Genomic DNA, 144,179 nt, shown 5'->3' with positions numbered 1-144,179 from the left:
ATCTCTATTATCTAAACCCAAAGAAGGTGAAATGTTGTTGTTATACTTGGCTGCCTCCTAGAAGGCGGTCAGGTCGGTCATTGGTGCGAGAAGAGGATAAAATCCAGCTACCCGTATACTACGTCGCGCGGACCCTGAAGGGCGCGAAAATCAATTACTCCTCCCTGGAGAAGGTCACATTTGCCCTAGTCACCATGGTTAGAAAGTTGGTACCTCACTTTCAGGCCCATTAGGTTAGGGTACTGACTAACTTGCCGTTAGCTAGCGTGCTGCGAAGTCCATCTTCATTCGGACGGCTGTTGAAGTGGGCGATGGAGCTCACCCAGTATGGGATTGAGTATGCCCCTCGACGATCCATCAAGGCCCAAGCCTTGGCTGATTTCATAATGGAATGTTCCGCACACCCGAAAGAAAACCCGTTGACCGAGGGGCCAAATGAGGTTGAATGGTGGGAAATGCATACCGATGGTGCGGCCAGTGCCCGGCATTGTGAATGCGGTGTGATGATCACCACTCCTGAGGGTTTTCACCTATATTACGCCTTGCGGTATTAGTTTAGGACTTCAAACAACGAAGCAGAGTATGACGCTGTCATCGGGGGTTTACGTCTTGTCATCGCACTCGAAGCCACCGGGGTGCGGGTAAAGATCGATTCCCGCCTAGTAGTCAGTCAGTTGAAGGCCGAATGCGAGACTAAGGAGGAGAGGCTGAGGCTTTAAGGACGTGACCGAGGGGCTATTAGAAAAGTTGGCCGCCTATTAAATCATCCGCGTTCCCCGAGCAGAAAACGTGGAAGCAGACATCTTGTCAAAGTTAGCCTTGAGAGGCATACCCTCGCATATGTCGATTGCTTGTCGTACCGAGATCGTAGAGTGACCGAGTACCGAAGCGCTCTCGGTTTGCACAGTCACCCAGATGCCCATTTCACACCCAGATCCTGAGAGTCAGCCCGAATGGTCTTGGATGGCGGATATAGTCAAGTACAAGCAGAAAGTGGAATTGCTCGACAAAAAGGAGGATGCCGACCGCGTAAGAAGCAGGGCCCCATCCTTTGAACTAATAGACGGACAACTATATAAGCGATCCTACGGTGGCCCATTATTGCGCTGTCTAATCCCCGACGAGGCTAAGATTATGACGGTGGCGGCCCACCGAGGGATTTGCGCGGCTCACCAAGGGTCCAATATCTTGGCTCAGAAACTCATCATTCAGGGATTTTACTGGCCAACTGTGACACCCCGTAAATCCAAACTCTAATCAAGGATTAATTAGAGAATTAATCCAAGTCTCCTTGTTAATTTATTCCTAAAAATACTGAAAAGTCAATAGTTGAAGGACTAGATTTTGACTAGTCATTCAAGGTCAAAGGGTTGTACCTTATGCTTATTGGGTTGTGCCCTTGTTTCCTTATTCTTCCAACTTTAGTAAGGGCAAATATGTCTTTCTATCTAAGGTTTGTGGTTCAAGCTCAGCAACATCTCTTCATTTCATTCACCAACAATCTAAACACAAAATCTCTAACTTCTCTCTAAGAAGTGGTAGCTTCTTCTCCAAGCTAAAATTTGGGTATCCTAAATCTTACAAGTTGCCTTCCAAGATTCCTACTTTCCTTATCTTGAGCTTAGGGGAGGGTAAGATCCTTGATCTTTTGGTGTTTTTAACCTCCTTTTAGATGTCTTTTTTCTAAATATAGAATCTTTGTTGTCTTTTGGTTTGTTTATCAAGTTGGTGTGGAATAAGAGCTTTAGGAGAGGCTTCTAAGGGTGAGAAAGAGAAGTTTTAGGCTTCAAAGGTGTGCTTTACAAAACCTATTTTCTTACTTATATGATGATTTCTTGGCTTCTACTTGTGATTCTTGTGTTGAAATTGTGAGATTTGATGCATTGTCTTGTGGTGATGCATGTTTAGAGCTTGTTCTTAGGGTTCTTGTATGCCATTGCTTGGCTATTTCTTGGGTTCAAGTCATATTGTTGTTGTGTGTGAGATTTTGGGTGTTTTGGACTTGAATTTGGACTTGTTGTTGAAAATCTCCGAAGGAATTATTTTTGGAGTACAGGTATACCCGCGCGCAGAGGCCTACCCGCCGCCCCACCCGCGGGGAACGAAGCTCATGGGTTAGTGTACCCGCAGGTGGAGGTCCACCCGTGGCCCCACCCGCGGGAACATTGTTGGCAATGTGCGGGGATTTGTTCCCCGTGATTCTTTTGACTCGGTATTGATGTTTTGACCTCTCGATGTTATTTTATTGGGCTACTTGTGAGTCTTCTTGATGTTGCGTATGTCTAGAATGGTATGTTAGGAATCCATGTAGGATTTGGTGTCTTGAATCGTGCTAAGGGTCCAACTTTGTGATTAGTTGGACTAATGTGAGTCTTGTATGTTCTATGGAACTACCTTTGGTTTACCCGTTTGATAAGCATGCTAGTTTGATGTTGAAATGCTAGTGTGTGCGGTTTGTTCTTTCCTATTGAGATTGGCAACTTGTGTTGACCATTGTTTGGTGTCGGATTGTGATCCTTCGTTGTTGAGTATGGTTTCATATCTTTGTTGTGATCCATTGATTGATTCCTATGATGTGAACGTATGTAATCATTGTACCCTTTGATTGATGGTTGATTAAGGTTATTGTTGAACCTTAGTCTTCTTGGTAATGATGATGACTTGTGTGACTATGATTGAAATTGGTAGTGTGTTACCTGAGCGTTGGCTCATATGTTGGAGGCTATGTGTTTGAAATTAATGGTACCCTCGTGTACTGAGAGTTCGGCGGTATGTTGGAGGCTATGTTGGAGGGGGGACGACGGTCCCTGGCGGTACAAGGTTGGACTCAAAAGTACAGGGTGACACTCGGAGGTAATGGTTGGAACTGAAATAAGGTCGGGGGTAGCCATAAGGTTGGAACAGGGTATAAGGTTGGAACTTGGATCTATGATACTTGTGACAAGTAGTTGTCACTGTGGCATGTAGTTGCTAATGTGTGAATGTGTATTCTTTGCTTTCGAGCATGTCTTGATGTATTCTACTTTGTGATCAGTAGAATGCATCTCGAGTTGTATTGTTTACAGTTGGTATTCTTGTCTTGTTGTTGTCGGAAGGATGCTGACTTCCTTCTCCTTTTTGAGAGTGTTTAATGAGTCCTTGAAGTTGACTTCTCTCTTTGGCTTTTGAAATGATATATACTGTATTCTGTTTTGAAAATGGTTTTGACTTATACTTATCTATGTATGCTATTTAACGCGTATTGATGGGTTACCAGCAATGTTCGCTGACCGGGTGTTATCCACATGTTATGTTTTCCTTGTTCTACAGGTTTTGAGTAGAGACCGAGAGCGCTAGATTGGAGCTTTAGATAGTTTTATCCTTTGTCTAAACGTTGTGTTTTGAGCGGTCTGTGTGCCTTGACTCTTTATGCTTTGATGAATGGTTTAGTTTTTCCCGCCTGTGCATCTTTTAGTATTTAAGATGTGGCATAATGCCCCGGTATAGACTTGCTTCCACTTAATGTTTATGGTTTATTAGATTGCTTTTCTCTTACAATTGAGTTTCAAATTATGTAAAATTGGGGTTGTTACACCAACCATGGTGAAGGATTGTATCAACGAGGTAATGAAGTGTCCAACTTGCCAAGCGTTCGCCAAAAAAGGTACCCGACAAGCCACGTTTTACACCCTGGTCACCATGGCGATTCTGTTTGCTAAATGGGGAGTGGATTTACTTGGGCTGCTGCCCCAAACGCCCGGCCGAGTGCGATTCTGCATAGCGGCCATAGATTACTTCACTAAGTGGGCGAAAGCCGAGCCCTTAGCTACCATCACTGAGTATCAATGTTGTCGATTCATATGGAAAAACATCATATGTAGATTCGGATTACCCGAGAAGTTAGTCACGGACAACGGTCTGCAATTTGACAATAGGGCCTTCGCGGCATTCTGTGTACAGAACGGGATTAGGCACGTTAAAGTATCCGTAGCCTATCCCCAAGCGAATGGGCGGATTGAGAACTTGAATCGTACCCTCTTAGACGAGTTGCGAAAGAAGCTGTAGGAGTTGGGTGGCACATGGGTGGAGCAGTTGGAAAAGGCGTTATGGACTTACTGGACAATTCCCCATAGGGCGACCGCTGAAACCCTCTTTGCGCTGGCATACGGGTTTGAGGCCAAGGTCCCGACCGAGCTCTTAGTGTGATACCCCGTAAATATTGATATTGAATATAAATATTTCCCCAAACAGAACTATGTATTTATAATTAATTATGTTACTATATATATATATATATATATATATATATATATATATATATATATATATATATATATATATATATATATATATATATATATATATATATATATATATGTATGTATGTATGCCTGAATATGTTATTATGGGTTTTGACTAATTATTTTATAAACTACGATTTAAATGCCCAAACCCTGAGACCAATATATATAAATATATTCTATATGCCCAATAGGTATTGTTTGGCCCAAAATGATTTTATCCCTAGAATCCATGAATTAGCTAAGCCCAATCATATATATGTATCTTATGATTATCCCTGGACCCAAATAAACTACCCAAACCCAAATCCAACTCAAACCTAGCCCAAATGTTATTCCTAACCAAAGTGGTAATAATATAACCCTATAACTTATATTATAAGGAATATATTTGTGTATAAATATATGTTAAATACCCTACTCTCTCTCTCTCTCTCTCTCTCTCTCTCTATATATATATATATATATATATATATATATATATATATATATATATATATATATATATATATATATATATGAAAAAGTTCTGGTGTGAATTTTTTTATTGTGTGCATTTGTGCACTATTAGTGGTTGTGCATGTGGCACGATGTGTGGTCATCAGTGAGGGTGCACACAAGGCTGGTGCACCGGTGTCTCGTCAAATTATTAACCCGTGGCTTGTGGCGTGGGCGTGTTGGTAATATCATCCGAGTACGGTTGGAGTGCATTTAGGGGGTTTTATTTTATTCCTCGGTGAGGTGTGCTCAGTTCACAGCTGACTAATTGACTTCTCAAATCGCAATCGGCGCACCAGTGTAAGCGAAGCTCAGAGGCAGGCTGTGCATTCACACGTTCGGGATGGCTCGACCCAGTGGCCGTACATCGAGGAGGGCACGGCCGGGGCAGCCGGTATCGCCGATGACTCCACCGTCGGTGGGTTCGCACGGATTGTCGAGGGCCGCCCGATCGTTTAAACGTCGGTCCGGGAGCGGCGGTCTTTCTGCGTCCGGCATAGCAGCTAGGGTTGCAGCACGGCGGCAGGCGGCTCTTCGGGTGGATGGGTCAGGTTAGAACATGTTTTCCTGCTTTATATTTTGGGTTTCCCCTGCATACCTTTCGTAATTGGTTTTTGTTGTCCGGGACAGCTTGGAGGTGGTGGTAATGGTAGATTAGCTGGACAAGATTGTGGGAGTGTGTATGTGGGTGCGTAGTAAATGTAGTAAAAGGTAGAAAATAAGAGGATGCAACCTTAACTTTTTGTACATACAAACTATGGGAGGGGGGTCTGGACTCTCAACAGTTTGCATATAGTTTTCTGATTCAGGCATCTTTAAATTAGAGGTTAAAACACTGCTTATTTTTTGTTCCAGCGATGATTCTATTATTTTGCAATTTAATTTGCTGTGTTTTTTTTTCTTTCTTTAATTGCTTGATTTTTTTTTTATTTTGTTTTTCGCTATCCTTTCATTATTGTCATCTTCTTCATTTTTAATCTTACATTTTAAACAGAAAGAGAAATTTGAACCTGTGCCTAAATTTAGGTTTGTTAAGTTGGCCCGATAGCTAGCTAGGAGCTTAACTAGGTGTACAAATTTAGTTTATTCCCAATTTGATTACAGTTGGCTCTGACTATTAACCCTTATGTATCAGTACTTTCAGTTCTCCTCATTTCTATGAAATAACATAAAATAAAATGAATTAATATTCGTAGGCTCTTATTTCTGATTTTTAAAAATTCTGGTGCTCTCTGTTTACTATAAAATTTTTAATGAGGCAGAATTGTTATAGGAGTATTTAAGTTACATTTTAAGGTCTTTGTATTTGCATGCATGTTATAGCCAATTTATACAGTATAGGTATTGGAAGCTTTTGAATCCCCGAGTCAAACAATGATTTATTAAACCTGACTGTTTTATATTAGTAGTCTAATCATTATAACATGTGTAATCAAATGCAATAATATTGATAGGCTCAACATGTATTTTATTTTTCGAACAATGTGATATGTGTTGGGTTCTATTCTAGGTTCCCTTTCAGTTTCGTGCTGTTAGTAACCAAATGGGTGGTGTTGTTTTGTGGTGATGCAGGTGCACATGCCCAACAACCGATCGTATTGAGTGATGATGGGACTGACGCAGATGAGGAGTTCCGCACTCCCCCGCGTGAACACACGCCCTCGCGTGAACCCATGGGGGGGGGGGGGGATGATACAGAGCCAGTTCAGGATGTTGGGCCCCCGTTCCCCCAGATCGAGACATGGGGGAGGTTGAGAGAGCTTGTCCGGCTGGTCACCGCATTATCGCCGAAGCAGAGGCAAGATGTTATTGATATCGGTATGGGAGGGTTACTGTTCCTCCCGGTTAAGGCATTACCCTTGCGACTTGGGTGTTGGCTGGTAAACAACTTCGACCCAGCAGAAATGGCCGTGAAGTTGAGCAATGGGAGGTCCCTACGCATCACGAACGAAGATGTGGCGGCTGTCTTGGGGCTTCCGAATGGGTCTATTACGATGACCGAGCGGGATAGCCCGGTGGTTGGTCCTGACTTGCTCGCATGGAGGAGCAAGATTAAGAAGCGTATAGGTAATATCACGGTTCACGCGCTAGCCACGCAGGTGATAAATCACACAGACGGTGGGGTGTGGTTCAAACGCCATTTCTGCGTGGTAGTGGCGAGCACTTTGGTGGCAAGCACACTCAACGGGTATGCCAACCAGAAGACCGTCCACATGTTTAAGGATGTGAGGATGATCAAGGACCTCGATTGGTGTGGTTATCTTCTCAACTCGCTGGTTAATACCCATGCTAGTTGGTCCCAAAACACTAAAAGGAAATTCCCAGGCCCGTTGTTGTTCTTGTCGGTAAGTTAAACATTGCCTAGGATGTACGACTTAATGTGTAAACTTGCTGTCTGTATTTTTACGGGTTCTAATTTGTGCGATCAAATTGGTGCAGCTCTTATATGTTAACAGGGTCGTAGTTGGCGAGCGGGATGTACCCAGGGCCCGCCCGGCCTCACACGGGTGGACTCAAAGCGCGTTGGAAGCACGGGAGCAACGGGGGTACGGGTAGTTGGAGGCACCGTTCCGGGCATCAGCCGCGCGTGCCCGGCGTCGTAGCGGTGTGGAACAAACTCTGAATGGCCAGGCTGACAGCGGACCACCCCCAGTGCACCGTGGCCACACGCCAGGTGCAAGCGTGGTACGATTACATTACTGTTGCACGCATAAATCCACTCTTGCAAACCAATGCTCACCACTATTATTGGTTCTTATTCATCGCCGGGGGGTTTCTACGATACTTATTCGTATGCTTGTTGCACCCGTTCTCATCTGTTGGTTCTGTGTTTGCAGGAAGCGTCCATGAGCCCCCCACCACAAGACCGATGTGAACAGGAGGTGCACCCGGTGCAGCTTAATACCGTTCCAGGTGCAAGCACGGTGTAATACCCGGTATTTTCCTATGGCTATGCTTCGGGGACGAATCATCTTTAAGGATGATAGATTGTGATACCCCGGTTATTTGAGTATTTTGTTATAAATATTATTGTTCTAAATAAAATTTTATAAAATATATATTATGTTAAATAAAACATTTTTACTATACGGTCTGTAATTATATTATTTTATGTGACCCAAAACTATTTAAACTAGTCTACTACTGCTACTCTTTTATTTCTAAACGGTGTATTATGGCTAATAATTATTTATATATATATGTGTGTTACGTATGTATATATGTTAAGTACTAGTAGGCTAATATGTATATTAATATTATATTAAGCTTTTAAGTATTTTAGTTCCCTACAACTAGAATTATTATTTATAATACAAGTTATTAGTTAAGTATTTAAGTAGTAGTCTAATTGTTCCCATCCTCATCAGTAGCTGATTCATAAAATCCTCTCCTCTTGCTAACACAATACCGCCGAATAGAAAGGAAAGACAAAAAAAACAAAAACTTATTCCTCTTTGTCATCGATTCAATCATGATTGGTCTTGTTCCTCTATCATCATCAAATTCTCTCCTTTGTTCACCGTAGGGATTCAAGTGTTAATGTTAATGTTGGAATCCAGGTAAGATTTATGTTCACTAAAATTTCTTTTGCCCCAAATCAAAAATCAATTTTCCTATGTGTTTATGTGATTCATGATTTTAATGAATATGTGATATTTAGTATTGTAAGTTATTTGATCATATTATGTGAGTAGATATGTGAGTTTAGATGTTTTGAAATCCCTGCATATGTGATATGGTGATTTTGTGGTGATTAAAAAGGATAAATTTTACAGAATTTGATCATTGCCTGAGAAAATTCTGACTGGCGCAGATGGAAAGAAAAATTCGTGAAAATTGCTTCCTAAACTTCTTTTTGCTTGAAATTTTTTATGGATAACCTAGACGTGTTATATTTGTTGTTTGTAAAAAGTTTTAGTTAAAAATATGTTTCGGTTTCTCCAGAAAAATTTCGTAAAGACACTGCCAGTTTAATTTCTGTTTGGCGCATTGTTGGGAAATATTTCGGGAAAAATACTTCTAGGTCTTGGATTGACTTGAAACTTTTTGTGTGTAGTCTAGACTCTTTGTACCTCTTATCTGGAAAATTTCATATTAAAATGTGTTACCGATTGTTCTTGGTAAATTTTGCAATTCAGGTCATACATTCTGAAAATTTCTGTCAGTTTCTTATTTGAGGAGTTGAGAATTTTCTTGCTTGAGAAATATCAGTAATGTTATCATTTTTATAAATATGGGGATGAGGGATAAAGAAAAATGGATTCTTAAGCATTGTGTAGTATCCTGTTATGAAATTCTGGATACTTGGGTAAGATCCAGTTTGTTGTGAAGTGAGCGGTTGAATATACCGACTCACTAGGGAGCCTAAAAACTCTCTGTAATTTTGAGGAGTGAGCAGTGAAAACATATCCTGTCTCACTAGGACTTTTAGTCCTGTTGTATTTTGAGGAGTGGTTAGCGGAGTCTACTACTAGGACTAGTTACTACCCATTGGGCTTGGAAACCCATTGGGGGTGTGCACACTTAAGGTATTAGTTCTGTTCCACTTATATGGGATTTTTGCGTAGTGTTCAGTAGAGTGAGTATTGTTCACTAGGGCTTATTGAATAAGACCCTGCCCATCATTTGGTTGGTTTAAATGGGATTTTTGAGTAGTGTTCGGTAAAGGAATTACTGTTCACTAGGGCTTAAGTAATATAATTAAGACCCTGCCCATTATTTGAGAAATACTGATTTGATATTATTGATGAAAACAAAAATGTTTAAGGGGTCATTCTAGATGCAAACTGTCTGCTCCTATTTGTTGCATGCTATGTGCAAAATGTTTTACGGGGTGAAGTAGATCTTACAAGCTTAATGCTGAATTTGTGTGTTTCTTTGTTTTCTATTCTTTAATTATTTTTGCAAGAATTCTTGCATGAGCATTTGGAGCATGAGAGCGATTTTCACCCTTTTAGATTAATCTTTGGAGTTTTCTAATTTATTAGACAATTGTATTTAGTTCATTGTAATAGTATAAATTATGGGTTGTTTTAGTAGTATTGGTTTTAGCCTGTGCGTTTAGATATGATATCTAAACGTGGCGGTAGCATCCCTTATTCCCTCATTTTGTTTTTAGCTTCCGCAATTTAAACAATATTTTATAATTAAATAAAAAAAATTAAAATTTTCTCAGATTTTGGTTTTGGAAAATGGGGGTGTTACACACGGTATGCCTCTTAGACTAGTGCATTGAGGACCTAAGTGAAACTGGTGTAACTAGGCCGTACCGCGTTAGTTCCCCACTAACAGTTCTGGATCGGCCGTGAGGCTGCAGGTCAGCGCACAGTCCCGTGCACCCACGTTGCACATCCAGGCCCCGAGCCCTCAAGGAGGTACCACGGGTAACCGAGGTGCACCGGAGGACCACCGGGTGCACCATGACCTCACTCCAGATGCAGACAGGGTATGCATATTAACCCGGTGCTTTGCTAAATATGCTTAGACATCATGACGCAAGCGTATTTATTGGTTGGGCCATGTTCCTACTGTAAGGGGTTGGCCATGAACTAGGCTCCATGGTTACAGACCTCCGTGCATTAGCCTCCCGCATCGCAGATAAGGTTCGCTTAAACCCCAGGCGAGCCCAGGAACACCTCTATTCCCACCACCTCGGCGAGGTGGCCAGTTTGGTCGCAAGCCTGGTACCGGACCCCAACAAGGACGCACCCAACCGGATCCTGGAAGTGACCCGCGCGCCAGTCTTATCTCTACAGCATCACGAAGACCCGTTTTGGCAGTCCTCCCAGTTATTCAGGGAGATCGACCGGGTTGAGGAGGCTGCCACGTGGGGACTAGCATCGTCATCTCGGCAGGTTCGGCGCTGGTGCATGGTATCTTGGCAGTTGTTAGCTATAGTTCTACTACAGGGTGGGGTTACATGGCGTTAAATCTTATATGTCTAATTACTAATGCTTGCTATTCAGGGGGTGCAGGACAGGGATGACATTCCGGTCCAAGAAGGGTTCGAGCCACCAAGTTTTAGCCTAGGGATGCCGGGTGGCCCGTCGAATAGGACCACGCAAACTCAGCAGGTAAGGGCTTTAAACATAGCTCATTCAGTTAGAGTATGGGGGTTATATTGAATTGTAAAAGCTGGGTTTCAAATTCATTATGAAAGTTTTCTGTTGTCTATTTTTTTCATTTCTTTTTCTAGCTACATTTTTGTCACCGTGTTATTGGTAAGTAGGTATCCCCTAGCACTCAGTGCAGAAATGTTGGTTGTGAGGATTGTGCATTACCGACGCTGCACTATGGATGATGGCCGTTATAACTTACATGTCCTATTACTAATGCGTGCTCTCAATGGTTGTTTAAGGGGGTGCTAGGGAGGGAGAACAGACCGCACCAAGAAGGATTCGAGCCACCAAGTTTTAGCCTGGGGATGGAGTTTATGACGGCTGGCCCGTTGAATGCGACCACACCACCTGCACAGGTCACTGGGGTAATCTAGTTTTGCCCTCTTGGGAGTTTGCTTACGATTTAAACAGTGAGATTGCGTTCCGTTGGCCCGTATGTTAGCATTTTAACATTTGAACGTCCTGTGCGGGTGTTAGATAGAGTTAGATGGGCATGCATCAATCGAAACCAGTTAGGTTCGGTTATTAAGGAATGATAGAGTGTGCAGGACATGTTCTAGATACGCTGATGTTTTCTGATATAAATTCACCTTCGTTTTAATGCTCTTCATATACTTATTTTCTTGCGGGGAGGGCGGGTTTTGTTATTGGGCTGGTCTACATATAATATGCTAATGTTTTCTTAACCGTGTGTTACAGGGGCAGCAGGCGGGGGGGAGCACTACGCCGCAACGAGGGTTGAGGAGGCTGCCATCACCAAGGATTGGGAATATGACGGCTGGCCCGTCGAATACCACCACGCCGACTCAGCAGGTTACGGATTAAACACCACGCGTTCTATGGACTACTCTAGTTATGCAAGGATACCTGATTAACTTGTGCAGGTACAACAAGGGGGGGGTCATGTTGGAGTCACCACCACCGCAGGTGCCCCCAGGCAGGAGACCTGGAGCGGACAACAAAGGCAAGAGTCCCCTCGGTCCTGGGAGCGAACCGGTTGGCATGTTCTTCGGCCCCTCTAAGGGATACCCCACAATCCCCTTACCACCCGTGCACGTTGTTTGGAAGTGGCTGTTTGGCTCATCGCACAGTGACTGGTAAGTACTCTACACCGGAGCTTGGAAAATTAGGACATAAACTCTATATAACACGCGGCGTACGTTTACTTTGTTAGCAATGAGGTGTTGTTCCAGCACGCTACCCGGAAGGCGAGATGGGCAGACTTCATCACACTCAAGGAGGGGTCTAACATCTCTAAAGCAATCGTAGATGCATGGTGCTTTGTGCTCAATGGGATGGAGAACTTTAGGAAGTCGGGGGTGTCTTCCCGCATGTTTTTAACTCCAGCGACTACGGTATGTGTCTGTACGTATCATTAACAGCCCCTGTCGGCGAGGGGTGCCCATCAATCTATTTTGTTTACGACAGCTTACACTTTTACAGAATAATAGAATAAATTAATAAATGGAGTAAAGTAATACAGTGTGGCGGATATGAAGATCTATCCATTTAGGCAACGAATTTTGGAAACTTATGAATTAATATTAGAAATTGATCCCCTACTGTAATTTCGGAAACTTTATGACTTTTTCTTTGTGATGAGTTCATATAGGGGTCCCCAAGACTATCGTGTCATGTAATAAAAATTAACAGAAGCCCCAATTTTAAAAAACAGGTATAAGTACAAAATAAGAAAATGAGTGTGTCATAACTGCATGAACAGTTAGTTATGAGTGTTTAAAAATAGGTATATATGTATTGCTAGATTCAGATTTATGTGCTGTCAGCGTCTAACAGTAGGTGCATGCAGATTGGGACGGTGGTTGCTGCAATGTGCAGCCGGGCTGAGAGGCTCGCGTGGGTCACATGAAGACTTGATGCGGAGATGCAGGCTACCGACCATGTGGGGTTTGCAACCTTAGACATGGTAACCGTTACTGCATTCTTTGGGGCTATGGGGGACTCATTGCACTATAATAGTTTATATATGTTTATCGTGCAACTGGAAGTGCGTTTGTATATGTTTAGTCATTGCACTATAGTAGTTTGTAGTAGTTGTCTCTGATTGTCATGTAACAGTCAGTACTTGTTCTTGCAGTATATCTTCCCGATTATGCATGAGAGGCGGTACTACATGGTCAGCATCAGCTTCAAACATGGCACCTTTGACATTATTGACAGCGCCCCCGCTACCAATGATGGCATACAAATCTATGGACGTATTCCTGATGAATTGGTAAGTAACACATATTGCAAACCATGCGTCCCACCGATTAGTTCTAATCCACTTACTAGTTTAAGTTGGTGGTCACTACAGAGGGACCTCCTAGCAGGATATCTGGACATCAAAAAACAACCGGTGCGTGCACTACACCTGAGGGGAATGTAGCCTAAAAGGAAGATGTTGGCATGGGGTGAGGCGACCGCCGGTGTAGAGTCAGCAATATATACGATGAGGCACATGGAATCCTACGTTGGGCAGAAATCCTCCACCTGGTACTGTGGGCTACATGCAGCGGGGGCTGCTCTAATGCTCAACCTTCGCAAGCGTTTACTGCACAACATCCTCCTTAGTGGCGTAAATGTCCACATGAGAAATATTGTCACACGCGTGGGGGACTACGATCGCGACAGGGTTGCACAGATCATTGCCACAACCACCAGTCAAACAGGTGCCTAAGCGGGGGGCATGAACAACAATAATTTATAAATTGGGGTTTTTATTTATAATTTATAAACTGGGTTTTTTTTTTTTTTTTTTTTTTTTTTTTTTTTTTTTTTAGATGGGCTAGATCTCTTTATACATCTAGTTGAATTATTCAATTAGAAGACAAGAACAAAATACAAATAAATGAAGAGAAATAATAAGGGTGATTATCATATAGACTCATGTAGAAAGATGAAAAAGCCTATTTATTTAGTTCTACATTCTTTGCACTTATTCTTCCGATTTCGTTTCGATTCCAAATTCAAGAATTCTATTACCATATAATCTAAATAAAAAATATCTACAAACTCTTAAGAATACAAATTATTCATTCTAATTATTCCAGCAATGCACTAAACCCTGAAAGCTTTAATTGTTAAATTAGTCACCAAATGTAAATTCTGGAAAATAAAACCAGCAACTTTAATGGTAGTAGTGTTCAATATCACCCTTAGGATCATTAAAACTTTTACATGTAGTGCATCGTACGTACTGTCGGGTGACACCTGTTATTCATCAAAAAGAAAATAATCAACTGCACAGTACACCAAACGTAGGGCACTACAGAGTACAAAACCTACGTTATGAGAAAACCACTGTAGGTTCAACAAAACTTTTTGCATCTACTTTTAAGTTCTGGTCCTCTATTTGTATTTGTGTTTTTTTTATACTATTTGTGTTAGTGAGTAGTGCATTAGGATTCTCATTTTTATACATTACTGGTTAGCTGTGCATTCTGTTGGGTATCAGCATCAAGACTGGTAATGTATGCGCGTATACTTAATGCAATCCCACCCCTAATGCATTAGATCCAACAGTGGGTTTTTTTTTTTTTTGGAATTTTAATTATAATAAAACAGTGTGGTTGGATAATTACACTGAGTGCAAATAAGCTTTATATTACTACTTTGCGGGTGTTTTGTGAAACCGGGTATTGTAATATATAAATAAAAAAATAAATAATCAAAAACCGAACTTATAACTACATGGCAAAAAAACGAAATTGACCCCCCTAACTGCAGCGATAAGATAACAACCTGCTTGTGGGAAATAACTGAACGAATTATGATCTTTACGCTGCACAAAATTAACAACCAACCAAGTGACAGAACTAACATGGCAAATGTTATTCATAAAACAAATGCAAGCAGCTACCTTACTAGTGCACCGACTTGTTAACGCACTGTTGGAAACCCGTGGAGTCAACGAACAAGTGGTCCAAAACGGAATATAACAAAAAACCGAAAGCCAAAAAAAAAAAAAAAAAAAAAAAAACAGAAACAAATTTTAGGGAAGAACGTCTTGGATCCTTAAACAACACGAACCAAACAACACAACTGCCCATACGATGTTGCGAAAACAGTTCAATCAACAGTTGCTCATGCAAACTTGTCCGTGTTGCATTCTATTCTGGTGCACCACATGCGAGGGACACGTCAACCAGCAACACCACCAGCACATCTGGACACATAACACAAATACGTTGAGCAACTGAAAGATACAGTGAAAAATGGTTTCAGGAAGGCAGCAAATAAAATAAATGAATTAACCAAACCCCAAAACAAACCGGTCAAGAGGGGGCGAAACTGGGCCGCTCACTTGTGAGGGAAACTACGGGCATTATGGTGTGCGTACTCGCCGCACACCCCGCACTTTCGCCCGGCCTTGGCACTTCTTTCCACCACTAACTCTCGTTGGCTTTTAATACGTTTCCCGGTCCCTTTGTTTTTAGCTTGCACGGGTGCCAAGATGGTTATGGACATCGGACGCTCGACTCCGCATAACGCCGCAATGGCTGCACTGTTACCCTTTGGAGGGGCAACGCTCATACCGTCGCTCAGAAATTCGGCTCTAAGGTCTTTTAAAACTTGCAACATCCACGACTGGCGAGCTGTATTGTTGCCTGCAACCCCAACGCATGCGTGCATCTCACTCCATAGTAGGCTAGGAACAGACCTGGACGTAGGAATGTCACACCGCCCACAACATACGCCAACTACGACCCCCTTGCACCAATGCGTCATCGCGTACACCGGCGGCAAGCTGTCAATCTGTGCATCCCTGAACACCATGAACATATGCCGGCAAACTAAGCCCAACCTCTCAAACAACTTGCAACTGCATGACACATTGCCCTCGCCCCGGATATATTTCACAGTGTATTGGGTGGTGCACTCCCCTGTAATGTTGTAACTGATAACACCCTCAGCCTCACAAATACCCACCACCCTGCAATAAAAACAGGCAGCCGCAATTTCCTTTTGTAGATCATAAAAGATTGTTAACGTGAACACCTGTGCCAAATGCCACTCTAGTGCTAAGGGGGTTTGAAACTCGGGCAAGTACCCCTCGCACTGAGCGTTCAACTTAGATTGCTTATGACGCTGGGATTCCAAAACACTCTCATACTGCATATAAAACTCGACCAAACTGAAGTGCGACCGGGTGCACCTTCCGTAGACGCCGTTCTCTGCTTCAGACCGGGACATGGTGCGGAGCAACCCACTCATTGGAGTATCTGAAAAGTATGCTGGAATCCAAAACCCCCGCTCAGCATACAATTTGGTGAACCACCGATGGCCTGTTAAGTTGTACTCCCCCATTAACAAATGCCATTGCACCTCGAACTCGGTGGGGGTGATAGTTTCATTCCATACAATGCCATTCAGTCGGTTACGGAAGTCCAGGTCCTTCACTAAATCAGGCCCAACCTTTTCGCTAACCTTTGTCATGATGTGCCACATACAAAAACGGTGACGGGACTCCGGCCAAACTTGTGCAACAGCAATCTGCATAGCAGGGTCTTGGTCAGTGACAACGCATGTCGGGCTCTTCCCCATTGCAGTCTTAAATCTCTTCAATAGCCACTCATACGATTCAACATCTTCCTTAGTAAGCAAACCGACAGCAAAAGTAACGCACCGCTTATGATTGTCAACTCCAGTGAAAGGCACAAACACCAAACTGTACTTGCGTCATAATGAGCCATTTTAGCACCAAACACAGTTAATAACGCGATAAATAATAACGCAAGAACATCACCAGTAGTCGGAAGAGGTGGAAGAGTCAAGCACTATAATTACCCGTAATGCACAGTCAGTATGGAATACATGCAACCACATAACCAACACTAATTCCTATCCCATAAATCACCCTAATGTAAACCTGAGTGTCCAGGTCCCATCTCTCCCTTATTTCATGTGTTCAGACACATGCGTGAAGATAGAAAATGCTGTTTGATCACCCCACAATTAGGGAACCTAGAATAGAACCCAACACATATCATATTGTTCGAAAAAAAAATACATGCTGAGCCTATGAATATTATTGCATTTGATTACACATGTTATAATGATTAGACTACTAATATAAAACAGTCAGGTTTAATAATTCATTGTTTGACTCGGGGATTCAAAAGCTTCCAATACCTATACTGTATAAACTGGCTAAAACATGCATGCAAATACAAAGACCTTAAAATGTAACTTAAATACTCCTATAACAATTCTGCCTCATTAAAAATTTTACAGTAAACAGAGAGCACCAGGATTTTTAAAAATCAGAAATAAGAGCCAATGAATATTAATTCATTTTATGTTATTTCATAGAAATGAGGAGAACTGAAAGTACTGAATTTGGTAATACATAAGGGTTAATAGTCAGAGCTAACTGTAATCAAATTGGGAATAAAATAAATTTATACACCTAGTTAAGCTCCTAGCTAGCTATCGGGCCAACTTAACAAACCTAAATTTAGGCACAGGTTCAAATTTCTCAAATTTCTCTTTCTGTTTTGCACTCCAATAATAGAATCATCGCTGGAACAAAAAATAAGCAGTTCTTTTAACCTCTAATTTAAAGATGCCTGAATCAGAAAACTATATGCAAACTGTTGAGAGTCTAGACCCCCCTCCCATAGTTTGTATGTACAAAAAGTTAAGGTTGCATCCTCTTATTTTCTACCTTTTACTACATTTACATGGCAACTTATAAATTATTAATTCTAATTATTCCAGCAGTGCATTAAACCCTGAAAGCTTTAATTGTTAAATTAGTCACCAAATGTAAATTCTAGAAAATAAAACCAGCAACTTTAATGGTAGTAGTCTTCACTGGATAGCAACAACATTCGTGCTCGTACCTGTTTGTACCATACGTCGCATCAAATGAGATCACGTCCCCAAATACAGAAAAGTTGCTGCAACCGATTAGGTCAGCCCAAACGAGCTGTGCTAAATGGTTCTCGTCATCGAGGGAGTGATAAAAAAAAAGTTCTCACATGCATCGCGCTTCGTTCTGAATTTCTCGATAATCATCTCCCTGTCATGGACTGACACGTATGTCTATAAGTCCCGTTTAAAATTGTGGAACTCAGTATCTGTAGCGCCCATGCTTGCGTACGCCCCAGTCACCTCCCTGCACAGGTTGAAACTCTTGGACGATCCAACGTTCGCTTTAACACAGCTTGCTACGAAGGACTGCTGTGCCACATCCAGCTTTCGGTTCACTCGCATAAATGTCTTTGACGCCTCAGAGCACATAGGGTGACTGTGCTCATTTACAAAGATACCAACCTCAAACTCCCCGGGGCTCTCCATTTTAAAGCAAATCCTCGCTCGGCACTAGACCCAGTTAGATATCCTCCTCCTACGCTGCTTGGGTTTTCCACCACTGCTACCATGGTGCTGTGTCAGCTTCCAAGCCCCACCACCCTTAACTCCCTGCCGGCTGCATACCAAGTACCGCATCACGATTTCACCCTCCCGGTACCGTTTGAGGGTGTACAGACGAACATCAAAACCGCACACCCGTGCGTAGTCTGTATAGAACTGTATGCCTTGATCCAATGACGCAAACCGGCGACCGACAGTCGGCGTGATTGCACTGTCAACAACCGGCCTCCAAAATTTGGGATGCGCATCTGGGGAACCATCCGTGCTGTGAGAACTTCGTTCACTACCCATCGAACGGACGTCCAAACTTGTGGTCGTAACCATGCTCGCCATTAGAGCCACCGCGTCGCACATCGAAATCACGCTCTGAGTTTCCGCCACCAATCACTGACGCCGAACAGGTAATCTCACACGCACAGGGGTAGACGCGGGATCCCCATTTGAAACGCAATGCGTTGTGTTTTTACGGGAGTGCCCTCAAACCACCCTGACGTGCTGTCCATAGCATGCGCGATGCACTGCTATCATGAGCCAACAGATCAAAAAGATCAATGCACCACGTTATTTCACAAGTTCACACGTTAAGAGTGGTGTGCACCAGAGAAGCACCCTATAACCCTATATATATATATATATATATATATATATATATATATATATATATATATAGAGGGTGAGGATCAAGTGAGTACCCAACCTTAGGTGAGGACGTGAGGATTAATCTAGACCATTAAATCATAATAAAGTATGACTGAGATTAAAATGAACAAATCACACGAATTAAGGAAACAAATCCCTTTAAAATATTTAAAAAATATAAATTTATGGGTAAATTAGTCTTATTAGAATATGCGCATTACTATACAAAATATTGTGCATTCCTATACAGAGTGTTGAGCATCGATAAGTCTTTAGTTGTGCATTTGAACACCACCTAAAAACCCTACAGTGCACATCTCAATGTCCTACGATGCAGTGAACAATGTGCACTAATGCTGTAATGCACAACTCACCAGCCTACGGTGCACACTACAACAATAGGATGCACAACCAGCACACATGAATGCACAATCGTACAATCCAGGCATTTGTACATATACACGACCATCCAAATATAGGCAATATTATATTCAAAAGAAAGAGCGAAAAAAATAAAAAAATACCGATTACATTGTGTGGGCGAACACTCAATCAATGATGAAGAAATGGTGGCTCCAAATCGCAACGGTGGTGATTCAAAAAAAATAGGAAACCAATTAAGGCAAGGATTACACATGTGTTCACACTTTAAAAAAATTAAAAAAAAAAAAAAAAAAAAAAGACACTACTATCCATCTTTAACAAAAAAATCAATCCATGTCATCTTAGGAAATTAAATCCGGGCCATCGAAATAAAAATAACGAAGGCACAAGATTAGTCCTCACGTCCTCACCTAAGAATGAGTCCTCATTTGATCCTTAATCTATATATATATATATATATATATATGTACGTAAGCTTCAAGAACCAGAACCTTTCATCTCATCCTTCCATCGGCCTTGGCAAGAACGCAGCAGAACAAACCTCCCGTATCACCTTTCTCCTTCTCCCATTCCCGTTCACAGTAGCTGGAACGATCGAATGGTATATAGCCTTCAGCAGTCATGAGTTGACTTTGTGTTCCTTCGCCCTTCACCCCTTCCGTCTCTCCCTAACCATTCCCGACCACCCGACGGCGAGCATGAAGATGGACGGCTGCGGCATAGTCGGCGTACGAACCCTCTCGCCGTGCCTCCCTCCCTTCCCTCCGTTTCCCTTACCCTCGGCCAACGGGGGAACTCCAGCAGCAGCAGACTACGGACGGCATCGGCAGAGCAAGCAGGTTCGTCGGCGACGGGCGTTCCCCCTTCCCGGTGAAACTGACGGTGGAACTCGGTTGTAGTCTCGGCTGGGCGTCGCGGTTTCTCCTCCGGTGAATTCCTTCTCCCGGCTGCCTTGACGATGGTAATGGCGTGAAGCAGTTGCATGGCGAGAAGAAGATGTGTTAGAAGGTAAGTACTACTTTCGAAGTTAATCTCGTATTTAGGAATAATATTGGTTGTAAATCACTAAAGAGTTGATTAGATCTTGTGGCAAGGCTTGCGGTTGGCTTCTTGAGATGCTAGGGTTTGAACCTTGTTGTCATCATATTTAGTTATACATGCATAGTATCATTTTGGATTTGGATGATGATGTATAATGGCGGGCTCATAATTAAATAACTGATTATCATAGGTTAGGGTTGATTAGCTAATAATGCGTATAGTTATCAAAGAGATGGCTAGCTTTGTTGGGTAGGATACTTTTAGTGTTGGGAGAAATCTAGGGTTCAAACCCTCTAGGGTTTAATTATTCTATTAGCTCGGTTATTTAGTGAAAGTTCGATTTGGTTCACAGGTTCCTTTGACGGTGTTTTGGATGGCTAAGCGAATGAGGTAACCCATGTCTCGACAAAATCTATTTTCCTTGCTATATCTCCTTTGATAATCGTATGTGTAATTCTGTGATTGAGTCTTGATAGAGCCTTGTCTAGTGTTTATATTGTGTTTATTTGATAATCTTGATGTTTTTGATATTGTGATTGATTATAAGAATGATCTCGTATTTTGATTATGTCTAGAGCCCTAGGGTTTATAAACGTGATTTTTGTATTATAATGCTATTGGTATATCAGGGTGGGATTATGTATGATCGGGTGTTGAGTCTAGCCTAGGATTTGTATTTAGGACTTTGCATATAGATTTCTTGATGTTCTTGAGGTTCCGGATGTCCCTAAACTGTTATATGATTAATGTGGAGTCTTGGCGTGTTTAGGAGTCGTGTTAAAACGTATTTGGTATAATTCTTGGTGTAATCCCGTTAATTGAGTACGTGGTGTTGTCGTTTTGTATTTAAATGTGTCTGGACATGGTTTCAGGTTTCACGAGAGATCCCGGGACTAAAAGTTGCCTGTGAGTCAGTGGGGGGTAGGTGGGGGCAGGGGTGCCCGCCCCCTACCCGCTGCCCAAGCTTCTTTCCAGCGGGCAGCCGCCTGCCCGCCGGGCACCCGCTGGAAGGTATGTCCGCCGCCGACGGGTGGCCGGCGAGTGGTCCTCCATACGCCGCCCACTCGCTGGAATCTTGGTGTAAGGCGTGATGTTTTCCTCCGTTTTTTGTTTCCTCGTGTCCCGTTGTGTCCCGTTGTACCCCGTTTGTCGTGTATGAGTCTCGTTTGGTCTTTTGGGTATCGTTCTAGGAATTTATGTGTAATACGTGTCGTTGTTGTTGTGTCTTGATTGTTATTTGATTATGTGTTGATTGATTGAATGCTAATGAGTATCGTGGTCATTGCGCAATGGCCGGTGTGAATGATGATGATGATGATGAGATTGTGATTGGTGGAAATGAATTGTTGGCAGTTAGCACCACTTGTGCCCGGTCATTGTACTAAAGGTACAGGCCATAGCGGTTACTGTGCCAAAGGCACAAACCCACCTTCGACTAGCTTGCCGTTGAGTATGGGTCAGGTTATAAGTGCTGCGGTGTCATGTTAGAGATATATGCGCTAACCCCTTGATATTGGCACTAGAGGAGCGGATCAGGTGAATGGCACTACGGCACCATCTTGATATGTTGGTGGTTGATAGGTGGTTTGTCGGTGGGGGCATGTAGTTGCCCGGAGGAATAAGGGGTGGTGATATAAGCGTGGCCTGGAGGTATAGGTTGGAACTGATATAAGGACGGAGGGGAGCTACAAGGTTGGAACTTGGTATAAGGTTAGAGGATGAATTGTGAGCTTTAATGACTACTTGCTAATTGACTGTCTTGAATGCCATCGTTGCCTCTAATTGTTATTTATATGTTTATCTGCCCGTTATGTCTTGTATCGCGTTCTTAGGATGCATGTTAGTTTTTATGATTATTATATAATGTCGAGTCTGTTAATGTATCTTGAGTCTTGATCTTGGATTTAAACTAGAGTCTCGTAAGTATATATGTATTCCAGTTTCAAAATGAGTTTCTTATATCTACCTATATTGTACTTAACGCGTTGGAGTGGGTTACCAACATTATTCGCTGACGGTTGTTACACCGAATGTTTTTCAGGAACAGTTGAGTAGCTTCGGAGCGCGCTAGTTGAATTCGTGGACTTAGTTTAGATAGTTCTAGCTTTGATGAGATGGCCAGCATGCCTTGATTTATTTTTGGATATTAATTACGCTTTGTTAATTAGTTTAGCCTGTGTATCTGAGTTCTCTAGCTCAGGTGTGGCATAACACCCCGACTATCATGTTTAGTTTATGCTTTGTTTGGGAATTAATAGTAGATTTGCCACTATTCCATAAGCTTTAAAAGTTTAAAAATTTAGGGGTGTTACAGTTTGTATCAGAGCCTAAGTTCGACCCTAGGACAATGCCTTTAGGATATGACTTTAAGGACGTTAGGCTTGAATTCTAAGTGTTTGAGATCTTTAGGAATGGACTTAGGACATTAGGCTTGAACTCTAGGTGTTTAAGTACTTAGGGTATTGATAAGCTTAATTTCTAGACATTATTTAGAGTAATTTTAGTTAGTGTGTTGCATAAATAAATTAAGTTTTAGGGTTAATTATATTATAAATATTATATTTAGTTATATGTTACTAGTTTAGACTAGTTTATATGGGTTTTAATAAATATTAGTCTAATGTTACATTTTTATTAATATAAATCAGAGTTTTATTTTAACTATAAGACTAAATTTATTTGGTAGTTTTATATCTTCAAATTTTAAATAAGTGTTTTAATAGTTAAGTTTTATTAAGTGCGTCATTAGGTTATAATTACTTGACTTTAATTTAATTTGTTTTTGTTTTTTACTTAAGAAGGGCGCAGCAGTAGAGAAGGAAAAAGAAAGAAAAGGAATTTCTTTAGTTTTATTGTTCGGCAATACGTACGGCAGAGACGAGACAGCATAACAGAACGGAAGAAGAGAGCAGCGGCAACGTCGGCAGCGGAGCTTTAGCTATCATCTTCTTAGGCTTGAATTATTCTTCTTCTCTATTTTATTTCTTGTTAAAATTTCCAGAATGCTATTTCTTAAACATTCAAATATGATTATTGGCTAGAACTTTAATTAGGGATTTGGATTAGCCTAGATTAGATTAATTGACCATTTTTCATGTGCTGATTCTTCCAATTTCAGTTTAATAATTGAACTTGATTTTATTTATTTTATGTATTTTAACTGTGGATTGTGTGACTGACCATTGCATAATTCTAATATTAGGGTTCATAAGAAGAACTGACAGGTGAATTATGAACCTAGAACTCGAAAGATAAACACAATTGACCTAAACTAGACATAGCTTTAGGTATTTGTGGTGATATTTGATTGTTGCTTAATGGGTTTAATTAATGTTGGTGAGATATCGACGGATGATCACAGTTAATTGGATACAACCTAGTAGCTCGACGGAGTAATATGATATATTTGAAGCAATCATCACTATAGTCATAAGAATTAATACCTAGGAGAGTTAGTTAATTATCTAATAGGTGAACCCAAATCCCTAGTCTTCTCTCAATTGGAATTTTCTTTGCATTAAATTCATAAATATTCTTTTTAATCACATTAATTCTATTTATTTGAGATTTTCCTTATCAACAATTCGATTGTTAGAGATAACAGTTAATAGTGTTCTTCGTGGGATCGACCCTGGAATACTCCAGGAATTTATACTGTGATTGACTCTGTGCGCTTGCAGATTATAGCATTCAAGTTTTTGGCGCCGTTGCCGGGGAACACTTTTGTTAAACTGTTTTCTTTAAGTTTTTTGTTTTCAAATGTATTTTAGTTGTTAGGTTCGTTATTATTTTATTTTTATTTTTATTTAGTTTTTGTTTTTCAATTTTTATTTTGTTTGTTTATGAACTTAAGGCGATCAAAAAGGCATAAGAACGTTGAATTATTTTCTGTTGATCTTGAAATTGAGCGTACTTGCAGAAAAAACAGGGTACGAAGGCGGCTTGAAATGGCTGAAAACAATAGAGTGGGTCAACAGGAGACCCTGTACCACCAATAGTTCCACCTCCTCAAAATCAAGCAGCTCAACCACGTCTTCGAGACATCCAAAGACCAGTAATAGCTGTTAACCCTTCTTGCATTCAATTATCTGATGCAGCTAGGAATTATGAACTCAAGACTTTCCATCTAAATATTCTCCCTACCTTTAACGGTTTGGGAAGTGAAGATGCTTTGGGTTTCATGTGAGAGCTCTATAGTACGGTACAAACTTTACCTTTGAATAATTTATCTGAGGAAGAGCTTAGAATGAAATGTTTTCCATATTGCATGAGGGGTGATGCTAGGCAGTGGTTGTTAAATTTACCAGAGGGTTCTTTAAGAGCTTGGGATGATGTTTACAATGCTTTCATGTTTAAATATTATTCATCTCAAAAGACAATGGACTATAGGAGTAGGATATGTACTTTTACTCAAAGAGAGGCTTAGTTATTTCATGAAGCATGGGGTCATTTTAAATTGCTTTTGACACAATGTCCACACCATCAATTCCCATTGTTATTGTTGACACAATTCTTTTATGATGTTTTAACTCCTAATTGTCAGTCTCTTGTAGATACTGCTGCAGGTGGATACACAGGTGATAAAAATAGTGATGAATTAGAAGCTATATATGAGAACATAGCTAGTAATTCTCGACAAAAGACAGTGAGAGGTCGAAGAGCTACTGTGCATGAAATTAGCACACAATCTGAGTTGACAACACAAATGGCTGAATTGACTAAACAGATTAACTTGTTGATGACTCGTGATAGTTCGAATAGAGAATTTTGTGTTTATTGCAATACATATGGTCATAATTCTTTTGTTTGTATGAATGCAGAGTCATCACAACCATCTTATGGAGAAGTCAATTACATGGGATCTAACATGGGTAGGCAACAACCAAGGAGTGATCCATTTTCCCATACATATAATCCAGGTTGGCGAAATCACCCTAACTTCTCATGGAGAGATCAAGGTAATGCAAGACCAACGGGACCACCCAGATTTCAGCAATAAGGGCCATTAGGATTCCAGCATCAGTAATACAAACCTTTCTAACAGCCACCTGCACCACAACAGTCTCAACTTCCTGCTCATGAGAAGAAGCCTCAATTAGAAGAGATGTTCATGCAATACATGGCTAGCCAGGACACGATGAAGAAGAAAATGGATGCAAAAATTGATAAGGTTGCTCAGTCCAACCAAACATCCATTCATAATTTAGAGGTGCAAATAGGTCAGTTAGCTAAACTAGTTGCAGAAAAAGATTGAGGTAAGTTTCCTAGTACCACTGAAATAAATCCTAGGGAAGGAGCTATGGCTGTCACCTTGAGAAGTAGTAAGATTTTGAAAGAAAAAGAACCCATGAGTGAAAAAGAGAGTGATAAAAAAGTGGAGCAAGTGCCTAAAGAGAATTCTAGTGATCAAAACCTCACTTCCTCTACAGTAAAACCTTATGTACCCCCCCCCCCCCCCATTCCATACCCACAAAGGTTACAAAAGAGGAACCAGGACAATAACTTTAAAAGATTTTTGGAGGTTTTTAAAAAATTGCAGATTAATATTCCTTTTGCAGAAGCACTTGCTAATATGTCATCTTATGCCAAGTACATTAAGGAAATTGTGTCTAATAAAAAGAAACTGGAAGAGTTTGCTACTGTGCATCTAAATGAGGAGTGTAGTGCTATTCTACAAAGCAAATTACCTCCTAAGCTAATGGATCCAGGAAGTTTTTCTATTCCTTGCACTATTGGTAATACTGTAATTGATAAATGCTTATGTGATCTAGGTGCCAGTATTAACCTTATGCCTTTAACTCTTTTCGAGAAGTTAGAAATAGCTGAAATGAAGCCAACAACAATCTCTCTTCAACTTGCTGATAGATCAGTCAAGTACCCGCTTGGAGTAGTGGAGGATATATTGGTAAAAGTTGGTAAATTTTATTTTCCTGCTGATTTTCTGATTCTTGATATGGGTAGTGATACAGATATATCTCTTATACTTGGTAGGCCATTTTTGTTGACAGGAGGAGTATTAATTGATATGCCTTTAGGGAAATTGATTTTTAGAGTAGGTACAGAAAAAGAGGAATTCTCTCTCTCTCTAAGGCTGTAAAATTACCAACTTTTGATGAATCATGTCTTTTTGTTGATGTTATTGAGAAACCTTCAGAAGAAGAATTTGTTAAGCATTCACCTAGTGAAACACCACATCAACTTGAACTTAAACCACCTTCATTGCGGTTCAAATATGAATTTTTGAGTAACAATGATACTTTTCTTATGTTTTCTTATGCTCATTTACTTCATGCAAAAGAAGAGAGATTGTGGAGAACATTGACTAAAGCTTGGCATGACAAAAATAATTTTTGGAGAGAATTCAATGTAGGGCAAGAAGTTTTGTTGTTTAATTCTTGTCTTAAGCTTTTTCTAGGGAAATTGAAGTCTAGATGGTTTTTCCCTTTCATGGTGACTAAAGTTTATTCGTATAAGGCCATAGAGATTGAAAGAGATAAAAAGAGACCATTCATGGTTGCTTTACCAAAAGGCAGTCCCGGAAGAAACTGGCAATTAACAGGGAAGTTTCCTGTTTATTTCATTTTCTCATACCTGCTTTCTTATTTAACATTGAGGACAATGTTGAGTTTGAGTGTGGGGAAGGGAAAGTAGGGGGATGTTTTCTGCAAGTTTTATGCAAATAAGACAAAAAAAAATTCTGCATTTTTCTTTATGCATTTTCCTGTAATTTTCTGCAACATTTTATGCATTTTCTCTATTTTTCTGCATTTTGCTACAGTAAAATTCTGCGTTTTTTTTCTACATTTTCTGCACTAATTTTTTGCATTTTATGGGATTTTCAGCGTCATTTTTTTTTTTCATTTTTCTGCAATTTTTCAGCAAAATAAAGTTTTAAAAAATACCATCTAATGACTATGTTGATTGGAGATAATTTCTAGTGTTTTGGGAGTGCATAATATCAATGAATGTGTTTGGCTATATGTATGCTTGCATAGAGTTGGTAGTCAATTTTTGTCACACCGTGAGCTTTTGAGCCTAGAGGTTGCCCACTGCAACTTATTTTCTTTTTGAGTGTCTATTTGCCCTCTTTGATTGTGTTACTTCTAGAACTTGCTTCATACCATTTCAGAGCTACATGTTATATGATGACACGAGAATGATTTAGGCATTAGGATTTAGCCTTATAGCCTTAAAAATGACCACATCCTTATACATGTTATATTTCCCCTAGTGAACCATTTTGAGCTTTATAATTAATATAAGAAATTTTTCTTCATTAGCCAGTCCCAAAGAACCTTAGCTCATAAAAAGAAGCCTCTTAACCGGTCCTTGGGTCAGTGGATGTCATTATTTCATTTATCTGTGCAAGATGACCAAAAGTGATGAAGTATGGGCAAGATTGGAGTTGAAAAGTGATTGTATAGCTGGTTTGCTTTGGGTGAGGAATTGGTTGTGATCAAAGAAAATGAAAAAAAAAAAAGAACAAAATGATATGTTCTAATTTGTGGGTTGAAAAATCATGTTAGCCCTAACTTTTGTGCTCATTTTATTCTTAAAAAGATTTGTGAGCAATGAAGGCATGATAGAAATTTGAAGATTATGGGAAGAGTACAATTGAGGGTGATGTGGAAATGATGAGGTATTTATTCGGTTTTATCAGAAAAAAACAAGAGGAAAAAAAGAGGAAAAACAAAAAGGAAAAAAAAAAGAAGGAAATGATAAAAACAGGAAAAAAATGAAAAAAAAAAAGATGAAAAAGAGATGGAGGTTTTAAAAGTTGTTTATCAGTGAAAAGGATGAGGAGGAATGAAGCAATGATAGCTTGTTTTAATAGAGTTCATTGTATGGGTAGAATACGAGTTCTTGCTCTTGATATGGTGAAATTATGCATCTACTGATTCCTTGGACTTTATTTGTATTTCCTTATATCCTTTCTTTCTTAAATCACATACCCTTGGCCCCATTACAACCCAGAAATAAAGACCTTTTGACTTGTGTTCTTCATATAATTTTGGTAGTGGAGTTTTTGTGGACAAGCAAGCCTATGGCAAGTGCACTCTCAATAGAGGATGGTGTGTACCTCCTTTATACATATATTTATGAGAGATTGAGTGAACAATCATGAGGACTACTATTCTCTATTGTCTTGTGTGCATATGACTTTGAACTCTCATGAAGTATTATGTGTTTACCAATTCCCTTGAATTGAATGTCTAGTTGACATGGTTATGGTTGGTAGTTTGATTTCATTGCATGAGTTTGCTTGGGGACAAGCAAAACCTTGAGTGTGGGGAAGTTTGATAAGCTTAATTTCTAGACATTATTTAGAGTAATTTTAGTTAGTGTGTTGCATAAATAAATTAAGTTTTAGGGTTAATTATATTATAAATATTATATTTAGTTATATGTTACTAGTTTAGACTAGTTTAGATGGGTTTTAATAAATATTAGTCTAATGTTGCATTTTTATTAATATAAATAAGAGTTTTATTTTAACTATAAGACTAAATTTATTTGGTAGTTTTATATCTTCAATTTTTAAATAAGTGTTTTAATAGTTAAGTTTTATTAAGTGCACCATTAGGTTATAATTACTTGACTTTAATTTAATTTGTTTTTGTTTTTTACTTAAGAAGGGCGCAGCAGTAGAGAAGGAAAAAGAAAGAAAAGGAATTGTTTTAGTTTTATTGTTCGGCAATACGTACGGCAGAGACGAGACGGCATAACAGAACAGAAGAAGAGAGCAGCGGCAACGTCGGCAGCAGAGCTTCAGCTATCATTTTCTTAGGCTTGAATTATTCTTCTTCTCTATTTTATTTCTTGTTAAAATTTCCAGAATGCTATTTCTTGAACATTCAAATATGATTATTGGCTAGAACTTTAATTAGGGATTTGGATTAGCCTAGATTAGATTAATTGACCATTTTTCATGTGCTGATTCTTCCAATTTCAGTTTAATAATTGAACTTGATTTTATTTATTTTATGTATTTTAACTGTGGATTGTGTGACTGGCCATTGCATAATTCTAATATTAGGGTTCATAAGAAGAACTGACAGGTGAATTATGAACCTAGAACTCGAAAGATAAACACAATTGACCTAAACTAGACATAGCTTTAGGTATTTGTGGTGATATTTGATTGTTGCTTAATGGGTTTAATTAATGTTGGTGAGATATCGACGGATGATCACAGTTAATTGGATACAACCTAGTAGCTCGACGGAGTAATATGATATATTTGAAGCAATCATCACTATAGTCATAAGAATTAATACCTAGGAGAGTTAGTTAATTATCTAATAGGTGAACCCAAATCCCTAGTCTTCTCTCAATTGGAATTTTCTTTGCATTAAATTCATAAATATTCTTTTTAATCACATTAATTCTATTTATTTGAGATTTTCCTTATCAACAATTCGATTATTAGAGATAACAGTTAATAGTGTTCTTCGTGGGATCGACCCTGGAATACTCCAGGAATTTATACTGTGATTGACTCTGTGCGCTTGCAGATTATAGCAATCAGGTATAGGAATCTTAGGACGCGCGGCGAGACTGTGAGTTTATCGCTTTCATTTAAGTTTCCTGTACTTGTTCTTTGACTAGCTTCAGTTCTTTTAGTTAAGACACCAGGTAAGGGTGCGAGTAGTTAAGTTTACTTCCGTAACCGGGTAATGTACACTTACCCGGTAAGTCGCCTCGTTCTAGTTCCCGCCAAGGACTTGACGAAGACCGTGACCAAGAGAAGGAAGACTTGGATGACTGCTAAAGCAAAGCAGTTAAGATGTGGTGTTTGCGTCGGGACGTGAGGTCAACTCAAAGAAAACAGGCTGCGATACTCACAAACCTGGAGTCAGCTACCACGACCCCCGATTCAAGCAAGTGGCGTGCACCTCCTTACAAGTTGCTTTATCTTGGTAAGTACAGGTTACCGCTACAACAAACAGGAAAGAGAACTAGGACGTTAATTAATACAAGAAAGTGAAGTAGCAGATGGACGGCGCTGCTAGTTAAAATCCTTTGTGCAAGGTAAGTATATTGCGATGTCTTGTGACCCCTTTGCCTCAGTTTAAAATATCATCCGCCCTGAAATCTCAGCGTCATGATATCCCTATTTGTTGAAACTCCTACCTCAAATCCTTAATTATTCTTGAAAGCAGTTCACATCCGTTATGCCTTTGCTCATCCCTTGTTACCTAACTTGAGCCCTTGGAAACCTTAAATTGTTATGAGCATTGGAATCATTTCCATTGCTCTAAGCTTATATTCCCCTCTTTTGGAAACCCTGTTAGGACCCTTGGAGCAGTGTAAAACCCTTGCTCCGCCCAAAGACGTGAGAGTTGGTGTTCGTTGATTCGATATTAAGATGGTGGTTAAGTAGGGATCGGCGGATTAGGCGGAAGTTACGAATGCGTGGAAAGTGCAATGCACTAAGCACCGTTGCAGTGAAGATATTATCTTTGCACAAAAGGCTTGATGGTTTTACAAAGGACCGTAACAAGTACGTGCGACACCCAAGGGCGCCAAACGTCATGCGACGACAAGGGCAGTCGACCAAATGCATCCCAAGAAAGAGAAAGGCGTCCCTAACCATTGCGGTCACTAGAGGATTAAACGGGGAACTGATGGTGAGCCAGATTTCAAAGAAGAACAAGAGGGTTTGTCATTGACCAAGACAAGGAAAGGGAAAGTTGGATCATAATCGACTCCCTTATGAAGGTTGCAAGGTTGTTGACTGTAAACAAAATCCGACCTACGGAGCAATTAGGGACAAGCGTGAATCCTTGGGTAGGGAACCCTAGATCGTCTCAAAATGTTGACTTTGGTAAACAACGCTGACCACGCCACATTTTTGAAAGGATACTATCGATTGCGTGAATTGCGAAACCACAGTTAAACTCTACGATCCAACCAACTAAGGATGGTTGACAAAAAGAATCGTGCAAACCAAGAGGTCGAGTCGGGAACTTGTGCTATGGACTTACAAGGCCTTAGGTCACGCACTGATCGAGGATAGACCGGACCTCTTACAACCACAGTCATCGTTCGAGTATTCAAGGGACTCCTTTAAGAGTTTGTAAAGAGCAAGAATACCGACACCTATGGCGCAACTCTATCCCAGTCCCTAGCCCTTCGTTTGCCTTACTAAAGACCCCGGGATCTGGATAGAGTGAATGAGATAGCCTTCCGTCTCAAAAGAACAAAAGAAAACGATTAAAGACTAAGAAATATTTCTTATCGTAGATCTCGTGCACCCATTCTAGAATCGTACATTTAAGGGAAGTGTAAGGAACACTTTGTTATCAAGAACTCCATGACTTTAAGGATCAACAAGGAAATAGAACAAACTTGTACAGATCACCAAGTCATCCCGTGATGAGAATCAACAAATGACTGCGTTCCAAGAGAGAGAAAACTGTGTCAAGTGCTCTCACTACTAAAAACATCACCAAAAAGGCGCAACAAGCCGAATTTCAGAGAAGACATGAAGTCTTGCTAAGAATTTGATCTGCCAAGGAAGGGATGGAACTCAATAAAACAAGGAAGTCAACCCGAAGTTCCTTGATCCTTAAGAAAACCCAACAAGAATCGGGAGTGGAGACCTAAAGATTGGTTTTGCTAACCGACTAGGTCAAGACTTTTGGGCATTTTGGGAGAGTATGTACGGAATTCATCACAAGAACTTCTTCAAAAGTGGTAAAGACGGATGAGGCTCTAGCTTGGGAAGAAAAGATCAACGGAAATCTTAGAGTCAAGCGGAGCCAAGACCAAAGAAAAAGGATCATCAGTTCGTCTTTACGTCATAATCGAGCTTCAAACAGGAATAATCGCTCGAAGCCGAGAATCCTTAACCCTATTCCTTACCTTCCTTTGTCTATCAAATACCTTTTCGTTGAGAAATCCATTCTACCATTCTTGGTCCCTCATTTCCAACGACCCCATACAAGGTGGTAACCCTCTTCCCTCATTTCCAGTCGACCCACCGAAGGTGGAAAGATGGTAATCAAGTAGGAAGGACCATACAGAATAGCGAGTGAGGTCTACCCAGGAACCTATGTAACACCCCGAAATTTTAAAACTTTTAAGACTTATATAATAAAGGTAAATTCTCATTAAATCCCAAACATAATATAGTAGAGTACGGGGTGCTATGCCACACCTGAGCTAGAGAACTCAGGTGCACAGGCTAACTAACTAATATCCTCAATAATGTAAATACGCAAGCATGGCACGCAGGCCAAAAGGGGAAACTATCTACTCTACGCTCCGAATCTCTAGCGCGCTCCAGTGTCTACTCTTCAGTGCCTGAAAGCCAAATATATCTGTTCAGCGAGAGATGCTGGTAACCCACTCCAACGCGTTGAAATACATTATAGATAGATATATATAGATATATGAAAACCATTTTGAAGCAGGAAGATATATACTTAAGAGACGCTAGCTTTAAAACCAAGAATAGACTCGACAGATAGGGATAAGCGCATTCAACAGTTATAATCAAGCATATAGAGACACTAGCATATATCCTATGGTCACAGATTCACTTCATCTCATTCATAGCACCATCCCAATACATATCTCATCACACACAAGCACACTTTGGTGGCGCCACAGGACCAATCGCATGCCCATACATGAGGGTCAGCGCATATAGCTCTGACACGGCCCCGCAGCACCCTGCCTCGTATCGCAATACGAAGGGGTCGATCGCAACCGACCGATGAACCGCAGCTCATCATAATGTTTGATCGCAACCAAACAGTGGACCGCAGCCCAAGAGTAGTCATCTGACCGCAGCCAGGAATATGAACCGCAGCTCATGTAAAACGTTAAATCGCAACCAAATGGTGGACCGCAGCCCGAGAGTGTAATTCTGACTGCAGCCAGCTTCTGAACCGCAGCTCAGGAATAACCAATTTGATCGCAACCAAATTGGGGTATCATGCACGCATAACACATAACAAGCACATGCAACCCATATTAACACATTGGGAAAGGGGAGAAAACGTATAACGAAACCTATGCGTGGTTATCCACGTACTAGGAATAATCCTAAGGGGTTCATTCTTCCTTTACCTAGGCCAATGGGATACCAATTCACTAGCATGCGATATATAAGACTCATTTATCCTACGAACGGTACCCGAAACATCAAACTAGACTTAGGCACGATAAACGGGGTCCGTTGGGACACCACGAGGATCGGGGAAACATCAAACGGGGAAGCCGGAGTCTCGAGTCGGGACAATTTCCAGCGGGTAGCCGGTGGGTGGTGGACCACCCACCGACTGCCCGCCGGCGTCAGGTCTCCGGGCAGCGGGTGCCCGGCGGGCAGTCGGCTGCCCGCTGCCGGCGACGTCTTTCTCGGGCAGCGGGTAGGCGGCGGGTCCCCCTACCCCCACCTACCCCCCACTGACTTTTTACCAAAATAAACGTCCCGGGATCCGTTGTGGAACCCGAACCATGCTTAGACACTTTTAAACGCAATTGATGACACCACGTATACAATTAACGGATCAAAAGCAAGAATCATATAGCACATATCCTATCATTACTTATAAATATAATCAACACCCGAACATGCGAAATCCCACCAAATTATATCAAGAATAACACAATACGAAATTCCCAATTTTAACCTAGGGCTCTAATCATATTCAAATCAATAAAATCATAGTTCATCTTTTAATTACCAAAACATCAAGATTCATCAAGAACATCACATAATCATCAAGAACCTCTTATCATCATCAAGATCATCAAGATCACACATAGAATTATCCCACAATCATCAAGAACGTATCATCAATATCATAAACGATTCATCAAGACACAAGTATAGAGAGGAGGCCAAAGAAGATAATTATAGCAAGGAAAATAGGTTTTGTTGAGACATGGGTTACCTCTTAGCCTTAATTAATTTCCTTGGCTATGAAGGGTCTTTCTTTAAGATTCCTTCTTTCTTGATAACTCCTAGGAGGATTCTTGGAACTTCTTGTGTGGTGAGAGATTATTGTGGTGTGGGTTCTAAGTGCCTCCTAGGCCCCCTATTTATATATTTAAGAGTCCTAATTAGGGTCCAAGTGGTATGGGTTTGCTAGTTCTATTTCCTATAGGACTAGGGGATTGGTTTTAGGGATAAGGGCCCATGGACCATGGTGGACCTTTTCTTAATTAATTACTAGAATTTAATTCTTTCTTTTGGGTAAATGATTAAATGATTAATTGGTTTTAGGGGTCGTAACACGGGGTGTTACAACCTACCGACTATAGTTATTTCGTTAGAGCGGTACCAGTTTTCAGGCACGGAGTTTGGGTGGCCGGCCACGCCGCGAAGGAGTTCGGAGTTGTCACCTCCTCTAAACGAGGAAGGCTGACCACGCCTTTTCAGGTGCGGAGTTTGGGTGGGCGGCCACGCCGCGAAGGATTTCAGAGTTTTCACCTCCTCTAAGCGAGAAAGGCTGACTACACGTTTTCAGGCGCGACGTTTGGGTGAGCGGCCACGCCACGAAGGAGTTCGGAGTTGTCACTTCCTCTAAGTGAGGAAGGCTAACCACGCCTTTTTAGGCGCGGAGTTTGGGTGGGCGGTCACGCCGCGAAGGAGTTCAGAGCTGTCACCTCCTCTAAGCGAGGAAGGCTGACAATGCATTTTCAGGTGCGGAGTTTGGGTGGGCGGTCACGCCGCGAAGAAATTCGGAGTTGTCACCTCCTCTAAGCGAGGAAGGCCGACTATGCCTTTTCAGGCGCGGGGTAACGGTGGGGGGCCACGGTGCGAAGAAGTTCGGAGTTGTCACCTCTTCCCAGCAAGGAAGGCTAACTACGCCTTTTTCAGGTACGGAGTTTGGGTGAATGGCCATGTCTCGAAGGAGCTCATTTGTCTCTCGGGGGCTCACAGGCGGTCAACCTCGCCCATGAGGGACTTGGCAATTTTGGAGTTCGTTTGTCTCTTGAGGGCTCGTAGGCAGTCAGCCTCGCCCACTGAGGGACTTGGCTGTTTTGAAGTTCGTTTATCTCTTGGGGGCTCGTAGGCAGTCAGCCTTACCCACTCAGAGACTTGTGGGCAGTCGTTTGCAATTGGATACAATACTTAGCAAAATATGAAGAGGGTGAAAGAAGCAAAAGCCCGGTGGGCAAAAAATCATTTTCAAAGGGCCCTGAAGGACAGTCAGATTACATCCAAAAAAAGAGCCGACCAGATAACAGGGCAAGGAAAAGATTGCTACTCTAAGTCAACCCCCTCGACTGGTCCAAGGGGGGCGTTCTTGCGAGCAGCAGCGGCTTGTGCACGACGACGTCATTGAAACTGTTTGGCCAAGTCGACTTCATCCTCTTCATCGTCCAGGTCCAACAACGCCGGTCCTCGGGCCCCCGCCAGAGTAATGGGGTCATCGGCTAAGCCAGCTTGGCCGCCTACCCCTCCGATCGCCTGATGGTCCAGGTCGACCGCCCCCTGTTCATGTACAGGGTAGCAGGGTCCACATTATCATCGTACAGGCAGCCGAGAGTCCATAGCGATGTGGTCTGAAGTCTTCATATCTACCCCCCAGAATGGTGTAGATCTCCTTTTGGATATCTGCCATCCCGAGCTGGTAGTCCTCCGTCCCCGCCTCGGTAAGGTAAGCTTGACTGGCTTTAGAAGCCAGCCACTCTATGGCGATTCCCTCGGCATTGGCCCTCGCATGCTCCGCCATTTCTCTTTGATAGTCGAGAGACTGTTTAAAGGCAGTTAGAGTGGCCTCCTGGGCATGTTGTAGCTCGACCGCCACCTCGTCATTCCTCCTCTGCTCGGCCTCCAAAGCGTAGGCGGCCTGGCTAAGCTTCAAGTTCAGGTTGTCCACCTAGGTAGCGTGATTGTCCCGATTGGCGTGCAGATCCTTGAGCTCGGTCATCATGACCTTCTAGCGACGACAAAGAGTGAGTTGGCACATCAGGGCATGCAACCAAAATAGAGCATTAGAAAAAAGACTAAGTTAGGAGAGAAATCAGTCGGGAAGATTACGGCCTGGACGAGTACCTGATAGCTACGGTGGGCAATCCTGTCAAGCAAGGTCCTTGGGAAAGTTCACCTTGTCAAGCCACTCGCCGACTGGATAGTGACCCTTGTGGATACCCTCTGTTTTTTGCCTCTGGGCCAACCAGTATCCTCTTGGCAGCCGGGGCATCAATATGCAAATCACCAGGCCGTTTGACGCCAGCCCGGCGAGTAGGAGGGGTTGCAGTTGGAGCTGTGGGGGTAGCTGATCTCCTCTGCCTGGTACCTGCGGTGGACCGGGCTGCGGCGGTCGGGGAACCCCCGATGACCAAGGGACCCGGGCTACACACAGCTTGCGGTTGGGCGAAGTCAGCAGAGGTAGCGGCACCCTTTCGCTTCTTAACGGTCACCGGCGGCGAAAGAAGAATAAAGTTGGGAGGAAGAAATACAGGCTAACGGTAAAGAAAGAAAGTAAACGCCGGAAAAAAAAAAACAAAAAAAAAAAAGATAAACAAGAAAAGCTAACCTGAAAAGCGACTGCTGGAGATCGACGGAACTGACTAGGAAGGAAAGGATGCCAGCCGCCGGAAGAGAAAAGCTTGGGAAGTGATGGAGAATATGCACCGGAGGGTTGAGAAGTGGAAGAGAAAGGAGGAAGAAGAGAATGAGTGGGGAAACGTGGAGTATTTATAAGCTTGGTCGACCGGCGAGATCATGACATGTGTCCTCGATTGGACGGTGGAGGGAGTGACGTAATGTACATGACGGTTATGGAAAGGCGCGTCTCGAAATCCTAACCGGCGAAATTCGAGGGGTCGTCATAATTAAACTACAACGACCTTACCGCTTCGCAGAACCAGTCGGAAAAAGAGGGATCAGTCGGGGGGAGAATTGACTCCCAACCGGGCTCCGAGTTGGCCTGTTTAAACGAGGACTATAAGGCGGTCGGGCTACCTCGATACATGTTTTCTACTTTTTCAGGTCACCGCTCGGCTAGACCTAAAAAAGTGAGGGACTAGTGATAGATCCCCCAAATAGGACTCCCGGTCTGGAGTGTGAGGCAAGGCAGTCAAGTTCGAGCACGGCCTGATACTTAGCAAGTTAGATGACATCCGCGGATCTTGTTCGTCACATGAAACGCTTGGAGATCATAGCCAATCATGCTCCGCAACCAGTCGTCTATGAAGAGAGACGCATACCCGAACGGAGGTTGGCTGGCACGAGTAAAGCGACCATGCTTGGTAGCCGGTGTGTCCTTGACTGGGTTCGCACATGAGACTCGGTTGGGCCACCAGCCTCGATAGTTGGCGTGTCCCCGGACGGGCGACTAGGCTTCGTTGGCGGTGTGTCTTTGACCGGGTACCGCTCAGGAACTCAACTAGGCGACCAGGCTTAGTGGTCGGGGTATCCCCGTTCGAGTATCGCGGTCCCTCCTCAGGCAATCTCTCAAGCAGTCAGGGCGTTCCCGACTCGGTGCTCGCCCATATGCGGTTACAAGCAGATTTCGAGGAGATCTCTTTCCTCATTTAATACGAGCAGCTTCCTTTATTAGCTTAGGTATTTATGACATTAAGGAAGCTGGATTCCTTAACTGATTTGGCTCCACGTCAGTCATACTTTCCTTGTAGGAATCTTATACTCATGTATAAATATCCCCACGGGATCATCATGTAAACGGTCGAACGGTCGAAACCCTAGATAAATAATATCGCATTATTCTCTCAGCTACGCTGAGTCTTTCACTTACAAAACACCCTAAGTATTTTACGGTAGTGTTGGCCCGCCGAACAACTACCAAAGGCCGTAAAACCAACACATGGTCCTTAGCTTGCCCTTACGTAAACTGAGGGAAGGACCTCAATTGGTTAAATTTGAAAGTGGAAGGACCATGTGTGGTTGTAGGACTACACGTGGCGGTGTCACTATACTCAGAGGACTCAATTGGTATTAACTATATATATATATATATATATATATATATATATATATATATATATATATATATATATAAACACACGTGAGAAGAAATAAAGAGGGAATAGATGAATTCAAATTGTATTGAATTGATGTTGTAATGAGTGATTTACAAAACAAAGAACCTAAGATATTTATACATAGAAACGAAGAGAGAATTTCGCCATAGTGTGAGAGCATGTGCAACTACGTGGAAGAATGTTGCGGCAATGGCGTCAATAACGGCAGTACGTTAAGTACATGCATACATGCATGGATTTGATTTGATCCACATTCTAACACACCCCAACACTTATGTTTAGCTTCTGCCTATTTGGGATATTAATGATAGACTTGCTCTTATTTTGTAAGCTTTAATGGTTTTAAATTATGTCGAAAATCGTACAGTTGGTATCAGAGCCTAAGTTCAACCCAAGGATAATGCCTTTAGGATAAGAGTTTAAGATGTTAAGCTTGAAATTCTAGGTGTTTAAGTACATAGGACCTAAGAATCTTAGGATGCGCGGTGAGATTGTGAGTTTATTTACCGTTTTCTATTAAAAGTTCTCCTACGCTTGCTCTCTATCTAGCTTTTATTCTTGTAATTAAGACACCAGGAAAGGGTGCATGTTCCTAACCCACATCTATAATCGATGTCAACCCTGTAGAATCTAGGATGACACCACCAAGAAACCATCCAAGGACCCTTGATACGCCGACTAACGAATAGTTGGCTTAGAACTTGCATTAGTTAACTCATATCGCCCAGGCATTGAGTGACAACCTCCTTAACAACAACAACCATCCGCCATCGAATGGAAACCACGATGTAGCTCGCCAAGTGTCAAACCATCATTCCCCTACCTTCGCCGGGGAAAAAGATCATGTGATACTCGAGGAATTGATCCAGACATTGGATAAGATCTTTGGGGTAGTGGGTTGCCCGGAAGAGCGTCAAGTCGAGTTGGCAACCTTTTACTTGGGGCACGAGGCTGACTTATAGTGGATCCATGAGGGACCGGCCTATAGGCAAGAACTGGGTTTCAACTGGGAAGTCCTAAAGACCAAACTACGGGAACGCTTTTACCCCACGCACGTAAGAGCAACCATGTACGAGGAGTTCCTTCACTTACAACAGGGATTCGCCACGGTGGTAGAATACCACAAGATATTCCTGGAACTGGCTCGTTTCGCTCACGTGTTGGTCCCTACAGAGGCAACCAAGGTGGAGAAATTCGTTGCGGGACTAAACTTTGAGGCTAGAAAGGCCTTAACCGTGAGCAAACCAAAAACCCTCAACGAAGCCTACAGCAGTGCCGCCGACCTTTACCGGGTTCAACTGTTGCAACGAGGAGAACAAGTAAAAAGGAGGAACGCTGGGAGCGGAGGCCCTAACTTAAAAATGCCAAGGAATGATCCTAACATTAAGGCGACTAACCCACAAGCACAAGGACCGCCTAAGGGAAACAACGAAACCGGAGGGAGATAAATCCTTTGTAGAAGATGTGGAAAGGATCATCGGGGCAAGGATTGCCAGGGAAACGCCTTGCAATGCTACAATTGTGGGGAAAGAGGTCACAAAGCCTTCCAGTGTAATCAACCCGCACATGTAAGGCCACCACCCACAGGGCAACAAGGCAATATGAATAACCGAGGGGGTTATGAAGTGCCTAGGAAGGTGTTCATCATGAGTCGCACTCCAGCCGAAACTGAAGCCGGGATCGAAACCGAAGACAAGGACGGCATCGAAACCGTAGCCATAAAGGACGAGGACCTTACAGATCAATTGGAAGAAAATCTTGGAGAAGGACATTGTTTAGGCTAAAAGGTAAGCCCTACTAACCATCCTCGTTACCATGGAACTTTTACCTTGCACAAGTTCTTTGAGTCTTCTTACTTTGAGTAGAATTAATTAGTTAACTCGATTGGCTTAATCACTTGTTCCATCCTTTGAGCTAATTGGGACAATTGTCCGTGCCCCTTATGAATTACGGGACCTGGGAAATAACGCTTAGGATGTGTCTAAGGGGTTTGACTTAGAGTTTTAACTTTTAGTCCTACCCTAAGGCAAGCGATGGTAAAACTCTAGGAAACATAAGGAAGTCGAAGCAAAAACATTAGAAAACAAGCTAAGTGTAACTTGTGAAACTCAAACCTTAAACCTTCCATTTCTAAGACCAAGCTCTTAAGCATTTAACCACAAGTTTTTCTTCAAACTTAAGAGATACAAAATCTTTTTAACCCCCATGCCACATCCCAAAATCCCCAAATCAAAAACCCTTCACTCATCTTCTTCTCTTCTTCCCACCTCTCTCTCTCTCTCTCTCTCTCTCTCTCTCTCTCTCTCTCTCTCTCTCTCTCTCTCTCTCTCTCTCATGCAATCGGCCGAACTACCCAATCCCCCGCCCGAGCCACCCAGCCGCTCACCGCCGACCCCCCAGCCACCTCCCGTCCATCACCCCACCGCAACCAGCCGACCCCAAACCACCGCCGACGACCACCGCACAAAGCCGTAGCGGTTCGCCATTGCCGAACCGAGACACGACCGCCCAGCCACAACGTCGCCACCGATCATCGACAACCCAGCCAACCCCCACTGCCACGCGTAGCCCCTGCCCGATGCAAACCACCGAGCGGCCTCTGTCACCGTGACCGCTGGAACCCTCGCCGGAAAAGAATCGCCAGAAAACCCAACCCCAAATCACAACTGTTCTCTAAATTCCTACAATGCCGAGAAGACCCGCTAACGCCCGAAACCCGGAATGGAATAATGCCAATTGTCAACTATACAGTGTTGGAAGGTAAAGCACTCGAACCCGATCAATTCTCTAAATAATTGATTGATATGCTTAAATTCCAAGGCTTGTTGGGGATGTATTTGGATATAAAATGCGATACGTACCCCAAGTTAGTAAAGGAATTCTGCCACTATATGGTAGCTACCAAAAATGGGGACAATGTGGAAATCACCTCTAAGGTCCGAGGTGAGAATGTGGTGTTGAGTGAAGCCCGATTGGCCAAACTCCTAAAGCTAACCACCACGGGCGTATCGGATTACGACCGAAAATCTTGGATTTGTACCCGAAACTTGGGGTACAAGGACTACTTGAGTTATTTGTTGGGAAGAGACGACGGAATCACCATGGCCCTGAGGCCAAACAAGAAATGGTTGACCGCCGAGCAAAAGCTCCTAGTGATGATTGTGACGGGCAGTTTGTTGCCCAACAATAACAAGAGCAAGGATGTTGAAAGCCTAGAGTGAACCTTTGCTTACTTTCTTAAGCACAAGGTCAAGTTCAACTTGCCCGCCCTCATGTTAAAGCATATGGAGTTTTGCAAATCCAACAATAGGCTAAGTTTGTCCTATGGCATGATCCTAAGCTGGATCATGGTGAAAAAGGGGATAGATGTGAGCCAGTCTGAGGCTAAACCCATAGGCGGGGTGATCTTCAATGCCTAAAACCTCCACCGCAACAACATTTACCATGCTGACGGGGGAAATTACATCACCCTCGAAGAGGTAAGCAAGAAACCTGTAGCCGAGCAGAGATTGCTCGTGGAACGATTGGGCATCTCGAACAAAAAGATAAAGCAAGCCGTCCAAGAAGACGAAGAACAGGAAGAGCAAGAGGAGGAAGACAATGAATCGAACTACCCGGAACCCACACGGAGGGGAAGGAGAACCGAATAAGATCATGCCGGGATGTCAATCAATGAGCGCATCCTAACACAACTCACAAGGCAAAACCAAGTCATGGAGGAGGGGTTCGCATCATTGAACCTCGCGGTTGGCTCCCTGGACCGGAGGATGTCCGTGGTAGAGGCCATACTAGGTGTACGCGGACCTGCAGGAGCCTCTAGCTCGGGAACTGGGGACCAAGGTAAACTTACTTCAAACCTTAAGCACCTCCTAACCTGATTGAACATAGAACTTGTGTTTGTTGTGATACAAAAGTGTATTAGAATTTCCTAATTGAATGCTTTTGGCCTATGCAATGTTTAGAATTAAGTTGAGTAAGCTAACTAGCTCGGGAACGAGTTTTAGTTGGTTTGGGCATGATACAAGCCTCATGACAAACAACTCTCTAGTTGTTAAACATACCTTGAGTCTTGCCCCACGACTTACTTTCCAAACAGCTTGTCTTGACTAGTCGCACTATGTCTAAGCTTTGAGGACGAAGCTTCTTGTTAGGGGGGAAGAGTGTAACACCCCGTGTTTTACACTTTAAATTCAGATTAATTATTTAATTAATCCCATCAAAAATGGTTAAAGAAGATTTAATTTGGTCGGGACCCCTTAATTAATTAATGTGGTCCATGGAAGATCGTGGACCTTTACCTTTATTAAAGCCTGTAAAGCTTGTTAAAACTAAAGGAAGTAGGTCTTTACTATTCAGATCCTGATTAGGATTCCTAAAACTATATAAATATGATTAGAAAGCATTTAGAACCCTTTCCACCCATATCTCAACTACTCGAAATTCCCCAAGAAACCTAGCCAAAGAGTTCTCTATCACCAAGCTTAGGAAAAATCAATTGAAGGAAAATCTTGATGAAGGATCATACGAGTCGTGAGAGATTTAATTAAAGCTACGAGGTAACCCATGTCTTACAAAACCTATTTTCCTTGATATCTTTTATTTATTGGCTCCTTTTGAATGATTGTATGCGTGATCTTGTATTTATGCCTTGATAGAGCTTGTCTTAGGGTTCATATTGTGGTTTCTTGACGATCTTGATGATATTGATATTCGTAAGTATTTATATGCATGATTCTTGTGTTTAAATATGTTTAGAGCTTGTCTTTAGGGTCTTATATGATGGGTTCTTGATGTTCTTGAGGTTCTTGATGCTCTTGAACAATTATGTGTTTGTCCTTGAGTCTTGGCATGTTTAGAGTTTGCGTTTAGGGTTCAATTGTGTTGTTTCTTGGCTTATTCTATGTGTTCAAGTCCCTATTGTTGTTGATATGTGTTTGGGCGTGTTTGGACTTGATTTTGGGTAAAATTGATGAATTCCCGGGATGGGAAAAATGTCAAGAAACATGTGTTCCAGCAGGTAGTCGGTGGGGGAACGAATCCCCACCCGACCACCCGGTGGCCGCCGGAGGAGGCCACTGTTCCACCGGGTGGACGACCACCCGCCGGAATGCCCGCTGGAACAGGGGTAACCCGCCGGCGGGAGGTTGTCCTCCCGCCGCACTGCCCGCTGGTACGAGCGGTGGGGCGTGTTGTTGGTCCTCGTTGGTCGTTTCCTCGTGCCCCGTTGTACCCCGTTCGATGTTTGTGAGTCTAGTATGATGTCTTAAGTACCGTAATGTGAAGTTGGGAGTTGTGTATTTGCACGTGGTCTAAACTCGTATCGTGTTGTGTCAAAGTATGGTCTTTAACATTCCTTATGCGTCTTGTGGTCGTCCTTGATGTCACTTGTTGTTGAGAGTCAGTATGCATGATGTGCCCTTCCCCTGATTACCCCTTGATGAAGTCGTTGTCAAGTCTTGTATGTTGTGTCGATGTCCATGTGTGATGAAAAGATATGAGATTGGTGGAAAAGATATGTTAACGATTTGATGCACTGTGTGTGCTTGTGTTATGGTGTTGCGGTACCTTTGTTATGTAATGGCACTTCGTATGCTGAGAGATTGGTGGTCTTGTTGGCGGTTATGTAGGTGGGGAGCATGTGGTGTTCTAGAGGCATAAGGATGATGGTGTGCAGGGTGGCTTGGAGGTACAGGTTGTAACTGATATAAGGTTGGAGAGGCGTAAAGGTTGGAACTTGGTATAATGTTGGAACATGGACGTGTCTTGTTATGTGATCTTGTTGTTATCTATTCGTGTTGTCTTGTCTTATGGTTATAGTTGCATGTTCGTATCGTAATGTTGTCGTGTCGTGTCGGTCTTAATGGTTTGTCGTGCGTCGTTATCTTGATTTGAAAACTAGAGTTGTTTAGGACTATATTTATGTATCCCCAACTCTCAAATTGGTTTTCCTATATTTATACTTATTGTACTCAACAGGTGGGAGTGGGTTACTTAGCGTTATTCGCTAACGGTTGCTACACCGCATGTTTTTTAGGTACTAATTAGTTGGCACGTGAGCGGCTAGTCAGAGCTGCGGTTCCTAGTTAGATAGTAGTTAGCTTTAGTTAGACGGCATGTGAGTCATCCTTGTATTTGGATAATGATTATGATTTATACTTTGTTTAGTTAAGTTTTAGCCTGTGCATCTAGGTTCTCAAACTTAGATGTGGCATAGCACCCCAACACTTATGTTTAGCTTTCACCTATTTGGGATATTAATGATAGAATTGCTCTTATTTTGTAAGCTTTAATGGTTTTAAATTATGTCGAAAATCGGGGGTGTTACAGCGTGTGTGTGTGTGTGTGTGTGTGTGATCAAATAAAAAAGCTTCTACAGGTAAAAAATTGCGCACAATTGCTACTCGTAGATGCAGTCCAAATTAACAGCTCAGATTGAATATTAATTAAAAACGCGCGGTGATATATTTGTAATTTTGAGTAAGTCAGATTGTCTTTTGTATCTGAGTGCACATTTTTCTTTTTCATGTGCACATTTTTCCTTCTTCAAGTGCATCTGTTTTGTTTCAGTACTTAGTTTCTCCTTTGAGTACACATCTGTGTGCCTTTGAGTGCAAAATTTTGGCATTCAAGTGCACGTTTTGTAGCCTTCAAGTGCATGTTTTCCTTTCAAAGAGTGCACAATTAATTTTATTCTAATTTTTCCTTTTAGTATCTTTTTTTTCCATTGTTTTTTAGTGATGATCTTTATGCTTTCAAGTGCTCAATTCCATGCCTACAAGTGCACGTGTATTACTATTCTGTTAAAAAATAAAATAATACTTAGCATTCCAGTTAACCTTTTTTTTTTCCTTCTAGTGCATGTTTTTAGCCTTCAAGTGCATGTTTTCATTTCTAAGAGTGCACAATTAATTTCTTTCGAATTTTCCCTTTTAGTGTTTTTTTTTTCTCTCTGGCCTTCTAGTGATCCTCTTTATGCCTTCAAGTGCTCAATTTAATGCCTACTAGTGTATGTGTGTCTTACTATTGTGTAAAAATTTTTTTAAAAAAATACTTAGCATTCAAGTGATCCCTTTTTTTCCTTCAGGGCAGATTTTTTGCCTTCAAGTGCACATTTTTATTCCTTCAAGTGCACAATTCTGGGCAATATTTGTTATATCTTCTGCATTATTTTCAATAACAAATAACTAATTTCTAATGAAATTTGTTAAATTTACAAACGATTTTTATGGGTAATTGGTTTATTAACACTTATGTTGAATAACCTCCCTTTTTGGCATCAATTGCATATCTATTTGCCTTCGAGTGCAAATTTTTTACCTTCAAGTGCACATTGGTGTACCTTCAAGTGCATGGTTTGAGCTTTAAAGTGCATATTTTATATAGAATTTATTTTAAGAGAGTGATTAATCATGGTTCACCGCATTTTCGCACCAAAAATAGCCTGCGCACCTAATCCTAAACACACACACACACACACACACACACACACACACACACACACACACACACACATATATATATATATATATATATATATATATATATATATATATATATATATATATATGGTCAGGTTCCTGTGAGGTCAGGTCTTCCCGTGCGGTCAGTGCGGCATACACCATAAGGTATGCATAAATGCACCACACAGTGTTCGTAAATACATCATTATGTGTGGTGTATTTTTTTTGTGTGTGGTGTATTTTTTGGCATTTCATTCTGGTGTATTTTCGAATACTGTATGGTGCATTTATGCATACCTAATGGTGTATGTCGCACTGACCGCACGGGAAGACCAGACCTCATAGGAACCAAAACTATATATATATATATATATATATATATATATATATATATATATATATATATATATATATATATATATATATATATATATATATTACTTTGATGTCTAATATATGTGAAATTTTAATATCCTATATCCGAACCAACTTGTATTACGATATAACATAATTAAAAATATATGAACCAATAATCTATTGAATTCAATCAAAATCTAAAACTTGGTGTAGAGTTCAAATTTTAATTTTGATAATGTGAATAATGTCTAACTTTAAGCGTAAGCAAATAAGTTATGTTTATATAAGTAAATGCAAGTAGAAAAGATTGAAGAAGGTGCATGATAAGTAAAAGAAGATGATAATGAATTTAATTTAATCATATAGTAATAAATAAATATGTTAGTAGATAATTATGAGAATGTGGTTAAAGTAATATATAATCAAATAGATGATAGATGATTTTGTTTTCCATTTAGGAAACAGTTTTTTAAAGTTCTCTAGTTTTCTAGAAAATTGAAAAATGTTTTTCAATTTTCAAAATGGAAACTGTGCTAGTAAACATGTTTTTTGTTTTCATTCTCTAGTTCTCCAGTTTTATTAGAAAACTAGATAAATTTTCTAGTTAATAAACGGATCCTTAAGTCTTTGATGTTCCTTTCAAAAACTCAATGGCACTCAAAATACTTAGTATAATATTTATTTATGTACTACTATTCAAGTACAAGGTGACTAGCCTAAAGAGAATGAGTCTTACACTACTTAGTATGATATTGTCATGTAGTACTGGAATACAAGATGACTAGTCTAGAAGACTGATGGAGTCTTTTTATTAATTTTGTCTCTGTAATGTTCTGCTTATAGAGTTTCACTTGTGAAACAATACTGTTTGTACGTACTGGTCATATTTAAAGACAGATTTAACATCTTAAAATCTCAAATTTAGACAATGGAAGATTATGAAAATTCATTGGTCATAACAATCCTTTAGGGATTGACACAAATATTCATTATTTAGGTTGGAGTTAATAACGAAAATGGTCCCTCGATTATGTCATAATTACCAATTTGGTCCTCGACTACTATTCTTACTCAATTAAGTCCTCAATTATGTAATTTTTACCTAATTTAGTCCTCCGTTAATTTCTCTGTTAGTTGGCTGTTAATAATGAGGGAAAAATTGTCATTTTCCACTTTCTTCATCTCCTTCCTCGCGATGAACATAAGATATGTGTGGGGCACTCGAACATAGCACAAAGACGAAGCTATGGATCCCCATCGACGGACGCGGCTCTCTAGCAGACCACCTTGTTTCCTGCGTTGTTTTTCATACAAAGTTCAAACAAACGACACACAATAATCAGTATTCTTTTTTGTTGTCCTTGTCTCTCTATGTTGCCCCACACATATCTTATGTTCATCCTGAGGAAGGAGATTGAAGAAAGTGAAAAATGACAATTTTGCCTTCATTATTGACTGCCAACTAACAGAGAAATTAACAGAGGACTAAATTAGGTAAATATTACATAGTCGAGGACTTAATTGAGTAAGAATGGTAGTCAAGGACTAAAGTGGTAATTATGACATAGTCGAGGGACCATTTTAGTTATTAACGTTGTGATAAAAGGGGTGACAGAGAAAAATGAGTGCTTTTAGTTTACCTTATGGGCAAAATCATGTTAAAAATTTGGGGACTATCATTTTATTTAAATCTCAAGATATGTGGAAAATTTAATGTCCAAGACTCATATCAAATAATTTATGTAATAAAATTAAAAATAAAAAAATAATAATAATAAATAAAAAAATAAAAAACCAAAACTAGCACCACAAATAGACCTTAATTTGGACAAATAATAATTGAATTTTGAATTTGTATCAAGTCAATTTTACACTGGAGTTATATAATTTGTCGTCATGTTGTTATCCTATAATTAGTTCACCTTCAGGGCAAAGCTACATTTAGAATTCATGATATAGTTTCATATATAAAAAGTGAGGTAAATTTCAACATTTATAGCCTATAGCAAATAATTATTTCCATCAAGAAAAAATCAATAAATGCTCTTTTAATTTATGATGGTTCACATTGCCATGAAGCATAACAGAACAATTCGTGACACAACAACAATTGTCAAATCACAATTAGTGCACTCAGCAAAAATGTATGTGTTGGTTGTTAGGAAACATTTAAAGGCAAAGGCATTTATTGAGTTTTGTCTTTATGTGTTGTCCCACATTGCTTTGATAACCCACATATTCCTTCTCTTTATACTTCAACTCTTCTTAGAAGCTTTGAAGAGTTATGGAAAGGAAATAAAGGGAGACCATGTGCGTATTGCTGCACGTGTACGAGATGTGGTGTGTTAACCTTTTGTTACTTGGTCAAATTTTCAAGTCTTATTTTTGTGGATCATCTATCCAACTTGTTCGCATCTTCCTTTTGTTAATGTTGAACGTGTCTTCATGGTCAGCACATCACCACCCTTCTCGCCCTTCTTTTTTGGCTAGCAGTAGGGAAGTAGTTATATTGTTAGTATATATATATTGCTTCCCTCAACACCTCTGGATAGAGAGATACGAAATCTTTCTTCTTCGCACATCCTATTCGAAAGCCTGAGCATGTTCATTCTGTGAAAACCTGTCAAAAGCATAACGATTACCCTGGTCATTAAATGCTTTTAAGGTAGTGTTGGAAAACACGAGACAAAACCTGTCTTTTCTTTTCGTCCAGATTTTAACCAGCCTACATTAATCATTTGTATCACAACGTACTACATTGTTACCTTCGTTTCCAATTCGTTACTTGCGTTCCTGCGCACAACAATTAAAAGCATTTAACAAGGAAACTAGCAATGTCTCAACCATCGAAACCAGCTTCTGATATCGCCATAATCGAGCCACTTACTGGTGGTCTCAATTACATAAGATGGGCTGTGAAGATTATCATGCTTTTAGAATCACAACACGTGGATTACGTCATTTATGAGGATCCTGCAAAGTTCACGATGTCCGCTGATCCTTCAGCTACGCCAACTGCATCGCAAGTCACCAGTCTTGATGCCTCACCTGATCCGAAGTCATCTGCATCGAAGACTGTGCGTGTGTCCCCAGAGGATTGTGCCAAATACGAAAAGGCCAATAAGACAGCTCGTGCAACAATCCTTCAACGCATGACAAACTCACTGTTTGACATGTTTTCTGGCCAAAAGTCCACCAAAGTCATTTGGGACTTATTACAACAAAAGTAAGGCACTGATGATGCCGGTAGGAGAAAATATGACGTGGGACGGTGGCTGAACTTCAACATGTCTGACTCCGAATCCATCGTTGAACAGGTACACGATTTTAAAATTTTGGTTGCAGACATGTTGGCAGAAGGAGCCGAGGTGAGTGATGCCTTTTTGTCTGATTCTCTCATTGATAAGCTGCCTGAATCGTGCTAGACTTCAAAAACAAAATGAAGCACGAATGCCGAAACTACACTCTACAGCAGATCTATAGTCTGAATATAGTTGAAGAAAATCGCCTAGTATAAAGGTATGCTTCTCTTACTAATAATATAAAAGCTAACATTGTTGAAACGAATGTTGGCTTTGACAAGCCTAAAGCAGGTGACCAAAAGAGGAACTCAAAAAATATCAATAATAATCACTTAAAAAAAGGAAAAATTCAGAAGAAAAAAAAAAAGAAAAAAAAAAGGCAAAAGTAGTCAGTGTTTCGTTTGTGGGAAATGAGGCCACCGTGCGGCACAATGTTATCACCGGAAAGGGGCTACCAGTCAAAATGTGCAAAAACCAAACAATGATGGGCCTAAGAACCAAGCACACCTACTGGAAAACACGGAAAATCTTCAAATAGTAGCAGCTGTAATAATCGAGGCCAACATGGTTGGAGATCCAGAAGAGCGGGTTGTGGACACGGGAGCAGGATCTGTTCAAGGTGTTCGAGCCTATCACTGGAGACGAACAAGTGTTCATGGGGAACTCCAGTGTATCCCAGGTAAGTGGTAAAGGAAAAGTAGAGCTCGTGTTATATTCTGGGGAACAATTATTGTTGCACAATGTGTTGCATGTCCCTTCCCTCTATAGAAACTTAATCTCTGGGGGCCTGCTCAGAAAGGTCGGAGTTAAGATGGTTTTTTAGTCTGATTGTCTGGTTTTAACTGGCTGTGGGAAATTTCTTGGGAAGGTATATCTGCGTGGAGGACTTTTTGTGTTAGATGTTATTGTAATTAGAAATCACCCTGATGTAAATGTGTCTCCCTTAACCATTTATGATTTTATCCAGAATTGGCATGGACCAAGCAATGATAATAATAATGTTTCTCATTCTGCTTATATCACTGTCTCATTAATGTTTGGCATGGTAGATTAGGACATATTGGTACAAAGTGTTTAAATAGATTGAAAAACATGAATATGCTTCCAAAACTGTCCAATGATACATGCACTCAATGTGAAACTTGTGCTGAAGCCAAATTTGCTAGAAAATCGTTTTCAGCTGTAAATCATCATACTTATCTGTGTTAGAACTCATTCGCACTAATTTAGCGGATTTCAAAACAACTGAAAGTAGAGGTGGAAAACGTTACTATATTACATTTATTGATGACTTTTCTCGTTTCACGAAAATCTACCTTTTGAGATAAAAGGATGAAGCCGAACAAAAATTTGTGGTTTTTAAATCTGAAGTAGAAAACCAATTAGACAAAATGATAACATGGCTTCGATCCAATAGAGGCGGTGAATATGAAGCAAATTTCCTGAAAAATCTATGTGAATCTTTTGTCATTATTCATGAGATAACTGCTCCTTATACTCCCCAACAAAATGGCATAGCTGAGAGGAAAAACATAACTCTGAACGAAATGATCAATGTTATGTTTATCAGTTCAGGTGCTCCAGACTCTTTGTGGGCGGAAGCTGTTCTAACAGCAAACCACATATTGATTAGAGTACCTCATAAACGGTTTGATAAAACCCCCTATGAGCTGTCGAAAGGGCATGTCCCTAATGCTTAGCAAAGGTAGAGAAAAAATAACCTAAAGTGCGGTAAATAAAAGCATAAAGAAACATAGGGAAAAAAACTAAATTGCAAATAAAAAGAAATGCATGAAAATGAAAGATAACATGGGGTGCCTCCCAGAAGCGCCAAGTTTAACATCGCTAGCTCGACGTAACCTGTTGGCAAAGTCATCCCGAATGATCCATGAGGCTATTACTATCAACAGCCTCAATGAAATGCTCCACACTAGTCTTGAATGTCAAAAGGTACTCTTTTCTCAAGACCTCCTAATCTTTGAGGTTGGCTTGCATAACTTGAGCTTTATCTCCAGATAAAATTTCAGATATTTCTGCAATTGTCTCCACCATGAGATCCTTTTTCCATATGTGCAAAATTAGTCCCTCCTATCACTTAAGAAACTTTTCCACATTTCATGCTCATTAAATGATCTCTTATCATGGGGATCAAGATGTTCATCTTCGTGAAGAGTCTTGCTATCAATCTCATCAACGATGTAACACCTTCCAACAACATGAGAATTTGGTTCACCAAGAACAATGAAGGAAACTTTCGCATCTCTAAAATAAAAAGTCATTGATCCTTTCCTTGCATTAATTATGGCTCCCGTTGTGGCTAAGAAAGGTCTCCCCAAGATGATTGGAATGTTGGGATCTTCTCTAATATCCATCACAACAAAATCGCAAGGCACAAAATACTTATCCACAGGGACTGGGACGTCTTCAAGAATTCCAATAGGGCTCTTTGTTGACCGATCAGCAAATTGAAGTGTGAATTGGACCGGTTGTGGCTCTCCCAAATTTAGCTTCTTGCAAAGAAATATGGGCATTATATTAACACTTGCTCCTAGATCACAAAGTGATCTATTAATGGTTGAGCCACCAATTACACATGGGATTGTAAATTTTCCCGGATCTCAATGCTTGGTATGAAACTTTCCTTCTTCATGTGTTCGGGACCGGTACTCTTGTGTCATTGAAATCATTTCTTGATCACCAAATTTTCTCTTTTTGGAGAGAATATCCCTTAAAAACTTTCCATAGGAAGGAACTTGAGTGAGCAAATCAAGCAAAGAGATAGAAACATCTAAATTTTTTACTAAATCCAAGAACTTAGTCCATCTACTATCTTTGACTTGCTTTTGAAATTTTTGAGGGAATGGTAGTGGTGGTACATACCTCCTCTCGGGTTTCTCTCTATCATCAAATTCATGACCTTGCTGATTTGGATTCAAAACTGGAGGGACAGATTTTTCTTCTTCAAGTTTCTCTTCAATTTCCACATCAATAGACTTACCTGGCCTTGACTTGTCAACCAGAAGAGGTGGTTCTTCAAGTTTCTTGCCACTTCTTGTTACAATGGCATTGACATGCTCTCTTGGATTCTCGAGATAAGCAGACAACTTACCGGTGACTTTAGTGTAAGAAGTAGATGCTTGGTTGGCAATTTGTCTCTCCAACATCTTGTTATGAACACTCAATTGATCTAACTTCTCGACCATTTGTTTGTATCTCTCTTCACTTTGTAATTGGAATTTGAGCATCATGTCCATCATATATTCCCAATTCGGAGGAGGTGGGGCTTCCAAAGTAGGTAATGGTGGCCTTGGTTGAGAAGTATTACCTTGAAATCCATGGTTATGTCCATATTGTTGTGGTGGGACTCCTCTAAAATCTTGTTGCCCTTGAAATCCCGGTGGTGGTGGTCCTCTATTACCAAAATTTTGGGGATTTGCTGCCCCCATTGGGTTGCTCCAAGAAAAACTGGGATGATTCCTTGAGGTATTGGGATTATAGGCCCCTTGAGGTTGAAAGGATTATTGTGGCCTATTGTATCCAACCAAATCATTATGTTCCATGGCTGGTTGAGAACTCAAATCATTAAGGCATTCTCCCAAATTGTGTCCTCCACCACAAAGATCACACATCAAAACTTGTCTCGGTGGAGTAGAAGGAGTAGAAGCATAGCTTACCTTATGATTGTGAAGAGTGATGTGAGCTAACTTTTGCACCATAGTAGCCACATTATCCACCTTAGCTGATAAAGTGGAAATTTGCTCTACCTCATGAATTCTTCCTCCAAGTCTTTGAGAAGATCTCTCCTAGTACCAAGTTGAGCCATTCGTGGCAATCTTTTCCAAGAGATCTTCGGCTTGAGTAGGCTCTAAGATCGTGAATAATCCACTAGAGGAAGCACCAACTAAGACCCATGAGTTGTCAAGAAAACCTTCATATAAGACCATCATCAAATCCCAACTTTGGATGTCATGGTGTGGACATTTCCTTCTTAACTCCTTGAATCTCTCCCAAGACTCGGCTAGAGATTCACTTGCCAATTGCTTGAAATTTTGGATTGCTCCCCTCAGCTTTTGAGTCTTGAAAATTGGGTAGAACTTCTTCAAGAATTCCCTATGCACTTAGTCCCAAGTAACAAAATGACTGGCAAGATGTGAGATGAGCCAACTATGAGCCTTATCCCTTAATGAGAAGGGAAAGAGTCGGAGCTTAATGGCTTCATGAGGAACTCCATTGATCTTGAATGTATTACAAATCCGCAGGAATTTTGTGATATGAGCATTGGGATCCTCCATTGGCGACCCTCCAAATTGATTGAAAGCGACCATTTGTAAATGGCCGTCTTGATATCGAAACTATTAGCCTCCACACCCAAAACATTAATGCTATCATGCTTCTCAACATCGGGTGCAATGTAGTCTGACATGGCTCTCCCCGGGGGTTGTGGTTAATTGACTCTGATTGATACCCCAAAATAGTCGGCCGGACGGGAAGGCCTAGCAAGGCAGCCGGGTCAAGGTGTGGCTTGATACTTAGCAGGTGGAGGATCTCCAGGGCCCCTCCCACCCACCATGTATAGGGATGGCAATTCTACTCACACCCAACGGGTTCCTTGCATCCCTGCCCCTATGGGTTTTAAAATACCTGCACAATTTGGGTAATGGGTGCGGGTATGGGGGGAAATTTATATACCCGCGCGGGTATGGGGGCGGATGCGGGGGGGGGGGGTATCCTCGCCCCGCACCCGCGCCCGCACTTATATATATTGTTATTAGTATTCATTTATTATATAAGTTTATATATATTTTATAATTGAAAATGTATAATTAATTAAACTTCTTAGTTTTTTGTTTATGAAATTAGAATAGAAACAACACAAATAACTTAATGAGTAAACACTTAATACAATTTATACTATCAACACAATTTTAGTTCCAATTAAGAACTAACTTCATTGGCTCTTATTAAATTTTAGATGTTCAAACTTATAAAAAAAAATCAATGTGATAATTACAATTGTAGTATAAGATTTTTATTAGATTTAAGTGTAATATAAATAATTAGAGTTGCGGGTTGGGTATTACCTGCACCCGCAAAATCCCCGCGGGGGCGGGTATGGGGTAGGATTTTCATTATCCGCGCGGGTGCGAGTGCGGGTGCGGAGAGTGGGTTGGAAATGCGGGTGCGGGGGTGGGGGATATGTCCCCCGCACCCACCCCGCCCCATTGCCATTCCTAACCGTGTAAGGCGTCTTACGACGGTAATTGTTCATCCTCTGGTGACCAGTCTCAACAGCCGGTGCGTCCTCGGGTGGGCTCCCAAGTGAGACTCGGTTGGGTGACCAGCCTCGGTGGTCGGTGTGTCTTCGGCTGAATATCCCGCGGGATTCAGATAGACGACCAGGCTACGTGTGCGGTGTGTCCCCGACCGTGCGCTGCTCCGGAACTTCGATCGGGCGACCAGGCTCCGCAGGCAAAGTGTCCTTGCCCGGATGCGGGAGCCCCTGAAGGCATCCCCACGGCGGCGGAGGCTATCTTCATTCATTTAAGTAGCTTCCTTAATTAGTCTAGACGGTTTATGGTAGTAAGTAAGCAACTACATCAACCCTACGTCAGCCCTACATCAGCCATATCCCACCTTTAGACTTGGCTTTACGTCAACGCTACTTACCTTGTATGAACCTCATACTCATGTATAAATATCCCCAAGAGATCACCATGTATCGGATCGGCACTTTTGAGGGCAAAACCCTAGAGAAACAATATCACATTATTTTCTCTCTCTCTAATACTTTATCTCTCGTTTTCATTATCTTGCAAGCACATCTCTTCGGTAGTGTTGGCTAGTCCAGCGACCATCAAGGCTGTGAAAACTAACAGACTCCATTGCCATCAACATCTCCATTGAGATTCAATTTGATGTTTCATTGTCCCTGTGCCATCCTTCTTTGCTTTCTAAGACACTTGGCTCTCTTTTCAATCCCAAGGTCCAAAGGTAATAATCCTTCTTTCCCCAAGGATCGTGTGTGCATACAACACCAAGCACCTTAACGAAAAGATCACAACTAAACAAAAGCAATTTGTTATCGGTTAGCAAAAATAAAGAAAAATGGTGGATTTGACTCCTACAATAAAACTTTCACTAATGTCAATACTTAAATCTCACTTCCCCAGCAATGGCGCCAATTTGGTTGCAGTATATTTAACAAACAAATAAATACTCAGAGTATCGGGTTATCGATCCACATGGAAGCGGTGCGTATCAAGCACTAGCTGCTAATCTATTCATGAGAAGCTAATCCTAGTGAAAAGGGTGATTGCTTGATTGTAAAGGCAAAACTAATTAAAAAAGAACAAGGTAGCAGGTTGATGAAAACAATAGAGAAAGAGGGGGATTTTTGGGGTTCAAAGTGTTTAATTCCCTAGTGCCAATCTAAAGTGCAACATTTAATTCGGGTTCAAACAAGTGTGAGAATGCATACAAGGGAAGGAATCACTCTCATAATTCCAACCTAAAATAATGCATGTGAATATTCATACCCATGATATAAACACTCAAACAATTCAAGAACAAGCATTCAAGATAAATCCTTAACTAATATGTCATCTCCCAATGTGCAATAGTCAAATGCAATTGTGGATTTGTGGGTGCTCTAAAATATGTCCTAACTCCCATTAAAACATAAATATAGCAATGAAACGAGTTATTTAGGCCTTTAATTACTAGTATCAACAAAATAGAACACAATTGCAACACACGCTATAAAACCCAAATGTAAATATATTAATGAATTTAAGAACTAGGCACATAAATTCATAAACACTTTCACCCGAAAATCCCTAAGATATTTTAGCCACTCATGGCTAGAATAGCATTCATTATAATAATATCAAGGAGTTCACAAGCAACAAAGAAAGTAAAAGAAAAGGGGAAGAAATTCTCCCGAATCTTCCTAGCTTTTCCTTGTTCTTCCAATGTAACTTGTAGCTCTTGATGTGATATCCTCTTCTCCAAGCGTAGCTCTCACTCTTTTTGTCTCCAAAAACGCAACTTAACCCCTAGGGTTTGAGGAAGATGGACCATTTATTGCGGGAGCCAAATAAGGGTAGAATAGGAATTTCTGCACAGTCCAATTTTCACACAGGACGAATATTCGACGCGTCGAGTCTTGTTCTTCTTTCTTCATGTAGCTTACTGGAATTTTTCGATGCGTCGAATCTTGAACTCTCGCTCAGACTCGGCAACTGAAATTTTTCGACGCGTCAAATCTTCAGGTTCAGATCTCCTTAATCTATGTGACGTAGGTTCAGTTTGTAGGCTTATTTTGACCCTTTTCCCTTATGTCTAGACTTTGATCTCTTCGTAAGAATTGTATCACTTTACGTCTTCTTTCCAATGTCGCAAGAATCACTTCATTTGGATATACCTAAGCCGAGATATGATCCAAATACCGAATAGTGGCTAATCTGTGAGAGAATTTTTATTTCTTGCTCTTTTGCTTCACTTTTGCTCCACTTTTGCCTTGGTTTGCCCATGTGATCAAGACCATTGAAGACACCAATCTTTGGCTCCCTTTGAAGTATTTTAGCCACCTCTTTAGCATCACCTTGACTCCCATTAACTCGAGATTCATTCAAAATGCCTCGAAAGGCATACGATTGTCTTCAAATCAATGGTTTAGTCACCTAAGGGTATAAAAAAAATTGAATTAAGGCACATTTTGCATAAAACCAAAGTATCTTTCACTCAAAACGGGTCTATAAATGGGGTAGAAATATGGACATAAACACACTTATCAACTACCGTTCTTCAAAAGGCCCAATCTGGGACCTAAAATCATTGATGCCATTTTTGTTGGATATGCTCAAAACAGTTCAGCATATAGATTTATGTGTTTGGAAAATCGATCTATGTGTGAATCCAGAAATGCCATTTTCTTTGAACATATATTTTCGTTGAAGAATGCTTATGATTTATCTGTTGATAGACTTCAACGAAATAGTCATACTATATTTCCTAGTGTCTCTAACGATACAAATCAGCCTAGAAGGAGCAAAAGGCCTAGAATCGAGAAGAACTTTGGTTCTGATTTCATAACATATGTAACAGAGTTGAAATACCTAAATGAACTGTGTTCTCAGTTCATATGTCAATTGGTATTAGAAGAAGAACCAAAAACCTTTCAAGAAGTTATGCGTTCGGTAGATTTTACGCTGTAGAAAGAAGCCATCAAAAGTTAGTTGGACTCTATACAGTCCAATCACACTTGGGAATTTGTTAATCTACCCAAAGGGTGTAAACCAATTGGCTGTAAATGGATCTTCAAAAGAAAATTGAGACCAGATGGGTCAATCAAAAGATTCAAAGCCAGGCTTATAGCCAAAGGCTACACACATAAATTCGGTGAAGATTATTTTTATACATACTCACTAGTGACAAAAGTTGCAACCATTTGTGTTCTATTTGCTTTGGCATCTTTACATAGGTTGAAAGTTCACCAAATGGACGTAAAAAATGTGTTTCTCAATGGTGAGCTAGAGGAAGAAATCTACATGGAACAACCTCCTAGATGTGTAGATCTAGAACAGGAAGGAAAGGTATGCAAACTCAAAAAATCTCTATATGGCTTGAAACAAGCCCCTAAACAGTGGTATGAAAAATTTCATAATACCTTAATAGACCTGGGTTACTCTGCTAACCGGTCATATGCCTGCTTGTACACTAAAGAGATAGAGTCTAATACTGTGATTATATGTCTCTATATAGATGACGTGTTGATTTTCAGATCAAATATTGAAGCTATAAATGAGACAAAAAGATCTCTATGTGACAAATTTGATATGAAGGATCTAGGTGAAGTCGATGTGATACTTGGGATAAAGGTTACAAAGACTCAAGAAGGTTACCTTTTATCCCAAAGTCACTATACAGAGACACTTCTAAAGAAGTTTGACAGTTATGATGTAACTCCGGCTAAGACCCCTTATGACCTAGTGTCAAATTGTCAAAGAACATGAAAGACAGTGTGTCTCAAGAAAAGTATGCAAAGATAATTGGGAGTCTAATGTTCCTAGTGAACTATAATAGACCCGATATTACAGTTGTCGTAAATAAGCTCTCAGACGTTTTACTCACAACCTTGGTGATTCACATTGGGATGCACTGAAAAGGGTGCTTCGATATCTTAGAGGCACTTTAGACTGGGGTCTTAACTATAAAGGATTCCCAGTTGTGTTGGGTAAACGACAGTGATGATGTTAGCTCAACTAGTGGATATGTGTTCACTATGTGTGGAGCCTTCGTGGAAATCAATCAAACAATCGTGCATAGTCAGATCAACTATGGAGGCCGAGTTCATAGCTTTAGATCTGGCAAGCCAAGAAGCCGAGTGGCTAAGAAATATATTGGCAGATGTGCCTTTGTGGGGGAGTCCAACTCCTACTGCCTATTCATTGTGATTCACAAACTGCTATTTGTGTTTCACAAAACAGTGTCTACAATGGGAAGCGGAGATACATAAGAGTCAGACAAGAGTCTATACGGTAGTTGATATTAAACGGGGCGATCACAATGGAGTTTGTGAAATCGGAAAGAAATATCGCAGATCCTTTCACAAAAGGCATAAATTGAAAGGTCATGTGTATCACAATGTTATATGGTTTAATCAAGCTCTCAAAATCTGGCCATCATTCGGATGCAAATACATTTGGCATATATCTTTCTTAAACAATGGTCATAGTAAAAATTATCTACAAAGATAATCACTCATCTAGGCACAATTATGTGATAAAGATAGTTTTCATCAAATCGGAGATGTAAATATAAATCAAATGTCCAAAATACATACGACACCGGGGCATACCCCTGAAAGCGCGTTTTACAGATCAAATCATAATAGAAACATCCAACAAATCCGGCAGATACCAAAGATAGGCACCTTACCTTCTGTAGACCAAAGCCGGTCAACCAAATGACTCACCTGAGCTCGCCGCCACCGGTTAACCGCCGGCAACAAGAAAGAGAGTACCAGTTGACATGCCACCGGAAATTCGATGAACCTGCTACGAAAATTACCAGAAAATCCCAATGCCATAGAACACCCTTGCCGGAAACACCCATCCACGGACGGAATCCACCCAAGCTGACCGGAAAAATCAAGGGTCGTCGGAATCCATCTCCAACGCACTCCAACTCCAGCGCCAATTCAGATTAGAAAAGTCCACAAACAAGATGAAACCAAACAGAACATACCGGACCTTTGCTCACCACCATTGCAATCACCCTAACACAGACGGAACCACCCCAACATGGCCGGAAAAATCGAGGACCATCGGAAACTGGGAACATCCACACATCTCCAATGCAGTCCATACTCCAGGCGCCATTTCAGAGAAACACCATCCACATACAGGGGTCAAATAACAGAGGCGAACACACCGGAGACATTCCATTCGCCGGGCATAGCATGAGATCGCCGGAATCCGCAGAGATCTCTCCCACCGACGTTTGGTTCACTGGTCACCACTCCCATCGCCGTAGAGTCAACTTAGGGCGTCGGAATTGGTTTCTCGCATCACGCCGGCAGAGAAAACAACGATCGGCGAAGGAGAATCACGTCGTCGTGGAAAGCAACTTGCCGCCGGAAAGACGTCAGCGATCTTCCCCCACCCTCGGTAAATTGGAACAGGGCGCCTGGTCTGAGACCACCTCTGGGGGTAGTCAACATCTACGGCGCCATGAGGGTTAGAGGAGGGGCCATCACTATCGCAAAGTCCAGCGGGAAACGCACAAGCCTTCGTCGCCGGAAATCCGTTGACCCTCACACACTTGTTCTCGCCAGGAAACCATCGGATGTCTTCATTGATAAATCCAAAATAAAGTTTTGTCCTTATCCCAGAAGACAAAGTCCACCGGCGGTGTAAAGTAGTAGACGGCCAAGCACTCATAACAAAACCGACTACTGTTGTCTCATAAGCCATTTATTAAATCGAAAAGCACATGAATAAAAATCAAAACATGCAAACATATTATTATAATATGTTAATAATCCATGAAAGCAGATTAGAATCCACTTCCAGTAGCCAATCTCACTAAAAATCCAAGAAACCTGTCATACGAACATCGGATGAACTCACTTGAGCATTGGCACTCTAGAGAGAAGTCTCTCTGACTTCTCTCTAGAGAGAGAAACACTCTAGCCAACAATTAGTGAGGCTCGATAAAGATAGTTTTCATGAAAATATGACAAGTTGCACATACTGCCATCTATTGGTTTATGACTTTTGGACAGTCAATAATTGGTCAACGCTACTGTTAAAATAATGATTATCAAGGAATTATAGAGAGAATAAATATTTTGTATTATGAGATTGCTTGTTTCCTCTCCCCATGTATGGGGTCTATTTATATAAGTGGGCAAAAAGCCCTAAAAGAATAAAACTCCTAGACGGCCTCATATTAGGAGTCACTGTTGCATTAGAAATAAGAAGCTCAATCCTATGAATAGTAAGCTCACTCCTTATTACATTAGAGATAGGAAGCCCAATTCTTATTACATTATAAGTAGGAAGTCCAATCCTAGCTACTAGACTACCCCTAGCCCAAGGGAAAATTATATCGTGCACCACGGTGCATAATGGAAATGCACCAAGCTTCTAAACGACGTCTTTTGTTTAATGAAAAGAAACGGCACTCGTTTCATGCCGTTCCACAAAAAGTAACTATGTTATTCAGTTTTATTTTGAATACACTGTAGTTTCAGTTCAACACAACTACAGTTCCATTTCGATATAACTACAGTTTCATTCGATATTTATACACTCAAATATGTGAAAATGTTATTTAATTTTATTTTATATACACTATAGTTTCATTAAAACACAACTACATGATCATTTCGATATATATAACTACAACTTTATTGCACAATATACACTCAAAAATGTGAAATGTTATTCAGTTTCATTTTATATACACTACAATTTCATTTCAACACAACTACAGTATCATTTTGATATAACTACGTACAGTTTCGCTATACACTCAAATATGTGAAATTGTTATTCAATTTCATTTTGTATACACTGCAGTTTCATTTTAACACAATTACAGTTTCAGTTCATTACAATTACAGTTTCACTTGATAATATAAAAATAATACGTGATGCAATGTCAGTTTAGATATATTGTAGTTTCAGTTGGTAATTAATACATCAAACATGCGCGCTCCGTTAACTGCATGTAACGACGCCGTCTTTGGATCGCGGTCTACCGTATAATTGTTGTAGGCCAAGATGTCTCTGTTTCGCAAGACCATGAGCCCTAGTACACCATCCATCACCACATGTATAAATATCTTCTTTTAAAGAACAAAAATACTTAGCTTTTAGTTCATGGTTGATGTCAATATCCAACAAAGTCATCATCTAAACTTCCTTTTCTTTTGTGATCATCAAGAGCAGTGATCTTGATAATAAAGAACCTTTCCGGCAAGAAAATTTCGTCAAGCTTTTTTTTTTTTGAATGCAAAATTTCGTCAAGCTTAGTTGAAGAGTTGTTTAATATAAAATGAGGATAATCCTCAAACATTATTCCAATAGCCTAATTGCTTTGTTGGGCTAAGTCCGGTAAAGTCGTAAAGACCAAGTCTAAGCACTCTGACTTAGAGATTATTGAGTGGAGGCCGATAAAAGGTTTAGGGTCAAGTCTAGCACCTAGTGTATCTCGAAAAATGAGACTAGTGGTTTATAAAGAAATAAAATTGCACCTTTGTTACTAGCTATAGCTTTTGACTTAAGTGATAAGCGTTTGATCTGACCGTCTCTTTTTTCCTATCATGTCTGGTTACCACATTGAGTAATCCAAAGGAGACAGTATGACCAAAAGGCAAATGACTTGATAATACCATTAAGAATGCCTCAATGCTCATCATGAACTAGTATAGCATCTGCAAAATTATGAGAACGACAAATTTCAATAATTTCCGACATTACTTGACCACCACCACGATTCCTTTGCAAATTGAGTAAGACGAGCACTAGGGTTGCAGGGAGTGGTAATCATCTATCTTTTATTATCCCTCCTTCAATTCAATATGTACATGATATACAGAGCTTCAACACAACTACAAGACTATAAAAGATGAAGACATTATCATAATATAATAGCTTTAGTAATATCCATATATATTTATTTACAACATATATTAGATTTTGTAAATTTATTGTATAATAATCATCTCTACATCAAAATTATCCCAAACACAAGCCCATGAATTGGTTTTAGGATAGTATAAAGCTTATATGAGATCCAATGAAATAGTGGTAATATGAAAAAAATGTTTGGATAGCTTGGAGCCCCCAAAGTGGATTATGTCCAAGGTTTAAATATCGACAGCGACAGTGTGTGGATATGTTCAAAATGAGCAGATCCCTTCAACATTTGGTCCTATCTGCTGAGCCATTGAGTACAGTGATTTACATCTTCCTAAATACTCTATCCGGCCGGGATGTGAAGGGCCTTTGGAGTTGGAGTCGACCATTCGGGAGAAGAAAAGAATAGAAAGGAAATGCATTGAATTAACCAGCAAGCCAGTACACAACCTCAACATATAAACAGCAAATTAAAGTGGAACAAACTACAACCTAAAACTACCTTCCAAACATACTGTTTGGGTGTAAAGATGAATATGCTGTAGAGTTGAAGAGTGTTGTTTTGAACTTCGTTTCGACGAGGAAGGAATGCTTTGTGCTCCACCCTCCATTAAAGTGTAAATGAATAATACACAGATGCTGCTGCACATGATGTTTTCCAAACTGTTGTGAGAAGAAGCTCTATGAAGTGAAATCTTGACAACAAAAACCAAATCCCTAGCTACAAGCTACACATGATTCTTCCTCTTTTCTTTTTACAGGTGAATTACATGCCCTTTTGAAGAGAGCTATAAAGATAAATATATATATTGTACGTGTGATCTGAAGAGTAGACTGATATGAAGCCAACCAGCTTGTCATCTAGGTCCAGACAGCTCCATTGCTTCGACGATTAGAGAGGACTCTTCTATGAAATCGGAGTATCTTTGGGGCGTATTTTCATGAGTGCGAAACCTTGGAGTGTCGTTTCTCTGTGAAGCCTCCCATTTTTCAGCTAGGCCGTCGCCTTCCAGCATCCTTAGCACTTCCGACATTTTTGGTCTATGAGAAGGATTGAACTGGGTGCAAAGGAGGGCAACCTGAACCATCTCTTCTAGTTCAACCCTGTCAAAATTGTTCTTCAAATCTTTGTCCACCATCAAGTTCAATTTCCCTTCTTGATGGAGGGTTTTTACCTGCAGCAAAACACGAATTAATCTGGGGTGACGAGAGAAACCCACAGCCACTACACGAGGGTGCAATCCCCGCTTGTTAGGATCAAGCGCTTACCACTAGACCAAAAGCTATAGCTAGTAGCAAAGGCGCAACTTTATTTTCGAGAGATAGGGTGTTGGGCTTGGGCCTGCCTCCACCCAACAATCACCCTAGCCACATGGTGCTAGACTTGACCCTTACTGGCCTCCGCCCAACACCCTCCCTTGTGGCTTGTGACCCTAACCGACAAAGGACCACAAGGAGGTAAACTAGCCTAGGTTGCCCATAGCTGACTAATTCAAACCAAAAGGGCTGAAATTTGAACTCGTGACCTTGCGGTTACAAGTTTGTATCTTTAGCCATCTTGGCTGGAGTTACCCCCAAACACGCATTAATTTGTTTCTCTTAAATCTTATCAGACCTTACTATGATGCAATATCAGTAAGTATAAGATCAAAATCAAGATTTAGATGCAAACTAAAAGAGAGGAGAAATGTACCCAGTCAAGTATTACTCCTTTCTGGTTAGCCCCTCGCCCAAAGTCCACAGCTTTCTGACCAGTAATTAGTTCAAGAAGCAGGATACCAAAACCAAATACATCAGTCTTTTCGGATGATTGGCCTGTCGACAAATACTCGGGTGCAATGTGTCCGACAGTGCCCCGAACAGCAGTAGACACATGAGATTCGCGGTGATCCAATAGCTTCGCCAACCCAAAATCTCCAACAACTGCCTCAAAGTCTTCATCCAACAGAATGTTGGCCGCTTTGACATCACGATGGATGATTTTCGGGTCACACTGCTCATGCAAATACACCAGCCCCCTTGCAGTCCCTAATGCTATTCTTTTCCTCCTCGACCAGTCTAATACCGGCCTACCATGGACATGATCTGCAAACTCAATTCAATACTAGTCAACGAATCGGAGATGTGAGTTTGACACTTGAAATATAGAAAGATTGACAAAAACGCCTCATGAAAGGCCATCAAGGCTTTACTGACCTTTTAATCTTGATGCTACACTCCCATTTGGCATATAAGGGTAAACGAGGAGCCTCTCGTTCTCGGTTGAACAGAACCCCCAAAGTCGGAGGAGATTTCGATGGACAGCCAGGCTAATCATCTCTACTTCTGTCTGGAATTGGATCTCGCCACCAGCAGCATTATAGTCCTTCAACCTTTTTACAGCCACAATCGTGCCATCATTTAAGGAACCCTTGTACACTATCCCAAATCCTCCCCTTCCTAAAATATTCTTCGAGTTGAAATGGTCAGTTGCAGTCCGCAGTTCCTTGTAGGTGTACCGTCTCAAATGACCCAAGCAGACCTCTGGATCATAGTTATCTGCCAATATAATGAGAGTGGAAATTTCACGAGTTAGTAGCTTGAAAATGATTAGATCATTCACAAATTTGGAAATACTATATAAATCCTAACCATTGAGATCAAAAAAGATCTGCTGATTCCGTCTATAGCGCCACCAGATAAGGGACACGAGCATGATTATTAAGAATAAGGCGCCAAAACTTGCTCCAAAAGCAATAGCCACGTGATGTTTTTTCGCCCCAGCATCTGATTGACCTAAGAAAATCGTGGGTGAGTAAAAATAACAAGACAAATTGGGGGGGGGGGGGGGGGGGGGGGGGTCTTTACCTACCATTCCCACACAATCTAACTCTGTCACTACCTACCTATTTAACATTCTTTATAACATTTAGTTATCATTTTTCAGATTGAATTTATGGGAAGTCAAAGGCCTAATACTCACCTTTTCCAACATCTGGTGGAAACGACAGTGGTTCTGGATAGATTACTGAACAATTATTCTCAGAACTCTGCCCGCAAATTAAAGGATTGCCAATAACTCTGAAATCCAGAAAGAAAGAGATTTTCAACTCTGAATTATTTCTCGAATTGTTACTCAAATCAACTATAACACCAACTATATACTAAAAGGAGTACATATGCCTGGAAAGAAGCTACTCACTTGAAAGTTCTTGCTGGTAGTTTAGGGGGTCTGCCACTGAGATTATTAAAAGAAACATCCCTGAAAGTAACAATTAATTAAGCTGTTGGCGCATTGGAGGAAAAAGAAATTTACGCATTAGTTTATTCGAAAGACATTTAAACTGTTAACTAGAAAAGCACACAGGGGACATACACAAGAGTAAGACCATCAACTTTGGAGAGAGATTCTGGGATTTGTCCCGAAAGGCTGTTGTTGTTGAGTCGCCTGGCTCGTTCAAAGGAAAACAACTTAGTCCTCTGCAGTAGTTCATCACTTATGTACTACAATATAGAATTTTTTTTTTTTTCCGTATTCCCAAAACTTACAAATAATTCAAATCCCTTAAGTCCCCCAATGTGCTGGGTATATCACCATTGAATTTGTTGTTGGAAAGATCGAGGGTCTGAAGCCTTTCTAATTTCCCGATCTCAGCTGGAATATGTCCTGAAATAGCATTGTTTTGCAGCAACCTGCATAAATATCAGCATCATCTGTTATTTTTATACTCCCTTTTTCTCATAACAATCAGACAATTAAGAGCATCCACACTAGTAGTTATTTAAGGGTTATTTCTACATGAATTCTCTCCACCCAAAGTTAATAGCTGATGTGGGGAGGAGTTATTTCAAAAATATTTCTCCTGCAAAGTATGGTATATTTGTGGGCCCAATAGGTAAGAGAAATAATTAAAATATAGTGGGTTAAATTGTGGGTCCATAAAAAACTGAGAAATAACTCAAAACTGATGTAGAGAAGGTTTTTTGTGATTGAATGAGATGGTGGAGGATGAGGTGGATGCTGGGACCCACAAATAACTGATAAATAACTTTAAACTGATAAGGATGCTCTAATATACAATAATCAACTTGTTGGGGGCAGAGGCCGGTAAAAGCCAAGTCTAGCACCCGGTGACTGGGGGATTGTTATTGTCGGACGGAGGCCGGTAAAGGGCTTAAAAGGCCAAGTCCAGCACCCAGCATCTCGAAAATGTGATGGCAGTTAGTAAGGAAATAAAGTTGTGACTTTCTCTACTAGCTATAGCTTTTGGCGTAAGTGGTGAGCGCTTGATCCTAACACAACTACAATCAACAAATTATGTAAAAGTAGAAAGAATAGAATAGAATAGAAAACGAGTTCTCCAAGTACTTACACAGACTGCAAGTTTGTTAAGTTGCCAATTCCAGGTGACAAGGTCCCTGATAAACTCTGGCTGGGTAGTCCCCTAATGAGTCAAAACCACCATATCAACAATGATCAATTCACCAAACAAATATTGAATTTAAGTGAGATTCATTAAATTATTGCCAAAAAATCTGAGTACTTACAAGGCAGACACATAGCCATCAGGTGAACAGGTAACCATTCTCCAACTGCAGGGGTCTACAGAGTTAACATCCCAATTTTCCAGAACATTGTAAGGGTCATGTAAACCAGTCTTTATAGCAATCAAAGCCACCACTGCAATGGATTATACCCACAATTAGGCCCTATATTATTTCTATCTTTTTACCATCAAGCAAGAAAATTAGGGGAAAAGAGGTTGAAGGGTAAATTTATCAAGTCAAAGCCTAGTCACTTGGAAATCTTTAGGAATTTAAAGCAGTGTATCAAAGACAGAGAATAGATAATATTAATCCCATTAAACAGACAGTTGAAAGAAAGAAGAAAGAAGCACTTTGTACAATGAGGAAGATGAGTGGAATAACAAGATTAGTAGAAGCTAACCTTCATAGTTCACCCCAGATGGTGAAAGAGTAGCAGAACAAGAAGTGGCTATTAACATCCAAATCCCCAAGCCCAGAACTTTGAATAGCAGAAACCACTCCCTTTCCATAATCTACCTTTTTTTGTTTATGTTATTCTTGTATTAAGAAAAATACCCTCTCAGCAAAACCATAACTCTTAACAAAACATAACATCAAGCAAAGCAGCCATACTTGCTCATCCCATCCAAGCAAGCAAACCCAGCTTGTAAGCATAATCCACCATTACCATTACCAATACCAATCAAGAAACACCTGGGAAAAGTGCCCAGAAGCTAAAACTATCTATCTTTGCACGACTAAGCTTGAATATGGGCAGACAGCAGAAAACCCAGCAAGAAGAAAAACAGAATTTTCTTGAGAAACTAATCCAGAAATTCTGGGAGCCTAGAGATCTATCTATCTATCTGGAGATTTCTATTTCTAACAGATACCCAGGAATTCCATCTTCTTCTTCTTCCCCTTACGTTTCACCACACCGATGCTCTCTCCTCTCACCAGTCGCCACCATATCCTCTCAAGATCACACCATCATCTCCGTATTATTATTGAATATTTTTTTTATATTTCTCTGAAATGTGGTAGTAGTAGTGCACCAGAAAGAGTACAAACACGCGAGAGGGGCCAAAACAGTAGGCCAAGGACTTTGCAGATACAGATGTAGACAGTTTCGAATCAAAAATTTAAAAATAAAATAAAAAATTAATCTCTCAATTAACTTTGCCTTTAATTAATAGGCATATTCCGACCAACTATCCATAGAATTAGGTTGAAAACACAACTTATTATGTCTGCATTTTAAAAAAAAAAAGATTTCTGTTCATAAATGATTAACACCATGTTTGCGTATTATTCCCCACCTTAGTTAATGAAAGAATAAGCAAAAGCATTATTCCCCATCTTTAATATTTGTCATCACGCAGCTCAATTGATTCTTAGGTGATAAATTATGAAAAAAGCAAGATCAAGTCTGAGCCGTCACAACTAGCGCGAGAATTCAATTGTTATACCATGAACCATAATTCATATTGCATTGTGAACCTCATCCAAAATTATATTTTGCCGTTAATGTATCCTGCAATTAACAATGTATATACCTATAAACAAATTGAAGGCACATAACTTAATTACAGACACGATAATAATAGACACAAATTGTTAACTGCAAGTACAAAATATGTTAACTACAAACACATAAGATATTGGTTAACATGTTATGTTCTGCAGTTAACATATTTTGTATGGACAATTAACAGTTTCTGTAATTACCATGTGATAATACATAGAACCTGAAGGTTATTTTTTTATCAGAGTTCACAATGCAAAATAGACATTAATTCATAGTAGAATTTGCCGTGAGAGTTGTGCCCAATGTGGTGGGCTCCTTATGAACATATGAAACCCTCACTAATGAATCATTGAGTTACCGAGATGTACCTAGTACCCCTTCACTATCTTATGGGTTGTTTGGTTGAATGTAGTTGCAATTCAATTATAGCATAATTCATTGACAACCCGAATTACAATGTTTGGTTGGAGAGAATTGTAATTTCACCGAATTGCAATTCCTTTATTTTGTTGAATTGTAATTCATATCCTCTTCGTATGAATTGCAATTCAATTGGAAAGGAAATGGAAAAATGAAGAAAAAAGATTTTTTTATCCTTGATTATTATTAGTATTATTATTGCACACCGACATTTTAATCTTTATACTATTTCTTCCCTTCTCATTCTCAACAATTCTATTCCTACCTATCAAACAATGTAATTTGAATTTCTATCTTATTCTCACCTTATTTTTTTCAAACAAAATTATAATTTATTTATCTTTAATATTGAGACTTAGTATTATATTTAGTTTTATTCTAGCTTATTCTTTTGATTTGCTTAGTCTTTGTATAGGTTGTTATAACTAGTTCTTTTTTCTTCTGATTGTGTAGTCTATATATTCTACCTCTTTGCTATGAATAAACATCAAGCTTACAGTTTCTACATGGTATCAGAGTCAATCCTCTAGCGAGATTTGTTTTTCCTTTATTCCAATCAAACGCGTATAATAGTTCAGCGAGTGAATTTTGTTCTTATGGGCAAGAAAGAATAAGCAAAAGGGATTTTTGGGAAAAATAAATAAGGGAAAATGGGGGTTTAAATTTCCAGTGATTGGACTGAAGTGCGATTGATCAGAATTTAGAGAGAGAATAATTTAGAGAGAGAAAAAGGAAGGATGCATAAAAGCGAGGCAAAAAAGCAGAGGCTTGAAAAATATTTGCAGGTAAGAGTTTGACAGGTCACGTGCTTGGGTTGTCTACGTCTTTGTTGGCTTTTTTTGGATTTTTTTGTTTCCCTATTAAATAAATGATTTTGTTCTGTTAAAGTTTCTTGCATGTGGGCCCCTCACACCCCACCCAATTTGCTAAAATACGCCCCACCAAAATATACTATGCGCTACTGGGGTTTTCACGGGATGATATAAACTTCATAATTCCCGGGTTTTTGATTTTTTTGTTAACGTTTTCTTCATTTCTTCTATAAATTCACCGTGCGGACTTAGGGGTACAGGAGTAATTTCAGATTATTGTGTTTTCTTCTAAATTTACCGCGCCGACTTAGGGGTACATGAGTAATTTCAAATTATGTGAAAAATACACATATTAGCTGGCCCACAAAGGCAAAATTTTTCAATTTCTCAATTTCTCACTCCCGACTTGTCAGGATCAGTGTTGTAAAATCTGTCTAAGTGGCCGTCTAACACTCTTAAACTAAGGCGATTTCAGTTCTAGGCAATTTTTAATTGGCCGTAGGGATAGCCATGGGGCGGGATGCGTGCGGGGATATATCCCTCACCCCCGCACTTGCATTCCCAACCTACTTCCCGCACTCGCACGGGTAATGAAATTCCTACCCCATACTTGTTCACACGGGGATTTTGCAGGTGCAGATAATACCCAACCCGCAACTCTAATTATTAATATTATACTTAAATATAATAAAAATTTTATACTACAATTCTAATTATCACATGGATTTTTTATAAGTTTGAACATAACTCTAAAATTTAATAAGAGCCAATGAAGTTAATCCTTAATTGAAACTAAAATTGTGTTGGTAGTATAAATTGTATTAAGTGTTTACTCATTATGTTATTTGTGTTGTTCCTATTCAATTTTCATTAACAAAAAACTACGAAGTTTAATTCATTATGCATTTTTAATTATAAAATATACATAAACTTATATAATAAATGAATACTAATAACAATATATATAAGTGCGGGTGTCGTGTGCGGGGCGGGAATACCTCCCCCAGCACCCACTCTATACCCGCGCGGGTATACAAAATTCTCCCCACACTCACACCCATTACCCAAATTTTACGGGTATTTTAAAACCCGTAAGGGCGGGAATGCGGGGAACCCATTGGGTGTGGGTAGAATTGTCATCCCTAGGTGTCCGAACGACTAACTGCTTGACTAGGCGCTGAGTTGGGTGCCTAACTCGGCCAAGTTGAGCGCCTAACTTGGTTGAGTTCGTGCCCAACTTGGCTCGGGCGAGTGGTTTTTTTGTCTGCTCGATTATTCATCTTCTATATTTTTTCAATCATGTACTTAACTAATCATCTAACATATGCAATTGACTAGTTTGGTGATTATAACAGTCTAACAAATTTCAGTCCCGGATGAAAAAAGTGGAGACAATATACTCGGATTACTCGACCGCGCCGCCTAGGTGCTAAGCACCCCCTGGGTGCCCGACTAGCACCTTCTACAACATTGGTCAGGATGATGGATGGATAAATCAGGCCTCTTAAGCGAAAGGACCAGTACTCAAAAGTAGTCCACAACATTAGGTGTAACTCCTGCATTACATCTGTCAAGTCTCAATCCTGCTTCATTACCATAATTTACCACATAAATACCAATTGAAATGTTTGTATGAGCAAAACAAATACACATACAAAAAAAAAAAAAAAAAAACACATACTTTTTACTAATTTACTACCTAAGTACCAATTGAAATGTTAGTATGAGTAAAAGAAACACACATACTTTTTAAGTCTCTTTTTAATTTTTTTTAATTATTTGTAATATTTGATTTAATAATAATAAATAAAATTGATATCTTTATAAATTAAGTTGAATGTTTTATTAAAATTTTCATAAGAAAATAAATCAAAGAAAATATTTAATTTACTCGCAAATAGTAAATATGTCAATTAAAATGGAACTGATTGAATATCACTTCTAGATTCCAAATTAGACTAACATTTTTATATTCAATTATTTATTATTAATTTTTTTAAAGCTACTGACTCTATTAGATTGTAGTATTTGTTTATCTATACTTTTTTTCTCAACTCGTTGAAGCACAAAGAGTCAACACCGCCTCCACCAAGACTCAATTTCATGACCTCTCATATTGAAGAGTCACTACATGTTATCTGAGCATAAGGTGCTTGGCATTTATTATTAATTTAGTTGAATGTAGTTTCACAAAATTTTATATACAATTAAATTCAATCTAAAATAGTTGAGAAGTGATTCCTTATCATTCTATCTGATGAAGTGAATATATTTCAAACAACTAGGATTGAATTTGGTCAATTCAAAAAGCTGCATTTAATCAAATTTGACTATGTAGTGTGAAATTGTGACTATGTAGTGTGGATGACACAAAATATACCATTTTGTATATTTATTTGATCTCAATTTCCTCGAACTAATCATATAAGTTCACAAGACTCAACCCCTAGAGTTACTGTATCATAGAACTATTGTAGAGATAAGTCGTGAGTCACGCAATCAGCTCACTGGTTAGACCCTAATTTTCATGCACGCACAAGGAATCCAATCTACACCTTTATTATTCTGCGGTCGTGACATCAAGTCAGACACAAACCACTATACTAAACCTGGGGGAATATACCCTTTTTTAATATTGAAATTTATACCATCTAATTAACTTGTGATGAATTTAGAAAATTTATGAGTTGTCGAGTTCGAGCCTCGCTGGAGGCGTTATTGACTCTTTGTGTTTTAGTAGGTTGAGAAAATATATAAACAGATATTACAATGTAATAGTCAGTAGCATTCAAAAAAATGAGTTGTCAATAATATGCAATTTAGTCATCACAATATATTAAATTAAAGAAAAAGTTACTTTCAAAAAAAAAAATTAAAGAAAAAGTTTACTATGTTGATGACATTAATGATAATTGTATCAAGTACAATTTTGTAAGGTACACTTAATTATAAGGGGTACTATTGTCTATTAGTAGCAATGTTGATAGTATCCCACATAATCAAAATACCTTACAATCTTACCTAATCATAGTTAGAATCAGGTCAAAGTACTTACGAGGTCTCTGTACTATAACGTGTTGTTTAATTTAGTCTTTATATTTTTATTTTATTCAATTTAGTCTTTGTACTTTCAAAAGTGGTGCAATTAAGGACAATAGTTAACAGTGTTAATATTAACGTTAACTAGTTACGTGGCGTTGACGATATTTATATTCCTACTCATATATTACTGTATAAATATTTAAAATTAATTATTTTTACCACCAATATATTAAATTAGTATGTCCAAAATAAATAATTACAACAATGTTCCTAATGAGATGTGGACAATTGTCCTTAGTTTTACCACTTTTTAAAGTAGAGAGACTAAATTGAACAAAATAAATGCACAAGGATTAAATTGAACAAAACACTATAGTACAGGGACTTCATAGGTACTTTGACCTCAGTATGCAGTAATACACTATACTAATATTGATCGATACCTTAAATTAAGTAATATAAAGGATTAAATTATAAGTAATATTGGTTAGGAAAATAGTATGTGCGTTCTCATTTTATACTCTCAACTTCTACTCCCACACAAAATCTTTAATGTAGACACTTAATTGAGATCCACATGAAAGAAATAGTTTATTAGTGGTTTTTTTTTTTTTTTTTTTTGTGATTTTTGAGGTGCCAATCAGGAGAGAGAGAGAAGAAGGAAAAGGAGAAAACAAAATTAAAAAGCAGGTTTGACGCCAAAAAAAAAAAAAAAAAAGACATCGGACGCTACAGTGGCTGAGCGCGATCTATGCAAGCCACGCACGTGGTTGCATCTCTCCTGGCAGGCCGCATAAAAAATCATTCTTTCAAGAAAACCCCAACTCTTCTCTCTTCTCTCTCTTTCTCCTCCACATAAGTCATGTTTTTCTCAAAAATTGTGAAAAATTACAGATGGAGATGTTCTTAGAGCTCGCTACATTAGAGAGTAAATTTGAGAAGGTAAGAGTTGGAAATAGTAGTAGAACTCTATTAGTAGTTAATTCTGAACATCTTACTAATAGAATTGAATTAGACACAAAAAATAAGAAAAATCACTGTTTATGTGGGGAAAGAAGTTGGAGGTCAGGTCAAATTTACTTGAAGTAAAAGTTGAGTAGGTAATTTCAGTGATTGGCATAATTTTCTCAACCACTTCTAATCATGTTTGAACTTTAGATGTATTTCTTTCTTTTTCTTTTTTCCTTTCATCTTAACTGCCTCTTTTGTTTTTTTTACAGTTTTAATATTCACTTTCCATTTTGACAAAGAAATATATATGAAGACTTGTGATGAAGTACATGGATGGAATTTGTCAATAACGGCGGTGGATAGAAATTCGACTGCGACACACCAACTAAGACTAAGAAAAATTAGAGAGAATTAGAGATGATGAAGACATCTTGTGTGTAGAATGTGTTGAATGGAAACTGAGCTATTCATATGGGCATCTCAATTGGTCGCAGAGGTGAAATTTATCACAAGAGATCGATGATCAAGTTTCACTAGCGGCAATGTGAGAGCAACTTCTCAAAATAAGGGGGGGGGGGGGGGGGGGGGGGGTGTTCTATGTGTGCATTGAGCAAAAGTTTAGCATTTGTTTGTCAGTTGAGTCACCATGATTTACCTCACCACAAACTGTCGAGCCAGGTATGGGGGGTGGGTGATTCCTTGCCACAAGGGTGGAAACTGAGCCGTTACCGTGATTTACATCTTCTCAAGTCCCAACTGCTCTGTCAAGACGGGGAAGAATCCTCTCAAGTCCCAACTGCATTGAGAAATATAATGTATTAAAAAAATGGTGATAGATTTATCATTTGCATAATACCGTACATGTAAAGAATGTGTGTTGAAGTTGTAAGGATATGATGTTTCTATCCTCACGGACTTAGCTCACTGGTTCAGCAGACAATATTGTAAGAAGAGATCAATGTTTAAATCTCAGCAGCGACAGTGTGGGAATTATGCTTAAAGAGGACAAATTCCTTATACGCAATGACATTTGGTCTTGTCTACTAAGTCATTGAGTCATCTTGATTTACATCCTCCTAAATGCTCTATCGGGGGCTTGGGGTTGGGAGAAGAAGGATATGATGTTTCTAAATCATTAATTATATTACTTCAATTCATAGGGTTGGAATTGAATTGGATTAATACTCATTAAGGCTATTGAATCACTTCATTCAATTTATGGGGCACCTATTCATCGGATTTCACATTCAGTTCATCACACAGTTAAGTACGTGAGTTCAATATGGGTAAGAATTTGAATTTATGAGGCAACTATTCGTCGGTTCCAAATTTGTCATCTAATAAAATATTTGTTTAATATGAGTTAAATTTATGAGTAAAAATGTAAAAATTGACTTGTTAATGAGATGGAAAAACATGGTTCATAAATTTCAACGTTCGTGTATGTACTTTGGTTAATTTGGAAAGCAAGAAATGATCTCATTTTTAATAACATGAGGGAAACTGTTACTATTACGGATTTAGCCCGCAGAATGGCAGCGGATGCGAGGATCTTCATCGCAAAAACTAAATGAGTTTTGCATGGACAGCAGAAATGGGTCAGCTGGTCAGACCCTCAGCTGGGTTGGATGAGGCTGAATACTGACGGGACTATGAAATAAAACATGGGTATGACTAGTGTCGGAGGTCTCATCCGCGACGATCGTGGAAGATGGGTTAAAGGGTTTGCTACTAAAGTTTGGCTTACTAATAGCTTCTCAGCAGAGCTGTGGGGCCTAAAGCCGTCGAAACGGTCTCGCGGGGCGGGACGGGCCAAAACACACCAAAGCCCATTTCCGTATATTTGGCCGGCCCGCCCCGCCATGCCAAAGCCCGCTGGCGGGGCGGGCTAGCCCACCAGACAATATTTTTTTTTGTAATTTGAAAAGATTTGCTGTACTAAAAAAAAATGACATGCAAATTAACAACATGTATTAAATACTAAATATTAATACAAATTAAAATAACTAACAACTAATAGAAATTATCAAAAGTTTCTATTCAACATTAGGAATTAAAATAAAATAGTTTTGCAAATACTAAACTTCTAAAACTCATAATTCATCAACCATTATATCATTCATATCATGATCTTCTTCTCCTTGATCTCTATCATCATTGATTTGGAAATTGAGAATTGCGAAGCATGCTACGATATTTTTTTTAATATAGATTAGTAGGCCGCGGGTTAAACCCGCGGCCCGCCCCGCTTGGGCCTGTGACCTAGGCGGGACGGGATAAAAAGCCCACCTCCTGGCGGGTGAAATAATCAAGAACCCGTCCCCTACCTACGGCGAGACGGGACGGGTCGATCCGGCGAGTAAAACTCATTTTTGATGGCTCTAGTGGGGCCTAAGGGTCTACGACTCTGTTTGAGAGAAGACCTAGACAGGGTTTGGGTTGAAATGGATTCAGCAGCCGTGGTGGGCATTCTGAATGGTAGGTTTAACCGGGAATATACTATGGATACTCTTATAAAAGATTGCTTGGATCTCATGAAAAAGATTCCTACCTCTCGGGTCTCTCACATTGATAGGGAAGAGAATAAGTGTGCAGACTGACTGGCTAACTTTGGCCAGGATGTTGATTGGGGGAAGACCATTCTTGAGAACGCCTCGATTGAGCTGAATAGGCTGCTTGATGATGACGCTCGTAACACTCCTTATTTAAGGATTAAATAATGCTCCCCTGTGAGGGCATCAGATGTACCAAAAAAAAAAAAAAAAAATACACTAGGTTCATCATAAGTAGAATATGAAGAACATGTAGAAGCATAAGCCAATTTGAACCATACTACTGATAAGTCTCTATCCCAAATTTGAGGTGATCATATCCTTTGTTTCAACACCCTAAAATATGTAAATTTGGGCTCTGGAGAGACGATTCTATTAGCTAATTTTTACATTCTTAACCTTAAATTTAAGGTATATTAAAAAATATTTAATCAGAGAATCAATTTTGGAACAAAATCAATAATCAATGGATCAATTATGGTCAAATTGAAAATCAATGATAAAAATTGATAAATGTAAATAGTTAATGGACCATGAAATTAACGCTATTAAAACATTATGGCTAAAGTCTAATTATTTCACTTTAATGATATCTAACCAACCTTTCTGAAAGTCATTTTCCGAGTTTTTAAATAGATCCTAAATGAGGATTTCATATTCTATTAATTGATTGATGAAAAAATAAGAAATTTATAGTACCCAAAGAAATTATTAAGGAATATAAATTCAAAGGGAAAAAATCTTCTACTAACCAAACATGAAAATTCACAAGTTTAAAAAAATTATTGTGAAAAAATTTCAAATTTTATTGATCAAATGAATCGTAAACATACCCTTATCATTTTCATAGAAACAACTATAAGTTAAATTCAAGAATAGTACATTGACTATCGATATTTATCAATTTTTATTCTTTAACTTTCAATTGGACCATAAATGATCTCTTGACTATTGATATTTATTAATTTTCATCATCGAATTTCAATATGGCCATAAATGGTTCATTGACTATTGATTTTATTCCAAATTTGATCATTCAGTTAAATATTCATTTAATAAATATTAAATTTAAGAATAATAATGTACAAATTAGCTTGTTATTGAGATGGACAAATTGAGTTCATAAATTTAATACATTGAATTCATCATTACGAAGAACTAAAATTTTTATTATTAGTCTTAAATTTAATATTTATTAAAATGATATATTTAATTAGATGATTAAATTTGAAAACAATCAATAATCAAGAGGCTATTTATGATTAAATTGAAAGTGGGTAATAAAAATTGATAACATTAATAATCAAAGGACTATTTATAATTTAATTAAAAATTGAAGGATAAAAATTACTCCGTAGTAAATAACATTATTGATGAAATGAGAACTCAACGGAATATTTTGAAGCCCGATGTGTAGTTGAAGTAGCAGTGAAAATGAAGACAGAACAGCGTGGCTAAAATGCGCCTGCCTGCCTCTTTATCCTCAGTGGAGATGAGATTATGTTTTGTTCCTTCACCAAATTCTTTATTGGATTCCGGGATATAAACAAATGCACTATTTTAAATATTTTAAGCTGTAATATATGTCATATTCTTTTTTTTTTTTTTTTTTAAAGTTTATATTAAAAACCCTTTCATTTTTATAGAAAATTTTATTGTGTATATAGGAGATCTTGTCTTATATTTAATAAAATTGTATTTTCCTTTTCTTGTACCTTTGGCAATTTGAGATATATAATTCCATTGTTCCTAATTTTCTTACAATTATACTCTCCCTCTTAGTACCTTAGGGCAACTTCAATTTTTTTTTAAAAAAATAAAAAACTGAGCTATATTAATATGAAAAGGGGAAAAGAGAACGAATACAATCAGGGGAGACAGAGTCCCAGACTTGAGAGCCAGACTGAGAGCCAGCAACCCTAGCTAAAGTGTGGGCTATCAAGTTCACTGACCTTTTAACAAAATGACAAACTAAGAACTCAAAGTCAGACATAATATTGAAACATTGATTGATTGGTAAGGGCCAACTTCAATTTAGATTTTTATGAAGAGTCTTCTTGCAAAGTCTTAGTTTTTATCAGACTTGTGGGACCCACCAAGGAAAAAGAAAGTCCTGCCCTAGTTGCGTGAAGCGCAACCACAGCGCCCAGTCAGGTGCGTTAATCTGAAGCTTTTTTTTTTTTTTTCCAAATTTGTTTTTTTTTTTTTTTTTTTTTTTTTCTTTTTTTCATTCCCTCCCATCTTCTCTACCCTAGCCACACCGGCAAAAACTCTTCAAAATCTATGCCTATTGGGATGCTCTTACCACATGTAGGAGAAAGAAAAATTGAAGTGGCAAAAGAATATAGGGATTAGAGCTCTTCTACTAAATACCATATATTTTTTTAAAAAAAGGGTTGAACGTTACGTGCATAGAAGATGCACAACAAGCGTTCACTGTATGCACCTGCTAAGCAATTGGAGTGGACACCAGCTAGCGACCACTTTAATATTATGTCAATTGTTTGTTTCATTTTTTTATTGGGTTCACAAAAAATTCCAAAATCCCCATCCATTGGCATTGCTCTAATTTGATACGTGCAATTCTATCGAACATAATACACCATAGAAGTTTAGCACTCTGTATTTTCCTAGCTTGTGCTACATCATTATTCGATGGATTGAGAGTTTCACCAAATGGTAATATATCATCTTAGTGTTAGTTTATTTGAAACTTATTCATGAATTAATTGCAATATATCAAATCAAATTTTGATAAAAATTTTAGTAGAACTTTTGATCCATATAATAAAGTTCATAGAGTATATTTAATATGGAATTTTAGCATACATAAAACACATATTTTAAAATTAACCCTGCAAATCAATTAATCTTAAATTAATCAATCTATTAATATAAAAAAAAATGTAATAGTAGCCATTATAGTGTCCTTCAAAGTCCCTTCCCGGGTCACACATTTCATACCCGCATGCCTCCAATTAAGGGAATATCAATTAGGCCCGCACGAGCTTAGAAGAAGAGACTAATGTTCGAATCTTGGCAACAATAATGTGTAAATTATGTTCAAAATAGATAGATCTCCTGTGCACATCGACATTTAATCATGTATACTGAGTCATTGATCAAGTCATCGTGATTTACATCTTCCCAAATGCTCTGTCGAGTCGGGATGTGAAGGTTCTTGAGGTTGGAGATTCAACATTTCGAGAGAAGAGAAATGAATATCAATTAGTCATGCTTCTGTTATAATAAATCTAATTTCTCAATTATTATTAATATATTTATTTTTATTACACGTTTAATTACGAAATAAGTTTTGAATGAATTATTATTTTTATGAATTGGCATATTCTATCATTTAGTAAATTAATTTATTTTCAAGAATATAAGAGCTATTCTCATTGTAAATTGAATAGCTAGTCTAAGGGGTCTAGTATTAGATTATTCTTGAATTTTTTATAATAGTCAATTTTTTTGTGATGCCTAATTATTTGTCTTTACTTATTTTTATTATGTAGTTTAAATGTATTCTATAATATAACAATTTTTTAAAATTATTCTGTGTGTGTATATTAGTGTAGAGGGTATTTTTATCTTTTAAATACTTAACTTATTCCATTTTTATTCATTAATCCAATCAAACACCAACGATTAAAGGGATTGAAAGTGAAAATACTAACCATTAAAGAGATTTGTAACAATTTATATATCCAAAACCTTTGAAACAAATAGATAAAAAGCATATGATTCGTAAGATTAAGATAAGATTATTTGCTTTGTAGTCATGATTAAAGCTGGCAGTGTAGTTGTTTGAATCTCGTTGGAAACGTGAATGAGAAAAAGATCCGCGATGATGAAAGGTGTGGATTCGATCTATTGTGCGCGCATAAAGACTAAGATTTGACTGGTATGCTAATTGTGCGACTCTCGATTTACCTCTACAGTGATTTTAGGGGCGAAGCTTTGTGGGTTTAGGATTAATCAGGCGAAGCTGAGATCACCTACATATATAAGAATAATCATATGTTGCCCGCACATGCTTAGCTCAGTGGTTTAGTAGACTGTATTTGAAAGAAGAGACTAATATTTGAAACTCGATAGTGACTGTGTGAGGATTATGTTTAAAGTGGTAGATTGAAGTTCAATGATTAAAGATCAAACTATTATTATAAATTGTAATTAAAGAGAGATAGAAAAAAAATCCTCAATTTTTTTATTTATTTAATCCCTTGAGCGTTTTAAATTCCAAACCGTTACAACTACTCAACCTTCAAAACCTACTAATTGAAATTAAATTATTTTATTGATACAAGTTGTCCTTAGCATCAAGTCATGAATCCACACCAAACATTATTTATTTTTCAAACCACAATGATTAATGAACAATAAAGACTACAAATATACGTAGACCATGTCAATACAAGATTGCGTGGTGCAAATTAATTGCACATCGGAATATTAAATTGTGAGAAAAGGTATCCAAAGGAAACACTTGAATGATGATGTTCTAACCAAATAATATGCATTTATGTCCTCATAATAATAACAACAATGATACATGATTTGCATGCATGTTTCACCAATGTTGTATTCTCTAAGATTAATGAAATGCTAAGGATTTATAAGTTTCACATTAATCTGCCGAGCATCTTGTGCTCAGTTCGTACCTCTATGACTCTTTTTGATGGAAGGTCACAGAATTGAATCCCGATGTTGGAATATTGATTCCTTAGGTTGCAACAGAGAAACTATAGAACAAGAGTCAATAGTACTAAAAAAAAAAGTATTTTGGTCAGTCACTTTTTTCGGATGACATTCGTGTCCGCAGGTGCCGGCATACACGAGTCGAGCCTTTCCAAACCATTATGGGACTTGATTTGCAAATTCCCTTATTTTACTAATGTGGGACAAATGTTACTTTAAACTAGGGTTGGGTGTTTCGATTTGGTTTAACCGAATCGAACCGGTTCGGTCTTAAACCGAATTACCGATCGATATTTAGTTTAGGGAAACCTTTCGGAACTGAACCGAAAATCGATCGTTTAATGTGTATATATATATATATATATATATATATATATATATATATATATATATATATATATATATATAATTTAATAGTAATAATAATATTGTAATAAGATTTCATAGTCTTCAGAGTTCAACCTAACCCTAATTCCCTAAAGAGTTAATTCCATCAGAAGTCCCTTGTCTTTGGTGGCAATTTCAAATTTAGTCTTAGACTATTTTTTTTTTCCATTTAACATCCTAGACTATTATTTTTTGGACACTTTTAGTTCTTCTCATGACTTTTCCTATTTTTCGTAAGGGCATTTTTGTCTCTTCATATTTTTCTTTCGTTATTTTTTCCGATTTCAATAGGTTTATTGGTTTAGGACTTTACTAAAAACCGATTGACAAATATGGTTACTAAAAATCAGAGGTTACCTAAAGTCCTAAATCAATTAAACCAGTTGAAACTGGAAAAATAACAAAAAGAAAAATATGTAAAGACAAAAATGCCCTTACTAAAAATAGGAAAAGTCACGAGAAGGACTAAAAGTGTCCAAAAAATAATAGTCTGGGAAGTTAAATGGCAAAAATGATAGTCTGGGACTAAAATTGGAATTGCCACAAAAAACAAAGGACCTCTGGTGGAATTTATTAGTGTAATTAAATTTTTAATATAGTTATATGACTTAGATTAGTTGAGCTATTCTTTAGCCTATTGTACAGGAACTTCTATAGCTAGTATTATTGTATCAGGTTTCAGTTATTGAGTGTGTTGGTCTTTGACCTTTGTTGTGAGTGATTGATGAGTCTATTGATGTTTCCTCTCTCGGCTTTAAAATGATATATACTGTATTCCCAGTTTCAAACGCTTTTGTTTATATCTATGTATATTATTATACTTAACGCGTGTTGATGGGTTACTAGCAATATTCGCTGATCGCGTGTTATCCCCATGTTATGTTTCCCTTGTTATACAGGTTATGAGTAGATGCCCGAGAGCGCTAGACTTGGAGCGTTAGATAGCTAGTCACCTTGTCTAGACGTTTGTTTTTTATGGCCTGTGAGCCTTTTGAGTGGCCTGTGTGGCTTGACTCTTATTGACTTGCTTTTATTGTTTAGTTTTCCCGCCTGTGCATCTTCAGTATTGTAAGATGTGGCATAATACTCCCGATTAGACTTGCTTCTGCTTTATGTTTAATAGATGATTAGTTTGCGTATCTCTTGCAATTAAGTTTTAAAAATATGATAAAATCGGGGGTGTTACACTTGGGTTCAGCAAGACGCCTCCATACTGTCTCTGCTCATCTCTTCCTTGTCTGAGAAAGTGATGTATTTGGCTGTGGGCAAGACAACTGCACGCGAGGTTTGGACGTCGATTGAGAAGGCACTCGGCTCCTCCACGAGAGTCCGGTGTCTCAATCTCCTCGGGCAGTTTCAAGCCCTCCGGCAAGGGGACAGCATGCCATCGGAGTACCTAGGACGTGCCCAGCTGTTGGTGGAGGATTTTGCTCTTACCGGCCGCCCCATGACGTTGGATGAATTAAATCTCTACGTTTTTCGGGGACTACGGTCGGAGTTCCGTGCCATGGCGGCCACTCTTGCCGTCTCAGGTAATCCAGTTTCCATCCCTCAGCTAGCCGACTACCTGCAGGCTCAAGCGTTCATTCACTCCGACGAGTTCCCGTCAGGGGCATCTACAGTGCCGAGTGGCTTTTCGTCGGCAATGTATGTGGGACGTGGCCGGCGACAGCATGGTGATGGTGGATCCGGGGCTGGGAGACAGCAGTGCGGTGGTCAGAGTCGTGGCAACCATCGTGGACGCGGTGGCCATGGCCGTGGCCGAGGAGGAGCGCCGAGGTGCCAGATTAGGCGATCGCAAGGGCATACTGCCGTTTACTACTACCGTCGGTATTCGGACGCACCGTCGACACAGGTTAACGTTGCGGTCACTAGTGATGGGAGCTCCACGCTGGACGTCAGCTCGTGGTTCCCGGAAACCGAGGCCTCGTTGCACGCCACACCGGATGCCGGGGCGATGACGCAAATCGAGGATTACAGCGATGGTGATGTTCTCCGCGTGGGTAATGGCACAGGTTTGGGAATTTCTGGTATAGGTCATGCGTTACTTCCGTCTGTTTCAAAATCCCCGCGTTTATCTAATGTTTTGCATGTCCCTGAATTGTCAGTATCATTATTAACTGTAAACCGTTTTGCTAAAGATAATAACTGTTATTTTGAGTTTCACCCGTCATTCTTTGTTGTGAAGGATTGCAAAACCAAGGATGTGCTCCTTAAAGGGCCTAGTTCAGGGGGTCTCTATACACTATCTGTACCGAGGTCACACTTTGCGTTTGTCACCGCCCGTGCGTCCCCCGTCGTTTGGCATCAACAGTTGGGTCACCCACACGGTTGGGCTCTACAGCGTGTCTTACAAGGTTGCCCGGTCGAGTCAAATAAATCAGGCGTTCTCAGTTTGTGTTCTTCCTGTCAGCTTGGGAAATCATCTCGGTTTCCTTTAGATAGGGTAGCATATTCTAGCAATAACGCGTTAGATCTCGTGTATACTAATATTTGGGGACCCGCCCCCGTTGTTTCTACGGAAGGTTTTAGATATTGTACTCTTTGTAGATGATAATACCCGTTTTTGTTGGTATTATCCCCTCCGGTTAAAAACTGACATCTATAAAGTGTTCGATAGTTTTCGGGCTATGGTAGAACGTACATTTTCATGTTCTATCAAGTCCATACAGTCTGATTTGGGGGGGGGGGGGGGGGGGGGGGGGGGGGGAATACCGTCGGTTGCATACAGTTTTCACTTCACTTGGGATAGTGCATAGGCAATCTTGCACCTACACGCACGAGCAAAATGGTCGGGTAGAGCGCCCAACTCTTCCCTAAATATTCGACAAACCGACACTCACCACTCACCAGTTCACGCAGTCCGGCTTTGTCCTCCGCCACGCCTCCGCCATTCCAGTCGCCTGAGTGCCTGACCACCACTGAAGGCCACCGGCGACCAAATAGGTAATGTTTGCCTTACTCTTTTCTACTTTATATTTTATAGTTTTATACTTTACACATTTTCTCAATTTCTTGTTTCAATTTTAGTAGTCCTAAGTCTTGACTTACTGAATTAGGGCTTTTATTTATTTATTTAGGCTTAGTGTTCTAGAATTTCAGTTTATCTTCCTTGGACAGTAACTTTGATTTTGGTATTGTTGTATTTATTTCTTGAGGCTGTTTATAGAAGTTAGAACATCTATATGTTCTATACTTGTATTCATTCCAATTCTGGAATTTAATTACAGTCACTGGAATTAAATTCCAGTGAACTGGAATTAAAGTTTAAACCTTTCCACCTTCATTTTCCAATTCAAATGGGTTCGTTTATTTTGAGAATCAATTTTTCATTCACCCTTTGTCTGTTTTGAGTGTACAATATATTAATCTCTTCATCTCATTAGGAAACATTCAAATCCATTTGATCTGACCTAAATCTGAAGTAGACCTACATATATTTGTACCACAAAATAGCCACTTTCTATACCATTTTATGCTATTTTTCCGACATTAAGTACATCATACTGGTGACTAATTAGCTAGGTCGGGGGTGTTATTACAACTCTATATTAATTAAGAATAAAAATTATATTTATCATATGCAATCAATTTTCAGTTATCTGTTAATTTTCAAATACTCTTATACAGGAAAATATATATATATATATATATATATATATATATATATATATATATATAGAACTTGATATAAAGGATTTAATGAAAGTTGCATATATTAGGCCAATCACAGGGAGACTATGTTTAGAGCTATGAAGCTAATAAGGAGTGCAGTAATGCACAATTAGCGATGTTTTTAATGTTTTAATGTACTGAATTGTTGAACCCTAAGCCCGAGGGTATTTTTGTCGCTTTGGAAAGCTGAATATATTCTCTAGTCTACACTTGATGTTTTACTGATTTTTATATATACAAAATATTCCTCCATCTACTCTTACCAGAGGCAAAAGTGGTGGAATTACAATTCCGGTCTCCGATGCTCAATTGTGACTTTTAGGCCATTTTCTTGGGTTCACAAAGCTTGTTCACCACCTCCTCAATCATTTAACCGCTGTGTGGTTTATATTATTAAATAATGTATATTTAGTATATATATATATATATATATATATATATATATATATATATATATATTATATTTAAAGAAAATATATTATTTAAGTACTAAAAATATAATATTTTGTATAATGTATATTCAATATACGAATAATGTACTTTTAATATATTAAAAATATATTTTTTGTTATAGTTTACATAGCACTGTATGGACCATGGTCCACACAATAATTTATCCACCCGGAGCGTTATGCTGTGGAACCGTTCCTATCTTGCAAGGTGGACACGATTCCAAACGACGCCGTTTTCATGTGGTTGAATAACGGTGCCGTTAGTGGCACCGTTATCCTCCATAATTTCAATGCTGTAGACTCATAATTTCTATATTGTAGATTCATAAAATCTATACTGTATATTCATAATTTCTAAACTGTTGATTCATAATTTCTATACCGTAGATTCATAATTTAAATACAGTAGATTCATAATTTCGATACAGTAGATTCATAATTTCTATATTGCAGATTCATAATATCTGTACTGTAGATTCATAATTTATAAACTGTATAGTTATCAAATTATGAACATATAGTTCTGTGATTTGTGAATACAGAGTTCAACAATTGAGAATATGAACATCGAAAATTATGAACATATAGCTCTATAATTATGAACATATATTTATAAAATTATGAACAAATAGCTCCATCACATGTTCACAAACCTAATACTGTACATTCATAATTTCTATACTGTAGATTCATAATTTAAATACAGTAGATTCATAATTTCTAAACTGTAGATTCATAATTTAAATACAGTAGATTCATAATTTCTATACAGTAGATTCATAATTTCTATACTGCAGATTCATAATATCTGTACTGTAGATTCATAATTTCTAAACTGTATACTTATAAAATTATTAACATATCCTCCTGTAACGACCGCATAACGCCGTGAATGGCTCTTTAAAATATTTTCTTTTTAAAATTAGAACAGCTTGTGTTTTTTCGAAAATGACGTCGTTTTGGGAACGTGTCCACCATGCATGGTGGATTCCACAACATAATTTGCCCTGTTACATGTAGTATCTGTTCAAATATACTTTCTCAACCTACTGAAATTCAATGAGTTAATATTACTTCCACTAAGACTCAAACTCATGACCTCCCATTTGGGAGGTATTTGGCACTATTTTCCAATTTAATATTTAACTAGTAATTTATTCATATTTTATTCTTAATTTTGATTATAATTTCATATTCACTATTCTGTTATGAAATTTATCTAGTTTTTGTGAAATTCAAAAATTTCAGAGTAAATTGCTATCTCCGAATGGATTTCCTTTTATTTATTTATTTATTTATTTATTTATTTTATTTTTTTTATTTTATTTTTTTTAAATTTATTTTTAATTGATTCCACCAAATCTCTACTTAACTACGGATGTCAATTGGGTCAACCCATTCGATTTAGGGTAAGTCCTATTGAACTACCAGACTTATCGATTCGAGCTTATCGATATTTTGGTCGGGTACAAAATTATTGATTTAACACTAAAACATCAGGTTGTCTGGTAAGGTTGTCAATCGGGCCAGCATGTTTGATTTTGGACTAGTCTTATCGGGTTGTCGAGCTTATCAGTTCAGGCTAATCGATTTTTTTTTTTTTTTGTCAATTTAAATTTTTTTACCCTAACCCTAAAACTTTGGGTTGTTGGACTTTTCAAGTGTGCTCAACTAAAACTTTTGACATTTTTAAATTAACATTCTAAACTTTCAATTTTAATAAACTAGCGCATTTATACTAATAAATATAAATTTATACATCATTCAATCAATCTAAACCTCCAGATTTTGCCAAGCACCATGTGCTCAGATAGCACCTCTATGGCTCCCCTTGAGGGAAGGTCACAAAATCGAAACCTTATGGTGGAATATTGACTCTTTGGGCAGCAATAATTAGAGAAAGTATAAAATAAATACTACATTGTACTAGAGTCAATAATATTCAAAAAAAAAAAAAAAACCTTCCAGATTTCAAATTTCAACTAAAAATAATTAATATATATATATATATATATATATATATATATATATATATATATATATATATATGTATATATGTATATATATATATATGATAGTACTAATTCTCCCGGATGTCGGTTGTATGTACTAAATACATAAAATATATGTATGAACAAGAGGAAGAACACAAGAAAATAGCTCAAATTCCCTTTTTATTCATCTGCTGTTCTGCGTAAAATATAGAGAGAGGGAAGAGAGAAAGAGCTTAGAGAGAGAGGGCCGAGAGATAGCCTAGAATTGGCCTCTCCCTTTCCTTAGAGGGCTAGAAGCCCTTTTATAGGGCCACCGAGGTGGCGGGTTTGACCCATCTCGGGTTTGACCCGTCACCTTTGACCCCATCCCGTAGGTCAAGACCCGAACCGCTCGACCCGACCCGACTATACACGGACCCGGGGTATATAACTTACCATAAAGCCCCCACAGCCCGTGCTCTGACGACGAGTTAGCGAGGAAGGGTTCGGGCTGGAAAAACGGGTTACACGGTCCGTGACATATGCCGGTTGCCTCGTTAAAAAACCTTAGGCTAATCAAAAAACCCAGTGGGAAAAACTTTAGCCAAGGGAAAAAGAGTACAACGCTAAACACAGTCTAGTGGACCGAAAGGGAGCGCCCGACCCAGTGGTCGGACTTGCAACGCAACTTGCGACAGGTCGAGCCCAACCGGGTCATTGACCGGATTGCCGGGCACGACTGGGATCTAGAGATCCATCTAACCAACTATGGGGTCGGACTTACTTACGACCGAGAGATTGAACTTACTCGGGCGCAAACGCTGCTCGGGCGCAACTAAAAAGCGATCGGGCGAAAAGAACGTGCTTCGACCGTTCTGACCGACGAACGCGCTACTCGGGCCAGCGCAGCCCCCACTCCCGCAGGTGCAAGAATCGTCAGCACAAGGGAGTGGATACGACGGGTTGACGATCGGGGAAAGACATCGCTAAAAAAGCGGTAAAACACCGCACAAAGAAGGTAAACATATCGCTAAAAGCGACATCGCTAAGAAGCGGGATAAATTGCGCGGCATCGCCTAGAAGCGGAAACAACATCGCTAAAACGCGGCATCGCTAAGAGGCGGTATCAACCGGTATAACCGGACTCATAGCCCCGGTGGTGGCAATGCCGACCTAACCGGTCACAGAGTGCCAGTGGTAGCGAGGCCAACCTAACTGGTCTTTAGAAACACCGGAGGCGGCAACGCCAACCTACTCGGTCTAACAGGGCGCGTGGCTCACTTTCCCTTCTCGTCGGAGGTGGCAATGCCGACCTGCTCGAGGTGGAAAAGCGCGTTGGACGACCGGGCTAATAGCCTCCAGGCAACCCCCACGCCAGCATCGCCTTACCTGGGCAGACGGGTTGAACCGGCCGCTCTAGGCCGACCGGGCGCATGGCCTCAGGCGACCCACATACCAGTAAGCCGACCGGGCGTATGGCCTCAGGCGACCCACATATCAGTATGTTACCTGAGCAGACGATTTGAACTGGCCGCTCTAAGCCGACCGGGCACATGGCCTCAGGCGACCCACATACCAGTAAGCCGACCGGGCATACGGCCTCAGGCGACCCACATACCAGTATGTTATCCGAGCAGACGATTTGACCCGGCCGCTCCGCAAACGACCGCCGCCCACCCTGTCCAGCCCCCCACTGTCGGATGCACTTAAATATAAGGGCGTGTGGCAGTGGAATTAACGGCCGGGCGAACTCAGGGCGTGGTCTCGCTGTTGGGCTATTGCCCTCGCCGGCTTTAACCGGAAAAAGGTGCCGGCTTTAACCGGAAAATAGTTTAACGACATTGCGGTCGCTGCTGGAGCCTTGTCCGATTGGTCCGGAGACCCAAAATTGCCTACGTGGTAGGACTTGGTGCCGGGATTTTTCCGGGCTTAACAATGCCGATGGTGGCTAGGCCAACCTGACCGGGCTCTAAGTGCCGGTGGTGGGAATACCAACCTAACCGGGCTTGGGGTGCCGGTGGTGGAAATTCCAACCTAACCGGACTTATTACAAATAAATTCTAACTATTACAAATTTTTCTAGGTACAAGCCCATAACTTAATACAATTTGTAGCTGGGCCTATACCACTTACAAGCTAAATATGCTACGGCCCACTTTAATTTATGTGCCTGAACTTTACAAACTCAGCAAATTACAAATTAAAATCAAAATTAAAATCAGCCTTGAGACTTTTCTCACGCCACCGCCGCGCAGCGCCAATAGGATTACATGCATACTCCACCATCTGGGATGTCACACTCCACCGCCTCTCATCCCAATCAAACAACATGCAGCTCATTGACTTCTATATTTTGAGCTAAGGAGACGCTTCACGGCTACGAGGGTGGTGGAGCGGCAACGGCGAGTGGCGGTGATGCATGGTGAAAACGCCGGCAACGGAAACCACCACTTACGAACGAAGCTTTAGCATTGATGTCTCCTCTTCTCCGTTTTCTTCTCCTCCGTACAGCAACACCACCCACACCCACCAAATACAAGCCATTGAAGCTTGAAAGTACATGCAAGGGATGAATGGCTAGCTTCTCCCGATCTCTGCCTGCTCGACCACCGTAGCGTCCATCTTCTCCGACTCGATGAGGTTTTCTGCTAGCTTTTGTACATCATAGTACAGACATGGGTTCATACTTTAAAGGCTTAAACTATTTTCCTGAAAATGATGAAACTCGATTGATGAGAGTCGCCGGCCATCTGAAAAGAGAGTGGTCGCCGGAAAGGTGAAAACCGCATGCTAAACCAAGGGGAGATTCCTTTTCTCGGCTGCTGGACGTTGCCGAGGGAGAGAGAAAAGGTCGTCGTCGACCGTGGTAGAAAGGGGGAGGCCGAGACGGAGGCGGTTGCTCGCCATTTTCTCTGAAACCAAAAATAACGACAGGATATGTATATACACCCCCTTTTTTTTTTTATTAAAAAAAAAAAAAATAGAACTCCACTCTGGGCGTTCCTTGAATCACCGGGGTGATGGTGATGTTTTGGAGTTCAAAACGGAACTTTACATCTGCAGTGACTACGCTGATGATTGCATGCATAACCTGTACAAGAAAACAACAAGAATGATCTGCCAGCAAATTTGTAAAGGAGAACAGAAAGACTAATCTGGAGTAGATTCCTCAATCTGCATGTGGACGAAGCTTGACGGAATCAACGAAGCATAGTCGTAGCTGTCTCGCCGGAAGAGGTGGAGGAGATCCGGTGGTTGCATGCGGGTGACACCAGCGGTTCTTCTATGGAGGCAGCTTAGCAAAAAAAAGATGATGAAACAAGCTGGCGCTCGCTGGCAGACTTGATGAAAGTTGGATCTGCAAACATCTAAATCAGAACACATGGTAAAGAACGGAGAAGGTAGACAACGAAACTGAGTGGTGGAGTGGTCGGGGCGCCCGTTTGGTAATTTGAGTGCCTGGGTTTAAACCACCTCCATTTCCAGAATTTGGTGATTGCTTGCAAATTCCAGATTTCCTCTCAATTTTCAGAATTTCTGTAGCTTTTGCTCTTTGCTTAGCTTGATGATAAGAACGTAGCCTTTTGCCACGGTCCCCACAGACGGCGCCATTTGATGGTACTAATTCTCCCGGATGTCGGTTGTATGTACTAAATACATAAAATATATGTATGAACAAGAGGAAGAACACAAGAAAATAGCTCAAATTCCCTTTTTATTCATCTGCTGTTCTGCGTAAAATATAGAGAGAGGGAAGAGAGAAAGAGCTTAGAGAGAGAGGGCCGAGAGATAGCCTAGAATTGGCCTCTCCCTTTCCTTAGAGGGCTAGAAGCCCTTTTATAGGGCCACCGAGGTGGCGGGTTTGACCCATCTCGGGTTTGACCCGTCACCTTTGACCCCATCCCGTAGGTCAAGACCCGAACCGCTCGACCCGACCCGACTATACACGGACCCGGGGTATATAACTTACCAATATATATATATATATATATATATATATATATATATATATGTGTGTGTGTGTGTGTGTGTGTGTGTGTGTGTGTGTGTGTGTGTATATATACACACACACACACACACATACTTGATGGAGAATAATGTAATGGGCTTGGCCCATGTAGATTAGAGAGTGTGAGCCCAAAGGGATGAGGAGGGGGGCTCACACGCATGGGCTCGTATGCAGGGGCGGAGCCACCTGATAATAAGAGGGGGCCTTGCCCCCCCCCACCCCACCCCCAGAGAAAAAAAATGTATGTTAGTATAAGGCAGCACATCTGCACATCATGGACAGTGGCGGCGTACCCCCCCTCCCCTCCCCCCCCCCTTTTTATTTTTTTGTTAGTTAGTACTTAGAACTAAGTATTATAATAGCTATAAGCAAGACAAGCAAGTGTCATTGTCACGTGGCCCACCAAACATTTTCCCACCTAAAAGAATTCTCCCTGAGTAAGCAAACCATCCAAATTCTCAAACCATCCGAATTCTAAATTTACAAATCAAAAATTCAACCACAGTACACAGATGCGGCACAGCGGCAGATATTCCAAACAACAAATTCTCTTCAATTTTTTACTTGCAAGTATATGGATAATTTTCTATTTCCTTTTTATTCTTTAAAATTTTGAATTTGTTTTATGAATTAATCTTTATTGAAAATGGATTCATCATCCTCACAAGTTACAACAACCGCGATAAACTCGGGGTAAATGGCAAAATAGTTAAATCCTCTCTTTCGTTTCTTCAGTTGACGACTCACGACGGCAACCACGGTGAACTCGGGCTACCGCTTACGAGTGTCGACATTCTCCACTTCTCATTTGGTTAGTGTATGTTATACTTTTAAAAGTTTAATAGGATTTGCTAGAATTTGAATACTAGTGCATAAATCATAATAAAATAGCTAAATGGGCATTTGATGAGTTTGAAATTAGGTCATTTTGTTACCAAAATCTTTAAATATCTATTACTTTAATATTTCTCTATTTATTATTTTTTTCATTTGGTTTTAGTTAATTTAATTGATTTGTCAAAAAAATTAACAGTGAGAACATGAGAAGATTAAGTTGAAATGAAAAAGACACCAAGAATTGATCTTTTCTTTAAAAGAAAAAATTCTGAAAATTCAACATCTCAAGTAAATCCATTTTCAAGTATTGAACCATTGAATTCTGAAAGTCGTCCTGAAAAAGCTCAAAGAGTTGAAATCAATGAGAAGTTTGATATTCAAGCATTAGAACGTGATCCGGGATTGCGACTACCAATATGGAAGTGTCCCATTGAGAAGCGTGATGAAGTTAGGAGAGCTTATATCAAGGTCGGCCCATATCAATGTTTGCTTTCAAAGTATCCAAAATCGGGAGAAAATCATCCTCGTAGTTTTCAAGCATCTTGGTTTAAGTTATTCCCTTCTTGTTAGAATATTCTCCTAGTAAAGATGCAGCATTTTGTCTACCATGTTATTTGTTTCAATGTTTCATACTCAAGATGGGCCTTCTGGATTGGATGCTTTTACTATCAATGGGTTTAGATCATAGAAGAAAGTTAGAGATGGGAAAAATTGCTCATTTTTAGCACATATTGGGAAAGATCTCACCCCCCCCCCCCCCCTCACCGAAATGCCGAGAAAGCTTGTGCGGATCTCATGAACCAACAATCACATTGCACAACATATTGAGAAATTCACTTCTCAAGAAATAGTAGAGAATAGACTTCGCTTGAGAACTTCAATTGAGGCAACGAGATGGCTTGCATTTCAAGGATGTTCTTTTAGAGGTCATGATGAGTCAATAACATCAATGAACCGTGGAAACTTTTTAGAGGTATTGAGTTTAATTGCCTCTTTTAATGATGAAGTAACAAAAGTTCTTAATAAGGCCCCACGAAATGCATCATATACATCACCAACAATACAAAAACAAATTTTGCAAGTGTTGGCAACTAAAGTAAAAAGTGATATCCGAGAAGAAATTGGTGATGCAAAATTTTGTATCATTGTTGATGAAGCTCGAGATGAATCAAAGAAGGAACAAATGTCAATTGTCTTGAGATTTGTTAATAAAGATGGCTTTATACAAGAACGTTTCTTTGGAGTTGTTCATGTTAAGGACACTATTGCATCAACATTGAAAGAATCTATCTTTTCTATCTTATCTCATCATAATCTTGATGTTCAGAATATTCGGGGACAAGGTTATGATGGTGCAAGTAACATGCGTGGAGAATGGAATGGATTGAAAGCTTTAATCTTGGATGAATGTCCTTATGCTTATTATGTTCATTGTTTTGCACATCGATTGCAATTGGCATTAGTAGCTTCATCAAAGGAAGTCATCCCTGTCCATCAATTTTTCACCAAGTTGAACTCTATTATTAATGTTGTTGGGGCATCATGTAAGCGCAATGACCAGTTGAAAGTTGCTCATGCCTCAAATATTGCTCATTTGCTTAGTATTGATGAGCTTGAAAGTGGGAGAGGTCTTAATCAAATTGGTTCTTTACAAAGGTCGGGTGATACTCATTGGAGTTCTCATTTGAAGTCTATTTCAAGTTTGATGAGAATGTATAGTGCAACATGTGAAGTTTTACTTAATATTGTTGAATATGGAACTACACATGCTCACCGTGGAGATGCCGATGCAGCTTATGAGGTACTCACTTCTTTTGAGTTTGTATTCATTATGCATCTCATGAGAAAAATTTTGGAGATTTCAAATATGCTTTGCCAAGCTTTACAACTTCAATCTCAAGAAATATTGAATGCAATGGATCTTGTGTCATCTACTAAATTGCTTATTCAAAATTTAAGAGATAGTGGATGGGATGAATTAGTTGCAAGTGTGAAGTCTTTTTGTGAAACTGTCAACATAACTGTGCCGGATTTTGATGCTCAATATATTGCAAGAAGGGGAAGGGCTAGGTATCAACAAGATGAATTAACAATTGGGCATCATTACAAATTTGATATTTTTAATGCCGTGATTGATTCTCAGTTGCAAGAGTTGAGCAATAGGTTTGATGATAAAGCAATGGAGTTAATTATTCTCAGTTCATCGTTAGATCCAAAAGAGATGCGTATATAATTCAGAATTGATGACATTTGCAAGTTGGTGGAGAAGTTTTACCCTCAAGACTTTGAAGATTATGAGATTTTACAACTAAGAACGCAACTTGAACATTTTGAACATGTGCAACAACTTCCTGATTTCATAACACTAGAAAGTATTTCTGATCTATGCCAATGGTTGGTGAAAACTAGAAAATCGAACATCTATCCTCTTGTGTTCAGAGTAGTAACTCTCATTCTCACACTTCCAGTATCTACAACTACTACAGAACGATCTTTTTCTGCCATGAATATAGTAAAGACTACACTCCATAACAAGATGGAAGATGACTTTCTTAATGATTGTTTGTTAGTATATATTGAAAAACAAATTGCAAAACAATTTAGTATAGATTCAATTATAGATGATTTTCGTGACATGCAAGAGAGACGTTCTAAATTTTAGTAGATTTGTAATATAATGATGTATTTTGGAATATGTGAAATGAATATTAATGTATTTTATTATTATCTCTCAAATTGTGATCGGCCCCCCGCACCAACAAATCCTGGCTCCGCCCCTGCTCGCATGCATGCCTATACGTACGCTTGGACCTCGTAAACATGCATGCACGCGTGTATGCGAGGTAGTTGCATGCGTACAAGGTAGCGGCTGTGCGTACGGATGACGGTTGCATGCATACAAGGTGGTGGCTGCGTACAAGGTAGCGCCTGCGCGTACGGATGACGGTTGCCTGCGTATAAGGTGGTGGCTGTGTGCACGGATGACAGTGGCATGCGTACAAGGTGGCGGCTGCGCGCACGGGTGGCGGTTGCATGCGTACAAGGTGGTGGCTGCGCATACGGATGACGGTTGCATGCGTATAAGGTGGTGGTTGCGCGCACGGGTGGCGGTTGCATGCGTATAAGGTGGCGGCTGCGCGAACAGGTGGCGGTTGCATGCACGCTGTTGGAGACTACGTACATGCATGAATGCAGGTAGAATGGCGGCTATTGCATGCATGCGTGCGCGGGGTGGCGGCTACGTACAAGCATGTATGTGGGTGGAATGGCGGCTAGTGCATCCATGCTGCGCACAGAAGGGCAGCTGATGAGGGCGGTGCGTATAGGAGCAGAGATCAATAGACTCGTTCGAGCCGTTGGGGGAACGTGCGGAGAGGGGAGGACACGTGTATGGTGGGAGTTGGAGGCCTGTAGATGTCGTACATGTGGGTGGTATGCGGAAGTCCTGAGAGGATATATAAGGGGAGGGGGGGGGGGGGGGCTGCGATCAGTTTAGGACAGGGCAAGAAACATTAAGGACCTGGGAGCCTGGCGGTCTGAGTCTTCTCTCTCTCCTAATTGGTCAAAGGATCGATTATGGTATTATGCATCGGGTTTCTGTCTATTTGTTTATTTCCCTTTTCACCGTATAACTTTCCTGTACTATTGTTTCTAGGCCCGCGACATTGGGCTTGTGCGCGTTTACGTGGGCCTCCCGTCGCACTAGCAATAATAGTCCTTTTATTCCGTTCTATATTTCTTATTCCCGGTTTATGGTGTACCTTGAGCCTTACTTGTGTTGTCGTTGTTACTTCTTGATGTCTTGGGATGTGTTCCCTTAATCTCGTTGTGAGTTATATAGAGTCTTGTGGTTGACTTCTATCTTTGGTTTTGAACTTATATATACAGTATTCCGTTTCAAAAATGATTTTGTATATACTATCTATGTATGATACTTAACATGTATTGGTGGGTTACCAGCTTTATTCGTTGACCGGGCGTCGTCCCATGTATCTATGTGCTTTTCAGGTCCCGAGTAGTGGCGAGCGCGATCTAGTGATGGATAGTGTAGTTCCCTCAGACTTTGTTAGCTTTGTCATGTTGCCTGTGCGTTCATTTTGTATGGACGTGGCATAACACTCTTCGCTTTCCAGTTTTATATAGTTAGACTTCCGCTGTGTTTTGCTTATATTGTGGTTAGATCATCTTGCATAATTAAGTTTAAAATGGCCTGGAAATCGGGGGTGTTACAGTTACAAAAAGCGTGCGTCCCTAGCTTTATCCATCCTCTTTCATTCTATCACGCACTCAAGTCCCAGCGAGCACCCAGATGAACAGATCTGGAAGTAGACTTCCACCAGGAACGCGCGGGGTGGCGGAAGCCACATCCTGGAGGGGTGTGGAATACATAAGTTCCTTTCCTAGATTTGGTACGCTTTCACATTTTCTTCTCTTTTTGGTTTTTTTTTTTTTTTTTTCATCCTCGTTATTAAGCATAATAAAGTTATGTTGATCCTAACACGATGATGAATCTTTATTATCTACCCGCATGAACGCGAGCTCCGCTCCAACATGCACATCTTCACCTGGCCTTACAAGGATTGTAACCCAGCGTACACTCCCGAAAAAAAAAAAAAAAAAATCACACGGTGTGTGGGCTAGCATGAGGCAGCAGGAAGCCCCCACACTAGTATACCATCGTTGAAGGGGACGCGATCCCCAAGACGAGGGGTATACACACATCCACCTGGGCTTGCAGGGTATGGTACGCCGCACAGCGTGCGCCGTTCCCTAAACAAAAAGAAGAAGAAAAAAAAGGGAATCACACGGTGTGTGGCGCTCGCATGAGGCAGCAGGCAGCCCCCACACTAGTATACCATCGTTGAAGGGGACGCGAACCCCAAGACGAGGGGTATACACACATCTACCTAGGCCTGCAGGGTATGGTACGCAGCCCAGCGTGCTCCGTTTAAAAAAAAAAAGTGTGTGGTGCTAGATGAGGTAGCATGCAGCCCACCTACAGGTACACCCAGGTTAATAGGATGCGATCTCAAAGCCGAGGGCGTACACATTTCTATTTGGGCCTGTAGCGGCCAACTTATTACTCCCCCGCTTCTTTGCGGTCGACATGCACTGTCGTGCTTTTCAGCGGTCGACTTATTATTCCCCCGCTTCTCAGCGGTCAATGCGGTTGATGCATCCTATCCCATTTCACCGCAATCTACGAGTCTAAATTATGCGACTCAACGTTCAATATATGCCGCTCTTCAGTGGGCCGCTAAGATACCCTTCGCGGCATGGCGTCCCAATAAGCCCGCACGAAGGGAAGGTGGCGAGTAGCTCTATCTTTCTCTTGTAGGGGAAAGGAGAGCTTCCAGGTCGGGAGTTGGAAGGGTCGAGGTGCGTTGAAGGTCAAGAGCATATATACTTTCTTTACTCGTCAGAAACAACTAATGAAAGTGGGGGACTTGAGATGGGGCCATGATACCCAGGGTTAGGGCCCATTTTATAAGAAAAGTCTTGGCCCAAGTGGGGGTGGTGAATAATGGAGGTGATCAGGTATTGGGAGTGGGGTCATATGGCGCCGCGAGGGACGAACTGATTCCATATCCCGATCTCTTTGGAGTGATCAGGAAAGCACTATCAGGCGGGGATGGCGTAGTAGGGATCATCGGTTGAGGTGGTTGCTGTAGAAGACCTCTTGCATTTGTCGATGTCCCATGTAAAAGGAAGCCTCACCTTCGCGAACTATCCGGCTCTGATCCTCTAACGTCTCTCGCAACTAAACCTCTGCGAGAGGAGCCATAGCAACCCGACCACCTTGCGTGGTCACCCAGTATTGAAAGATCTACACGAAAGGAGGACATGTAAACTGACGAGGATCTTGAGCCTCCCGCCAGTTAGCCATGGCGTCCATCATTGGCTGACTTGACATATGAGGGCACGCCAACCAATCCTGCAGCAGAGTAGGCATACATGACATAGCATGCTCATCCGCCACTTGCTCAAAATTGTCAAAACCTCGCCAATCTCGAATGGCTGCCTGCACGACAGAAGCGTGAAGGGCTTCCAGTTCTATGAGTCACTCTTGCAAAGCCTGTAATTCTTTCTCCAACCGACCATGCTCAGCCACCAATGTATCATGCGCCGCGCGCAATTGCGTGTGATTCCGATCGTGCTAAATCGGCTACCAACATCTCCCGTGCCCGTTCGGACTCGGTATACTCCCTTGTGGCCGCATCTAAACCGCTGCTGCAACCCAATAGCATGCATAGTCACCTAAAAAAAATGGGGTCAGGACCAAGCAACACGGGCAATAAAGCCGGGTACGGATGGAGGGTCCTCGCGGCGGAGGTTTCAAAAAAAAAAGAAAGAAAAAAAATTACATTAATGCTATCTCCCACTAGGTGGGAGCTGAGTGCATCCATGGAGCTACTATCCATCCAAAACCGTTTGGAGGGAGTCACTATGTCATGCACACTTCGCCGGATGAATTCGATGTGGCTGGGCTCGTATGGTCGCAGAGCCTGAGCAGCAACATCGCCAAACCCCCGCACGGCCAAGGGACCATGTGGCTCGTACTCTTCATGTTGCGAAGGGGGGCGAGGCGACGACGACTCCTGTATCCCCACAGAAGCTGCTCAAGTAGCGACCAAAGTAGGTAAATCCATGTCCGCATCCATCATCAGGGAAGACCAACTACCATCCAAAGTAGGATTTGGTAGTGCATTGACCAGTGAATCTTCTCCATTTAGCAAGGCGGTTTGGCAGCCAGTGCGATACACACGATACATCTGCAGGAAGAGAGACAAAGAGGGCGGTACGCTACCCTCGCGACATCTCGTAAGAAAGCAAGTAAGAAGTCTGTGCACATTGGGCGTTAGCTGGCATGGAATAGCGTTATAGACGCGAGGGAATTCGGCTAGTAGAGGGTGTAAAGGAAATTGGAAACCTGTTTGAATAGAATGGAAATGGACTGCCACCAAGAGAGGGCCCGGAGGCTCAGTCATGGTATCCGTGGCGCTCAGGATAATCATTTTTATCCCCTCACCCAACTATTCATCCAGAGACATCAACTCAACATTGGACAAACGAGATTGGATCCCGCGGGGAATGGCAAGATCCAAAATACGATAACTTGGGGAGGCCGGAGGGGACCCATCATCTACAAGATTAATAAAAAATTAAAGGGTACCAACCTTTGGCCAGCGGTAGTGGCGTTTAGCGTAGCACTAGTAAGTGCGACATGAGTGGTAATTGCGGGCGTGGGTGCACATCCAGATTGATTTAACAGCGTTGCCTCGCGAGAATGGGGAGCGGAGACGGTGAAAGGATTTCAGCAGCTTCCGGCGGCATTGAGCAGATTGCGATGGGCAACAGGCACGGTGGCGGTCGTGTCCCAACGGACTGACCTGGCTGTGCCATGCGATGATGCGGTGAAAAGTGACCAAGAGAACTCTCCGAAAGTGGGTGTTGCGGGGGTAGAAGTCGACAAGCGGACGGGGGCAGCGCGATCGCAGCGGTCGCCGGCGGTAGGGTAAACGTTGTGGGTCCCCATGGTCGTGAAGGCACCGGGCGTGGATGGAGCAATCATGGGAGTGTTGGTCGTCGCAGCGGCACCTGTGGTGAGTCCTTGAGCGTAGGTGGAGGAAGGGGAGACGACAAGATACATGCTGTTGGCGGCAGTCAGTGAGGGTACAGCAAAGGAAGCAGGCGATAGGGTGATCTCGGGTGCGCGATTGACGTGGTGGGGATGCATGGGCGGTAGAGTAGACAGGGTTTTCGGGGGAGTGGTTGCGAAGAAGAAGGGAGCTATTGCGTTGGAGAGGGAATATGAGTCGTAATTGGCCAGGAAGAAGAGAGGAACTGGATATTTAAGATCATTTAATTCCCGGGTTTTATCATGGAATTTGGGCCTTGCTTAGTGGACCGGGTCTTACTTCTTTTAATCGTTAAGCAATGATTAATAGAAGTGGGGGACTTATGATGGAGAATAATGTAATGGGCCTGGCCCATGTAGATTAGAGAGTGTGAGCCCAAAGGGATGAGGAGGGGGGCTCACACGCATGGGCTCGCATGCATGCCTATACGTATTCTTAGACCTCGTAAACATGCATGCACGCGTGTATGCGAGGTGGTTGCATGCGTACAAGGTAGCGGCTGCACGTATGGATGACGGTTGCATGCGTACAAGGTAGCGGCTATGCGTACGGATGACGGTTGCATGCGTACAAGGTGGTGGCTGCGTGCACGGATGACAGTGGCATGCGTACAAGGTGGCGGCTGTGCGCACGGGTGGCGGTTGCATGCGCACAAGGTGGTGGCTGCGCGTACGGATGACGGTTGCATGCGTACAAGGTGGCGGCTGCACGCACGGGTGGCGGTTGCATGCGTATAAGGGGGTGGTTGCGTGAATGGGTGGCGGTTGCATGCACGATGTTGGAGACTATGTACATGCATGCATGTGGGAAGAATGGAGGCTATTGCATGCATGCGTGCGCGGGGTGGCGGCTACGTACAAGCATGCTTGTGGGTGGAATGGCGGCTAGTGCATGCATGCTGCGCACAGAAGGGCAGCTGACGGAGGGCGGTGCGTATAGGAGCAGGGATCTCGGGTCAGGACAAGGCAAGAAACACAAAGGACCTGGGAGCCTGGCGGTCTGAGTTTTCTCTCTCTCTTAATTGGTCAAAGGATCGATTCTGGTATTATGCATGTAATTCAGGTTTCTGTCTATTCGTTTATTTCCCTTTTCACCGTATAACTTTCATGTACTATTGTTTTTGGGCCTGCGACATTGGGCTTGTGCGCGTTTACGTGGGCCTCGCGTCCCCCTAACAATAATAGCTCTTTTATTCCGTTCTATATTTCTTATACCCGATTTATGGTGGACCGATTTCATTAAAACCATCAATACCATAATATAATAATTTTAATTTAGAAAATAAATAATTTTAATAATTTTTAAAATTTTCATTATTTATTTTCGTAAAATATTTTATTTTCTAATAAATTTATTAATATATATATATATATATATATATATATATATATATATATATATATATATATATATATATATATATATATATATAATTATATTTACAAATTTAATAAAAAGTAATAAAGATGAGCTAACATATAAACTGCATGTATATCTTGTTCCATATCACTTATGAAATGAAAAATAGCTTTAAGTGGCTCAAACTATCTGACTAGCCTACTAAATTTTGGGCTAGCCCGTTTGGACTACCATGTTATTGGTTTAGAATTATGAACTAATTTTTTATTGGACTAAAATTTTTTAGTGTTAACCCTATAATATTTTGGCCTTATTGATCAACCCATCAGTTTCGAGCTAGATTAACATTCATATTCTTAATGCAATTAAATAATTTAATTTAATGAAGATTTGAAAATTGAATTTCGTACCTAAACTTGGATGTTAGGACTAAGTTAATCATTGGTAAATATTAACTCTGATGATTTTGTTATTGACAGTATGATATATTACCTTTAACTTTCTGACGAGATAATTGGATAAGTACACAAGTCTGAAGTCCAACTTGAAGTATTACCATAGTTGTTAAAAAGAGTGAAAGTAATTAAAGGAATTAAACATTAATCGTAACAGTCAATACTGGGAGTTAATATGAACGTTTAGTACAAGAGCTGTTACACATAATGCGAAAGCCGTTGTATCCGTTGCATCCAAAATTAATCTGAGCAATTACAACTAGCTTTTGTATCTATTATTAGCTTGGTATATATATCTTTAGCCATGATAGCAAGTAGGGGCAAGCTCTAAACGTTCTATTGAATATCTAATTAAGGTAATACCATCTCTTTATACTAAACTTTATTCGTTAATCCCTTATTTAGTATCTTTCATGTGTTACTATAACACCATCATTGGAACTTTATTGATAGCCAGAGATAAACTCTCAAATAGGCTTTTTGCCAAACTCATATGTATTTTAAAAAAATCAAAAAAAAAAAAAAACAAAAACAAAACACGATCTGGATCAAACAATTCTAATGATTCTCGTAAGATGAACCCTAATGGAAACCTGGGCTGATGATAAGTGCTTATTTGTCTATATTTTCCCCCCTTTCACTAAGCCATTTTGTTTATAGATCATTCAAAATTTCATGAGATAAGGACTAAATTGTGTTATTTTGCAAGGAGTTTGGTTTGGAAAGCTTTAGAAACAAAGATGAGTACTTTCATGCATTTTGGTAGCATTGGAGTCAAATGTAGCGTTTTGGATGCATTTGGAGGCAAGGGGGGCCAAGGAGAAGCTAAGGAGATGGCTAAATTACTTCCAAGGAAACCAAAGAGCGGTGCTTTCAATGGTTTTTATCATATGGGCAAATCAAGGCAAGGCAAAGGTGATGCAAAATATCAAAGAGTTAAAATTCCTGCACAACATGACCACAACTTGGTATTTGGACCATATCTCGATCTAAAAATATTTAAATTAACTGATTCTTGTGTCATTGGAAAGAAGAATCAAAGGGCTATAATTCTTATGAAGACATCAAAGCCTAAAAAGGAAGCCATAGGGGACAAAATCATCCTTGAAGTTGAAGTTCCAAACTTACAGATTTCGACCAAAACCGACTACTGGTTAGTATTTTAACCATATATCAGCATAGAAATGTCCAAATGAAGTGATCTCAATGGCATTAGAAAGCTAACTGGATGGGATACAACTTTGATGAAGACCACATAAGCCAATGAAAAGTTTTTGAGAGTGGAAAATAGCCTTGAAGTCAAAGCAGCTGCATAGGAATTCAGTTGCAGGAAGGCACGACCGAGGGCACGGCCACGGGTATGGCTATGGCCGTGCTAACCTGAGGCAGTGTGCACTGCATTTTTGGCATGGCCAGTAGCATAGCCATGCCCCTGGATGTGCCACCCATGCTCTATTAATGTGTGGAAAGATCCATGGATCCCTAATCTTTCTCTCCCTTTTGTTCAAACTCCAGTGATTGAGCAGCTCTCCAATATCATGGTAGAATCGCTTATGAACATGGAAAAGGATGGATGGGAGACTGACATTCTCAAAGAATTGTTTGATGAGGAAGATGTGATACAGATCCTGAAAACACCAGTTGTTGATAGGAAGGCAACTTCACGGTAAGCAGCTGCTATAAAATGCTACGAGGAATCCATTATGACGCAGATGTTCCACCCTACTCTAGAATGTTGAAGTTTAACCTTCCCCCTAAGGTGAAAACATTCTGATGGTAGATGAATACACACTCTCTACCAACATATGGTATGTTGAGAACAAAGTAGATCTACACCCCAAATATATGCCAACTTTGCAGTAGAGATGATGAGGATAGCTTTCACTTATTTGTGTGATGTGCGTTTTGTATTTTTGCATTTTCTCAGTTTAAGATTATTATTAGAGATAATCGACTGATGTATTGGACTGACTGAATCGGAGACGTGAATTGTCCGCCAGTTAGATAGATTGCAGAGTAATTTGTAGAGGAAAAACTAGAGCAGATAATAAAACAACACATATGATGTTTACCCAGTTCGATACAGTGTGTATCTACTTCTGGGGGACGATCACCAAGGCGTCCAATCCACTAACTCATAATCCAATGTACAAAGGTAGAGAAACAACAATCTCACCCAAGTGCCCCATACAAGGTACGTACCCAGTCTATAAAGGTTTAGTGGATTGTTGAAGTCGGAGAGCCACGCATGCAGAAGTCCAATGAAATCCCTTCAATTGGAGAGCTAACTCTGATGCAGTCCGCTTCAATGACGCAGTCCCATGTTGTTCCCACAACTGAGTGATCTTCACGTCCTTTCGTTTAAGCAACGATAGTTCTTCTCAAGTTCTTCATCATAATCACCAAGAACTTATTGTCTTGAGAAGAGGCATTAGAATCAAAGATATATGTCTCTCAATAGCATGGAGTGTTTTCGTCTTCTTAAAACCGTAACCCTAATTCTTGACCGAATAAAGATACTTATACTTCCTTGGTAAAAACACTCTCCAAAAATATCTTTGATTGTAGATGGTAGGACAAATTGTGAAGAATGCAATCTTAAAGATTTGGTCCATACCTTCCAAAATAGATCCGTTGATTTTCTTTCCAAAACTGTCTTCTCAAACCGCGTTCAACATTTTGGAAACATCTTCCTTTATCAGATCTTCAGTGTCAGTGCGTCTGTTGATGAACCTGATCAATCAGTCTTCTGTAACAATAAACAGACACCAAGATAAACCCTATCTTAGTTTGCTATAATAATATTGCCAATTATATGTTGGGGGTTTTTTTGGAGAAAATAAAAACACTATCAAACTCCCCCTTTGTCTATTATTTGGCAAAATTACTCGACTAAGACAAAACAATAATCTAGGGATAAAAAGGAAGAGGATAACTGATAACTGTCGCATAAAGGACATAAGTCTGAATTACAACCCATAAGAGAAAAAACAGCACACAAGTCGTGCTGGACAAAAACAAGTAACATTCTTCACAAAGCATGGGCCATCACAAACACACGCCCAGACAGGGCCAGAAGATACCAACAGTCATATAAAAACACAAAAACTCCCCCTAAGTTTAGGCACTCCCCCTTTTTGCCAAAGATAGACAAAGGAACATTTAAGCATTCGAGGGACCTTCACTGTCAGACTTCACATTCTTAGCAGCAGCAGACTCAGTCAAACTCAAACGAAGCAGAACGGTCGCAAGTTCAGTACGGGCTGCATTCAGCTGATTCGTGATAATGCCATTCACGGTCTCTAGCTTAGACACGCGAGCCTTCAGACGGAGGGATAACTGCACATCTCTAACATGTGGCGAGTCCTCAACATTAGGACAAGCGTCAAATGATGATGGATCATGAACTGGCGTAACATCCCGGGTATGCTTTCCAATCAATAGTCGCGGATCAACAGTATAGAGCAGAGATGGAGTGATAATCTCGCTTGGCATAGGTACCAGGCCCTGCGACGTCAGAATGCCATAAATGAGATTTGGATAAGGCAGTCTAACCTTCTGTTCCCTTGGATGAATCAAGGTGAGAATATGATAGAATATCCATCTTCCCAGATCAATACTCATCTTGGTGCCGATTCTGAACAGAAGTGCAACTAGTTGCTTGCCTATAGTATGAAAGTGTGCAGATGGAAGCCAATTGTGCAGCGCAATACGGTGTAGGATAACATACTTAGAGGTGAACACGGAGCTTGACAAGGTGTCAAGATCACCTGTAGGCCATACTGGAGTCTGACCACCAGTGAGAGTGCGTGCAACCAAATCCCAGTCCGTAATCTCTTCTTCATCAACAGCCTTCAAGCCATAGTAGTCATTAATCATGTCTGGACCGAAAACATACCACTTTCCTCTGATGAAAATCTACTGGCATCGGGTCCCCGTAAGGTTGTCAATTTCTTCATTCAGATTGCAGTAAAACTCGTAGGTCAACAGCTTCGAGTAGGGGCAAATTGATGTTACTGTCTTCATGAGGCCAACCTCACTCAGCAAGGGTAATACATCACAGACAGAATTTAACTGATTCTCATCAACTGATCGTTGAACAATGAGTTCTCGTCGCACCATAGTTGACCATTTGCCTTGAGCTATAGCAGAAACAAACTGTGGCTTGTAAATGGTGGTGTCAGGACTGTCAGAAGCAGCTTAAACATCAGGAGTGACACTCCTTCCTCTTGACCTTGTAGAAGCTTTCATTTTTCTGGTAGCAGTGGTGGAAACAGTCGTAGGGGCCTTATTCTTGACTGACGATCTCAGGGTTTTAAACACCTTTTGAACAAGTGGGTCACTTTTAGCCTTAACCGACTCAGCTGATCTTCGTCTCTTCCCTGGTTAAACAGTGTCAAGATTGTCATCACCAGTTTCCACAGACACTTTTTCTGGAATACCTTTGCGCTTGGATTTCCTTGTCTCTCTAACAGGAGTATGATCAGTAGGACTTGGAGAAACCGAATTGCTTGTCTCAGACACAGGAGCAGATGAGGATGCAAGCAGCTTGGAGACTTCCCTAATTTTGAATGTGGTGGAGTCTGGATGAGCTGTCTCTTCCACTGTAAGGGATCTAGTGGGATCAGACGATGGGGCTTGTGTACCATAAACTTCAGCCAGGATTTTCTCATCATCGCTGTCTATCTGCACAGAGGGATCATCAGGATGGATAACTCTGTTTGGCTTCGTCCTGTGCAGCTTGAAGGTAGAGAGGTCGAGCTTCTGCTCGTCGACGTGAGACTTCTTCCGATTCCAGAGCCCTTTGGGCAAAATATTGGAGGAAAGCCCCAGCACGGTTTCCATCTTCAGGCTCAGTAATGGACGCAGGGCTAACACCGTCACTCGCTTCTGAGGCCAACATCAAAAGATCACTTGTATCATCGTCAGACCAGTCCGCATAAAACTCCGGGTAGTCTGAAATCACCGTGACTATGATTTCGTCGCGGAGAGCAGAGTTAAGCTTCAACTTCTTTTTCATTGCGAGTTGGAGGCGTGTTTTTACATGCTTCGTAGCGGTTTCTGGTGAATGGATTTTTCTTCCCAGCTTGATGATAATATTTCTCACTGCATCTGCCATAGTTTTGCGATTTGGGAAGAAGAGAAAAACCCTAGGTAGAAGATCAGTAAGAGATTAACAGAGAGCAAAGTAGTGTTTAGGACTCTTCTTTCATCAATATTGACCCGATGAAATATATAATCCCAAGGCTGTCAGAATGCATGCAGCTGAGATGTGATTGATGCAACGGTATAGCTCCTTTTTAGGAATTAAACGGAAGATTTGAATTTTGAATGGGCAAATTAAATATGGTAACCAAGGTTAAGATATTATCTTAACATAAACAGAAGAGATATTAAAAAGGAAGTCAAAGATGTAATTTTGACCCGAGGCTTAGTCATTATGTCAGCCAATTGCTTGTCTGTTTGAATATATTCCAACTCTATCTCCTTTGATTCTACCAAATCTCTGATATAGTGATGCCTTATATCAATATGCTTCGTTCTGAAATGTTGAACTGGGTTCTTTGAAATGTTTATTGCACTGACATTGTCACAGTAAAGTGTCATAGTCCTTTGAGTGAGACCATAATCTAGAAGCATTTGCTTCATCCAGACCAGCTGAGTGCAACATCCTCCAGCTGCTATATATTCTGCCTTTGCAGTACTTAGAGAGATAAAATTCTGTTTCTTACTTAGCCATGATACTAAATTCTTACCCACAAAGAAGCATCCACCTGATGTACTCTTTTTGTCATCAATATTTCCTGCCCAATCAGCATCACAATATGCAATCAGACTGAGTTCACTGTCCTTGGAATACCATATCCCATATTGAATTGTTCCCTTGATGTATTTCAAGATCCGTTTAGCAGCTATCAAATGTAACTCTTTGGGATCAGATTGATATCTTGCACACATTCCAACACTGAACATTATATTTGGTCGACTGGCGGTTAAGTAGAGCAGACTTCCAATCAGACTTCGATAAACTGTGTTATCAACTGATGGACCACTATCATCTTTTGATATCTTTGTGGAGGTGGAAATAGGAATCCTGGGTGTTTTGCATGATTCCATATCGAACTTTTTGACCAAATTCTTAGCATACTTTTCTTGTGAGATAAAGTAGCCTTCAGGACTCTGTTTAACTTGAAGTCTTAGAAAATAAGTCAGTTGACCAACCATGGACATTTCAAATTCTTCCTTCATAACCTTCACTAAGTCATCAGTATATTTCTGTAGGGTAGATCCGAAGACAATATCATATACATAAATCTGAGCTATAGTAACATGACTTCCACTGGTTTTAACAAACAAGGTCTTATCGACACTTCCTCGATTATACCCATGATGCAACAGATACTGTGTCATACGTTCGTACCATGCCCTTGGAGCTTGTTTGAGCCCATAGAGAGCTTTTCTGAGCTTGTAGACATGCGTTGGATGAACTGGGTCTTCAAATCCTTTAGGTTGTGCCACATAAATATCTTCATGCAGGTACCCATTCAAGAACGTTGTCTTAACATCCATCTGAAACAGTGCGAATCCTAGAATACACGCTACTGCCAATAAGATTCTGATTGACTCCAGTCTTGCAACAGTAGCACACGTTTCATCATAGTCAATTCCCTCTATTTGGGTATATCCTTGAGCAACTAAACGAGCCTTATTTCTTGCAATGTTACCGGCTTCATCAGTTTTATTTTTGAAGATCCACTGTGTTCCGATTATGTTAACCTTGTCAGGTCTTGGTACCAGATCCCATACATGATTTCGTTCAAACTGATGTAGCTCATCTTGCATTGCCTTAACCCATAAGTCATCCTGCAAGGCTTCCTTCACATTTTTTGGTTCTATTTTTGAGGTGTAGCAAGCAAAGCCGGATATTTCTATCAGATTGCTTCTCATCCGACTCCTGGTGTTCATTCCATCTGATGGATTACCAATTATGTTATCTGATGGATGATTTTTCTGAGTTCTGGTGGGCTTATTCTTACCATCACCATCCGAGAGAGAGTTCTCCTGTTCAGGACCATCTTTATCTTCTTCTGAGGAATCAAGTGTTTCAAATAGTTTGGTTTTCTCAGCTGGTTTTAACGATTCACTGATAGGGAGATCTGTCTCTGGATCAATCACTGATGTTTCATCTGATTCTTCTGGATTATCATCTATAACAACATTCACAGATTCCATGACTAATTGAGTTCTCTTGTTGTAAACTCTATAGGCTCGACTGTTTGGAGAATATCCAAGAAAGATGCCCTCATCACTCTTGGGTTCAAACTTTTCTCTTTGTTCCCTATCGATTAGAACATAGCATCTTGTTCCAAACACATGAAAGTACTTCAAATTTGGCTTCTTCCCCTTCCATATCTCATATGGTGTCTTGGACGTACCTGGTCTGAGATAGACTCTATTCACTGTATGACATGCTATGTGCACTGCTTCAGCCCAGAAACGCTGTGGCAGATGCGATGCGTGTAACATCACTCTAGCCATTTCTTGCAAGGTCCGATTCTTTCTTTCCACCACACCATTCTGTTGTGCTGTTCTAGGAGCCGAGAACTCATGAGCTATCCCATTTTCAGAACAGAAATCTTGAGTATAGGGAGTTTTCAAACTCTTTCCCATGATCACTTCTCAGTCTTTGGATTTTTATAATGGGCTCGTCTTTTTCTTTTTGTACTCTTATGCATAGAGTTTTGAAAGCATTGAATGCCTCTGATTTTTCTCTCAGAAAGTATACCCAACTGAAACGAGAGAAATTATCTACACACACAAAGATGTATTTCTTTCCGCCAATGCTTTCAGTCTGAGTTGGTCCCATAAGGTCTATATGAACAGTTCTAGACATCTCTCAGTAGTGATTATCTTTACTACTTTGTGAGGAGCTCTTATTTGCTTTCCAATGGCACATGCACCACAAACTCCTTCCTGTTCTATTTTGAGCTTAGGTATCCCACGTACAGCATCTAATTTGATCATTTTGTCCATATCTCTGAAGTTTATGTGTCCCAATCGTCTATGCCACAATTTTGATTCGTCTGTTCTAGATGTTAGACATGCAGTTTCATTTGTCAGAACATAACAATTTTTAGAAGATCGTGTTCTTTCCATCACCACTTGATCTGCTTTATCACGGACTCTGCAGCAGTCACGATTAAAGCACACATTCCAATTCTGATCACACAGCTGGCTGATGCTAATAAGATTTGCTTTCAGACCACTGACTAAGAGAACTTCGTCCAGATGTGGCAAACCTGGTACATTTAGGATACCTTTTCTAACTATCCTTCCTTTTTGTCCGTCTCCATACGTGACTGATCCACTGCTAGGTTGAACAGCCATGAGACACTTGACATTCTCAGTCATATGTCTGGCACCCATTGTCGAAATACCATCTTGCTTCAGTCATAGAAGCGGTCAGAACTATTGTGGGATAGCATATTACTTCTGATTTCCTGAACCAAACATGTCTTGTGAAGGGGGTAATAGACTTGTTCTGATATTTCTCCTTCCTCTGATCTCTGTAGAAGAAGTAACATTCAGGTCGGGTGTGTCCTTTTGTTTGACAGTAGTGACAGATGGGTACGTATTGTCTAACTTTTACAAATTTAGTCTTGAACCTTGAGTAATGAGATTGAAATTTGACTCTGCCAGACTCAGTCTCAGCAATCCGAGTGTGCATGATTCATTTTTGCTTTATTTGTACTGACCATGATGAATGACCTTGTTCATAACTATGAACCGGTTTACCAACTGATGTACCTTCTTTGATAAACACTGGTGCTGTCTTCGAGGACTCTCCTCGTTCAAAACCGAGTCCCTTTTTATCATTGGGGTTTTGACCAGAATCCAGAATTTTGTCCAAGGTAGAAGTGGTATCCATCATCTTGATGTTCTTCTTTAGATCTTCCAGTTCTTTTATCAATTTTCCCTCTCGAGATCTTATCTGAGTAATAAGATCTTCTTTTGTGACTAGTTCAGTGTTTAGTTTCTTCAGGAGTTCATCTCGCTGCTTCAGATCTTCATTCAGATTCTTATTGGCTTTCACCAGTTGTTCCCAACTTCCAACTAGTTTAGCAAATTCTATTTCTAGTTGAGTATGCCTCTCTTCAAAGTCATCTGATGATATGTACGATTCTTCATCGGTTTCATTCTCTTCTGATTGATTCTCTGTAGCTGTGAAGAAGGCCACGAAGTTTCCCACATTATCATCGGTCTGGTCATTAGATGCTTCCTCCTCATCATCACTTAGGGTTGCCACATACATAGCTTTCTTCCTTTTGAGATACGTTGCACATTCAGATTGTATATGTCTGAATCCTTCACACTCTCGACATTGCACTGATCGGTTTAGAGGTCTAACTGTGTCAGTTGAATTACTTCTAATTTGTCTTGTTCGACCAGTCTGGGACTGACTGTTCTGTGTGAAGGAGGGCGTTTCTGTTTTCTGATAAGAGGAGTTTGCACTTTTGTAATGTGTCCTGTTAGGTTGTCCTTGACTCCTTCGATTGAAGTCTTTCAATATTTTCTTAAAATTATTTGTTAGCATGGCCAAAGCTTCATCATCTATGTCATCTGTGTCAGATTCTCGATCAGCTTCAGCAACAAAGGCCACTGACTTGCCTTTTCTGCTGACTGCAGGTTCATCATCAGCCAGCACTTTAAGTTCATAAGTATGTAGACTTCCAAAAAGTTCTCCCACACTCTTCTTCTCCCATCCAGTGTGTTCCTGAATTGCAGTCACTTTCATTCGAAAATTTTTTGGTAGAGATCGAAGGATCTTCTTGACCACTCTTTCATCAGTAAACGGTTCACCAAGCATTGATGCTCTATTCATCAAATTCTGAACCCGACTGTGAAAAATTGAGATCGTTTCCTCTTCACCCATTCTAAGAGCTTCAAACTCTGACAGTACCCTCGAATCTGGCTTCAAGGATTTCCCATACTCGTTTTGCTTCTTTTATCCCGGTGACTAAGGTAAAGACTGATTCATGCTGAGATCCTACAATAGAATTCAGTGCTTTATTGTTCAGATCAGAGGACGACATCTCATATTCAGTCCATGTCTCAATAGGCTTGGCCACAACAGTTCCGTCAGCATTCTGAACATTCGGAGGACTCCATCTGGTGAGAACAGTACGATAAACTCTGGTACCTTGTGCCTAAAGGTAAATTTCCATTCGAGCCTTCCAGAAAGAATAGTTGAGACCATCCAATTCTGGTGGTTTCATACTTGCATCCATCCTGAATCAAAAGAAAACCAGCCAAAAACACACAAGCAGAGAGCATACAAACTACCAACAAACAACCAAGTAAACAACTTCTTAAAAAGAGAACAATGCAAAAAATTCTTCCCGCAAGGATCAAGTCACTGTGTAGACTTAAAAGCTCTGATACCACATGTAATTTTGCATTTTCTCGGTTTAAGATTATTATTAGAGATAATCGACTAATGTATTGGACTGACTGAATCGGAGACGTGAATTGTCCGTCAGTTAGATAGATTGCAGAGTAGTTTGTAGAGGAAAAACTAGAGCAGATAATAAAAAAACACATATGATGTTTACCCAGTTCGATACAGTGTGTATCTACATCTGTGGGACGATCACCGAGGCGTCCAATCCACTAACTCATAATCCATGTACAAAGGTAGAGAAACAACAATCTCACCCAAGTGCCCCACACAAGGTACGTACCCAGTCTACAAAGGTTTAGTGGATTGTTGAAGTCGGAGAGCCACGCATGCAGAAGTCCAATGAAATCCCTTCAATTGGAGAGCTAACTCTGATGTAGTCCCACGTTGTTCCCACAACTGAGTGATCTTCGCGTCCTTTTGGTTAAGCAACGATAGTTCTTCTCAAGTTCTTCATCATAATCACCAAGAACTTATTGTCTTGAGAAGAGGCATTAGAATCAAAGATATATGTCTCTCAATAGCATGGAGTGTTTTCGTCTTTTTAAAACCGTAACCCTAATTCTTGACCGAATAAGGATACTTATACTTCCTTGGTAAGAACACTCTCCAAAAATATCTTTGATTGTAGATGGTAGGACAAATTGTGAAGAATGCAATCTTAAAGATTCGGTCCATACCTTTCAAAACAGATCCACTGATTTTCTTTCCAAAACTGTCTTCTCAAACCACGTTCAGAATTTTGGAAACATCTTCCTTTATCAGATCTTCAGTGTCAGTGCGTCTGTTGATGAACCTGATCAATCAGTCTTTTGTAATAATAAACAGACACCAAGCTAAACCCTATCTTAGTTTGCTATAATAATATTGCCAATTATATGTTGGGGTTTTTTGGAGAAAATAAAAACACTAACACGTTTGATAGAACATGTTGGGACTTGTGTGGAGGCATCCCTTACAATAATTTCTCTTCCCTTCACGACTAGATTGACTTTAATTTCAATCTCTAGATGATAGTGCTCTAATCACAAAATGATAAAGTCTGGAACTAAAAAGTTATTTCTACTTCTATGGTGGTTGATCAGGCCCTCATTTTCTTGCAAGAATGGTTCATTGTAAATTCTAGAAATGCAACCAATGTCCCCTTGGACGAACAGACGACTCATTGGTTGAAGCCTCCGTTAGGGTACTAGAAGTTAAACGTGTACGCAGCCCTCGACAATACCAACAGGAAAATGGGGCTGGGTATGGTTATTAGAGACTCAATGGGGGACTTCATTGTTGCCAAGATGATCCCATGGCCGGCCATTTTTGAACCTGAGGAAGCTGAAACACTTACCATTCGGGAGGCCCTCAAATGGATCAAGTCCCTTAATTTCGACAGTGTGCAACTGGAATCTGACTATTTGCAGGTGATAAATGCTATCCGCAACAATCAACTCCTGTCTTTCCTTGATCTCTTAGTTATTGACATCAAAGACATAGCTAGAGGATTCTCAAACCTCGGCCTTTTGTTTGTTAAACGATCTGCGAATAGGGTAGCCCACACTTTGGCTAGGAATTCCCTTTCTAAGTCAAATTATATGGACTGTTTTTCAGTTTCTTTCTCGTTTATTTCTCATGTATTTGACTGTTATCTTATTTAATATATTCTCGTCATTTTTTGCTCTAAAAAAAACATGATTTTGGTCATTTCTACACGGTTTTGACCCATGGTTGAGCCCTAGCTTATCTCTTTCACTTCCTTTCATATTTTTAGGTTAGATTAGTCTTAGATTTATGTTTAATAACATTTTGGAAGCTTGTAATCTTGGATTTGAAGCTTGGATTCCAAGATTTCAAGATTGTTCTTCCATTTTCAATACATAAATTCTCATTCCTTTTATCTCTTTATGTTGCAAGATTTATGTTTATTACTTGTGTTTTTTGTGTTCTTTATGCTATTTAATCATGAGTAGTTAGTTTATGGACTTGAGTTTGGGTTGTATTATCTATCTTGATGCTTGATTTGTGATTATTGCAAAAAGTGGAAGAACTCTAACCTAGGGTTCATGTGTTTATGAGGATGTTGTGTTTATATCTTGTTAATGTTTGATGTACACATTCATTGGCATATATTTGGAGGATTCCTTGCCTCAACGAGAGTTGGGTGATGAGTTTGAGCCACCCCTTGTATAGACTCGATTTCTTCCTACGAAAATAAGGGAAATTGGTTTAGATGCTTTGTGTTCTTGATGGACTTGGAATTGATACGTCGCGAGAGTGGGGCAATTCATTGTTCTAATCCTTGTTGATTAATTACGAGAGCGGTTCGTAGACTAGGATACCTACGTGCATTCCCACTTGATTCCTTGGTTATTTGTTCTCCCTAATCTCATAGGTTTTTGAAGTATCTAGATGATAATGCTCCCTAGCTTGAGTCCTATTTCTTTATTTTGTCTTTATCTCTTGTTAATATGTGTTCGTGTTATTTTGTTTAGTTACTGTAGCTTTAACTTCGTTATGATTTGCTTAGCTTCTTGTTAGTTTCCTTATGGTAGCGCATATGTTTCTTGTGATTGCATATTGCGTGTCATATCCCCAATCCCCTGAGGACGATATTTCACACCCGTACGCTCACCATCACTCATTTTTGCTACAACAAAAAATTGGACAAACCTAGCTGGCGAGTTTAGAACATGACCAACTAAACAACAGCTGCAACAAAGGGCAATAAGGGGATATGGCACCAACTCTACTAGATGACCTCCAATCCATACAACAAGTGGTGGTGGCATTACCGTAATTTGTGGCAAGAATGTGAAGAATGATTCCCTTTCTCCCAATGGTAACATAGAGTGAGGTCAAAGTGTAATTGCCTCAACACGAGGTATGGCAAGGAAAACCGGTGGGCAATGAGTGATGGGTGGCCACATGGCCTCACACATGGGTGTGGGTGGTTGGGGGTCAACACAACACTAAACATTCTATTGAATATCTAATTGGAGTACTTGGGGACACAAGTGCCTGCTTGAGAGAGGTTGGGATCATAGTTGAAAGCCAATGAGTCATCAACTTGGGGACTAAAGAATAACTAAGCTAGAGTTGTGAATAGTGGAGAACAATCCTAGCCCTCGAAAAGCTATGTGACTCTAGTGATTGAGCCAACTCCGTGAAGGGGCAGAGGTCGGCCCAAGTAGCCAAGAAGAGGTAGTCAAGTGGCTACAGAAAAAAAGTAGAAGAATTGGGGAATAATGTGAAGGTTCTAAAATAATCACTTGAACTTGATGTGAAAATGGTTGAGCCATTTACTCTGTGTATAATGAGCACACCCCTTCCTAAAGACTTGAAGCCTCCAACCCTATGTACACATTACAAAATACAAGGTAGCCATAGTGATGATTGGAGGCAAACGACGTGGTCATGTGTAAGGCATTCATGTTCACGCTAGATGGAACAACCCCATATTGATTCAACACACTACTAGATAGATCAATTTAAAAATTTGTCGAACTATACAAAAAAACTTAGTGTGCTTCACAAATAATACTCAGTGCAAGCATAATTTTTCTCACTTGTGCACTATCAAATAAATTAGAATTGAGAGTTTGACGGATTTCACAGCCAGATGAAAGAAAGAAGTAAACAACATGTATGATTCAATGAGAAAACGTTCGTTCTAATTTTCACCCAGGCACTAAGGTTTGAGAGAATTTTACAAACATGTGCAATTGAATCATTAAACATGTAAACTATGTGCAAATTTCTAATTTCTTTTAGTGTAATTTGAGTTAAAAATATTTTAATCTCTCATTCCAACTAGAATGATATAGGAAATGCCAAGGCTTAGTAATATCATGTAAGCAATGTGATTGGATTCAATCGTAAAATTGAAACAAAAAATGTTTCAATTTAACATATTTTGTTTGTTTAATGGTTCAATTGTACACGTTTTAAATTTAGTAAGTTAATTTGTACAAAAACAATAAGTTTAGTGCTATTTGATATTTTTTCAAAGTAATATTACTTTTTTAGTTTTTTTTTTATTTTTTTTTTTTGAAACAATACTATTTGCTTTCAAAGAGGAAAATATGCACATAAAATTCTGTTGAGTGAATATATAGTTTTCCAATATATATAAATTTAGGCAACCTTAAATGGTATCTTAAAAATCTTTTTTATATATGACAAAATGCTAAAGAATATAATAAAGAGAGTAATTACATAAAAAATTATTTAAATAATTGGAATATATCCACTCAATTAATTTTGATTATATAATACGAGATAAGATGTCTCCACTCATTAATAAAAAATCATTCGAATCTCTAGACTCTAGTGCGATTTTTCGATCAGAATATGTGACGCAAAGGCTTTCATCAGCAAAAATGCTAATGGCCGTCGGATGAAAAGGGGGCTGTGGGGCCCACAACAAGTAACATCACCTAACCCGGACGATTAAAAGATGAGACAACATGTATGTGGGCGAAAATGTAGAGTTCGAATCTTAGTGAAAACATGTATGAAAAAACTGACTTGAGAATACTAAAAGGTTTAGACTGAATTTTTTGTGTACATATGAAGACTAAGATTTGACTGGTGATTTGTACAGTGACTCTATGTACAAGGTCCTGTAAACCTAGGAGTGATTTGGTAAATAACTGTTAGTTGATTGTGTTAGTGAATTTGACTAGTTAATAGCATTAACTGATTGTAAAAAAATGTTTTGTAAATTAGCTGTTAGTTGATAGTTGATAGCTGATAGCTGATTACATATAAAATGACTTTCTCAAAAAGCTCATTGAAAAAGCTATTTTGAACATCTTTTTAAATTTCAGTATTTTGAAACAATAAATTATTACAAAAAACTAACTAATCAAACACTTATATTAATTATTTAATTAAATAAAACAAATTAAAATTAACTTATAGACTAACTATTTTATCAAACAGGACCGTAACATTAATTCCGCAAAACTGAAACCACTTAATTTTTTTTTTTTAAAGACAACTTCAAAGGAGATGTTTGTTCTTGTTCAACGTGTCGAGCTACAAGTGGACAAACGGATCTAGCTTACATGCATTCCCCCACACCTTACGCGATGTGATAACTCCGTTCGACTTTTTCTATACTGCAAAAGTCGAACAAAATGTATGAAAAAGCATACCTAATTCCATCTTATCTGTTTATTTAATGGTATTTATTTTAATTATTTTTGAATCGATTATTTTAATGCGAAACGAATAAACACATGCAATTTTTTTCTTCATCACTCCTAACGTGGCAATGTGGCATTGAAAATTCCTGATATATATTAGTCACTTTAGAAACAATTAAAACTTAAAAAGAATTGTAAAAAATATTAATAATTGAGACCCCAATAATTAAATTTTATTCCGTTTTAATACGTACTCCCTAATCAACACCAACAAAAAAATTCGTTCCCTAATATAAAAATTGGGATCACATGAGAACAAGTCTATAAGAGAAAATTAAGAACTAATCATAATCTTACATCTGAAAAAATTGAACACACCAGATTAAATTTTAGAAAAAATCGGTGGCACTTTTGTAATTATCACTAACTTTATTATGCAAACGTGAACACTAAAATATGCTATTTAGTATTAATGTTTTGCACATTTAGTGCTAACATTTTACATATTTAGTATTAAAAGTTTACACTTGCAAAAATGCGAAAGTTCATTGCAATTATATAGGCTATGGATCCTGTAAGAAAACTTCCATAGGAGAGAAATAAGAACCAATCTCAGTTTTACATCTGTAAAAATTTGACGCATCTAATCAGATTTAAAAAAAAAAAATGCGATGACAGTAACGTAATTATCATCAACTCTACTCTGCAAACTTTAACACTTAAATATGCAATCTTTAACAAGCGAAGGATGTGTGGAAAGTAGTTGCAGGTAACGTTAGGTATGGCCTTTGACGCCACCAAAACTTTCAAATCTGGCTGGAAACTAACATTTCAGGTGAAAAGGACGGCGACACAGATTGCCCTCGAACTTTCGCCATCACGGTGTGGTGGCTTTGGAGATGGAGGAACAACAGAGTTTTCAAAGACGAAAGTTGGAGCACACAAAGGAAAACCGCATGGGTTGGGGAAGCAAATGAAGAAATCAGTCACGCTTTCGCGAGAGAGGAGCAAATGCAAGGGAGAACAATGAAGGAACGAACCGCTCACCTTTGCTGGATTCCATCGGGGGACAGTATTCTCATACTAAACGTGGATGGGAGCGTTAAAGCCTCAACCAACAATGCTGGCATAGGAGGTGGTCTTAGAGACAAAAGAGGAACGTGGGTCGGTGGCTTTGCGTACAACATGAACCTAGAAACCCCGGAAGCTATAGAAGCCAAAGCCATTGTCTTGGGCATGCAGTGGCTCTGAGAGAGAGGGATTCGTGAAGCTGAGATCCAGAGTGATGTAACAAGGTGGTGGAATTGATTCATGCCAGAGACAATCTTAGGGGACCTATTCATGGCATTATTGAGGAAGCCAGACTCTGGCTAACGAAGGACTGGAAAATCTCTATTCGTGTTGTCTACCAAGAGCAAAATCGGGTTGCGAATGCCTTAGCCGTTTTTGGAGCCTTCCAGAGCGACATATGGACAACCTTCAGCTCGTGTCCCATTATCAGGAAAGAGGCTTACCTTCATGATATAGCCCGTGCTACCAGTGCTCGCAGAGTTAGGGAGTTTCAACCAACAGTTTGAGTCTCCCCCGGGTCTACCTCGTCCTTCCGATCAAAAAAAAAAAAAATGCAAACCTAGTAAATTCTATAAAATCAACGAAACTGCTAAATTTTAAATCTAAGCAATTTTAAATGTTATAAGACCTTAAGTAGTAAAAAGTGAACCACTGGACTAAATAAAATAAAAAATTCAGTCATAATACTTTAAAATCAAAACCTTAATTGCAATGTACTTTCGCATTTTTGCAAGTGTAAGCTTTTAATATTAAATATGCAAAATGTAAATACTAAATGTGCAAATCTGAAAAAGTCTAAAAATTGCAGATTTTAGTGTTCACGTTTGTATAGTAAAATTATTGATAATTATGAAACTGCCACCGTATTTTTTTTAAAAAAAATCTGATCTAGCGCGTTCTATTTTTCCAAATGTAAGATTGTGCTTAGTTCTTAGTTTTCTTCTACGGACTTGTTCTATATATATGTATATGTATATATATATATATATATATATATATATATATATATATATATATATATATATATATATATATATATATATATAGTGTAAGGTTCCCGTGCGGTTGAATGCTTCCCGTGCTGTTGATTAATGTGCGTGAGGTTTGTACTCAATGTGCGTGAGTATTGTGTTTATTGTGCCTGAGATTTGTACTTAATGTGCGTGAGTTTTGTACTTAAGGTGTGTGAGTCTTGTGCCTAAGATGCGTGAGTTGTGTGCTTAATGGGGGTGAGTGTGTTCTTCATCCACTGCTGTGAAAATTATGCGCATCCACTGCTGCATTTTCTTCTTGTTTTTTGTTTCGAAGTGGTGGAGGAATGGATTTTGTCTTGTTTTTAACATAAAATCAGATCATCCATAGGTGCATTTACATATATCCATCCCCATTCACACACAATCATAAAAGCTTCACCCACCTTCTCTTTCTGTTCTGCTTCCTTCTGAGTTCATAATTCTGAACTCAAGTCACACACATTAAGCACAAACTTCACGCACATTAAGCACAATACTCAGGCACATTAAGTACAAAATTCACGCACATTAACATTACACACTCACGCACATTAAGTACAAATCTCAGGCACATTAAGCACGCGACTCACGAACATTAAGCACGCGACTCACGAACATTAAGCACGCGACTCACGCACATTAAGTATATAACTCACGCACATTAATCTACCGCACAACCGCACGGGAAGCCACAAATGCACCTAATCCCTTCCCTATATATAGTTGAGTTCAAATGAGGACTACTATATTATAGAGAACTGTGAGGACTGATGTAGTCGTATGCCATTAGTCTGTATGTCGTGGGCATGACCGGATGTAGTCGTGTACCATAATTTGTATGTCGTGTGCATAGGTTTGTTAATTAATGGCGCATGGGTTCGAAACCTGATGTTTACATGTATTCTTGTATGCTATTGTGTACTAAGTTGTGTGCTTGATACTAATTTATCGTGTCTCAGTAATTAGTCCGCATAGTCCTCTATATATTGTGATCCTCATGTGAACTCCACCATATATATATATATATATATATATATATATATATATATATATATATATATATATATATATATATATATATACTTGAGTTTTGTACTTAAGGTGCGTGATGAGTCTTGTGCGTGAGGTTTGTGCTTAATATGCGTGAGTGTGTACTGAGTTTTGTGCTTAATGTGCGTGAGTTTTGTACTTAAGGTGTGTGAGTCTTGTGCTTAAGGTACGTGAGTTTTGTGCTTAATGTGCATGAGTGTGTACTTAATGTGAGTTGTTGTTGAAACTTTAAGGTGCATGAGTTTTGTGTGCTTGATGTCCGTGAGTTTTGTGCTTAAGGTGCGCGAGTCTTGTGCTTAAGGTGCATGAGTTTTGTGCTTGACGTGCGTGTGTTTGTGCTTAATGTGAGTAGTTGTTGAAACTTAAAATGTGCCTGAGTTTTGTGCTTAAGGTGCGTGAGGCTTGTGCTTAACATGCATGAGGCTTGTGCTTAACATGCGTGAGGCTAGTGCTTAACGTGCGTGGGGTTGTGTTCTTAAGGTATTTTGTTTGTGTGCTTAATGTGCGTGTGTTTTGTTCTTTAAGTGCATCAGATTAATGCTTAACGTGCATCCACCCGCAAAACCGTACGGGAAGCGCTACCCTCACCTGATCCCTTCATCTCAGGTGCGGTTGTCCTATATAATTAGGTTCTGGTGCGGTTAGGGTGCTCAGGTGCGGTTGTGCGGTTTAATCTGGGTCATTCATCTCGCTTAAATCAACGTCCAGGATTACCAAAATTTAACAAAAAAAAATACAGTGGCAATTTTATAATTTTTGCATCTAGGTCAAAATTAAGGTGAGTAGTTCTGTGATTAATGTGCGTGAGTTTTGTATATAAGATGTGTGAGTCTTGTGCGTAAGGTGCGTGTGTTTTGTGCTTAATGTGCGTGGGGTTGTGCTTAATGTGAGTAGTTGTTAAAACTTAAAGTGTGGGCTTTTGTGCTTAAGGTGCGTGGGATTTGTTCTTAATGTGAGTGGAGTTTGTGCTTAATGTGCGTAGGATTTGTGCTTAATGTGTGTGAGGTTAGTGATTAATGTAAGTAGTTGTTGAAACTTAAGGTCTGTGAGTTAATACTTAAAGTGCGTGGGTTTTGTGCTTAATGTGCGTGAGGTTGTGTTTAATGTGCGTCGGTTTTGTACTTAATATGCGTAAGTTTGTGCTTAATGTCAGTAGTTGTTGAAACTTAAGGTCTGCGAGTTATACTTAAAGTGCGTGAGTTTTGTACTTAATGTGCGTGAGGTTGTGCTTAATGTGCGTGGATTTTGTACTTAATGTGCGTGAGTTTGTGCTTAAGATCTAACACTTAAGGTGCGTCTTTCTATCACTTAAGGTGCGCCATTTTTAACTTATGCTTCTTACTTCCAGACACGCGTTGTTTCTATCACTTAAGGTGCGTGTTTTCTTACTTCTAACACTTAAGGTGCGCCATTTTTTTTTTTTTACTTCTAGATTTGATCAACGACTCAGATCTAACCGCACAACCGCACGAAAAGCTATACCCGCACCTGAACCCTATAATATATATATATATATATATATATATATATATATATATATATATATATATATATATATATATATATATATATATATATATATATAGTGAAAGGTTCCCGTGCGGTGAATGCTTTCCGTGCGGATATGCGGTGGATTAATGTGCGTGAGATTTGTACTCAATGTGCGTGAATGTTGTGCTTAATGTGCCTGAGATTTGTACTTAATGTGCGTGAATGTGTAAAATGCAGCAGAAAATATTGATGTCAGCTTCTTCCTCATCCCCAGTAGCCATTTGTCCCCTCCCTGATGATGATGATGCGGAGGCGAGCTATGGTGGTTAAAAATTATGGGAATAATACAACAGAAATTCACACTTAGCTGTTGTGCAAATTTTACTATGCGTGCGTCATTTATATAAACATTCAACTGCACTGAAGGTAGTTGATAATCCAGAATCCATGGCCAAATTGAAGGAAGAAGTAACAAGAAGCTTGGGTGTTAATGTGCGTGAGTTTCTGTTCTGCTTCCTTCTGAGCTCGTAATTCTGAAATACGCACGCACATTAAGCACAAATCTCACGCACATTAAACACAATACTCATGCACATTAAGTACAAAACTCACGCCTATTAACATGACGCACATTAAGTACAAATCTCAGGCACATTGAGTACAAATCTCACGCACATTAAGTATAAACCTCACGCACATTAATCTACCGCACATCTGCAAGGGAAGCAACAAATACACATGATCCCTTCCCTATATATATATATATATATATATATATATATATATATATATATATATATATATAGAGACACACACACATAGACCCCGTTGAATGGCTCATTATCAAATACTCTATATGTCTCAAAATGGATCCATGACACAAATGCCTTAGACTTAATTTATGTTTACTATGTTTTAAATTTTGTTTAGCTTTTTTTTTTTTTTTTGGGGGGGGGAGGTGGGGGGGGCGGGGGTAATTTATGATGGATATAAGGGTAATGACAGTTGAAAATATATCTATTATTTTAAAACTAAAATATCACATTTTTAGTGGATCGTTTGTGATCAATATCTAAATTTAATCATTTAATTATTTAGAGTATAGCTAGATTTAGTTCCTCCGTTTGTGGAGTTGATCTCTCAAGGACTAAATTCACCATCAATATGTCATTTTAGTAACAACGGAATAACTAAATCTACACTACAAATAATTAAAATACTAAATTTACACAAGAGTAATAATTGAGGGACTAAAATGTGATTTTCTTACTTTAAAATGAATATAGTTCGTTACTAAGATACACCCAAAATTTCAGTTGCTCTACCTTATGAGAGGTTGTGGATTCAATCCTCAATGGAAGCAGTATTGACTCTTTTGGCATATTTGGTTCATGGAATATGTCAGGAATGGAATAACATTCCTTGAGATAGACCTATTTCATCGTTTGGTTGGATCATTTTGTCATGGGAATAGCATGCCTAGGAATGAGCTATTACCTTCGCAAGGGGAATAGCCATTCCTAGGGGGGCCTTGGTATTAGCTATTCCCATGCCCTTGGGAATAGCTTTTATATCACAAGTACCAAAAATACCCTTTGCACATTATATAATATTTATATTTATTTAATAAATATAGTGTATTATATAAATGTATATATTTAATTAATTATAATTTTTATCCATCAATCTATCAATAAATACACACACACACACACACACATTTTGTAGCGTTTGCAATTGGCATTTTAAGAAAAGAAAAGTAATTTCTCAAAACACCGGCCGTGACAGTTTATTTTATATGTATATATATATATATATATATGTGTGTGTGTGTGTGTGTGTGTGTGTGTGTGTGTGTGTGTGTATAAATAAAAAAAAAAATTAACTGTATAAGACTCCTTAATTATGGAGTCTTGAGGCTCCTTTTATAGGAGCCTCAAGGCTCCATTCCTTACTTCTTCAACCGATGTGGGATAAGTGAGAAAATAAATATAAAAATAAATATGTATTTGTATAATAATAATAATAATAATAATAATAATAATAATAATAATAATAATAATAATTATTATTATTATTATTATTATTATTATTATTATTATTATTATTATTATTGTTATTGTTATTGTTATTGTTATTGTTATTCTCTCTCTCACACACACATACATATAAATGTATATAAATACAAATATAAATGTAAATATATATATATATATATATATATATATATATATATATATATATATATATATAACATTCAGTATATCATAATCATATTCATCATTATTATTATTATTATTATTATTATTATTATTATTATTATTATGTATAAGGGTATTTATGTCTTTAAAACCAATTCCATTTCTATTCCTTTAACCAACCAAACACTGGAATACAATTACTAAAGTTTATTCCTTCAGCCAACCAAACAACAGAATACAATTCATATTCTATTCCTTACCCATTCCATTCCATGTGGAATAGCATTCCTATTCCCTCCAAATTCATTCCGTGAACTAAACGTGCTGTTTGTGTTTCAATAGGTTGAGAAAGTAGTTATGAACATATACTGCATTGTAATTGAGTCAATAGTACTAAAAAAAAAAGACTACACCAAACAAAGAAATAAGCCTATTACTGAGATTTCAGGTCTATTCCGCGAACCAAACATTATGTATTATCAATCCGAATGCTAAGTTGATCAAGGGAGCTTAGAAATTAATATCAATAGTGTTAGTTACTTGCGATATTTAGTTGAGTAATGCTAACTTATAATTTCATGTTAAAAGTTAAAAAGATGTTTTTTTTAGTACTACTAACTCTAGTTATATATTATATCGCCTTCACTAAGACTCAATCTTATGATCTTTCATATGAGATAGTCACTACATGCCATCTGAGCACAATGTACTTGACAATTAAAATGATGTTTAATTTTATGAAACAAAGCAGTTGTTCAAAATTTAGTTCAGTTTCTGTATTAAGTTTTATTTGCAAATTCATTTAAATACTCCTTAACGAATAAAAATAGTCATATGACAAAATGTTGTTTAGTCTGTAAATTCATTTAAATACTTCTCAACGAATAAAAATAGTTCTATAGCTAAATGTTTTTTAAATGATTAATGAAAGCTAAAAAAAGACTAGTAATAAAGTGAAAAAAAAACAAATATTTTTAAATTTTAAGTAAAGTAAATTTTGGTTCTCTCCAATCATATGTGTGCATCTTAGTTAGTACACATTTGTAGGGGCGTGCATTCAGTTAATCGATTGGTTAACTGAACCGAACCTATAGGATTATTTTTATTCGTTAAGGAGTATTTAAATGAATTTACATACTACTTGATCCTTTTGACTTTAAATCTGTTTTTACTTATTTGATGTGTGTTTTGGAATGAAACTGATGAATTTACATATTTATCCTTCTATCATCGTTAATTTTAACAGCTATTTGAGGTGGGGAACTAAAATGACCCCAAACAAACAATTTAGGGACTAAATGAGGCCACATGTATAATTAAGAGACTGAGTTAACTATTATAGTATAATTGAGAGACTAAAATAACTATTTATACATACACATTGAGAGGGGTGGTTTCAAATGAGAATAACCCCTCTTGTAACTATTGCAAAATTGAAAATTTACACTATTTATAAAATTAACGATGCACTCTTCATTTTATTTTTTAGCAACCCTTAAATGTTTATATACCAAAATAGATGAATCATATTATTCATTATTTTTTACCTATTCTCACATGAATTTATATATATATATATATATATATATATATATATATATATATATATATATATATATATATATATATATATATATATATAAAAGGTTTAACCTCATTTATTGATCTAGTCCAGATCAAGGGCCCATAATGAAGATAATGTAAAAAATAAAGAAAAAAAAACTAGTGGCATTATGGTATTTTTGTGTAAGTTCATATTCTTTTGTATTTGAGTGTAGTTTTTTCTTTCTTCTAGTGTACATTTTTTCTTCTTCGAGTGCATATTTTTGTCTCTTCTAGAGCATTGTTTCTCCATTTAAGTGCATATTGTTGTGCCTTGTAATGCATATTGTTGCCTTCCAGTGCATAATATTGTACCTTTCAGTGTATATTTTTGTTGATTAGAAATGTCAATATTTTTTTAAAGAGTAATTGATCTTGACTAAATTAATGGCTGAGATTTATGCACATTTTTTATCTGGAGGCTCTTTTGCGCATGATCTAAGCATAAAGTTGATTAGCTTATTTAAAGTAAAGGTGATAAGTTGTTGGTACTCAAATTAATTGTCACTTGGCACTAGCTAGGGTCTAGGGTATATATAGCCTATAAAAGAGATGAAAATGGAAAAGTAGGACGAGCAACGTCTAATAATGAGAATTTTATTTGGTTTTTATAGAGGTGATTAGAAGAGAGACATGAGAAAAAGAAGCGAAAAAAAATAACGGAACTAATGCGTCCAGCGGCGCGCCACGTAAAACACAATTGAGAGAAAATTAAATGATTTTTGTGGAACAGTGAATCTCACAAAAAACTATCTTTTACAATAGAAACTCAACATTCTCTCTTCAAACTTTTCTCGCCTTTACATGAACCTAAAAATTGAAAAACCCTCCCAAAAATCATTAATGGGAATACTATTTCCAGAATATGAAGAAATGATTCTGTGGAGGGGCCATGACAGGCAACATGGTTGGGTTGGTTGGGCCTGTGGGCCCACTGGTTGGAGCTCAACTTATACTTCTCCAAGTAAAAACATAACCCTCAAAATCATTGCATTTTCTAAAGTGTAATGATAACATCCTACTTGTTCAGTTGTTCCCGTAACTTTTCCAGTTTTTCTTTTTTTTTAGTTAGATTTTGACTGTCTTAAGTTTACTCTCTAACCTAACAATTAATAAGAAATTTTATAATATCATAACAACACTGTTTTACTACTACAAATATAAATAGATATTTAAAAAAAAAAATAAGGGGGATAAGGGTCAAATAAGCACTCTAACTATATTGATTTGTGCAATTAAACCCTTCAACTTTAAAAAGCTCCAATTAGAACCTTAAACTTACAAAAAAAATTCAATTAGACTATTTTGTAGGTTACCTCCAAGTAACCTGTAAATTACTGATGATTAGATTGTTGAAGCTGATTTGGCATATTGACGTGGTATCCACATATTTTTATTATATATTATATTAAATTTTATTTTTAATTAATAATAATAATAATAAAATAAAAATATTTAAACAACTCCGGCTAATCACCGAATACGCGTGATAGCTGGCTGCCATTTCCGGGACATGGCTGTCGCAACGTATCGGCGTCCGCCATTGATACTGCGGTTGGGATTGCTTTCACGTGGCCGCGATCCGGGATAAGTCTTTGAAGCAAAACAGACGTCCCCGGCGGATTCGAAAGCATTTCAGAGATTACAAATCAATCTCAAGATTGATTCTTGTATATATACACACTTCTTTGTATGAAAAATCTCTCTCTCTCTCTCTCTCTCTCTATATATTTATATATATATATATATATACAGAGATGTATGTATAATCTGGGGGGAGGGTTGGTGTCTTTCTAACTCTACCTTAAGCTTATCAAGGGCTGCAGTGGCTCTATCTGGTGGGCACGCAGATGGTATATGTATCTAGCTTACACTATACTTCTATGAATGTGTGTATATATAATAATGTATATGTATGTATTACAGAGAGGAGATTGTTGGGTTTTCAAAAGGAGAGGAAGAAAAGGCAGTGGGCAGGAGAAGCTCGACCAGCGGCAACAGCCACACGCAATGGTGGCGACGGGCAAATCGACCAGTTTTTTTTAATAATGAAATAAAAAATTCAAAATAATAATATAAAAATATGACTTGACATTAACCTGTAAATAACTTGCAAAATCAGGTAAAAAGGAGTTAATTACTTAATTTGTTTGAGCTCAAGGGTTTAATTGGAGCTTTTTGAAGTTAGATGATTTAATTGCACAAATCAGTATTGTTAAAGGGCTTATTTGACCCTTATCCCAAAAAAAAATAAAATAGTTGATATGATTAATTCTTTGATGTACAATTAGGAATAGGTCATTTCAATCTAACAATTGGTCAAGCAGGTTTTGGGGAATTGGATGAACCGAGACCCGTAACAGGAACAATTGAATCGGACAATTCTTGAGTAGATTGAAATGTAAAAGTCCCTTTTTCCATCTAAGCAATAAATGCACTTTATATAGGCGAGTCTAGGGATGACATATGTGATGGGGTTCGTCGGTTAGAGGCCGGGGCGGTGCAGAATGCCTTAAAAGGATTAAAAAGGGTGATGGGATGTGATTTGACTATTCTCCCGAGCGGGAGTCACGCATGGTGGATTCATGGGGCAGAATATTTATTATCCCAGTCTCGAGAATTAACTTCCTAATCATATGTGACCGGGTGATCAAGAAATGTTCCGGAGGGTCCTAGTGTTTCGTCTATGATAAGTTCCTACCAGTGTATCACACATATGTTCAATCGTGCACGTATAAACCATATCTTACAAATATATCTCAATACTTTTTAAAAACAATTTATAATAGCAATTACAAAACATTTTCAATATTATAGAAAATTTCAACAAATAATAGGTTAGATAGTATATGCTTAACAATTGTCTTTATATTCTTTTAATATTTGTAAATTAGCGGATCTCATTTAATTTGAAAAAATTATTATAAAATATAGTATATAGTAATATAGTCTGAGAAGTTTTACAATGTCGTGTTTTCTACAAAATTATATTTTATGTTTTGTCGGATGTATATAGAATGAAGAGTATAATTTTCAAAATAAGGGTGTGTTTGGAAACCTGGAAAATGAGTTCTGGAAATCATTTTCCAAGTTTTCAGTGTTTGGATGTGCCTGGAAAATCAAGTCAACGGAAATCATTTTCCGTTGACTTTGGAAAATAGGCTTGTTTTGGAGGAAAACGACTTCCCCTTTTTTTTGGGGAAGTCATTTTCCAACTTTTACACCAACATCACTCCACCACCAACATCATCAACACCATACCACCACCACCTCACTACCACCATCACCACCACTACTGCCGCCGTCGCCACCACTATACCACCGCAACCACCGCCACCACACCACCACCATCACACCACCACCACTACCACCACCAACACCATACCACCACCAACACCATACCACCGCAACCACTACCACCACCAACATCATCAACACCATACTACCACCACCACCGCTGCTACCACCACCACCACCATACCACCACAACCATCGTCGTCGCCACCGCCACCACCATACCACCCCCACCACACCACCAACATCACACCACCACCACAACCACCACCGCCGCCGCCGCCACCACCACCACCATACCACCGTCACCGCCACCACCACCGTCGTCGCCACCACCACCATACCACTGCTGCCGCCACCACCACCAGCATCACACCACCGCCACCGCCACCACCACCATACCATCGCAACCACCATCGCCGCCGCCACCACCACCACCATACCACTGCAACCACCGCCACCACACCACCACCACCACCATACCACCGCAACCATCGTCGCCGCCACCACCACCACCATACCACCGCCACCACACCACCACCACCACATCATCGCCACCACACCGCCACCACACCACCACCATCACACCACCACCACTACTACCACCGCCGCCGTCGGCACCACCACCATACCACCGTCGCCGCCACCACCACCACTACCACCACCGCCGCCGCCGCCACTGCCACCACCACCATACTACCGCAACCACCGTCGCCGCCACCACCACCACCACACCACCGCAACCACCGTCGTCGCCGCCACCACCACCATACCACTGAAACCACCACCACCACTGCCACCACCGTCATATCACCACCAGTTATTATTATTATTATTATTATTATTATTATTATTATTATTATTATTATTATTATTATTATTATTATATAACAAATAACACCACTACCACTACACCACCATCACCATAATATTTTTGATATATTATTAGTTATTTTTTTATTATATTTAAAATTATTATTATATTATTATATATTATTATACATGTTGTAATATTCTAAATAAAATAATTAAAATATTTAATTATACAATTCTACCCATTTTCCAGAAAATGAACCAAACACACAAAAACAGTTTTCCAGAATGCAACCAAACACTGGAAAGGAAAATATTTTCCGGAAAATGACTCATTTTCCAGAAAACACTTTCCAGAAGTCATTTTCCTGCTTTCCAAACGGACCCTAAAATATATAACTTTACAAAACACACAACATTGTACTTCATTGTATTACAAAATGTTGTAATTTAGGACACACTATAATACTTCAACAAAGGGTATGTATTAAAAAGATAATGGCCATGTTTGATAAATGGTTGTTAGCTGATAGCTGATAGCTGATTGGGTTAATTAGAAGGTATAACTAGTTAATAACATTAGCTGATTGTAGAAAGATGTTTGGTAAATTAGCTGTTAGCTGATAGCTGTTTTGTATAATTTCTTCCCTCAAAAAAATAATTGAAAAAGTTGCTTTGAGCAGCTTTTTGAATTTTACCATTTTGGAATTACAAAAACCTAATTAACTAATCACTTATATTGATTTTTAACCAAAGCAAAAACCTAATAATGATCAAATAAGCCAAAATTGACTTATAGACCAACTATTTTATCAAACATGGCCAATGTGAGAAATATAATTGAATTCCTTCATATGTAGACTAGCCAGTTGAAGTAGAACAAAAGGCAATTGTTATACTCTGGACCAGGGTCCATCTTACAAGGTGGACTCCGGGTCCAAAATACAAAATTTACATATTGAATCTTCACAATTTACATACACAATTAACATTCTTAATGTTCACAATTCCTCTTTTACAAAATTGTAAATATTCAGTATATAAATTGTGTATTTTAGATCCGGGTCCACAGAATAATATGCCAAGAAAAGGGAGTTCCTTCCACCACACCAAAAAGTCAATCGCAAATTATGCTGTGGAAACGTGTTCACCATGCGCATGGTGAACACAGGGGTAAATCCATAATTTCTATACTGTAGATTCATAATTTTTTTTTTTTTTGAAAACGTTGATTCATAATTTTGGTTTTCATTTGTTGTTACAGATATTATGAATCTACAGTACATAAATTATGAATCCACAATATAGAAATTATGAATCTACAGTATAGAAATTATGAATCTACAGTACAAAAATTATGAATCTACGATATAGAAATTATGAATCTACAGTATAGATGTTATGAATCTACAGTATAGAAATTATGAATCTATAGCTTAAAATTATGGATCTATCCCGTTAACAACAAATGAAAAACAAAATTATGAATCTATGTTTTCAAAAAAAAAAAAATATTAATCTACAGTATAGAAATTATGAATCTATCCCTGTGTTCACCATGCGCATGGTGAACACGTTTCCACAGCATAACTATCCGAAGTTAGTTCATTGGGCTTCTGCAGAATAGCATGGTTCCAATTCAATCGTTATGCTATGGACCCGTTTCCAGCATATATTGTGGACACGGTAACGGTGCCGTTAGTGGCACCGTTATCTTCTACCATTTTTTATATAAATTTCAGACCGCTTCATTATAGGAGCATATGTTCATAATTTTATTACTATATGTTCATAATTGTAAGTTCATAATGTCAGAGCTCTGTGTTCATAATTCCATAACTGTACATTCATACTTCCATAACTGTACATTCATAATTCCATAACTGTACATTCATAATTCAATAACTGTAAATTCATAATTTTGGAAGCTCTATGTTCAATATTTTAGAGCTCTATGTTCATAATTTTATCACTATATGTTCATAATTGTAAGTTCATAATGTCAGAGCTCTGTGTTCATAATTCCATAATTGTACATTCATAATTTCATAACTGTACATTCATAATTTCATAATTGTACATTCATAATTCCATAAGTGTACATTCACAATTTTCGAAGCTCTATGTTCACAATTTTAGAGCTTTATGTTCATAATTTTATCACTATATGTTCATAATTGTAAGTTCATAATGGCAAAGCTCTGTGTTCATAATTCCACAACTGTACATTCATAATTCCACAAACGAATAACGTCGTTAACGCTGTTAACGACGAGACAAATATTTTTTTTAAAAAAACTAGAATACCGTCATTTTTCCTGAAAACGACGTTGTTTTGGACTCATTGTGGACACGAGTCCACAGCATAATTTGCCATTCCAATTTCATAGGGCTATGATAACAAAATTATTGCAATATTTGATGGGCTTTCAAAAGCCCAATTATTTAAGGTATAGGAATTTTAGCACATCCAAATGACGTACTAGAATTCTATTTATTCTCATAATTTTTTACAAGTTAGGGTGTGTTTGGTTGGTGGGTTTTGCCCATAGGAATGGGTATAAAAGTAATTGTTGTTGTTTGGTTGATAGGTTTTTAGAACACTAATATGTGTTTCGAATACCCCATCAATTGAAAAAACGGGTTTCATTCCCTTATTCATTCTCAAGCACTATTATTAGTAACCATTCATATTCCACTCTACTACCAAACATGTTAAATACTTTCACCAAAATCCATTACCATTACCAAGTATTTGATACCCATTCCGATTCCGATTCCTATGTGCGAACTAAACACACCCTTAATTCTACCCTTAAAGGGGATATATTAGTTCATGACTTTCACAAATTCTTAATTTCTTTTTATGAAATTTAAAAGTTTGGAGGAATTTAATTCACACTTTTTAGGGCAACCATTATTGTGTCGACTTGTGTGGACCACACTATCAAATAATGTATATTTAGTATATAAATAATGTATTTTTAGTATTGATGGATTTAATTAACCCAGGGTGGCCCAAATCAATAAATCTGGAATAGAACGTAATATAAATAATATATAAATAAACGAAATGATGTCGTAAAGGCCGTGAGACGTATATTATATATTAAATGCCGTAGAATTGGCTATTACAAGGATCCGGTAGGACAACGTGTGTAATAATCGTATAACGTAGATAGAATGCCCCTTGTTAGGACAGGGAGGGGGGTTTTTTATACAAGCTAAAACCCCTAACCGGCTCCCCCTAAATCAGGGGGTGGTTAGATCACTACTTTGACCGGGCCCGGGTCGGGTCGGGTGCCGAGCTCGGGTGACGCCGAGCTACCCTACCCGAGCCCGCTATGGGCCGAGCTCGGGTAGGGTCGTGCCATCTGACCCGAGCCCCACGTGGCTCGGGTCGGGTCGGGGCACCTCCGTGGTGCTCTGGGTCCGTGTTGCTCTTGGACTCCAATGTGGTGCCCCGGGTCCGCGTTGCTCCTGTGCTCCACCGTGGTGCTCCGGGTCCGTGTTGCTACCCCGGATCGGGTCATGGGTATAATATATCCATCATGAGTCCCCCACTCTCTTCGTTGCGAGTGGAAGTCACTGAATGAGAGTAAATATCCGCACCCGACCTCCATGTGCAAATGTAGCCGAGCTCACCATGGCCGAGGTGCCTTGTGCCGAGGCGTCTTGAGTATAGGTGTCTTGGGCCGAGGTGTCTTGAGCCGAGGTGTCATGTGCCGAGGTGTCTTAGGTCGAGGTGAGACGTCTTGGGCCGCTCCACCTCCTTGCTCCGCTCCCCCTGGGTCTGTTTGCTTCGCGCTCCGACCTTCCTCACGCACGTGACCCGAGGTCAAAGTAGCCGACCTTGTTCTCCCTTGGTGATGTACTAGACATGGATGTTTTTTGAATATTTTTAATGAACAATTGGCTCCTTTGCTTTGTTGATGTGATGGTTGCCACCATTTACCTGCTATTATCTCACTTTTAATCACTTGTTTTTTTTGTTTTTTTTTTTTTTTGTGAGCCCCCCTGGCTAGCGCCGAGGTGGGAACTGGGTGGACCTCGGCACATTGTCGAGGTCCGCCTTGGTGCACCTCGGCACATTGCCGAGGTGGTACCATGGTGTACCTCGGCAATGTGCCGAGGTGCTGCCATGGTGCACCCCGGTGTTGTGCTGAGGTGCGCTAGGTCGGGCTTCTTAATGAATTGGCCGAGGTAACCCATTTGGATGAGCTCCTCGATTTGTCTCTTCAGGAGGATGCATTCGTCCATATCGTGCCCCTTCTGCCGGTGGAACCTGCAATACTTGTTGTGGTCCCCCCTCATTGATATCTTCATGCACTCCTCCTTTGGGAATACCACGATTCCCTGGTTCTCCGCGTGCGCCAAGATGGTACCCACTGGTTGTGTTAGGGGGGTGAGATAGCGTGCGGGGTTCAGCCTGGGCCCCTCAGCGTACTCACGTCGGTGTGGTCGTGGCGCCTTGCGCTCCTCCTGTGGTGCCTTGTCTTTTCGACCTCTCCCTTCCTCCTACTCCTTCTTCCTCTTCTCGGCAGCCTCGGCGTCGGCGTACCTAGCTGCCCTGTCCATCAGGTCGGTATAGGTCTTGGGGGGTTACCTGATGAGGTCCTGGTGGAAAGCGCCCGACCTCAAATTGTTTCGAAAAATCGGCATGGCCGACTTCCCATTAAAGTTGGCGACCCCTATGGCCTCTTTCTTCCACTTGCTGAGGTACTCGGCTAGTGACTCCGAGCTCCCCTGCTTCAAATCACATAGGTCAGCAATTTGCTTCTTCCGCTGTATGCTGGTGGCGAAATGGGATAGGAACTGCCGGGTGAGGTTCGCAAAGGTGGAGGTGGACCCCGCCGGGAGGGACCCGAACCAGTCATGCGCCTGCCCGTCCAGGGTGGCGAAGAACCCCCTGCATAGGATGGCGTCTGTTACCTCGGTGATCATCATGGCGGCTCTGTACCTAGTGAGGTGTGCTCGTGGGTCCGTGGTCCCCGAGTACGCTTTAATGGTGGGAAAGCGAAAATCTCGAGGCAAGGGCTCCTCCAAGATGGCGTTTGCGAGCGGGGAGGACAACACATCCTGGGGCTCTGGAGATCCGTCCCTCTCGTCGATCTTCTTCTGGAGCACGTCCATCCTCCTCCGCAGTTGCTCGACCTCTCCCTGATGGGAGCTCGGAGCTCTACCATTCGTTTCCCCTGATCGCTCGACCCGGGAGGCCTTTTGACGCCGAGGTGGGACTCGGGTTCCCCGTCCTGGTGACCCCCGCGAGCCTGCCTCTTGTCGCGGCGAGGCTCGGGGTCCGTGGCTTGGCGACCTCCGGGTAGCTGATTGTCGTTGTGCTTGCCTGCGGGAAGAGGATTCTGCTGGTGGAGGCTCATTGGCGGCAGGCCTTGGGCCCAACCTCTCTCGGGCTGGCACCCGGCTGCCCAGCCTCTCCATGGCAGGCCTGGTTTGGTTTGACCTCCTTCCGTTGCCTTCCTGACGTCAGTCGCGTCGTGAGTCCCCTCCTCCCCGTGTGTCTGTCTGGCGGGGTGAATTGACCTCCCCCTGGGTGACAGGTGCCTGGGGTGGCCGGGTGTTTGGACAGCTGCGCCCCCGGGTGGGAGGAGGTGGAGGAGATACCGGCAGCCCTTGGTTGACGCCTGGGTCGGCCGGCATACGCGCTCGGAGGTCCGCCACGACCCGGGCAGGCCCTGTGGAGGCCTGCTCGAAGACCGCCATCCCCTCCCGGAGGAGGTCTAGATCCTGAACAGGGGGGGTGGGCGGTGGAGCTCCACCACTGCGGGGGTTGGAGAGCTGGGCCCTCAGATCTCCCCCTGACCTGGCGGTGGCAGCCGGTTTGATGCTGGGGAGGGGGCCCCGTTGGGGCCGTTGTCGTTCGCGACGAGCTAGGTGTCGCGGGAACCGTTAGTGTGGCGAGAGTTGAATCTCGATCTCGTCATAGTAGCTGGTCGCAGTAGACCACTGGATATAGAACACGCTTGAGCTGGTACAACAGCTCTCAACAAGAGTACCAATGATGGATTTAATTAACGCGGGGTGGCCCGAATCTATAAATCCGGAATAGAACGTAATATAAATAATATATAAATAAACGAAATGATGTCGTAAAGGCCGTGAGACCGTATATTATATATTAAATGCCGTAGAATTGGCTATTACAAGGATTCGGTAGGACAACGTGTGTAATAATCGTATAACGTAGATAGAATGCCCCTTGTTAGGATAAGGAGGGGGTTTTTTTTTATACAAGCTAAAACCCCCAACCGCTTCCCCCTAAATTGGGGGTTGGTTAGATCACTACTTTGACCGGGCCCGGGTGGACCGGGTCAGGTCGGGTCCCGAGCTCGGGTGGTGCTGAGCTACCCTACCCGAGCCCGCTATGGGCCGAGCTCGGGTCGGGTCGGGGCACCTCCGTGGTGCTCCGGGTCCGTGTTGCTCTTGGGCTCCAATGTGGTGCCCCGGGTCCGCGTTGCTCCCTTGCTCCACCGTGGTGCTCCGGGTCCGTGATGCTACCCCGGGTCGGGTCATGGGTATAATATATCCATCAAGTATATTAAAATGTACATTATTTTCAAGAAAAGTACATTATTTGAGTACGAAAAGTATATTATAGTATACAAATAATGTACTTTTTGTATATTAAAAATGTATTTTTTGTTATTGGGGGTGTTTGGTAATTGGCTGGTAGCTGATAACTGGTAGTTGATAGTTGATTATGTTACTTAGTTTGACCAACTGGTAATATTAGCTGGTTATAGAAAAAGTGTTTGGTAAATTAACTATTAGCTGATAGCTGATTACATGTAAAATAACATTTTTTTGAATGCTACTAGCTCCATTACATTGTAGTATCTGTTCATAAACTTAAGTCGATAGACTCGATGGCAATCCACAACCACAAGACCACAAGCCGTGTCAAACCCACAAGTAGTCTAAATTCCTACCCCAAAATCACTACCCACAGCAGCGATGACAAGATGAGGAAGGCATCTATGGCAAGATGATGAAGAAGACGGCCATGTCGACAGGACCGGTCCTATCATTTTATAGGTCCGGGGCAGGATAAAAAAAATGGGCCCCGGTTAATATATATTTCATGCCTAAAATTTAAATTAAATAAGTAAAAAATTATTAATATCAATAATTTTAAATAAAATTAACAAGTTTTTAACAATTTTATATACACAACAATAATCATGAAAAAAATTCTAGGTGGTTTCCTTAATGCAAAATAATAAATAATTGTATAAGTGCCTTCATAAATAAATAATATTTTAGTTTATAAAAATGAATATATAATTTAAAATCGAGTAAACGTATAAACAATAACAGTGTTATCATAATAAATAATAAATTAATTATTATTAAAAATTTATAAAACAATAATTACAAACATGTGTGAAGCTAGAAATCTTTTTTAACTAGGAGTAAGAAATTAAAATATTTCAGAACGCAATAAAAAAATACAAAAAGATATGAAACATAATTATCTAGATAAAATAGTTTGAACATAAAGCATATTATAAATCACACATCTTCTATATTATTTATATGATTTTTTTAATACTTTTTCTTTTGAATAAATAAATTTTAAACTTTTTTAGAATAATTTGAATACAATGACACATGATAGAAGCTTCTATATTACATTGATTAGATATTCATAAAAAGGTACGGAGTAAATTATCTTTTAATTTTTTTTTTTTTATAATTCAATCTCAAAATATATCATATAACCCCCGCCCTCCGTCCTATTTTTAGTGCCTTGTTTGGTTAACATGAGTTGATTGAAGTTTTTTTAATTCAATTTTTCATAATATGTTTAGTATAAGCATATAAAAATTTATAAATTTAGAAACTGCATTAAAATTTTAATATAAAAATTTATATATTTAATATAAAAAAATTCATAATATGTTTAGTATAAATTATTAAAATTTATATATTTAAAAACTATATTAAAAATACTACTCCGTATTAAACACAAAAAATCAATAAAAATAAATTTTTAAAATATACATTACAATATAAGCAAAGAAGTAAATTTGAGAAAAGGATTGGATCACCGGCCTTTGATTATTAAATGAGGTTAAAACTTAAGTATCTTACCAACCAAGCTAATTCACCTTATTGTAAGCCATATGTATATAAACTAGTTATACTCAATATATATATATATATATATATATATAAGAGATAGGATGGGGCCCTCCCCCAAGCATGGGCCCTGGGCAAGGGCCCAGCCTGCCCTTGCCCTAGGACCAGCCCTGCTCAATATATATATATACTATATATATATAAGAGATAGGATGGGGCCATCCCCCAAGCATGGGCCCTGGGCAAGTGCCCAGCCTGCCCTTGCCCCAGGACCGGCCCTGCATGTCGAAGATGATGAAGAAGACGGTGATGGCGAAGAAGATGAGGAAGACGCTGATGGCGAAAAGAATGTAGCATCCGACAATGGCGAAGGAGATGAAAAGGACGACAATAATGGAGAAGGAGATATGAAGAAGACATTGATGGGAAAATTTTTGTGAGTTCTGAATTTGTTTTTTTTTTTTTCCCCTTAATTAGTGAATTTAAAAAGTTGTGAGTTTTGAGTTTTGAGGATGAAGATGAACCTGGAAAACTTGAGGTGTAATCCATTAGAAATGCTGCTCCGTTTGTCTGTGTAAAATGCAAATCTAGAAATGTTGAAGCATAAATGTTAGAAATGGTGAAGCAGCAGAGGTTAGGGATTGAGATTACAAGGTTAAAATTGTCATTTAATAAATATACTCAATCTAAAAACACTGTCCACCATAGCGTTTCAATTTTTGGTTGATTGGCCCAATCAGCTAAACCCAATCAGCCATTTACCAAACACTTATAAACAACTTATTGGCCGGTCAATCAGGTAATTTTGGTCAAATCAGCTAATTTTTGGCTGATCAGTCAATAACCAAACACCCTCATTGTCCACATAGCACTGTGTGGACCATCGTCCACACAATAATTTACCTTTTCAGGGAGTTTTAAAAAGTCAGATTGTATTTTAATAAGATTTTTAAAGAGCATTTAAAATTTGATTGGTATTCAATTAAGACTTTTAAAAAGTACGTCTTTAAAAGTCCATTGACATTTAAAAAGTTATAAATTTTTATAAATTCTTTTATATTATGATCTTTGTAGACTTTTTTCTCTCAAATATAAATAGTTGAAATTCATTCATCAATCCTCGAATTTCAAAACTTTCTTTCTATCGACCCTAAATTATTTCTCTCTCTATCTAAACTCTATTTATTTTTTGTCTCCCTATTTAACCTCTAAAATCCTTTTATCTAAATTCAACATATTATTTTTTTCTTCAATATCATACATTTTCTTCATGTATAAACTTTACGAATTTTTTCTTTCTCCTAAACTTTATTATTTTTTTTTCATGTATACATTTTCTTCATGTATATTATTTTATCTATTTTTTTTCCACAGTTCTCATGGGAGAGAGTATCCTCACTTGAACTATATATATGGGCGCGCTCATGTGAGAACGGGAGCCCAACTAAGAATTAAGAATCAATCGCAGTCGTCTACGTGTCCGTATTCAACGAATCAGATGTAATTTTAAAAAACGATGCGGTGGTATTTTCGTAAATAACTCAAACTTGGTGCAAGTAAAATGTGTTACAAATGCAAGTAACTAGTGTAAGTTTGCAAGTAAAATGTGTTACAAATGCAAGTAACTAGTGTAAGTTTGCAAGTAAAAAGTGCTAGTAAAATCAATTACAAGTGCAACTACTTTCACTTACAAGTGCAAATAATTTACCTTGTTAACATTCGTGCACCTAATGATAAAGTATTTCACATAGGTGCACTTAATGATAACGTTTGGTGAAACTAATAATAATGTTAGGTGCATTTAATATTGATGCTCAATGTACATTTTACTTGCACTTGTACAACATTTTACTTGCAATTGTAATACATTTTACTTGCACTTAGATGCACTATATGAAACTGTTACTTCCACTTTTAACACAATTTACTTGCACTTCGATGTTCAATTACTTACGAAAATGTAACCGCGTTTCTTTTTTAAAAAATCAGTGTTTATGATCTGTTAGATCTGGACACGTGGACGGCTATGAGTGGTTCTTAGTTCTATCCTGGGCAACCCGTTTTCACTTGAACGGCTTCCTCTCTCTCTCTCTCTCTCTCTCTCTCTCTCTATATATATATATATATATATATATATATATATATATATATATATATATATATATATATATATATATATACATATATATATATATATATAATAAATTAATGAATTATTTCTATTTTTAGCTAATAAAGTTTAGGTGGAAAAACATTATTTAAAATGAGACAATAAAAATGTAACTAGATTTTTATGGGCAAGGCATATGACCGGGTAGAATGGAATTTCCTTTGTGCAGTAATGAAGAAGATGGGTTTTTTTCACAGGACTGGGTGGATATTATTTATGAAACGGTTAGTTCAGTCAACTATCATGTCCTCCATGAACAACGTAAGTTAGGCCCTATTAAACCGGGAAGGGGTCTACGACAAGGTGACCCGTTGTCCCCTTATCTTTTCCTGTTGGTAGATAAGGGTTTGAGCGCATTGATAGATAATCGTATGCGGAGGGGTTTGCTGCACAGAATTTCCATATCTCGGGGAGTGCCTTCAATTTCCCATCTACTGTTTGCAGACGACTGTTTCCTTTTTCTACAGGCAAATAGTGAGGAGAGCTCTATAATGAAGGGGGTGTTAGATACATATGCTACCGCATCGGGCCAACGGGTTAATTTTGATAAATCTATGATCTGCTTCAGTTCGAATGTTGCACAGTCCACAAGGGGGGAGGTGGTGAATATTTTAGGAGTCAGCCAAAGGGACACTTCTTGCAGATATCTGGGGTTGCATTCTGTGGTATCAAGGAATAAAAAAGCAATACTTGGTTTTCTAAAGGACAGAATTTTGAGCCGGGTCCGCAGTTGGAACTCGAGGTGTCTATCTCGTGCGTAGAGCCGTCAAAACGGGCTTAGCCCGCCGGGCCGGCCCGCCCCGCCGGGCCCGCGGGTTGCCCGCCATTATTTTATATAAAATATTTTTATATAAAATATGCACTTTAAAATTATTTTTATATGTAATATTTTTGTACTTTGTAGTTGTGACTAGTTTGATGTTTGATAAACTATGAACTTTGAACTTTATATAGTATTTAATGTTTGATTATTATGTTTTATGTGAGTTATGACTTATGTATCAATTTATTTTAATTAGTTAGATGTTTGATGAACAAATTTTTTTTTTAAAAAAAGGGTTTCGGCGGGGTCCGCCTAGCCCGCGGGCCATTGACGGGGCGGTCTGGGCCTATCAAACCCAAGCCCGTTTAGGAGCGGGCTTTTTTAGCCCGCCCCGTTTAGGCCCGCGGCCCGCCCCACCCCGCCAGCCCGTATTGACAGCACTACTCGTGCGGGGCGAGAAGTTTTATTGAAGAATGTGCTGCAAGCTACGCGTTGTTATTCCATGATGGTGTTTCTGCTCCCGGAGGGTTTGTGTAACGAGATAGAGGTGCTCCTGAACAAGTACTTTTGGACCGGAAACGTCAATAACGCCAAAGGCATACGGTGGAAAGCCTGGAAGAGTCTTTGTTTGCCAAAGTGATATGAACCTAGTCCAAAGTTCAAATAAAGATGGAATATTGTCCCAAGAATGCTCTCAAAAGTAAAGATAGAGATGGATCAAAATACCTTAAACCTCACGAGAAACCCTTTGTCTCGAATCCTCAAAGACTTGGAAGAATCCCATTGTCTTTGAGGATTCGAGACAAAGGGCTTCTTGTGAGGTTTAAAGTATTTTGATCCATCTCTATCTTTACCTTTTTTTTTTTTTTTTTTTTTTTTTTTTTTTTTTTTTTACGAACATTGAAACTTTATTTCACCGCAAAAGAGGCACAAAGCCTTACAACATACGCCATTGGCCCAAAAGTGACCAATGGCTCACAAGGCATAAAGCCTTTACAAAACAAGGACCATAAAGGTCTAAACCATCACAAGGACCTTAATGGTCTAAACCAAACACAAGGACCCAAAGGTCTAACTACAACACAATGGCCACACTGGCCTAAATGCAACAAAGGCAAAAACCTAACTACAAAGGGCCAAAAGGCCTAAAGAATCAACAAGTATCCTTGAGGTTCACCTTTCAAAGTGAACCTCCCTTATTCCCCCATAGCATAGGTCCACCTTCCTAGGTGGACCATCCTTATACCTCCCAACCACAAACAAGCATACGGCTAACTCTAGCTTTCCCATCATCAAGGGAATTAAATTCCCTAACCGGTCCCTTTCGGCCATCATCAAAGCACCGGCCCAAACATCACAGGCCCATTCGGCTATCTCTAACAAAAGGCCCAAGGCCTTTATGTCCATGCCAACAATGAGATCCCAATTAATTAAAAAAACAGCTCATACATCCATGCTTCCTTATGTCTCCAGGCTCAATTAAAAAATTTAGAATTCCATTCGGCCATCCTCAAAAATCCAATAAAGAGTTCCCATTCGGCCCACAACGCCACCCGGCCCAACAGAACCATTCGGCCTCAAAGTCACGGACCAGGCCCAATCAGAAACCCTTCGGCCCATTTAGCTTTCTGCCAGCCCAAGCTAGAAGCCCATTCTTTCATCTCAGATTATTTACCCCATCAAGCCAAATTCTGTTTCAGCTTATTAGCCCACCATATATTTCATAAACAACTCATTAAGCTGATTTGTAGAATCTTAGTCAGAATCCAACCACCAAAGGAGCACCCAATATGTGTGACCCTTCCTTATTCACCCCAAACTCTAGTCCACCAAGAGGGTGGACCTCCTTATTCTACCAAGAAACAGAAACAGAAAGCCTCATTTCCTTTTTATGAGATCAGCTATTCTGGCAGAAGCTCCCTCCACTTTTCAGCTTTAGGAGCTGCTGCAAACTGTTACATGAGACCTTTTGACAGTTCTTTTAGCTTGTCTAAGTATAAGGCCTTTGTCTTTTCCACAATTTCTTCCCTCCTTCTTTCAAACTCTTGCAATCCCATCTCTTTTTTTAAGTTTGACATGTGTACAGCTATTTCCAGCTTAGCCTCTTCCCAGACTTTCTTCTCAACAACAAAAGCTCTGTGATCTATCCCTTCCATGCTCTGAATGCAATTCTGATTCATAGATGTTCCTGAGCTTTCAAAAGAATGTGTTGGGCTTCCATTAATCTCCCCTAACTTCTGTGTTTCTGCACCAAGGTCATTACCCTTCCCAGGCACATCAACCTCCCTCCTTCCCTTCATTGGGATCCCCATTTCCTCAAATACTCTTCTAAGTTTACCTTGAATGTTCCCCAATTTTTCCAGGAAAATTACATTAGCCTTTTGAACCAATTCTTCCTCTTTCTCATGAACTCTTTCCTCCCCTAGCTCTATTTGAGCATGCTTGAAGAATTGTAGCACTTCTACCCTGGCCTTTTCAACCACCACTACCTCCTCCTTGTTCACCACCTCTCTTGCCTTATCCATCCAGACCTCCAGCTCCATAAGAGGCTCAGACAGTCCAGAATACACTTGTGAGCTCTCCTTTTCAGCCCTTCTTTTATTTTCAGCCTTTCTAGCCTCACTTTGCTTCCTTTTTTCCCTTCTAATATGATTTTTGGTCAATCCCTTGCCTTGTCCTGATGAACATTTATTGCTCTCTGTAGAGGATGCAGGTGATGGATTTCCAGCAACTTCATTCCCTTGTTTCAGGTTGCACCCAAAGCTCTCCATAGTGTGTTCCATTTCAGCTTTCCCAGCAGCATTCTGCTCTTCATTTTCCACCAAAACTGCCCATCTTGGAGTTGAGCACCCCTCCTTTACCACCTTCTCAGCTACCTCATCCAAAATGTTCTCGGCAGCCTCCAAAATGGCCTCCTGCACCATGCGTTCTTGCTCTGAGACACTCAGGCCACAACCTTCTGTATTATGCCCCTCTGAAGCAATTCTACAATCAACTGTGGGACATTTCTTCCCCTCCTTAGCTGCTATAGTAATAGGGGCCTAAGATGTATTCCCTCTCACATTTTTACAAGCAGTTGGTGGCCTTTGTAAGACCCCTGGTTCTGCACAACAATTCTCCCCTGCCAAGCCTTC

At 39.6% G+C, this 144,179-nt stretch overlaps 6 protein-coding genes across 7 annotated transcripts; 3 read left to right on the top strand and 3 right to left on the bottom strand.

Annotated features, from left to right (window-relative positions):
* Positions 1-15,040: 15,040 nt before the first annotated feature.
* LOC109157445 (protein FAR1-RELATED SEQUENCE 5-like) lies at positions 15,041-18,202 on the bottom strand. Its single transcript, XM_019305353.1, has 3 exons — positions 18,006-18,202; positions 15,204-16,568; positions 15,041-15,065 (listed from the first exon to the last, which is right to left on the bottom strand). The coding sequence occupies exons 1-3, from the start codon at positions 18,200-18,202 to the stop codon at positions 15,041-15,043; spliced, it is 1,587 nt and encodes a 528-aa protein (XP_019160898.1).
* A 7,438-nt stretch (positions 18,203-25,640) lies between these two features.
* On the top strand, positions 25,641-26,992 carry LOC109157444. Its single transcript, XM_019305352.1, has 3 exons — positions 25,641-25,769; positions 25,881-26,328; positions 26,757-26,992. Exons 1-3 carry the CDS (start codon positions 25,641-25,643, stop codon positions 26,990-26,992), a joined length of 813 nt encoding a protein of 270 aa, XP_019160897.1.
* A 24,516-nt stretch (positions 26,993-51,508) lies between these two features.
* Positions 51,509-51,961, bottom strand: LOC109157443. Its single transcript, XM_019305351.1, has one exon. It carries the CDS (start codon positions 51,959-51,961, stop codon positions 51,509-51,511), a length of 453 nt encoding a protein of 150 aa, XP_019160896.1.
* An 11,151-nt stretch (positions 51,962-63,112) lies between these two features.
* LOC109157448 (protein NSP-INTERACTING KINASE 3-like) lies at positions 63,113-68,184 on the bottom strand. Of its 2 annotated transcripts, none has more exons than XM_019305355.1 (11): positions 67,506-68,184; positions 67,106-67,238; positions 66,931-67,002; positions 66,107-66,250; positions 65,934-66,005; positions 65,760-65,819; positions 65,541-65,638; positions 65,210-65,344; positions 64,775-65,116; positions 64,272-64,663; positions 63,113-63,753 (listed from the first exon to the last, which is right to left on the bottom strand). In XM_019305355.1, exons 1-11 carry the CDS (start codon positions 67,612-67,614, stop codon positions 63,436-63,438), a joined length of 1,875 nt encoding a protein of 624 aa, XP_019160900.1. In that variant the 5' UTR covers positions 67,615-68,184; the 3' UTR covers positions 63,113-63,435. The 2 variants fall into 2 exon arrangements, with proteins under 2 accessions (XP_019160900.1, XP_019160899.1); XM_019305354.1 differs by having other exon boundaries at positions 65,210-65,353; positions 67,506-68,182.
* A 14,545-nt stretch (positions 68,185-82,729) lies between these two features.
* On the top strand, positions 82,730-93,107 carry LOC109157442. Its single transcript, XM_019305350.1, has 3 exons — positions 82,730-83,739; positions 92,756-92,894; positions 92,997-93,107. Exons 1-3 carry the CDS (start codon positions 82,730-82,732, stop codon positions 93,105-93,107), a joined length of 1,260 nt encoding a protein of 419 aa, XP_019160895.1.
* A 268-nt stretch (positions 93,108-93,375) lies between these two features.
* Positions 93,376-94,659, top strand: LOC109157441 (zinc finger MYM-type protein 1-like). Its single transcript, XM_019305348.1, has one exon. The coding sequence runs from the start codon at positions 93,376-93,378 to the stop codon at positions 94,657-94,659; it is 1,284 nt and encodes a 427-aa protein (XP_019160893.1).
* Positions 94,660-144,179: the final 49,520 nt, after the last annotated feature.

This window comes from Ipomoea nil, unplaced genomic scaffold, assembly GCF_001879475.1.
Source record: "Ipomoea nil cultivar Tokyo-kokei standard unplaced genomic scaffold, Asagao_1.1 scaffold2781, whole genome shotgun sequence".
Classification (NCBI taxonomy): domain Eukaryota; kingdom Viridiplantae; phylum Streptophyta; class Magnoliopsida; order Solanales; family Convolvulaceae; genus Ipomoea; species Ipomoea nil.
Note: the sequence above shows the minus strand (reverse complement) of the source record. Positions and strands in the feature narration are given on the sequence as shown.

What these genes read in the sequence shown, in the direction of transcription:
- LOC109157445 (XM_019305353.1), bottom strand. Translation starts at nt 18,202, where the DNA reads ATGGAGAGCCCCGGGGAGTTTGAGGTTGGTATCTTTGTAAATGAGCAC. An exon ending in TGCAGGGAGGTGACTGGGGC is followed by an intron (nt 16,569 to 18,005) that starts GTACGCAAGCAT and finishes ACGCAAGTACAG; the next exon opens with TTTGGTGTTTGTGCCTTTCA. An exon ending in GCCCGTAGTTTCCCTCACAA is followed by an intron (nt 15,066 to 15,203) that starts GTGAGCGGCCCA and finishes TTATGTGTCCAG; the next exon opens with ATGTGCTGGTGGTGTTGCTG.
- LOC109157444 (XM_019305352.1), top strand. Translation starts at nt 25,641, where the DNA reads ATGGCTGTCACCTTGAGAAGTAGTAAGATTTTGAAAGAAAAAGAACCC. An exon ending in AAAACCTCACTTCCTCTACA is followed by an intron (nt 25,770 to 25,880) that starts GTAAAACCTTAT and finishes AAAAAATTGCAG; the next exon opens with ATTAATATTCCTTTTGCAGA. An exon ending in AGATATATCTCTTATACTTG is followed by an intron (nt 26,329 to 26,756) that starts GTAGGCCATTTT and finishes AGCTTTTTCTAG; the next exon opens with GGAAATTGAAGTCTAGATGG.
- LOC109157443 (XM_019305351.1), bottom strand. Translation starts at nt 51,961, where the DNA reads ATGCCCATATTTCTTTGCAAGAAGCTAAATTTGGGAGAGCCACAACCG.
- LOC109157448 (XM_019305354.1), bottom strand. Translation starts at nt 67,614, where the DNA reads ATGGAAAGGGAGTGGTTTCTGCTATTCAAAGTTCTGGGCTTGGGGATT. An exon ending in GATGGCTATGTGTCTGCCTT is followed by an intron (nt 67,003 to 67,105) that starts GTAAGTACTCAG and finishes TTGACTCATTAG; the next exon opens with GGGACTACCCAGCCAGAGTT. An exon ending in GATCTTTTTTGATCTCAATG is followed by an intron (nt 65,117 to 65,209) that starts GTTAGGATTTAT and finishes TTATATTGGCAG; the next exon opens with ATAACTATGATCCAGAGGTC.
- LOC109157442 (XM_019305350.1), top strand. Translation starts at nt 82,730, where the DNA reads ATGTATTTGGCTGTGGGCAAGACAACTGCACGCGAGGTTTGGACGTCG. An exon ending in TATACACTATCTGTACCGAG is followed by an intron (nt 83,740 to 92,755) that starts GTCACACTTTGC and finishes GAATTCTGAAAG; the next exon opens with TCGTCCTGAAAAAGCTCAAA. An exon ending in TTAGGAGAGCTTATATCAAG is followed by an intron (nt 92,895 to 92,996) that starts GTCGGCCCATAT and finishes CCTTCTTGTTAG; the next exon opens with AATATTCTCCTAGTAAAGAT.
- LOC109157441 (XM_019305348.1), top strand. Translation starts at nt 93,376, where the DNA reads ATGAACCGTGGAAACTTTTTAGAGGTATTGAGTTTAATTGCCTCTTTT.